This window comes from Oncorhynchus gorbuscha, linkage group LG12 (assembly GCF_021184085.1).
Source record: "Oncorhynchus gorbuscha isolate QuinsamMale2020 ecotype Even-year linkage group LG12, OgorEven_v1.0, whole genome shotgun sequence".
Taxonomy (NCBI): domain Eukaryota; kingdom Metazoa; phylum Chordata; class Actinopteri; order Salmoniformes; family Salmonidae; genus Oncorhynchus; species Oncorhynchus gorbuscha.
In genome coordinates this window covers 56,285,206-56,429,384 of record NC_060184.1, presented here as the reverse complement: position 1 = coordinate 56,429,384, position 144,179 = coordinate 56,285,206, and the positions used below count along the sequence as shown (strand labels likewise).

Here is a 144,179-nt window from a genome sequence, read left to right as displayed (position 1 = left end):
TTTCCCTCAGATGCTGCGTGGTGAGCAGGTGTCTGAGTCTGCTACGGTCAAGTGCCTTCCCGAGGCAACCTGCAGTTTATTATCGAGTCTCCAGTCAGTTCTCGTGATTACGAGTGGAATTGTTTTTATGCTTTATTTACCGCTCCGATTTGTCTAGGAGTATTGCTATTTCCTTAAACTGGATTAAAGACTCTGTTTTCGCCAAGTCGCTTTTGGGTCCTCATTCACCTGCATAACAGTACCAGGTTACCTTCAGACTAAAGGTAACCTAGTATATATACACACGGTACAACTATACATACAGCACAAAGATTTTTTAAAGTGACAAGCTCTATTGGCTCCCGAATGGCACAGCCGTCTAAGGCACTGCATCTCGTACTAGAGTCATCACTACAGACCCTGGTTTGATTCCGGGCTGTATCACAACCAGCCGTGATTAGGAGTCCAATAGGGCGGCGCACAATTGGCCCAGCGTCGTCCGGGTTAGGGTTTGGCCCGGGTAGGCCGTCATTGTAAATAAGAATTTGTTCTTAACTGACTTGCCTAGATAAATAAAAATACAAAATGATCATGTTCACTGTAATAGAATATGGGCGTATCTACATTTTCTGTGGCGGGGCTTAGCTTCAGCGGAGAGGACTGCGGACTTCTCCATCTAATTTTGAAAAGAAAATAAGTTCACGCGGCAAAGGGAATATACTAAATATATATATTAATTAAATACGCCAACACTTGTATACAACTAAATCGTAGACTGTATGTTTATCTTTCTCAATGGAGTAACTGAATAAGGAATGACCTGCGGAGGAGTGGTGAATTGACTGTTGACTTTTCGCAGGAGGAGAAAGTAGCTCCCGTTGCCAACAAGGCAATTGTTGCGGGGTCTACGCTGGGTAGCGGATCACGACGGGGATTCTGAAGAGGATACGTTTACTGTATGTATGTTGCCTCGGAAATAAATCACGCCGATAAGGTAAATATAATTGTTTGAATCCTGTTTTTCATCCGTTCTTGATTACTCTCCAATACGTCTATGCATTTTCCACATGAGTGAAGGACTTGGATGATGGATATCTTAATGACAGTTCGACTTCTACTGGGGGGGGACTGGTATAACTCATGTCATAAAAACACCCCCTTCTAGAGGTCTTCATGGATCCACCTGTACCCGAATCCCCGGGACACGAGCGGGTCCAGATCCAGAATTACAAATATTGTCAAGGGTCTGGGTCGGATCTAATATGATTGGGTATATGTCATTTTAACTAACTTCTCCGGAAGGACCCGTACATATCCGAACTTGACTGCTGCAGTAGAGAGAGAGAATAGTGATGGGTGACTCTTTTTGAAAGGATATTTTTGGTGAACGTCAGAACCGAATCGCATTGGTAAAAGAGCCGTTCATTTTTTTTGCGTGCTGCTTTTTAAGCTCTAAACAAAATAATTATCTAAAGAGGGTGAATCCTCTGCAGAAACAATAGACAACAGGGAGAGCGCACCAATCTGGTCCACAGTGATTTCTTTCTGTGCGTAAAAGAAATGTGCATGCCATTTAATCATTTGACCAGGTAAATATGCATTTGAGCATGCATTTCACAATCTGACATAATGGATTTTGGCCTTTTTAGCTTTACATTGGGGTTTAAAAATGGTTGTCAAGGTTCTAGGTCGATTCTTAAGCATTTTGAAGGAAGAGCTAGCTCTTTTACGTAAACGAAGCCAAACGAGCCGGAACACTGAAAATATTCAGAATGCCCATTGCTGAGAGCGGCAATAGGCTAAGCCGCCGTGTGTGGCAAAAGTTAGGAGATATCTCATCAATGGGAGATGGAATTAAAAGTTAAAGGAGGAGGATAGGCTACAACGACCAAGAGCCAACAGGTAGGCTTCTACTTAATATTCTGGAGTAGCCTCAATGAGCTAGCTTCTCCCAGTTTGATGCAGTCAGGACAGGTAACGTAATCATATTGGATGATAGTCACAGTGGTAACCTACACACACAGCACTGCCCCTGCTAGAGCGTCGCCACGTTCTACCTCTTTCGCGCTTGATCAGCTATGGTTAATAAAGTAGTCTATCTAAAAAAATAACCTTTCTGCAGCTTCCCTCACTCGGATCGGACCTGGTCAAGCCAGGTCTATACGGAACGGCTATATCCGTTCGGAACGGGTCTCTATATTTAAAACATCTATTTATGCATATTAGCTCCGGATGAGAAAGCCCCAGGTCAATTTCGGACCCGTGAAGGCCTCTACCTCGCTTCCCACCCAATGTAACACTTCCATTGTAATGTAAAACAAAACAAAAAACACACACACACACACACAATTAAAACTGCAATGTGTCATTTATGTTGCGACCCAACAAAATTCACATAGAAATGCGTGTTATAAATCTGTCATTCCCTTTGAAAGCAAGTGTAAGAAGCGGTATAACTGTTCTAAGAGAGTTATTTCTATGCTTCCCATTTTTAAGTTTCTTTTAGCGTCTTTTACTTTTTACTTACTGGAAATACAATATTTTGGGTTATGGAAAATTATATTTCACAGCGGTTTACATGGTACATATTTTTCTGTACACTATACTTACTTGTTTTGTCACAAGCAGAAATTAGGAAAACTGTTAGAATTTTTGCAAATAAGAAATGGCGGAGCGGTTTCTGCATAGTGCATCTTTCACTCAAAATAATGTTTACGACCACAAATAACAATTACTGTAAGGACCCTGTGTTTATAAACGTGGATATCGACTTTGCCACTATCGACTTTGCCACTTCAGTATGCTTTTATCACGCAATGGCACAGGCCATAAGGTTGAGGGTTTTGCCGACCATCACGGACGAGCTCACTCTCCCTGCCTGTTTCATTGAGAAGGGTGCACCTGCAGCGCGCAATTCGGGGCGTCCCTGCATATGGTCATTCCTGCATCTGCAGGAACCCCTCTTTATACTTCTATTTGTCCATTGTTAAGCTATGACTCCAGTATATAGTCAGGAGGCAGAGGTGCAAGCATGAAGATGACATGCTCGGGGTCGTTCATGCACAAACCAATGGTGTGCTCGAGGTGGGGTGTGGGTTCATGCAGGAACCAATGGGATGCTCGAGGTGGGGTGGGGGTTCATGCAGGAACCAATGGGATGCTCGAGGTGGGGTGGGGGTTCATGCAGGAACCAATGGGATGCTCGAGGGCTGCAGTTGCACACTGTTGGTTTCATTAGACCTACACTAGGATCAGAGCTGACTGCAGACAATGATCAGCCAGGGGGAAATCAGATTTTCAACATTTTGATGTCATATTTACAATTCTATAAAATATATTTAATGAATTTTCCAACAACAGGTTTATGTGCCAATTCACCCCACATCCAATAAACTAAGCATACCAACTTTGGGCACTTCAATATCATGGTTTGCATTTTCAACACCACAATAAATAGAAGACAGACAGAAAATACTTCCCTCCCTACCTTGTAGGCCTACCCACTACCGAAGGCCTGGTTTGACAATCCCTGAATGTCATTCATCTTTCTGGTGCTTTGTAACAGATGTCTCTTTCCATTCATCAAATGTCCGCTGCACAGTTCGGATTGAATAATTGATTAAATTTGTCAGTTAAAAAAAACAACGTATTCACACAGCACAAAGACTTTTAAAAGTGACCGGGATTGCACAATAAAGCCGGGGACTTATTTCCATTGTGGTCCCTATTTTCTTTTCTTTCTTCACATACAGTCATACAGATTCAGAGATACAGACAAAAATAGGTTCCACTGTTCACATATTAGCCAGCTTTTGACATTCTTTTTAAAAGTGGTTATGTTTGGCTTTGAGTTGCTGTGCTAGTTTGTTCCACTCAACAGCGCCAAGATACATACCAGATAGATTCTCATATTTAAAACAGAGAATATTAGAGGCTCTGGCTCTGGTGTTATGCTGGTGGACATCTTTAACAAATCAAAAATAGTTGGATAGGTACCTGGGGCTGAGTCCATGATAATTCTGTGGACCAAATCATGTTGAAGTAATGCTATCCTTTTTTCCCCACAGATAGGCAGCCTAGCTGCTTAAAACGCTCAACCTCCAGACGAGTATGAGGGGGAAGTTTACATTACAATTCTTAGAAGCTCTCACGCCCAGCCTTTTTATTCTCTATTTTGGTTAGGTCGGGGTGTGACTAGGGTGGGTAATCTAGGTTGTTTTATTTCTATGTTGGCCTGGTATGGTTCCCAATCAGAGGCAACTGTTTAGCGTTGTCTCTGATTGGGGGATCATATTTAGGCAGCCATTCCCCCACTGTGTATTGTGGGGTCTTGTTTATGTGTAGTTGCCAGTGAGCACTCCATAGCGTCACGTATCGTTAGCTTTTTATTGTTTTGTGCCTTTCACGTCAATAAATATGTGGAACCCATATCACGCTGCGACTTGGTCCGAATGTTACTTCGACGATCGTAACACAAGCTTGTTTTGGCTGGTCTGTAGCTTATCCTTTAGACGTTTGGGGCTGCTGGTGAACCACGATGTGCAGCCAGAATCAAAGTGACACTGGACTAGCCCACTTGCCAGAGTCTTGAGGGTGTCTTTAGCTATTGGCGATAGATTTTCATGTTAATATTGTAAAATCTGCATAAAAACAATAAGTGCACTTATCCCGAAGTCGGTCCCTCTCCTCTCTTCGGGGCGGCGTTCGGCGGTCGACGTCACCGGCCTTCTAGCCACCGCCGATCCACTTTTCATTTTCCATTTGTTTTGTCTTGTGTCTTTACACACCTGGCTTCACTCAACCAAATGACTTGTTTATTATTTAACCCTCTGTTCCGTCATGTTTATTTTGTGAGTGATTGTTTATTGTAATTCTGTCTGTGATTGTGGGCTATCATTGTTGCCTTGTCTATTTTGTATTTTTTGAGTAAAGTACTTTGATTACTCATATCTACTGTCCTGCGCCTGACTCCCTACACCAGCTACACATAGGACCATTTCAGGTTTCCATCGCATTTTCAAGTCTAGGCCTACTAATTGTTTTGTCATTAAAAATGTTGTGTCGGTATAGAGAATGTGCCCACTCTGGTATTGGCACGTGCACTCTAGCCAACAGCTCACAGATACAGTAAGGGTAAATGCCTACATGAGATTATTATGGACAAAAGTTCAAGATTCATTTGACTTGTTAAAGCATGGATCATCATGTCACCAGAATAATACCCTCAATATTTATTGAAAGGAACGTCATCACCATGCATTTTCACCACCCTGTGAAGTTCATCATAACACAACATATCTTCGTGTGACTCCAAGTTTACTTCGATATGATGGTTATTATATCAATATTTGCGGTTAAAAGCGTTTCCAACGCTATTTTATGTGTGGTATGATTGCTAGTTAGCCTATTGCGGATCTGAAAAAATGATCCACCAACCACTATTGTGTTAGGGCGGCAGATTGCCTAGCGGTTAGAGTGTTGGACCAAAAGTTAGCATACGGAAAAGTGTAGTGCACCAGGGAAGTACCAAAACACCTTGATATAGGGGGAAGTGCATTCAAACAGATGAGGAAAATTGGTTAGGATGGAAGAGAATGTATAGTAGAAAGCCTGCAAAAGAGCAAATGTAAACCAAGGGAAAAAACACTGTGCCCAATAAAAAAATCACACAACCCTCTCCAAAGCCAAAAAAAGTTAGGCAACCCTCCCTTATTTTGGACACGCCCACCCCAGTACATTTCTAACTGTCCCTTATCCAGATTTCTAGTTTTTCACAGACAGAGACAGTAGGATCTTGGCAGTCTTCGAACGTGGACCAGAATAAATATTTTGAGTGGAGAGGAGAGGGAATATTTGTTCCAGATGGATCTCAATCTGTCTTCCTTTTGAGCGTTGATGGAAAGGTTGAATGTTCATAATCACTAATACAGATAAATATTGTTTGGGACAAGTTATTGTTGTTAAATAGTGTTCCGAACTTCATTTAATCTGACAATTTTGCGTTATTTTTCCGATTCAACAACAAACATGTAATTGTCATGTTTCCTGTTATGTTAATGTTGGACGTTTTTGTACATGCGTTGCCTAGGTTACCTTGCTTGAGACCCTACAGTGGGCTCAACTCTAGGGCCACAGATCTATAAAAGATAATATACACTATAATTGTTCACGGTTGAGGTATGAAGAAATCAGCTTCTTAGAATCTTATAGAAGTTGGTCTGTGCCAAATTGACAATAAGGATGCTATGGACTAAAGACATGCAGCTGCTTCTGTTTATTCTCATCATCACGTTATCTAATGTGTGGTGGTATTGATCATTGAGGGAGAGGTTTGTGTGTGTGGGGGGGGGGAGTAAACGTCTTGATGATATGTGTTGGCATCATGACCTAAAGATAACATCAGGGCTAGGTGTGTCCCAAAGAACAACACAGCCTCTCTCACTCCCTCTCAAATCAAATCCAATTTTAGTCTTGGTAGCCATTTCATTAGGTGTTCAGGAGTCTTATAGGGAGTAGAAACTGTTTAGAAGCCTCTTGGACCTAGACATGGCGCTCTGGTACCGCTTGCCATGCGGTAGCAGAGTGAACAGTCAATGCCTTGGGTGGCTGGAGTCTTTGACAATTTTTAGGGCCTTCCTCTGACGCCGCCTGGTATAGAGGTCCTGGATGGCAGGAAGCTTGGCCTCAGTGATGTACTGGGCCGTTCGCACTACCCTCTGTAGTACCTTGCGGTCGGAGGCTGAACTGTTGCCATACCAGGCATGCTCTCGATGGTGCAGCTGTAGAACCTTTAGAGGATCTGAGGACCCATGGCAAATATTTTCAGTCTCCTGAGGGGGAATAGGTTTTGTCGTGCCCTCTTCACGACTGTCTTGGGGTGCTTGGACCATGTTAGTTTGTTGGTGATGTGGACACCAAGGAACTTCAAGCTCTCAACCTGCTCCGCTGCAGCCCCGTCGATGTAGTCCACAATCAACTCCTTTGTCTTGATCGTGTTGAGGGAGAGGTTGTTGTCCTGGCACCAAAAGGCCTCGTTGTTGTCGGTGATCAGGCCTACCACTGCTATATCATCGGGAAACTTAATGATGGTGTTGGAGTCGTGCCTGACCATGGAGTCAAGAGTGAACAGGGAGTACAGAAGGGGACTGAGCACGCACCCCTGAGGGGCCCCTGTGTTGAGGATCAGCGTGGCGGATGTGTTGTTACTTACCCTTTCCACCTGGGGGCGGCCCATCAGAATGTCCACGATCCAGTTGCAGAGGGAGGTGTTTAGTCCTAGGGTTCTTAGCATATTGATGAGCTTTGAAGTCACTATGGTGTTGAACGCTGAGCTGTAGTCAATGAATAGCATTCTCACATAGGTGTTCCTTTTGTCCAGGTGGGAAAGGGTGGTGTGGAGTGCAATAGAGATGACATAATCTTTGGATCTGTTGGGGCTGTAGTCAAATTGGAGTGGGTCTAGGGTTTCTGGGATAATGGTGTTGATGTGAGCCATGACCAGCCTTTCGAAGCACTTCATGGCTACAGACGTGAGTGCTATGGGTCGGTTGTCGTTTAATAATAATAATATAATAGGCAGGTTACCTTAGTGTTCTTGGGCACAGGCACTATGGTGGTCTGCTTAAAACATGTTAGTATTACAGACTCGGACAGGGAGAGGTTGAAAATGTCAGTGAAGACACTTGCCTGTTGGTCAGCGCATGCTCGCAGTACAAGTCCTGGTAATCCGTCTGGCCCTGCGCCTTGTGAATGTTGAACTATTTAGAGGACTTGAGGACTTGTGAGGCGTCTGTTTCTCAAACTAGACACTCTAATGTACTTGTCCTCTTGCTCAGTTGTGCACCGGGGCCTCCCACTCCTCTTTCTATTCTGGTTAGAGCCAGTTTGCGCAGTTCTGTGAAGGGAGTAGTACACAGCGTTGTACGATATCCTCAATTTCTTGGCAATTTCTCGCATGGAATAGCCTTCATTTCTCAGAATAAGAATAGACTGACGGGTTTCAGAAGAAAGTTCTTTGTTTCTGGCCATTTTGAGCCTGTAATCGAACCCACAAATGCTGATGCTCCAGATACTCAACTAGTCTAAAGAAGGGCAGTTGTATTGCTTCTTTAAACAGAACAACAGTTTTCAGCTGCCCTAACATATTTGCAAAAGGGTTTTCTAATAATCAATTAGTTGTTGCTGATTATTGGCCTCTGTACGCCTATGTAGATATTCCATAAAAAATTCTGCCGTTTCCAACTACAATAGTCATTTACAACATTAACAATGTCTACACTATATTTCAGATCAATTTGATGACATTTTAATGGACAAAAAATTTGCTTTTCTTTCAAAAACTAGGGAATTTCTAAGTGACCTCAGAATCTTGAATGGTAGTGTATATATATACACACAAATACATCCATTTACACATACAAAACGTACATATACTCATACAAAACTTACATATTTTAAAACTAATAATAATAATAATAATACTTTTTTTTAAAGATTACCCTCCAACCCAACCACCCCTCCCCCATTTGGAGAAAAGTAGTGAACAACAATGCTTAGGCCTGTATTTCCAGCTTATACATACTATACATTTTATGGACACAGTCTATTTTACTGCAGTTTTGTTGTATTTGTTTTTACTCCTGTCCTTCCTCTACCCTCAACCTCTACCATCTATTTCTGATGTCCATCTGGTTTGATTTCTATTTGCCATATCTTTCAAACTGCTCTTTCATGAAAGTTCTTAACCTTTACATGTTTTTTTGGTATAAGAAACTGATTCTTAAGTTAAGTTACGAATGGAGATTTAGATGCAACTCCTTAAAAGCAATAATGTGTCTTCGATAGGGGTTAGACAGTACCAGTGTGTTGGTCTACATATATTTCTGTCCACTAGTCCCTTTCCCTCTGACAGTGGAGGACTTGAAGAACATTCCTGTCACCAGCTGCTAAGCTTCATAGAATAGAAGCAGCCCTTTTGTTTTTCTAACTTGACCCCTCGCTGGCATTTTACAGGCATAGTTTCACACATAATGGTTCCCTGGAACTCTGTGCTGGGCCAACAGAGGCTGTGGTTTTGGTTCTGTCCAGAGATCACAGATGTTTATTCTATCTGGGACAAAGGGTTTGCAGGGCCGTTTGTACAAATCGTTGTTGTGTGAAATACTTTGCAGAAGCTTTTAGCTAAAGCAAAAGGCTGCCTTAATCTCTTCCTCTAAGACATTTGTGTCACGACTTCCTCCAAAGTCGGTCCCTCTCCTTGTTTGGGCGACGTTCTGCGGTCAATGTCACCGGTCTTCTAGCCATCGCCTATCCACCTTTCATTTTCCATTTGTTTTGTCTTTTCTTCCCACACACCTGGTTCCAAGTCCTTGTCCGGAATTGTTTATTGTAAGTGCTTGTGCACGTTATGTCTGGTGTGCGTCGGGTTTTGTACCCATTGTATTGATTGTTCTGGTTTCCAATGTTTTTTTATTATTAAACTGCACCGTTGGAAACACAGTTATTTCTCTCCTGCGTCTGACTTCTCTGCCGCCAGTACGCACCCCTTACAATTTGTTTTGTCAACAACTCATCAATAACTGAATTATAGTCAGTCAGTCAGTCAGAGGCCCTAGTCCATCTGATCTAATCTGGGAGTTGAAGACTGGCTGTCTGTCCTGTTAGGCTCTATCTAGAACATGATGGGACACACACACACTAGGTAACAAGGAATGCTTCACTCAACACCATACAGTACTGACTGCCAGAACTTTTTTCTCAACACGTACTGTGCTGAGAATGCACCAGCACTTGTTTTCTTACATATATTGTTTTACAAAACATACACATACAAACAACAACATACAGACGTGACAGCACCCTCAGTGCAGTAACTGTGTAGTATTAGCTGTCATTGACAGGCCAGGGGTATATATTTAGGTCATTTGACATCTTCCCACCACTGTAAAATGGGGGACAATTCCTCTTGAGCTTCCTCATCACTAGCCCTTCTATCCTTAATGTTAACCATGTGCATTGATGTTTGGACAGCATGCTGGTGATTAACAGTTCTGTGTTGGATGGATGGACTCGGTAGAGAGACAATGCAGAGGATTGTCCTGTAGGCTACCAGCTGAAGTCTGCATCCCAAAGGAATAGGATGCCAATTAGGATGAGGCTCTACTCAACTCGCTAGGGTTGGTGTGTCGTACTGAGACAGGAAGTTTCTCGTAAATTCTCCACATTGGTGCACTCTCAAAACCCTTCTCCACCTTAAGGGACTGTGTCATGGATGCTGTGCTTATCTCCCCTCCCCCATGTCTTCTCTTTAAGCTGTACCACTAAACATTGAGGCTGATTTCTCTCTAGGCTGTAAAAGGCCTGGTTATAATGTGAGGTAATAAACTATCTGATGTCAGGGAGGCAGAGGTCTGCTATTCTCAGTGTGTCACAGGATAACAGTCAGGAGCTAATTCAATAAAACAACCTCCTCTCACATGGCATTCTTCTTCCTTCACTAGCCTGCAGTCTCCCATCCCTCTCTCATTACCTCCTTCTCCATCACCCTCCCTCCTGTAAATAGCCGAGCTAGGCTCTATAGGGTCAAAAGTCTTCCTGCAATGTATATCGATCCCCATCCGGTACACACACACAACTTTTGATGACTCAGGTCAATGAATCATTCTCCGTTTTACACTCAGTCCCCTGCTCAACCCTCCTTAACGACAGGGAGACTAAATACACTCTGACTTCCCTGGCTAAACGGACCATTAGAGAACCACAGCTTACGTGGGACCATAAGGAGAGTAATGGCCCATGTCATGAGTTAATACAGTTACTGATTATATCTATAATATATAGGCGTCCAGACCATGTGACCACCTGACCAGGAAGAACTCTGGGCCCTAAGGCTATATCGGCATGGTAGCCTAGTGGTTAGAGCGTTGTACTAGGAACCGGAAGGTTGCAAGTTCAAACCCCCTAGCTGACAAGGTAAAAATCTGTCGTTCTGCCCCTGAAGAGGCAGTTAATCCACTGTTCCTAGGCTGTCGTTGTAAATAAGAATTTGTTCTTAACTGATTTGCCTAGTTAAATAAAGAAGAAAGAAAAAATATCAGTTAACTGGTCCTTTTTGTCAAGGGAAGGAGGAATGTATTCAATAGGTCACCAAGCCTAATGGATTCTATGGTACTATATATGTAAATACATCCACAATGTATGTCTTCTATGGTACAAGAAATGTAAACAAAAACACAATATTCACCTCCATCTTTACTGTATCCCCACACATTTTCTTTTTTTCAGATGGACCTGAAACTACTTCTGATTTCAACGTTGTTAGGAGTCATTTGTTACAGCAGTGCTCAGCAAGGTAAGATTATTCTCTATCTTATCTCAAGTTTCTGATTTACTTACGGTAACTTCCACCTTGTTAGACCAAATCAACCCTCAACAGTAACACCAGTATTCTGTATCTGTACACTGACTACACAGTACATAATATAATCATAATATATTTCTACTAAACCGCATCATAAATGTACAGAATAGTGATTAACTGCCTGATGTCCCGTAAGGGTGAGCCGACCCCAACTGAGCATGCTGCTGTAATGTAATGATGTCATTAGCCGGAAGAAGAAGCAGCTCCACCTACACTGTAAACCCCAAGACATTTTTACTCAAATACTTCAAGTAAGTTGATCTCAAAGTCAATGAAAAGTCATTATTTCTTGAAAATGTTTAAGTTGTCCTGACTCAACTAAACAAGGCAACAGTAAACATGTCCTCCCACACAGCTAATTACTATAGCTCCCGGTTTAGGCCAATCAGTGTAACTTTCTAGATGCCGTATCTCTGTGGTTAGACACATCATCCACCAAAGTTTCGTCAAAATCGGGCCAGTGCTGTCTGATGTGTTACAGATCCACAGTTCCCATCATTATGTTTGGAGGAAAAAGGGGGAGGCTTGCAAGCTGAAGAACACCATCCCAATCGTGAAGCACGGGAGTGGCAGCATCATGTTGTGGGGGTGCTTTGCTGCAGGAGGGACTGGTGCACTTCACAAAATAGATGGCATCATGAGGAAGGAAAATTATGTGGATATATTGAAGCAACATCTCAAGACATCAGTCAGGAAGTTAAAGCTTGGTCGCAAATGAGTCTTTCAAATGGACAATGACGCCAATCATACTTCCAAAGTTGTGGCAAAATGGCTTAAGGACAACAAAGTCAAGGTATTGGAGTGGCAATCACAAAGCCCTGACCTCAATCCTATAGAAAATGTGTGGGCAGAACTGAAAAAGCGTGTGCAAGCAAGGAGGCCTACAAACCTGACTCGGTTACACCTGCTCTGTCAGGAGGAATGGGCCAAAATTCACCCAGCTTATTGTGGGAAGCTTGTGGTTCCAATCTTCGTGCATTTAAGAATGATGGAGATCACTGTGTTCTTGGGGACCTTCAATGCTGCAGAAATGTTTTGATACCCTTCCCCAGAACTGTGCCTCGACACAATCCTGTCTCTGAGCTCTACGGACAATTCCTTTGATCTCATGGCTTGGTTTTTGTTCTGACATGCACTTTCAACTGTGGGACCATATATAGACAGGTGTGTGCCTTTCCAAACATGTCCAATCAATTGAATTTACCACAGGTAGATTGCAATGATGTTGTAGAAACATCTCAAAGATGATCAATAGAAACAGGATGCACCTGAGCTCAATGTCGAGTCTCATAGCAAAGGGTGTGAATACTTATGTAAATAAGGTATTTCTGTTTTTTATTTTTAATAGATTTGCAAAATATTGTAAAAACCTGTTTTCACTTTGTCATTATAGGGCATTGTGTGTAGATTACTGAGAATATAAAAAATATATATATTTTAGAATAAGACTGTAATGTTGAAAAACTCAAGGGGTCTGATTTCTTTCCGAAGGCACTCAAAATCACTTTAAGTAACTGTACTCAGATATATTAACTGCTACAGGTTTCCTCAAAAGTTGAGTAATGACATTACACTGGGGTTTACAGTGTATGTTTCTTTGAGCATTTCTTTGAGCATAGTAGTGAAGACATCAACTAGGAAACAGCGGAATATTCCATTCTGTCTCTGGCTCAATTTACTGTTCTCTCTGAGCCACACGGTTTTCCAAATTACACAATGGGTACACTCTGGCTTATTACCTGGTTAGGTTTTAGGAGTCTATGATGAGTTTGCTTCTTTTCAACCTTTGTTTTTCCATTCCAGAAGGGAACGAGTGCATCAAGGCTAATGCCAAATCCTGTGGGGAATGTATTCAAGTGGGAGCGAAATGTGGCTGGTGCGTGGACCCAGTACGTGGATATGAATTTGCCAATAACATTGTTGCTGCATTGATGCTACACAACTGTAATATCCACTGACTCAGCGTTACAACTTGCAGGTGTATGCAAATCATTGAAAGAATAATCTAAAGTGTTCTTTGGAATTTTAAACACTAGTGTGTCGGGCAATATTGTTTGTAATATAATAATAATAATAATATAATAATATAATAATTTTGGGTGGATTCCCTCTGAGTGCCATAATGCAATGTTTCATAATACTTATACCTCCTCTCTCCCAGGGGTTCCTGAAGCAGGGTGAGGCCACATCAACCCGCTGTGACGAGCTGGAGTCCCTGAGGAAGAGAGGTTGTAGCTCCACCAAGGTAGAGAACCCCCGAGGCAGCCAGTGGCTCCTGGAGAACAAGGCTGTGACCAACCGCAACAAGGGAGCAGAGAATCTCAGAGCAGAGGACATCACACAGGTCCAGCCACAGAAACTCACCCTCAGCCTCAGATCGGGTAAAAACTTAAATGGAACTGCTATGTTTAAATGGGATGCGTCCCAAATGGAGCCCGTTTCACTATTTAGTGCACTACTTTTGGGTTGGGTAGAAATTGGGTGCCATTAGGGATGTAGTCTTAGTTAACTTTGCTTCAGCCAAAACATCTTGTTTGACAACCATTGTTGACGCAGCGTTGCTGAGGGTAGTTTTTGTTTATCCTGCTCTTCCTCCGTGGTCTTTCACTGTTATGTGACTCCCCTTTTTTTCTACTGTGTTATTAACTTGTTAATTGTTTACTCCATGTGTAACTCTGTGTTGTCTGTTCACACTGCTATGCTTTATCTTGGCCAGGTCGCAGTTGCAAATGAGAACTTGTTCTCAACTAGCCTACCTGGTTAAAATAAAGGTGAAATAAATTAAAATAAATTAAAAAGTTACAATAGCCTCCATTTTCTTTTGAGTGTTTAAGCTATTATTATTTGGAAGGAGTGTTCCTTATACTCTTTCCTGTGAAGGCCAGCACCTTATTTGTCAGGGAAGGTGCACATGAATCAAGATTTCAGTGTTCACATCAATGTAAATATGCCAGAGTTAGCAAGTCAGTAGTCCCCGGCTTAACCTTGCCCATTTGTCTGTGTACTGCAGGTGAACCCCAGTCTTTTAACCTGAAGTTCAAACGAGCCGAGGATTACCCCATTGACCTCTACTACCTGATGGACCTGTCCAACTCCATGAAGGACGATCTGGAAAACGTCAAGAACCTGGGAACACAGCTCATGCTGGAGATGTCAAAGATCACGTCTGATTTCAGAATCGGTGAGCTTGAGAATCAGCCTGGTTGTATGAGGACTGAGGATGTCCATATTTCTTTGAACCTCTTCTCCATTTTAAATGGATCTCTTCTGCTTTCAGTTCTGGTTGGGTGCATATTGCATAGTTATACAATGGGTGGGTCTAATCCTGAGTGCTGATTGGTTAAAACCGCATACCAGCAGGTGTCTATTCCACAAGTTACCACGGGCTATGACTTTAAAATGACTATTTACTCGGTTCCATCTGACTGCACAATCCACTGTCTCATCAGCCCAGCCAGGCACTTTCTAAACTTGATCTCCACTATGAAAAGCATCTAGACATTATCTCACATTTCTTTTAGACTAACTGTTAGTTTTCAACAGCTGAGATTTGTTTAAACCTTGCTGTCTGCCTTGCTGTCTGCCTTGATGTCTGCCTTGATGTCTGCCTTGCTGTCTGCCTCTCGGACATTTGCAACATTGTTTCAATATTCAAATTTCATCTCAAGCTGTCCCATAATTATGTACGTGTCGAGACGAGACAGACACCGGCAGCGTTTCTCAGCCAGTCAAAATCATGAATCAGCTTGCATCATTTTTATGAATAAATATAAAGAAATGTAAATTGAAAAAAAGTTACAACGAAAGTCTTTCCAGCTTCAGTTTAACGGGATTGTGTTAGCTGTGTTGTTGGCTAGCTCCTATGCCAGGAGAAATCACGCCTCATTATCTCATTGTCATGGTTGTATCCAAATAAATGTCACTAGAAAACAGCTTATGCAAATCCAGCAAGTTTGCTGTTATTCTGGATGCACTGTTTGACCATGACTGTAAGTTACCCGTAGTTGGCTAGCTAGAAAGCAAGGGATAAGAACGTTACCAGCCAGTATGGCAATGGAACATCAAGAACGAACGACTGGGTCGCATCCATACAGAACATAAAGACTGAACGATTGGATCAACGACCAGCCGGTTTAGGTAGCAACCCTAGATTTGTGTCTGGACTAGATCTTGTGGAAGGGTGACAGTACGAATGAATTCATAAAAATAAAAAAACATTTTTAATGAAGATCTGTCAATCATTATTTGAATATGTTGGTAACCCCTGGTATAAAAGTGATGATGCCCTCAAAGCCGGTGTTGAGAGGATATATTGGCACGGTTTGAATGCCAATAACAACACCCGTGCCAATATATCCTCCAAACACCATTGTACTACAATACCCATAATGCCCATAAAGATTTCCGGTTTGATCTTAGTATAGACGTTTCGAAGCTAACAAATTGGTGTCCCGTCTCCCTAACAATACAGTTTATGTATGGGATGGATCTCTTCTTCTTCTTCTAGGTTTTGGTTCCTTTGTAGAGAAGAAGTCGCTGAACCCCTGTACTGGGGACCAGAACTGCACCAGTCCCTTCAGCTATAAGAACGTCCTAAAGCTGACCAGCAATGGACAGGAGTTCAATACCCTGGTGGAACAACAGCAGATCGATGGAAACCTGGACTCACCAGAGGGAGGCTTCGATGCCATCATGCAAGTGGCTGTTTGTGGTGTAAGTAATATGTTTTTACATCATATTTAGGGATAGTTTCCCAGACATAGATCAAGCCTAGTCCAGGACTGAAACGATTTCTCCAATGAGCTTACTTTATACTCCAGGACTAGGCTTGATATCTGTCCAGAAAACCAGCCCATGAAGTTCCAATAATACTTTTATCAGGGCTTTATATTGACTTTCTCATGGTACCAGACCTCAAGACCCTATTCTCATTTGAGAATGGCTGGAGTCAGGGCTTAATGTGTATATGCTTAGAGAAGGCCTTTTTATAAAACGTTTGAAAGTTCATTCACTCTAGGGCGCTAAACTGCTATTTTAAGAGGGTAACCTCTCACATAGTTGTTCATAGTTTTTGATATATACTTCCTGAATCTTTCGTAAGTCTTGTAATTTTGTTCTCTGGTATTTCTGTAGGCTGTGTCCATTTTCTGTATGGTTAATTTTGACATGTTTTAATAGTCCTCCCTCCCTTCCCCAGGAGCACATTGGCTGGAGGAACGTCACCCGTCTGCTGGTGTTCTCCACTGACGCTGGCTTCCACTTTGCTGGAGACGGGAAACTGGGAGGGATTTTGCCCAACGATGGGAAATGCCACCTGGAGAACAACATGTACACAATGAGCCACTACTATGTATGTATGGTAATGCACTATGTAGTATAATAATACACTATGTAGTATAGTAATGCACTGTGTATTATAGTAATGCACTATGTAGTATAATAATGTACTGTGTATTATAGTAATGCACTATGTAGTATAATAATACACTATGTAGTATAGTAATGCACTGTGTATTATAGTAATGCACTATGTAGTATAATAATACACTATGTAGTATAATAATGTACTGTGTATTATAGTAATGCACTATGTAGTATAATAATACACTATGTAGTATAATAATGCACTATGTATTATAGTAATGCACTATGTAGTATAATAATACACTATGTAGTATAATAATGCACTGTGTATTGTAGTAATGCACTATGTAGTATAATAATACACTATGTAGTATAATAATTCACTATGTAGTATAATAATGTACTGTGTATTATAGTAATGCACTATGTAGTATAATAATACACTATGTAGTATAATAATGCACTATGTATTATAGTAATGCACTATGTAGTAGAATAATACACTATGTAGTATAATAATGCACTATGTAGTGTAATAATACACTATATAGTATAATAATTCACTATGCATTATAGTAATACACTATGGAGTATAATAATGCACTATGTATTATAGTAATGCACTATGTATCATAGTAATGCACTATGTAGTATAATAATGCACTATGTAGTATAATAATGCACATTGTAGTATAGTAATGCACTATGTAGTATAATAATACACTATGTAGTATAATAATTCACTATGCATTATAGTAATACACTATGCAGTATAATAATGCACTATGTATTATAGTAATGCACTATGTATTATAGTAATGCACTATGTAGTATAATAATGCACTATGTAGTATCATAATTCACTATGTAGTATAGTAATGCACTATGTAGTATAATAATACACTATGTAGTATAATAATGCACTATGCATTATAGTAATACACTGTGTAGTATAATGATGCACTCCTATGTACTGCATGTATTGTGACTTTTCTTTCTAGTCTTCTGTGTGATCTGTATTTTGAATATGACAAGATTTGAAGGGAATGGGCTACTTGCCCTTAGTGATGTCATCAAAGGGCTTACCTGATACCTGTACTTCCTCATTGTCTCCCTGTAACAGGACCACCCCTCCATCGCTCACCTGGTTCAGAAACTTAGCGACAACAACATCCAGACGATCTTTGCCATCACAGAGGAGTTCCAGCCTGTTTACATGGTCAGTTGTGTGTGTGCGTGCGTGTGTGTTTGCGTGCATGGACGTGTGTGTGGAAAACATTTTCTTCTTTCCTGTGCTTGTCTGTTGTAGGTCAGAAGAAGCCCATCTCTTTGAAGAGCAGCATCTGCTCCTTGTTACCAGTAGCATCTCTTTGGATCTCTGGTTGTTCCCCAAATGGCACCATGTTCCCTAAAAAGATCCCTATGGGCCCAGGTCAATAGTACTGCACTTTGTGGGGAATAGATTTCCATTTGGGCAGCAGCCTTTGAATGTTCCCTGCTGCCCTCTAGTGCTTTTCAAGCCAATTAGAAGTCTGCCTGGAGTTCCGTAATGACCTTTTATCATATCCCCATCAGTCCAATGTTTGGACAATATTTGCAATCTGTCAACCTCGGTAGAATGGCGTTCTCATGTAGTTGATTACATGATGCTTCCCAAATGGCACCCTATTCCCGATATTAGTAGTGGACTATGTAGGGATTGAGTGCCATTTTGGACGCAGACTTGCACTAGGGTGGTACCAGAATAACAACCTATCCCTCAACGTAACCAAGACTAAGGAAAATGAGGAAAATCAACAACGAACTAGAATGGTGCAAACACACCAAGACAGTTGTGAAGAGGGCACGACAAAACCTATTCCCCCTCAGGAAATTAAAAAGATTTGGCATGGGTCCCGAGATCCTCAAAAGGTTCTACAGCTGGAGTTCCGGTGACGCAACTTAGGAAATGGCTGCCTAGTTTTTCGTACTGCACATCGGTTAGGTATTCCCCCCCCTAAATTCAAGTATTTACTCTGAGCATTACAATAACTTCCACAAAATGGAAAAGGGGAAAATAGGAAAAGGTCGCGGAGCTACAACAACAGCCCGTAACAAGACAGCAGAAGATATAATCGTCGATGAACCCGAGATGGCTAATGCTAGCGCAAATAAGATAGCAGCAGCAAAAGAACCCTCATTTCGTGAGGTGATGAAGGAGGAATTGCATGAGGCGCTCACAGGCTTACGAGAGGAACTTCGAGAAGATGTAAGAAAATAACTAAATGAGTTCAAGAAGGACATGAACCAGAAACGGGAAGAAAACAAATTCGAACTTCACAGCATATCTACAAGAATGGGGGACGCAGAACAGACACATGGAACTTCACAGCATATCTACAAGAATGGGGGACGCAGAACAGACACATGGAACTTCACAGCATATCTACAAGAATGGGGGTCGCAGAACAGACACATGGAACTTCACAGCATATCTACAAGAATGGGGGACGCATTACAGACACATGGAACTTCACAGCATATCTACAAGAATGTGGGACGCAGAACAGACACATGGAACTTCACAGCATATCTACAAGAATGGGGGACGCATTACAGACACATGGAACTTCACAGCATATCTACAAGAATGGGGGACGCAGAACAGACACATTGAACTTCACAGCATATCTACAAGAATGGGGGACGCAGAACAGACACATGGAACTTCACAGCATATCTACAAGAATGTGGGACGCAGAACAGACACATGGAACTTCACAGCATATCTACAAGAATGTGGGACGCAGAACAGACACATGGAACTTCACAGCATATCTACAAGAATGGGAGACGCAGAACAGACACATGGAACTTCACAGCATATCTACAAGAATGGGGGACGCAGAACAGACACATGGAACTTCACAGCATATCTACAAGAATGGGGGACGCAGAACAGACACATGGAACTTCACAGCATATCTACAAGAATGGGGGACGCAGAACAGACACATGGAACTTCACAGCATATCTACAATAATGGGGGACTCAGAACAGACACATGGAACTTCAAAGAATATCTACAAGAATGGGGGACGCAGAACAGCGCTTTGGGGAAACGGACAGATGGAACTCCGCAGTCAAGGAAATACTTGAACAGTCACTGAAAAGCCAACACGCACTACAGGCAAAAGTGACAGAACTCGAAGGTTTCTCACGTCGAAACAACATTAGACTTTATAGCGTAGTAGAGGGCGCAGAAAAAGACTCTATGCCCAACATCGTGGAGGGACTATTCAAGGGCATACTTGAAGATGACACTGCCCTGGGAATCGAGAGAGCACACCGAGCTCTGGCCTCAAAAACCCCCCAGCGGCGCCCCACCAAGATCCATAGTAGTACAGTTCCTAAAATTCTCAGTCAAAGAGAAAGTCTTACATGCAACCTGGAAAAAGCCTGTTAACTTCCAAGGCCAACGAGTGTTCTTTGATCATGACTACGTGTGAGAGATACTGAAAAGAAGGAAAGAATACACCCCCATTAAGAAAGCACTTAAAGAGAAGGGTATTCGCTTCCAAACAACCAGACCCGGCAAAAATGTGGGTATTTCTGGAAAATGGCCCGGTTACATACGAGCCTGCAGACGAGGCGGCTGAGGACCTGAAGACAAGGGGCTTCCCAGTGGAGTTTACCGCCAGGAGAAAGGTGACATCACCAGTGGAAAGACTCGAGCAGGTTTTCCTCATGGATCGTTGTCAACAAGCAGGGTCATGGGGAAAGAAGGATTGAATGATATGCACGCATGACCGATATAGTTTTCACTTGTAATTAACCGATGTGTATAAGCGACGAAATAGGCACCCTTATTATTTTTGGTTCCACCAGGTCTTGTTTGTGACTACGTCACGCATTTTCATATCTGAGCGTGGGGACCATCCTGAGGACAGGCTCATCCCCTCAAACCCCAGAGGCAAGAGACAGTCCTCTGACATGGGAGTCCAAATACCAAAGTATTTTCCCACTGTGGTTTACTTTATTATTGTTCTTGATTTTTCGTTCATTTTTAGGTTCATGGTAAGCAGGCAGATATGGTGCACAGGGTTTTGTATTTATATCGATGCATCATGGGGAATTTAAGACTGTAAGGGATTTCCTCCTCTTCGTCTGAGGAGGAGTAAGGATCGGACCAAAGCGCAGCGTGGTAAGTGTTCATGATGATTTTAATTAAAGAAAGCACTGAACACTGAATCAAAACAATAAACGAATACGTGAATTTACAAAACCGAAACAGTACCGTGTGGCCCAAACACACACATGGAAACAAACACTCACAAACCAAAAGTGAAACCCAGTCTACCTAAGTATGATTCAAAATCAGAGACAACTAACGACACCTGCCTCTGATTGGGAACCATACCAGGCCAAACACAAAAACCAACATAGAAAAACAAACATAGACTGCCCACCCCAACTCACGCCCTGACCATACTAAAACAAAGAATTAAATAACAAAACGATGGTCTGACCTTAGTTCTGTTGTTATGTCTTTGTTTTAGTATGGTCAGGGCGTGAGATAGGTGGGCGGTCTATGTTCTTTTTCTATGATTTGGTATTTCTGTGTTTGGCCTGGTATGGTTCTCAATCAGAGGCAGAATTGTGGGTGATTATTTTCTGTTTTGCGTATTCACCGTACAGGACTGTTTCGTTCGTTCTCGTTATTTAGTTTTTTGTGTTCATGATAATAAATTATAAATGTGGACACTCACCACGCTGCGCATTGGTCCTCTTATTCTTCCACCACAGACGAGCGTTACAGAATCACCCACCACCAAAGGACCAAGCAGCGTGGTATTGGGTAGCAGCAGAAATCTCGGGACTCATGGACATGGGAGGAGATTCTGGATGGCAAGGGACCCTGGGCACAGGCCGGGGAATATCGCCGCCCCAAGGCAGAGCTGGAGGCAGCAAAAGCTGAGCGGTGGTGGTATAAGGAGGCAGCACGGCAGCGTGGCTGGGACGAGAGGCAGCCCCAAACATTTCTTGGAAGGGGGCACACAGGGAGTGTGGCTAAATCAGGTAGGAGACCTGCGCCAACTCCCCGTGCTTACCGTGGAGAGAGGTGGACCGGGCAGGCACCGTATTATGCCGTGAGGGTGTCCCCGGTGTGCAGGCATAGCCCGGTGCGTTACATAGCAGCGCCTCGTATCGGCCGGGCTAGAGTGGGCAGCGAGCCAGATACCATGAAGCCGGCTCAGCGCATCTGGTCTCCAGTGCGTCTCCTTGGGCCGGGGAACATGGCACCAGCCGTACGCACGGTGTCCCCGGTTTGCCAGCACAGCCCAGTGCGGTATGTTCCACCTTGCTGCACTGGCCTGGCGGGGAGTATCCAGCCAGGTAGGGTTGTGCAGGCTCGGTGCTCGAGACCTCCAGTGCGCCTCCATGGTTCGGTCTATCCGGTGCCTCCTCCATGCACCAGGCCTCTCTGTCTCCTTCCTCCAGGTGCTCCATCCTGTCCAGCGCTGCCAGAGTCTCCCGTCTGTCATGAGCTGCCAAAGTCTCCCGTCTGTCCTGAGCTGCCAGAGTCTCCCGTCTGTCCTAAGCTGCCAGAGTCTCCCGTCTGTCCGGAGCTGCCAGAGTCTCCCGTCTGTCCTAAGCTGCCAGAGTCTCCCATCTGTCCTGAGCTGCCAGAGTCTCCCGTTTGTCCTGAGCTGCCAGAGTCTCCCGTCTGTCCGGAGCTGCCAGAGTCTCCCGTCTGTCCGGAGCTGCCAGAGTCTCCCGTCTGTCCGGAGCTGCCAGAGACTCCCGTCTGTCCGGAGCTGCCAGAGTCTCCCGTCTGTCCGGAGCTGCCAGAGTCTCCCGTCTGTCTGGAGCTGCCAGAGTCTCCCGTCTGTCCGGAGCTGCCAGAGTCTCCCGTCTGTCCGGAGCTGCCAGAGTCTCCCGTCTGTCCTGAGCTGCCAGAGTCGTTTTTTTGTGTTCATGATAATAAATTATCAATATGGACACTTACCACGCTGCGCATTGGTCCTCCTCTTCTTCCACCACAGACGAGCGTTACAAAGGTCATAAGTCTCAATGTAAACGGACTGGGGAGTGCCATCAAGAGAAGTAAGGTAATAGCAAAGATGAAACGGGAGAGAGTTGTCATACTATTCTGGCAGGAAACTCACTTATCCACACCTGAACACGAGAAACTCAAGAAAATGGGATATAGGAACACTTTTTTTTCTTCTTACAAAATGGGTAGAAGGGGAGTTGCAATCTTGATCCCAAATTCAGTTAATTTTGAGTTTGTGTCAGAAATAAAAGACACAGGGGGTAGATTTATACTTGTTAAATGTAAACTGGATAACAAGGAAGTTACATTATTTAATGTATATGCACCCCCAGGGAGTGACATGGTCTTCTACAGGAAGTTACATTATTTAATGTATACGCACCCCCAGGGAGTGACATGGTCTTCTACAGGAAGTTACATTATTTAATGTATACGCACCCCCAGGGAGTGACATGGTCTTCTACAGGAAGTTACATTATTTAATGTATATGCACCCCCAGGGAGTGACATGGTCTTCTACAGGAAGTTACATTATTTAATGTATACGCACCCCCAGGGAATGACATGGTCTTCTACAGGAAGTTACATTATTTAATGTATACGCACCCCCAGGGAGTGACATGTTCTTCTACAGGAAGTTACATTATTTAATGTATACGCACCCCCAGGGAGTGACATGGTCTTCTACAGGAAGTTACATTATTTAATGTATACGCACCCCCAGGGAGTGACATGGTCTTCTACAGGAAGTTACATTATTTAATGTATACGCACCCCCAGGGAGTGACATGGTCTTCTACAGGAAGTTACATTATTTAATGTATACGCACCCCCAGGGAGTGACATGGTCTTCTACAGGAAGTTATATTATTTAATGTATACGCACCCCCAGGGAGTGACATGGTCTTCTACAGGAAGTTACATTATTTAATGTATACGCACCCCCAGGGAGTGACATGGTCTTCTACGGGAAGGTGTTTGATTTAATTGCCACAGAAACCACTGCCACTCTTATCCGTGGAGGGGACTTTAACACAATTCTAAACTCAAAATTGGACAGCACAAACCAAAATTGGAAAATGAGCCTAGTTGCCAAAAAGATCAATAGGATACTGCAGGACTGCTCGATACATGGCGTGACACCCACAAGACCGATAAGGAATATACTTTTTACTCAGCCCGCCGCACTGAATACTCCAGGTTAGACTACTTTTTTTATGTACAGTGCAGATAGACACAGGCTTAAGGATTGTAGGATTGGGCAGAGCGACTTATCAGTTCATAATGGAGTTTACCTTACTCTACACCTTGATAGCAAACCAAGAACTACTATATGGAGACTTAATACAAGCATGCTGAATGATCCAGCATTCAAGGAATCAATAAAGTCAGAATTGAACATCTCTCTGGAGAATAATGATACTGGGGAAGTATCTCCTGCTATATTGTGGGATGCAGCTAAGGCGGTTATTAGAGGGAAGATCATAGCCACATCATCTCTCAAGAAAAAGATTAAAGCACAGAAACTGCTGAAATTACAGGAAAGCCTAAGAAACTTAGAACGTTCTCATAGTCAATACAAAGACCCTCTTATATTACGAGAGATTCAAAAGGTCAAACAGGAAATTGACCAGATTTATAGAGAAGAAGTAGAGAAAAAGCTTAGGTTCCTGAAACAACGATATTATGAAGCAGGCTCAAAGGCAACCAAATTACTAGCATGGAGACTCAGGAAACAACAAGCACAGAATAACATTTTCAAAATAAAAGACCCTAAAACAAAAAAAAGATCACATGCAAATGAGATGAAATACAGAATGGATTTGAATCATATTACACAAATCTGTACAAGGCAGATGCACAGACATTAGATCACTTTTTGAACTCACTTGATCTCCCGTCAATTGGGACAGAGCAAAATGATAGACTATCTTCAGAAATATCCACAGAAGAAATTAATAAAGCAATAGCTCAACTAAAAGTCAACAAGTCTCCAGGCACTGATGGCTTCCCTTCAGAATGGTTCAAGACCTTCAGAGAACAATTAGCACCTCTACTTAAGGCCTGTTTTAACTGGAATCCGAGGGAGGGGGTCTCCCATTGTTATGGACAGAGGCCATCATATCTGTAATCCCAAAAGAGGGTAAAGATAAGAAGGAATGCAGTTCATATAGACCTATCGCAATTCTTAACACAGATTATAAACTATATGCATCAATAATAGCCAAAAGAATGGAGAACATAATCCCAGAATTGATTGACAGAGATCAAACTGGTTTCATACAAAATAGGCAGACACAGGACAATATAAGGAGAACACTACATGTCATGGACGACATTACTCAGAATAAGACAAGTGCAATATTAATCAGCCTAGATGCAGAAAAAGCATTTGATTCAGTGGGATGGGATTACCTATTCCAAGTTATGGAAAGATTTGGTTTCAATAAAGAAGTGATACAGTGCATCAAAACATTGTACTCGTGTCCGACCGCTAGAATAAAGATAAATGGACATTTGACATGAACGATAAAATTAGAGCGAGGAGCAAGACAAGGCTGTAATCTATCACCCACGCTCTTCTCCTTTTACCTGGAACCATTAGCACAGACAATAAGACAGGACCCAACCTTAGAGGGAATAACAATAAGAGGCAGGGAACATAAGATATGCATGTATGCTGATGACGTTCTGTTATTCCGTAAAGACCCAGGCTCAAGTGGACCCAAATCGATGGATGTTTTACAAACATTTGGAACATATTCACGGTATGTGCTTAACGTACACAAGACCCAAACCCTAGTTTATAATTATACCCCACAGGAAGAGCTGAAGAGTAGGTATAACTTAACCTGGACCTCTTCATCCAAATCAAATCAAATTGTATTTGTCACATACACATGGTTAGCAGATGTTAGTGCGAGTGTAGCGAAATGCTTGTGCTTCTAGTTCCGACAATGCAGTAATAACCAACAAGTAATCTAGCTAACAATTCCAAAACTACTAACTTATAGACACAAGTGTAAGGGGATAAAGAATATGTACATAAAGATATATGAATGAGTGATGGTACAGAGCGGCATAGGCAAGATACAGTAGATGGTATTGAGTGCAGTATATACATATGAGATGAGTATGTAAACAAAGTGGCATAGTTAAAGTGGCTAGTGATACATGTATTACATAAGGATGCAGTAGATGATATAGAGTACAGTATATACGTATACATATGAGATGAATAATGTAGGGTTTGTAAACATTATATTAGGTAGCATTGTTTAAAGTGGCTAGTGATATTATTTTTACATCATTTCCCATCAATTCCCATTATTAAAGTGGCTGGAGTTGAGTCAGTGTGTTGGCAGCAGCCACTCAATGTTAGTCTGATGGCCTTGAGATAGAAGCTGTTTTTCAGTCTCTCGGTCCCAGCTTTGATGCACCTGTACTGACCTCGCCTTCTGGATGATAGCGGGGTGAACAGGCAGTGGCTCGGGTGGTTGTTGTCCTTGATGATCTTTATGGCCTTCCTGTGACATCAGGTGGTGTAGGTGTCCTGGAGGGCAGGTAGTTTGCCCCCGGTGATGCGTTGTGCAGACCTCACTACCCTCTGGAGAGCCTTACGGTTGTGGGCGGAGCAGTTGCCGTACCAGGCGGTGATACAGCCCGACAGGATGCTCTCGATTGTGCATCTGTAGAAGTTTGTGAGTGCTTTTGGTGACATGCCGAATTTCTTCAGCCTCCTGAGTTTGAAGAGGCGCTGCTGCGCCTTCTTCAAGATGCTGTCTGTGTGGGTGGACCAATTCAGTTTGTCTGTGATGTGTACGCCGAGGAACTTAAAACTTACTACCCTCTCCACTACTGTTCCATCGATGTGGATAGGGGGGTGTTCCCTCTGCTGTTTCCTGAAGTCCACAATCATCTCCTTAGCTTTGTTGACGTTGAGTGTGAGGTTATTTTCCTGACACCACACTCCGAGGGCCCTCACCTCCTCCCTGTAGGCCGTCTCGTCGTTGTTGGTAATCAAGCCTACCACTGTTGTGTCGTCCGCAAACTTGATGATTGAGTTGGAGGCGTGCGTGGCCACGCAGTCGTGGGTGAACAGGGAGTACAGGAGAGGGATCAGAACGCACCCTTGTGGGGCCCCAGTGTTTAGGATCAGCGGGGTGGAGATGTTGTTGCCTACCCTCACCACCTGGGGGCGGCCCGTCAGGAAGTCTAGTACCCAGTTGCACAGGGCGGGGTCAAGACCCAGGGTCTCGAGCTTGATGACGAGCTTGGAGGGCACTATGGTGTTAAATGCCGAGCTGTAGTCGATGAACAGCATTCTCACATAGGTATTCCTCTTGTCCAGATGGGTTAGGGCAGTGTGGTTGAGATTGCATCGTCTGTGGACCTATTTGGGCGGTAAGCAAATTGGAGTGGGTCTAGGGTGTCAGGTAGGGTGGATATGATCCATTAAATATCTGGGAGTAAATTTATCAAAAGATACACCCAAACTTTATTGCATGAATAACGATCACATTAACAAGAAAATACATGATGACCTAGACAGGTGAAATTCACTTCCCTTAGATCTTAGTAGTAGAATTGAAACAATCCAAATGAACATCCTGCCAAGGTTACTGTATTTGTTCCAATCACTGCCCATAGAAATCCTGCCTAAACAGTTTAGGGAATGGGATAAACGGATATCAAGGTTCATCTGGAACAGTAAGAGATCAATAACTAGATATACCACATTACAGTTATCAAACAACTGTAGGGGTATGGCCTTACCAAACCTAAAAGATGATTATGTGTCAGCCCAATTGAGACCCCTGGTGTGTTGGTGCAATTCAGAATACGAATCCAAATGAAAAGACATGGAGACTACTTTGACAGAGATACCCATACAGTCAGTACTGGGAAATAAGGACATGGAGACTACTTTGACAGAGATACCCATACAGTCAGTACTGGGAAATAAGGACATGGTAAAAGAAATATACAATAGACAAAATCAGTGGATTAATTTCTCTCTGAAGACATGGTTTAGGGTAGTTAAGCAAAATAATTTTGACAGAGAGTTGCTGAGTTGGCCCGCATACGACCCCAGCTTCATCCCTGCAACCTAGGACAGCAGGTTTAAATAATGGACACAGAAAGGCATCACATCATTCAGTACAATTTGAAGGAATGGGAACCTAGATAACTTCCAGGACCTAAGTAAAAAACATGGCTTGGATAAACAAGATTTTTACAGATACCTACAAGTTCGAAAACTATTTCTTAAGGGAGATAAAAGTGACTGACCCTCGAGCACCTCCAAAATGAATCCAAGTATTCAGTAACGCATACAACTTGGGGAGTAACAAAAAAACTATTTCAAATCTCTACTTGGCTATTCAATCCTCAAAGAAACATTCTACAAATGATATTAAAAAGAAATGGGAGGAGGAACTTAACATTGAAATAACTGATGAAACACGGTTGAACATATTAGAGACTCAACAAAGCTCCACCAACTCAAGGTCATGGAGAGAATTCTGTTGGAAGAATGTTATACGCTTCTTCATAACACCTAAACTGAAATCAAAACAGACTGGCCCACTACACCCTTGTTGGAGAGAATGTGGTCTATTGAGGGCGGACCAATCTCACATCTTTTGGACTTGCCCCTCAATCGAAACTTACTGGGGAGAAATAAGAACTAACGTTGGAAAAGAACAAACATAATGATTTGATTTGATTTGATTTGATTTGATTTGATTTGATTTGATTTGATTTGATTTGATTTGATTTGATTTGAGAACAAACATTCATTTATTTGTACTTGGGTGAAATACCTGACAACTTACACAATTGAGAAAAGTACCTCTTGAAGGTCCTACTGTCATGTTTTGTCATTGATTATCATGCCTTGTCCCTGTTCTTCTCCTTCTATTCGTTTCCCTCTGCTGGTCTTATTAGGTTCTTTCCCTCTTTCTATCCCTCTCTCTCCCCCTCCCTCTCTCACTCTCCCGCTCTCTCTTCTCTCTATCGTTCCGTTCCTGCTCCCAGCTGTTCCTATTCCCCTAATCAATCATTTAGTCTTCCCACACCTGTTCCCGATCCTTTTCCCTGATTAGAGTCCCTATTTCTCTCCTTGTTATTCGTTTCTGCCCTGTCGGTTCCTTGTCTAGAATTCATCGTGCTGTGTTTGTGTATCGCCCTGTCGTGTCGTGTTGTCCTCAGATGCTGCGTGGTGAGCAGGTGTCTGAGTCTGTTTGGTTCAAGTGCCTTCCCGAGGCAACCTGCTGTTCACCTGCTGTTCAAGATCGAGTCTCCAGTTTGTCCTCGTCATTTCGAGTGAAAGTTGTGTTTTTTTGATTGTATTTACTTTACTGGATTAAAGACTCTGTTTTCGCCAAGTCGCTTTTGGGTCCTCTTTCACCTGCATGACACCTACTGGCAGCCAGTAAAAAGGCTGTCACTAGGAAATGGCTACAAAAAGACCCTCTCACAGTGACACAATGGATAGACATTAGAAGAAATACACCAGATGGAGCGTATGATCTCTGCTTTAAGTACTCAACAGGTGAGAGGTCAAGAATACTGGGGAAAATGGGTTTCGTACTTGGAAAAGGTCTAATTGAAAGATGTCAATGTAACTAATATGATGATATGATGATGAAGGTATGAAGAGCACTGTAACTGACAGATCTTTTTTTGTTTGTTCTTTTATTTGACTTTATTTGTACTTTCTTTGTGTTCCTACAATAAAAACCAAAAAAAGTTATACAGCTGCAACATCGAGAGTAGTTTCATCACTGCCTGTTACTGCAATTTACGGCAATTTGCTCGGCCTCCGACCGCAAGGCACTACAGACGTTAGTGCATACTGCCCAGTACATCACTGGGGCTAAGCTGCCTGCCATCCAGAACCTCTACACCAGGCGGTGTCAGAGGAAGGCCCTAAAAATTGTCAAAGACCCCAGCCACCCCATTCATAGACTGTTCTCTCTACTACCGCATGACAAATGGTACCAGAGTGCCAAGTCTACGACAAAAAGGCTTCTCAACAGTTTTTACTACCAAGCCATAAGACTCCTGAACAGGTAATCAAATGACCACCCGGACTATTTGCATTGTGTCCCCCCCCAACCCCTCTTTTACCCCAGTTGGCCAGACCAACCAGTGCTCCCGCGCATTGGCTAACCGGGCTACTCTCTGTTTGTCATATATTCATAGTCACTTTAACCATATTTACATACATACTACACATACTACCTCAATCAGCCTGACGAACCGGTGTCTGTATAAAGCCTCGCTACTGTTATTTTCAACTGTCTTTTTACTGTTGTTTTATTTCTTTACTTACCTATTGTTCACCTAATACCTTTTTTGCACTATTGGTTAGAGCCTGTAAGTAAGCATTTCACTGTAAGGTCTACACCAGTTGTATTCGGAGCAGGTGACAAATAAACTTTGATTTGATTTGATCTCTGAATTTAGATCCTCACAACACTGCAAAAAGTTGTAACTTTAGATTGACTTTACCACTATGTGATGCAGACCACAATCAAACTACTCAGCAATCTTAATGGGTCAGGCAAAACATGACAACTGTTTTGCTCTCGACTTTTCTGATGAGTATTTAGAGATTGACAGGATTCCAATTGACATACGAGTACATGATCATTTAGTGTATTGTGTTTTCTCTCTCAGGAGTTAAAGAATCTCATTCCTAAATCTGCAGTGGGGATACTCTCTGCTAACTCCAGCAACGTTATCAACCTCATTATTGATGCCTACAATGTAAGTATAGATTGGATTGGTTTAGTTACTGGAGAAGATGCACTTCTGCACACTATCTACCTTTCATCCTTAAAGTAGTTGGCAAAACCATGCTGCTGCTACTGTTAAGTCATCACATTTCTCTTTCTGAACTGATCTTTCTATGGGAATAGTCAAAAATATGCATTTCTGCTTTTGTAAAACTGAAGCCTACTGAAAATGTTGTATATAATGTACAAAGGGCTAATTGTTGTTCTTTATGTGCTAGTCTCTTTCCTCAGAGGTGATTCTGGAGAACAGCAAGCTACCAGAGGGAGTGACCATAATGTACCAGTCACGCTGCAAGAACGGAGTGACTGGTGAGGGAGAGATGGGAAGAAAATGCTCCGATATCTCAATCGGTGACGAGGTGAGAAACCAAAACAACATGACATTGAATGTTTCTATTCCAAATACATATGTATTTATTTGAGATTTTCTTTTAAATTCAGGTTCAGTTATTTTAGCTTTCTGATCAAGTAAATATAATGTTTTCCGTATATGTAGGTGTCAAGGTCATTGTTTTTATTACAAAATGTGATTATTATGCCTTATGTGTGAATGCATCCCTTCATCCCTGATCTGTAGGTGTCTTTCACCATAAGCATCACAGCTAAACAGTGTCCTAAAATGGGCAAACCAGAGACCATCAAGATCAAACCCCTAGGGTTCAATGAGGAGGTGGAGATCACTCTGAACTTCATCTGCGAGTGTGACTGTCACAAAGATAGCATTGAGAACAGTGACATCTGCCACAACGGCAACGGGACATATGAATGTGGAACCTGCAGGTAAGGCACTTGTGTTTCACTAGCAGAAGATCTTAACCCTTTATTCACCTTCCATATTGTAATAATTTCCATGGCATAGACATACATCATGATATTTGATACCGTATATACAGTGCATTCGGAAAGTATTCAGACCCCTTCCCGTTTTCCACATTTTGTTACGTTACATCTTTATTCTAAAATGCATTACACATTTTTTCCCCCTCATCAATCTACACACAATGCCCAATAATGATGAAGCAAAAACAGTTTTTTAGAAATGTTTTACATTTATTAAAACAAAAAAACAGATACCTTATTTACATTAGCATGTAGACCCATTGCTATGAGACACACAAAATTGAGCTCAGGTGCGCCCTGTTTCCATTGATCATCCCTGAGATGTTGACTGGACATGATTTGGAAAGGCACACACCTGTCTATATAAGGTCGCACAGTTGACAGTGCATGTCAGAGCAAAAACCAAACCATATGAGGTGGAAGGAATTGTCCGTAGAGCTCCAAGACAGGATTGTGTCGAGTCACAGATCTAGGGAAGGGTACCAAAAACGTCCAGTGAAGGTCCCCAAGAACACAGTGGACTCCATCATTCTTAAATGGAAGAAGATTGGAACCACCAAGACTTTTCCTAGAGCTGGCCGCCCAGCCAAACTGAGTAATCGGGGAAGAAGGGCCTTGGTCATGGAGGTGACCAAGAACCCGATAGTCACTCTGACAGAGCTCCAGAGTTCACCTGTGGAGATGGGAGAACCTTCCAGAAGGACAACCATCTCCGCAGCACTCCTCCAATCAGGCCTTTATGGTAAAGTGGCAAGACAGAAGCCACTCTTCAGTAAAAGGCACATGACAAGGTTTGGAGTTTACCAAAAGGCACCCAAAGGACTCTCAGACCATGAGAAACAAGATGATCTGGTCTGATGAAACCAAGATTGAACTCTTTGGCCTGAATCTCAAACGTCACGTCTGGAGGAAACCTGGTAGCATCCCTTCGGTGAAGCATGGTGGTGGCAGCATCATTCTGTGGGGATGTGTTTCGGCGGCAGGGACTGGGAGACTACTCAGAATTGAGGGAAAGATGAATTGAGAAAAGTTCAGAGATATCTTTGAAATTATTAATACATTTACAAGAATGTCTAAAAACGTTTTTTTTGTTTTGTCATCATGGGGAATTGTGTGTAGATTGATGAGGGGGGAAAAACTATTGAATCCATTTTAGAATAAGACTGTAGTGTGGAAAAAGTCAAGGGAATACTTTCCAAATGCACTTTATAATGTGTTGTAAATCCATTTCTATGGGGCATTAGCATGTGACTGTTTGTATGTGAATATTTTTACATAGGCAGTCAGTCTTTTATGTAGTCCTCCCTTGTTGTTAATAACATTACATTTCCTTTATTATCTGTCAGGTGCAATGAGGGCCGTATTGGTAGACAGTGTGAGTGCAGCACCATCGAGGTGACCAGCGAAGACCTGGATAAGAGCTGCCGTGAAGACAGCGGTACAGACATCTGCAGCAACAACGGAGACTGTGTGTGTGGAACCTGTGAGTGCAAGAAGAGAGAGAACCCAGAGGAGCGCTACAGCGGGATGTTCTGCGAGTGTGACAACTTCAACTGTGACCGCTCCAACAACAAACTCTGTGGAGGTACGCGAGTTCAGTTCATTGGATGATCAGTAAAGATTTTGTTTGCTGTGAAATGACGGTCAAGACCTGTGTTACATCTGAAGACCTGTGGAACATATTCCTCAGAACACAAACTACCTCTAGTGTTTGTGGCGTAATGGGTGATTTCCCAATGAAATTAGAGATCAGTTGATAAAATCAGACATGGCCTTTTACGAAATTAGATTTCCCGTGTTCAATTTAGCTTCATTTCATCTCTAACCTAGAATATTATCTATAATATGAAATGATGTTTGAACTATAGAGGATCATCTCTGGCCCTGTGTGTTGTGGCAGGACATGGTCACTGTGAGTGCAGGGTGTGTATATGTGATGACAACTGGACAGGCAGTGCCTGTGACTGTTCTCTGGACACCACGACCTGCCTGGCTTCAAACATGCAGATCTGTAACGGACGAGGCACCTGTGAGTGTGGCATCTGCAAGTGTACTGACCCAGAGTTCCAGGGCCCCAGCTGTGAGATCTGTCCTACCTGTCCAGGGGTCTGCACAGTACACAAGTGAGTTGAATAAAGGAATGAATGAATTGTATTGGTTTATTTGATTCTGTTTTAACTATGCAGAAAACAACAATATACAACGAGTTTATTTCCAAAATGCTATATTGAAAAGAATTCACACTTTTTTACATCAGAAATGATTCCTTATGGGTACCTTCATGTGTGTGTAAAATATTACTGTTCTCTGATGTTTTTATTCATAGATCTTAGATTTAAATTATTTTTTTGTAAACCACAATGCAAAATGTATGCTTTAGTCTCAGGTCCTGTCTTTCCATTGTTTAGCATGAATGGAATGTTCGTATCCTGTATATTTGACTGTGATACAGTGCATTCGGAAATGATTCAGGCCCCTTGACTTTTTCCGCATTTTGTTATGTTACAGCCTTATTCAAAAATTGATTACATGTTTTTATTTCCTCATCAATCTACACACAATAATCCATAATGACAAAGCAAAAACAGGCTTTACATTTTTTTAGCACATTTATTGAAGATAAAAACTGAAATAGGGAGCATCGCTGCACAGCTATTTTCAGGTCTCTCCAGAGAGGTTTGATCAGGTTCAAGTCCGGGCTCCGACTGGGCCACTCAAGGACATTAAGAGACTTTTCCCGAAACCACTCCTCCATTTTATTGGCTGTGTGCTTAGGGTTGTTGTTCTGTTGGAAGGTGAACCTTAGTTTCAGTCTGAGGTCCTGAGCTCTCTGGAGCAGGTTTTCATCAAGGATCTCTCTGTACTTTGCTCCGTTCATCTTTCCCTCGATTGTGACTTGTCTCTGTGTCCCTGGCGGGCAAAAACAGCCCCACGGCATGATGCTACCACCACCGTGCTTCACCAGGTTTCCTCCAGACGTGAAGCTTGGCATTCAGGCCAAAGAGATCAGTCTTGGTTTTATCCGACCAGAGAATCTTGTTTCTCATGGTGTGAGTGCTTTGGGTGCTTTTTGTCAAACTCCAAGCAGGCTTTCATGTGCCTTTTTACTGAGGAGTGGCTTCTATCTGGCCACTCTACCATAAAGGCCTGATTGGTGGAGTAGTGCAGGGATGGTTGTCCTTCTGGAAGGTTCTCCAATCTCCACAGAGGAAGTCTGGAGCACTGCACCAATCAGGCCTTTATGTTAGAGTTGCCAGACGGAAGCCACTCCTCAGTAAAAGGCACATACAGTGGGGAGAACAAGTATTTGATACACTGCCAATTTTGCAGGTTTTCCCTACTTACAAAGCATGTAGAGGTCTGTAATTTTTATCATAGGTAGTACACTTCAACTGTGAGAGACGGAATCTAAAAAATCCAGAAATTCACATTGTATGATTTTTAAGTAATTAATTTGCATTTTATTGCATGACATAAGTATTTGATCACCTACCAACCAGTAAGAATTCCGGCTCTCACAGACCTGTTAGTTTTTCTTTAAGAAGCCCTCCTGTTCTGCACTCATTACCTGTATTAACTGCACCTGTTTGAACAAAAACACCTGTCCACACACTCAATCAAACAGACTCCAACCTCTCCACAATGGCCAAGACCAAAGAGCTGTGTAAGGACATCAGGGATAAAATTGTAGACCTGTACAAGGCTGGGATGGGCTACAGGACAATAGGCAAGCAGCTTGGTGAGAGGGCAACAACTGTTGGCGCAATTATTAGAAAATGGAAGAAGTTCAAGATGACTGTCAATCACCCTCGGTCTGGGGCTCCATGCAAGATCTCACCTTGTGGGGCATCAATGATCATGAGGAAGGTGAGGGATCAACCCAGAACTACACGTCAGGACCTGGTCAATGACCTGAAGAGAGCTGGGACCACAGTCTCAAAGAAAACCAGTAGTAACACACTACGCCGTCATGGATTAAAATCCTGCAGCGCACACAAGGTCCCCCTGCTCAAGCCAGCGCGTGTCCAGGCCCGTCTGAAGTTTGCCAATGACCATCTAGATGATCCAGAGGAGGAATGGGAAAAGGTCATGTGGTCTGATGAGACAAAAATAGAGCTTTTTGGTCAAAACGCCACTCGCTGTGTTTGGAGGAAGAAGACGGATGAGTACAACCCCAAGAATACCATCCCAACCGTGAAGCATGGAGGTGGAAACATCATTCTTTGGGGATGCTTTTCGGCAAAGGGGACAGGACGACTGCACCGTATTGAGGGGAGGATGGATTGACATGTATCGCGAGATCTTGGCCAACAACCTCCTTCCCTCAGTAAGTGTTATGCAGGTGAATGAGGACCCAAAAGCGACTTAGCGAAAACAGAGTCTTTATTCCAGTAAAACTCAAGACGAAAACAAAACAGGAAAAAACTTAAATCCACTCGTAGTAACGAGGACAGACTGGAGACTCGAGCATTGACTGCAGGTTGCTTCGGGAAGGCACCGACCGTAGCAGACTAGACACCTGCTCACACTCAGCATCTGAAGGAGACAAGACACGACAGGGCGAGACAATGACACAGCACAGCGAACATCATACAAAGTTCCGACAAGGACAGAAGCGGAAAACAAGGGGAGAAATAGGGACTCTAATCAGAGGACAAAATAGGGGACAGGTGTGAAAAGACTAAATGAGTGAGTTTAGGAGAATGAGGAACAGCTGGGAGCAGGAACGGAATGATAGAGAGAGGAGAGAGAGGGAGGGGGAGAGAGAGGGATAGAAAAAGGGAACGAACCTAATAAGACCAGCAGGGGGAAACGAACAGAAGGGAAAGCATAATGACAAGAAAATATAAGACAAAACATGACAGTACCCCCCCACTCACCGAGCGCCTCCTGGCGCACTCGAGGAGGAATCCTGGCGGCAACGGAGGAAATCATCAATCAGCGAACGGTCCAGCACGTCCCGAGATGGAACCCAACTCCTCTCCTCAGGACCGTAACCCTCCCAATCCACTAGGTACTGGTGACCACGTCCCCGAGAACGCATGTCCGTGATCCTACGTACCTTGTAAATAGGTGCGCCCTCGACAAGGACGGGGGGGGAAGACGAACGGGGGTGCGAAGAAAGGGCTTGACACAGGAGACATGGAAGACAGGATGGACGCGACGAAGATGTCGCGGAAGAAGCAGTCGCCCAGCGACAGGATTGACGACCTGGGAGACACGGAACGGACCAATGAACCGCGGAGTCAACTTACGAGAAGCTGTCGTAAGCGGAAGGTTACGAGTGGAAAGCCACACTCTCTGGCCGCGACAATACCTAGGACTCTTAATCCTACGTTTATTGGCGGCTCTCACAGTCTGCGCCCTGTAACGGCAAAGTGCAGACCTCACCCTCCTCCAGGTGCGCTCACAACGTTGGACAAACGCCTGAGCGGAGGGAACGCTGGACTCGGCGAGCTGGGACGAGAACAGAGGAGGCTGGTAACCCAGACTACTCTGAAACGGAGATAGCCCGGTAGCAGACGAAGGAAGCGAGTTGTGAGCGTATTCTGCCCAGGGGAGCTGTTCTGCCCAAGACGCAGGGTTTCTAAAAGAAAGGCTGCGTAGTATGCGACCAATCGTCTGATTGGCCCTTTCTGCTTGACCGTTAGACTGGGGATGAAAACCGGAAGAGAGACTGACGGAAGCACCAATCAAACGACAGAACTCCCTCCAAAACTGTGACGTGAATTGCGGACCTCTGTCTGAAACGGCGTCTAACGGGAGGCCATGAATTCTGAACACATTCTCGATGATGATTTGTGCCGTCTCCTTAGCGGAAGGAAGCTTAGCGAGGGGAATGAAATGTGCCGCCTTAGAGAACCTATCGACAACCGTAAGAATCACAGTCTTCCCCGCAGACGAAGGCAGACCGGTAATGAAGTCTAAGGCGATGTGAGACCATGGTCGAGAAGGAATGGGAAGCGGTCTGAGACGACCGGCAGGAGGAGAGTTACCTGACTTAGTCTGCGCGCAGTCCGAACAAGCAGCCACGAAACGGCGCGTGTCACGCTCCTGAGTAGGCCACCAAAAGCGCTGGCGAATAGAAGCAAGAGTACCTCGAACGCCGGGATGGCCAGCTAACTTGGCAGAGTGAGCCCACTGAAGAACAGCCAGACGAGTAGAAACAGGAACGAAAAGAAGGTTACTAGGACAAGCGCGTGGCGACGCAGTGTGAGTGAGTGCTTGCTTAACCTGTCTCTCAATTCCCCAGACTGTCAACCCGACAACACGCCCATAAGGAAGAATCCCCTCGGGATCAGTAGAAGCCACAGAAGAACTAAAGAGACGGGATAAGGCATCAGGCTTGGTTTTCTTATTACCCGGGCGATAAGAAATCACAAACTCGAAACGAGCGAAAAACAACGCCCAACGAGCTTGACGTGCATTAAGTCGTTTGGCAGAACGGATGTACTCAAGGTTCTTATGGTCTGTCCAAACGACAAAAGGAACGGTCGCCCCCTCCAACCACTGTCGCCATTCGCCTAGGGCTAAGCGGATGGCGAGCAGTTCGCAGTTACCCACATCATAGTTGCGTTCCGATGGCGACAGGCGATGAGAAAAATAAGCGCAAGGATGAACCTTATCGTCAGACTGGAAGCGCTGGGATAGAATGGCTCCCACGCCCACCTCTGAAGCGTCAACCTCGACAATGAATTGTTTAGTGACGTCAGGAGTAACGAGGATAGGAGCGGACGTAAAACGCTTCTTGAGGAGATCAAAAGCTCCCTGGGCGGAACCGGACCACTTAAAGCACGTCTTGACAGAAGTAAGAGCTGTGAGAGGGGCAGCAACTTGACCGAAATTACGAATGAAACGCCGATAGAAATTAGCGAAACCTAGAAAGCGCTGCAACTCGACACGTGACCTTGGAACGGGCCAATCACTGACAGCCTGGACCTTAGCGGGATCCATCTGAATGCCTTCAGCGGAAATAACAGAACCGAGAAAAGTGACGGAGGAGACATGAAAGGCGCACTTCTCAGCCTTCACTTAGAGACAATTCTCTAAAAGGCGCTGGTGTACACGTTGAACGTGCTGAACATGAATCTCGAGTGACGGTGAAAAAATCAGGATATCGTCAAGGTAGACAAAAACAAAGATGTTCAGCATGTCTCTCAGTACATCATTAACTAATGCCTGAAAAACAGCTGGAGCATTAGCGAGACCAAAAGGCAGAACCCGGTACTCAAAATGCCCTAACGGAGTGTTAAACGCCGTTTTCCACTCGTCCCCCTCTCTGATGCGCACGAGATGGTAAGCATTACGAAGGTCCAACTTAGTAAAGAACCTGGCTCCCTGCAGAATCTCGAAGGCTGATGACATAAGGGGAAGCGGATAACGATTCTTAACCGTTATGTCATTCAGCCCTCGATAATCCACGCAGGGGCGCAGAGTACCGTCTTTCTTCTTAACAAAAAAAACCCCCGCCCCGGCAGGAGAGGAAGAAGGCACTACGGTGCCGGCGTCAAGAGAAACAGACAAATAATCCTCGAGAGCCTTACGTTCGGGAGCCGACAGAGAGTATAGTCTACCCCGAGGGGGAGTGGTCCCCGGAAGGAGATCAATACTACAATCATACGACCGGTGAGGAGGAAGAGAGTTGGCTCTGGACCGACTGAAAACCGTGCGCAGATCATGATATTCCTCCGGCACTCCTGTCAAATCACCAGGTTCCTCCTGAGAAGAGGGGACAGAAGAAACAGGAGGGATAGCAGACATTAAACACTTCACATGACAAGAAACGTTCCAGGATAGGATAGAATTACTAGACCAATTAATAGAAGGATTATGACATACTAGCCAGGGATGACCCAAAACAACAGGTGTAAAAGGTGAACGAAAAATCTAAAAGGAAATAGTCTCACTGTGGTTACCAGATACTGTGAGGGTTAAAGGTAGTGTCTCCTATCTGATACTGGGGAGATGACTACCATCTAAGGCGAACATGGGCATGGGCTTCCCTAACTGTCTGAGAGGAATGTCATGTTTCCGAGCCCATGCTTCGTCCATAAAACAACCCTCAGCCCCAGAGTCTATCAAGGCACTGCATGAAGCAGCCGAACCGGTCCAGCGTAGATGGACCGACATAGTAGTACAGGATCTTGATGGAGAGACCTGAGTAGTAGCGCTCACCAGTAGCCCTCCGCTTACTGATGAGCTCTGGCTTTTACTGGACATGAATTGACAAAATGTCCAGCAAATCTGCAATAGAGGCACAGGCGGTTGGTGATCCTCCGTTCCCTCTCCTTAGTCGAGATGCGAATACCTCCCAGCTGCATGGGCTCAGTCTCTGAGCCGGAGGAAGGAGATGGTTGCGATGCGGAGAGGGGAAAACCCGTTAACGCGAGCTCTCTTCCACGAGCTCGGTGACGAAGATCTACCCGTCGTTCTATGCGGATGGCGAGTGCAATCAAAGAGTCCACACTGGAAGGAACCTCCCGAGAGAGAATCTCATCCTTAACCTCTGCGTGGAGTCCCTCCAGAAAATGAGCGAGCAGCGCCGGCTCGTTCCAGTCACTAGAGGCAGCAAGAGTGCGAAACTCTATAGAGTAATCCGTTATGGATCGATCACCTTGACATAGGGAAGCCAGGGCCCTAGAAGCCTCCCTACCAAAGATGGGTCGTGGCTGGGTCTTCCAGCATGACAACGAACCGAAACACACAGCCAGGGCAACTAATGAGTGGCTTTGTAAGAAGCATCTCAAGGTCCTGGAGTGGCCTAACGAGTCTCCAGACCTGAACCCAATAGAAAATTTTTGGAGGGAGCTGAAAGACTGTATTGCCCAGCGACAGCCCCGAAACCTGAAGGATCTGGAGGTCTGTATGGAGGAGTGGGCCAAAATCCCTGCTGCAGTGTGTGCAAACCTGGTCAGTAACTACAGGAAATGTATGATCTCTGTAATTGCAAACAAAGGTTTCTGTACCAAATATTAAGTTCTGCTTTTCTGATGTATCAAATACTTGTCATGCAATAAAATGCAAATGAATTACTTAAAAATGTGATTTTCTGGATTTTTGTTTTAGATTCCGTCTCTCACAGTTGAAGTATACCTGATAAAAATTACAGACCTCTACATGCTTTGTAAGTAGGAAAACCTGCAAAATCGGCAGTGTATCAAATACTTGTTCTCCACACTGTATAAGCCCACTTGAAGTTCGCCAAAAGGCACCTAAAGGACTCTCAGACCATGAGAAAGAAGATTCTCCGGTCTGATGAAACAAAGATTGAACACTTTGGCCTGAATGCCAAGCTTCACGTCTGGAGGAAACTTGGCACCATCCCTATGGTGAAGCATGGTGGTGGCAGCATCATGCTGTGGGGATGTTTTTCTGCGGCAGGGACTGGGAGACTAGTCAGAATCAAGGGAAAGATGAACATTGCGGCAGAGTAGCCTAGTGGTTAGAGCGGTGGACTTGTAACCGGAAGGTTGCAAGTTCAAATCCCCGAGCTGACAAGGTACACATCTGTTGTTCTGCTCCTGAACAGGCAGTTAACCATCATAGACTGTCATTGAAAGTAAGAATTTGTTCTTAACAGACTTGCCTAGTTAAATAAAGGTAAAATTTAAAAAACAAATTAAACCTGGTCCAGAGAGTTCAGGACCTCAGACGGTTCACCTTCTAACGCAGGAGTGGAATTGGGATAAGTCTCTGGATGTCCTTGAGTGGCCCAGCCAGAACCTGATGAAACATCTCTGGGGAGACCTGATAATAGCTGTGCAGTGACACTCCCCATCCAACCTCACAGAGCTTGAGAGAAGAATGGGTGAAACTCCCCAAATATCAAATTTGTCAGCTGATATATCAAAACGAGCCTAAAACAGGGCCAAACAGGCAGCATATAACCCCACCCACTTTGCCAAAGCACAGCCCCCACACCACTAGCGGGATATCTTCTTGAAATCAGCCCTTGCCTTAACAGGAAGCCCATGTAGGGAGGTTAGTACTGGAGTAATATGATCAAATGTTTTGGTTCTAGTCAGGATTCTAGCAGCCGTATTTAGCACTAACTGAAGTTTATTTAGTGCTTTATCCGGGTAGCCGGAAAGTAGAGCATTGCAGTAGTCTAACCTAGAAGTAACAAAAGCATGGATTCATTTTTCTGCATAATTTTTGGACAGAAAGTTTCTGATTTTTGCAATGTTACGTAGATGGAAAAAAAGCTGTCCTTGAAACAGTCTTGATATGTTCGTCAAAAGAGAAATCAGGGTCCAGAGTAACGCCGAGGTCCTTCACAGTTTTATTTGAGACGACTGTCAACCATCAAGATTAATTGTCAAATTCAACAGAAGATCTCTTTGTTTCTTGGGACCTAGAACAAGCATCTCTGTTTTGTCCGAGTTTAAAAGTAGAACGTTTTCAGCCATCCACTTCCTTATGTCTGAAATACAGGCTTCTTGCAAGGGCAATTTTGGTTTCATTGAAATGTAAAGCTGTGTGTCATCCACATAGCAGTGAAAGTTAACATTATGTTTTCAAATGACATCCCCAAGAGGTAAATTATATAGTGAAAACAATAGTGGTCCTAAAACAGAACCTTGAGGAACACCGAAATTTACAGTTGATTTGTCAGAGGACAAACCATTCACCGAGACAAACTGATATCTTTCCGACAGATAAGATCTAAACCAGGCCAGAACTTGTCCGTGTAGACCAATTTGGGTTTCCAATCTCTCCAAAAGAATTTGGTGATTGATGTTATCAAAAGCAGCACTGAGGTCTAGGAGCACGAGGACAGATGCAGAGCCTCGGTCTGACACCATTAAAAGGTCATTTACCACCTTCACAAGTGCAGTCTGCATGCTATGATGTGTTCTGAAACCAGACTGAAGCATTTCGTATACATTGTTTGTCTTCAGGAAGGCAGTGAGTTGCTGCGCAACATCTTTTTCTAAAATTTTTGAGAGGAATGGAAGATTCGATATAGTTTTTTTTTCTGGGTCCAAGTTTGGCTTTTTCAAGAGAGGCTTTAGTGTTACACTTTTAGAGTTTTTGGTACACTTCCGGGGGATAGAGAGCCATTTATTATGTTCAACATAGGAGGGCCAAGCACAGGAAGCAGCTCTTTCAGTAGTTTAGTTGGAATAGGGTCCAGTATGCAGCTTGAAGGTTTAGAGGCCATGATTATTTTCATCATTGTGTCAAGAGATATAGTACTAAAACACTTGAGCGTCTCTCTTGATCCTAGGTCCTGGAAGAGTTGTGCAGACTCAGGACAACTGAGCTTTGGAGGAATACGCAGATTTAAAAGAGGAGTCCTTAATTTGCTTTCTAATGATCATGATCTTTTCCTCAAAGAAGTTCATGAATTTATTACTGCTGAAGTGAAAGCCATCCTCTCTTGGGGAATGCTGCTTTTTAGTTAGCCTTGCGACAGTATAAAAAAGACATTTAGGATTGTTCTTATTTTCCTCAATTAAGTTGGAAAAATAGGATGATCGGGCAGCAGTGAGGGCTCTTCGATACTTCACGGGACTGTCTTTCCAAACTAGTCAGAAGACTTCCATTCCATTCCACCAGTTTGGTGTGGCGCCATTTCCGTTCCAATTTTCTGGAAGCTTGCTTCAGAGCTTGGGTATTTTCTGTATACCAGGGAGCTAGTTTCTTATGACCAATGTTTTTAGCTTTTAGGGGTGCAACTGATTCTAGGGTATTGCACTTGGTTAAATTGTGTTCCTCAGTTAGGTGCTTAACTGACTTTTGTCCTCTGATGTCCTTGGGTAGGCAGAGGGAGTCTGGAAGGGCATCAATTAATCTTTGGGTTGTCTGTGTTATGCAGGTGAGTGAGGACCCAAAAGCGATATAACAGAAACAGAGTCTTTTAATGTCCAAACAGGGAAAACATAATCCTCAATCATTACAGGGGAAGTCCAAACAGGGAAAACACAAATCCTCTAGTTTAACAGGAGAGTCCCCCTTCTAGTTGTTGAGGAGAGTTGCAGGGCTAGCGGCAACAGACTGCAGGTCCCTTCGGGTAGGCGCGGGCCGTAGCGGATAGAGACACCTGCTCACACGCAGTATCTGATGACGAGGCAGAATACAACAGGACGGAACAAAGGCAACGCAAACAAGAATCCGACAAGGACAGAAGCAGAAACAGAGAGAGAAATAGAGACTTAATCAGAGGGCAAAATAGGGGACAGGTGTGAAAGAGTAAACAAGGTCGTTAGGAGAATGAGGAACAGCTGGAAGCAGGAACGGAACGATAGAGAGAGAGAGGGATAAAGAGAGAGAAAGAAACAATACGACCAGCAGGGGGAAACAAAGAGAAGAGAAAGCACAGGGACAAGACATGACAATACAATACATGACAGTCTGAGAATTTATAGCACAACTTTTGATGGTCCTTGGTTGGTGTCTGAGCAGATTATTTGTTGCGATTGCAAACTTAATAAAATGGTGGTAGTCCAGGATTATGAGGAAAAACATTAACGATTTATTCCATGGGACAGAACTAGGTCCAGAGTATGACTGTGGCAGTGAATAGGTCCAGAGACATGTTGGACAAAACCCAACCCAGAGTTGATGATGGCTCCGAAAGCCTTTTGGAGTGGGTCTGTGGACTTTTCTATGTGAATATTAGAGTCAATAAAAATTTGAATATTATCTGCTATGACTACAAGATCCGATAGGAATTCAGGGAACTCAGTGAGGAACGCTGTATATGGCCCAGGATGCCTGTAAACAGTAGCTATAAAAAGTGATTGAGTAGGCTGCATAGATTCCATGACTAGAGACTCAAAAGATGAAAACATCGTTTTTTTCTGTAAATTGAAATTTGCTATCGTAAATGTTAGCAACACCTCCGCCTTTGCGGGATGCATGGGGGATATGGTCACTAGTGTAACCAGGAGGTGAGGCCTCATTTAACACAGTAAATTCATCAGGCTTAAGCCATGTTTCATCAGGCCAATCACATCAAGATTATGATCAGTGATTAGTTCATTGACTATAACTGCCTTTGAAGTAAGGGATCTAACATTAAGTAGCCCTATTTTGAGATGTGAGGTATCACGATCTCTTTCAATAATGTCAGGAATGGAGGAGGTCTTTATTCTAGTGAGATTTCTAAGGCGAACACCGCCATGTGCTCAACCTTGGTCGAGGCACAGACACGGTCTCAATGGGGATAGCTGAGCTGACCACACTGTGCTAGTGGCAGACTCCACTAAGCAGGCTAACAGCCTGGTTAAACAAACACATGGTTGTCATTGACCAACCCTGTGCCATGATTAGATAGTGAAAATACACACCAATCTCTTTCAGAATTTCTGAAAACAATAAAAGCTACTTTACCAACATTTCTGAAAATGTACTGTGTATATATAGCAATTTGGATTTAAATTCTTCATATGCTGTATTTGTCAAACCCTGATCTGTTTCACCTGTCTTGTGCTTGTCTCCACCCCCCACCAAGTGTCCTATTCTTCCCCATTATCCCCTTTGTATTTATACCTGCGTTTTCTGTTTGTCTTGTTTTGTCAGCTCTTACCAGCGTCCCATTACTCCTGTTCTCGAGTTCTTGTTTTCTAGTCTTCCCCGTTCCGACCTTTCCGCCTGCCCTGAACCTGCCTGTCGGTCTGTCCCTTTTTGACTCTGCCTTGTACTACGAAGCTCTGCCTGCCCTCAACCTGTCCTTTTGCTTGCCCCTGGGTTATCCTAAGTCGTGATAGTATTTCCTTCTGGGAATGTTATGGGTGGATTACATAAAGGTTTGTTGTGATGGTTGAAATGAATTCTGCTTTTTATTTTTTGTTAATCTGAGGGACCGGTTCCTTGTCTTTTTCCTCAGCCTGAGTTTAATGCCTCTTAACCTTTTAAAGTAGGCATAAAGAGATGTCTTCCTTTATCCGTCTTAACCTCAATTATTATTTTGACCTTAGTTTGCTTTCTTCTGATAATTCCAAGATAGAGGACCAATCAAAAGTCTAGACACAACTGTGATATCTAAAACCAGTAGTTGTGGAACGGGTACAGCATTGTCCACTACAAACACCTGCATGTGGAGTGGAACCTCAATATCCAGCTTTCTTGCATTCCAGTAGACGAGTGAATAGGGCTGTTGCGGTGACCATGTGACCGCCGGTGTGGCGGTCACAAGTCATGAAGGCAGTCAAATTCCACGTGACCGTTTAGTCACGGTATTTAGGCTTCTCTAAGCTCTGATGCTGCTAATGGTCATTAGTAGCCTACCAAACTTGTTAACTGCCTGGTATTCAGCACTCTATTGTCCCTCTAATCACTCTGACAAATGCAAAATCTAATCAAACACTTCATGATTGCCCATCTTATTTAACAAGTCAGTTAAAACTTCTTGACGCTACCCATCCCTTTAGCGGGATAATTGTCATCAACAACCGCTGAATTGTATAGCGCCACATTCAAATAATATTACTAAAAATATTTATATTCATGAAATCACAAGTGCAATATAGCAAAACGCAGTTTAGCATTTTGTTAATCCACCTGTCGTGCCAGATTTTGAAAATATGCTATACAGCGAAAGCAAACCAAGCGTTTATGAAAGTTTATCGATCACTCGACAAAACATTTTGAACACCTAGCATCAAAGTAGCTTGGTCACGAAAATCAGAAAAGCAATCAAATTAATCGTTTACCTTTGATGATCTTCGGATGTTTTCACTCACGAGACTCCCAGTTACACAATAAATGTTCCTTTTGTTCCATAAAGATGATTTTTATATCCAAAATACCTCCGTTTGTTTGGCGCGTTATGTTTAGAAATCCACAGGAAAGAGCGGTCACGACAACGCAGACATAAATTACAAATAGTATCCGTAATGTCCACAGAAACATGTCAAAAGTTTTTTATAATCAATCCTCAGGTTGTTTTTCAAATATATAATCAATAATATATCAATCGCAACTGTCTTTTTCAGTAGGAGAGAGAAAGGCAATGGCCGCCCAAGCTCTGTTGCGCATACAAAACGCTGCTGGCACCCAGCCATACAATGATGCGATGTTAATGTTATCTTTCTTGCTCATTTTTCAAAATAAAAGCCTGAAACGATGTCTAAAGACTGTTGACACCTTGAGGAAGCGATCGGAAAAGGAATCTGGTTGATATCCCTTTAAATGGAGCAAAGGCAGGCTATGGTACTGAAGCCACTTCCTGGTTTGATTTTCCTCAGGGTTTCGCTTGCAATATCAGTTCTGTTATACTAACAGACAATATTTTTACAGTTTTGGAAACTTTAGAGTGTTTTCTATCCTAATCTGTCAATTATATGCATGTTCTAGCATATGAGCCTGAGAAATAGGCCATTTACATTGGGAACGTTATTTTTCCAAACATAAAACTAGTGCTACCTAGCTGAAAGAGGTTAATAACAAATTCTTATTTTCAATGACAGCCTTGTTCAGAGGCAGAAGGACAGATTTTTATTTATCTTGTCAGCTCGGGGATTTGATTTTACAACCTTTTGGTTACTAATCCAACGCTCTAACCACTACGCTACCTGCCACCCCAATGTTGTGCAACATTTCTATAGGCTATGCATTTGCGTGAGTCGTGTCCTCTATTAAAAAGAGGAGTATCTCATCAGCTTTCTATAGGTTAGGCCTACTGTATTTTTTTCTCAACTTTCCTAATATTAAGAACATTGCTTCTCTTTACAAGAGGAGTATAGCCTACCTGGTTGGCATGAAAATGAACCAGGGGAAAAACGTGGTGTATTTACATGTATTTTTTTATCCCACTGCCCCCGTTCTGAGACCGGTGCATGATAATGGTCCAGTTTTAAATAAAAAATAATTTCACACATGTATTTAGTTTATGTAAAGACCAGATTAAATCAAGAATAGTCTGATGGGTGGCAATATTAGCCAATAACTTGTGAATTATATGTTATCACTTGTGAATGATGCCCAGCATAAGGCAAGAAACAATGCCTTGTTTTTATGACTTTTTCTAATCATAGTCACACACCTCATGTAGCCTAGACCATAGGCCTATATGTTTTGATAAGGTTTGTATCACAACTAAAGTGGCCAAATAACTTCTTAAAATTAAGCACATTAATCCGCTTTACAAGGGGTGTAGAGCCTAACTGGCATACATAAGGAGCACGTGAGTTTCAATTTTGGGGAAGATAATTTTCACCATAAAAATGCACCTTTCTAATAAAAGCATTACATGCGTAATCGCATTAGCGGTCAGTTTTAATAATGGTGTTTTCCCGGTAATGGAATATCCGGGCAATATTTAATGCTAAACTTTCTAATCTGTTGCGTTAGCCATTTAGCTTGAAAAATGTTTTTTGATGCTTGTGGTTGTATTAATTTGGGATCTATCGCATCCCACAAATGTCACAGACTTTATTTGGAATATTTATTTCTCGCACAGAATAGAATAGGTCAACTTTTGCACTGTGGGGGATAGTAGATTGACATAGTGCTTTTGTGCTTTTGCACGAGCATTGCATTCATTGTATTCTTTGTGCTTCTACACCTGCATTGCTTGCTGTTTGGGGTTTTAGGCTGGGTTTCTGAACAGCACTTTGAGATATCAGCTGATGTACGAAGGGCTATATAAATACATTTGATTTGATTTGATACTATGAAATAATAGAAAATAATGCCACGGAATTCTAAGCAAATCTTTGTAGCCCATATCCATTTATCATAGCCAGATCAGGACCTAACATAAGGACAACTGAGAGTATGCTATTCTGTTCTTCTGAAATAGACTGTATTTTCATATCATGTTTCTTTAAACCTGTTTAAAATAAATAATGGATTTATTGTGAAGGTGTAGGCTATATTACATGGATTTATTAGATTTTTTAAAATGTAGATGTTCCAAAGGTCTGCATCAGTGGTTTGTAAGTGTGGAAGCCAGGAGATGATAAATGTGTTTTAATTAGCATCAATTACCATGAGACCGACAGTTATTTGCTTGACAATACATTTTGTGACCGCCACAGCCCTACTAGTGAATATGTCACAAGTTTATCAAGCATCACAATGCGAGACTACCTGCGTGTGTTACTCCATCTGTACAGAGTTACATGTCAATGTCCTGTCTTCCACAGGGAGTGTGTTCAGTGCAGGGCCTTTGGGACGGGGGAGAAGAAGGACACGTGTGAGAGAGACTGTAGCAACTTCAACCTGATCAAGGTGAAGGACAGGGACAAGCTGCCTCAGCCAGGACAGGCCTTCCCCCTGATGCACTGTAAGGAGAGGGATACCAACGACTGCTGGTTCTACTACACCTACGCTGTCAACAAAAAGTCAGAGAAGGAGGTCCATGTGGTGGAACCACTAGGTGAGAGCATATTACATACAGCCTGCTATGTCATTGTGACTGAGGATATTACATACAGCCTACTATGTCATTGTGACTGAGGATATTACATACAGCCTGCTAGGTCATTGTGACTGAGGATATTACATACATCCTACTATGTCATTGTGACTGAGCATATTACATACAGCCTACTATGTCATTGTGACTGAGCATATTACATACAGCCTACTATGTCATTGTGACTGAGCATATTACATACAGCCTACTATGTCATTGTGACTGAGGATATTACATACAGCCTACTATGTCATTGTGAATGAGCATATGACATATAGCCTACTATGTCATTGTGACTGTACATATTACATACAGCCTACTATGTCATTGTGACTGAGCATATTACATACAGCCTACTATGTCATTGTGACTGAGCATATTACATACAGCCTGCTATGTCATTGTGACTGAGCATATTACATACAGCCTACTATGTCATTGTGACTGAGCATATTACATACAGCCTACTATGTCATTGTGACTGAGGATATTACATACATCCTACTATGTCATTGTGACTGAGCATATTACATACAGCCTACTATGTCATTGTGACTGAGCATATTACATACAGCCTACTATGTCATTGTGACTGAGCATATTACATACAGCCTACTATGTCATTGTGACTGAGCATATTACATACAGCCTACTATGTCATTGTGACTGTACATATTACATACAGCCTACTATGTCATTGTGACTGTACATATTACATACAGCCTACTATGTCATTGTGACTGAGGATATTACATACAGCCTACTATGTCATTGTGACTGAGGATATTACATACATCCTACTATGTCATTGTGACTGAGGATATTACATACAGCCTACTATGTCATTGTGACTGAGCATATTACATACATCCTACTATGTCATTGTGACTGAGGATATTACATACATCCTACTATGTCATTGTGACTGAGCATATTACATACATCCTACTATGTCATTGTGACTGAGGATATTACATACAGCCTACTATGTCATTGTGACTGAGCATATTACATACATCCTACTATGTCATTGTGACTGAGGATATTACATACATCCTACTATGTCATTGTGACTGAGGATATTACATACATCCTACTATGTCATTGTGACTGAGGATATTACATACAGCCTACTATGTCATTGTGACTGAGGATATTACATACATCCTACTATGTCATTGTGACTGAGGATATTACATACATCCTACTATGTCATTGTGACTGAGCATATTACATACATCCTACTATGTCATTGTGACTGAGGATATTACATACATCCTACTATGTCATTGTGACTGAGGATATTACATACATCCTACTATGTCATTGTGACTGAGGATATTACATACATCCTACTATGTCATTGTGACTGAGGATATTACATACATCCTACTATGTCATTGTGACTGAGGATATTACATACATCCTACTATGTCATTGTGACTGAGGATATTACATACATCCTACTATGTCATTGTGACTGAGCATATTACATACATCCTACTATGTCATTGTGACTGAGGATATTACATACATCCTACTATGTCATTGTGACTGAGGATATTACATACATCCTACTATGTCATTGTGACTGAGGATATTACATACAGCCTACTATGTCATTGTGACTGAGGATATTACATACAGCCTACTATGTCATTGTGACTGAGGATATTACATACAGCCTACTATGTCATTGTGACTGAGGATATTACATACAGCCTACTATGTCATTGTGACTGAGGATATTACATACAGCCTACTATGTCATTGTGACTGAGGATATTACATACAGCCTACTATGTCATTGTGACTGAGGATATTACAGTGAAAAGGGAGGTTATTTGTTTGTCTATTAAGTCGTTTTATGATTAGAGCTAGGAGTTTTTGACCTGACTAGGAAAAATTCTAGGCTCTACTTGTAGTTTTTCCTAGTCAGCTTACAGGGTCAGGTAAAGTTCCTGGGCCTATATATAATGCAAATCAGGAAGGACTTTATTGTAAATAAGCATTTGTTCTTACAGTAATTGACTTGCATGGTCAAATAAATAAATAAAAGTTGGGATAACTGAATGTTCCTGCCTGTGTTCCAGACTGCCCTACGGGCTCTGACATCATCCCCATTGTGGGCTGGCATGGTGGCGGGTATCGTGCTGATCGGCCTGGCTTTGCTTCTCATCTGGAAGTTGCTCATGATCATCCACGACAGGAGAGAGTTCGCCAAGTTTGAGAAGGAGAAGATGAATGCTAAATGGGACACGGTAAGGGAGTGGAGATGGTAGTTACAGGACGCAAGAAGCCATTTTGGAGAACTATTCGTTATGGCCCATAATGGGGATGATGATGATGTACTTTTGCAGGTCCTAGTTTGTATTCTCCCTGACTGTAATTTCAGTAGGTTGATTGAGATGTGGACAACTGGTGTTATAGATATGGCCACTGTGTGAATCTCTTACACAGAGAACAGACTCCTGAAGGAACACAGAATTGGAAATGTTTTACTCTCTCTCAACCTTTGATGACTATGACAGACCTGTTGCTTTTGACGATGACTTCGTAAGATGTCACACACATTTTTCCACAGCCCTACCCAACAGTTTGTTTAAAATGTTCATAAAACCCTGTAGTTTTAAGTCATCTCTGTGCAAAATACAGCTATGAAAAAAGGAAATATTTTTGAAATGCGAAGGTCTGGACACACATCTGTCTTTTCATGGGAGTGGCTACAGCAGCTTAGTTTGTTCTGTGTTATGCTTCAACCTAGTGGCGTGTTATCCACACAGCAGGAGAGGTTCAATTCCAGACAGCTGGCAGGGTTTGAAATGCTTAATGATTCAGCTCATCCTGATTACTCCCAGTCAGACCAGCCACATGTTATAGCCTCTCTGGTCTGGTGACATGGGCAGGGCACTGAGGCTTCTGGGCCCTCTCATTATGGTACATGGAGAAGACACCAGACCTAAATGACTGTATGAAAGAGCAGACTGACCTGACTTGTTACATATTAAAGTGGAATATAACCAGCACTGTAAGATGATTTTCAAAGGGAGATGATCAACCTCCGAGTCCTGGATACTGATGTAGAAACACCCCTTTTTCAGGGGATTCATTTTTTCACTTCTTTGTCATATCATTTTCATTCCTTCTCATTTGTCTTCACCCATGCTTTTCATTTCATTCTCTGTTTCCTGTTCTTAATGTCTGTCCCACTCTCTCAACCCATAGCAAGAGAATCCCATTTACAAGATCCCCATTAAAAGGTTCCAGAATACAAACTATGGACATAAAGCTGTGGATCTATAAGTTTGTGTTTACTTTCCCTCTCCTCTGTTTTCCTGCATGGGTTTCCTGTTTGTTTATATGTATGTTTGTCAACTTACTGTAAACTGTCACTTCTTCATCCATCTCATTATTTCTGTCTTTCATTTGGTCTCTTTGAGCCAAATAAGACAGTTGATGAAACTGTGCAGAAAGATCCATATGAGGGGATATTAAAACCCACAATATCTATTGTTTTGTTAGTCAACACAAGCTGTCCTGTCTGTTAGTAGTTTAAATGGAGGTAAGTATTAACAGGTGGTCACGTGTAGGCCCAGTACACTTCAGTTTAAGTTTAGTATTTATATCATATTTAATTCTACAGTATGATGGAAATGGCATGTTGTGACTGTGACGTTTGTTGATATCTCTTCTAAAAGTGTTCCCTGGATGACAACACAAATGCTCACTCACAATGACAGCAACGTATCCAGGTGATAGCACGATCAGTTGGAAAGATCTGTCCAAAGAATGCTTCATAATCATTTGATATTCTCAATGGATGGCTCTGATTTTGCTGTGGCGTTTTTTTCCCCTAATAAATTGTCTCATGTTGCAGCTGTTGTCATATGACTGACATGTTATGTGACAGATATATTATGACTGACTGTACATTACAATTCTAACGTTTTCTCCTTGTTTCTCTTGTGCCTTCCAGGGCGAAATCCCTATCTACAAGCAGTGGTGACCTGTCATTACGGGCAGGCAAAGCTCCACCTGTTTGCCTGTTTTGCATGTTATTTTAGCATTAATATATGTCACATATCAGTTTGCAAACGATGTACAAAAAATTGTCATTGAGTTACTAAAGCTGCATACAAACATGTTCTCTTTTTTGGTTTCTTGAGTAAGGCAGCTCCAAAATGTTGGTGCTTTCTGTGGTTGGTACGGCAGGCAGTGGAAAATACGGAACGTAGGGGTTGGTAATGTTCTCCAGTTGTGCAGTGATTGGCTCAGTGTTCTGTCACTCATGGTGAGTGACGGAACAAAATCTACGGGTAGAGCTCAAAAATTCAAGCCCCTTGGGTGCTGTCATAGAGCTACATTAGAAGTGCCCATCCAAGAAGGCTCAAGGTCATTGGCCACAGATAGAATGACTTCAAATCACGTTACATCCACAGTAGCTTTGATTGGACTGATCATGTCAACATCACACTTTCTAAATCTTAGCTAGCAAGCTAGCAGTCATCATCATGAATCAAGTTGACAATCTACTGGCAAAACCTTTTCAATCCTTGTCATATGAAGAGAAATTAGAGAACGTATTGGTGCTCATTGGCTATTGGACAAACATTACACAAGTTGGAAATTGCACATTCAACAATGAGGGGGTTGGAGGGAATCAGTGGCTAACTGCAAGCATTGCAAAGCAATGACTAGCCTGCTATTCAGTGGAGTGGGTGTGTGGTCCAAGTCTGGGTTTAAGGGTCTCTTTTCCAAGCTTGAAGGATAAACATTCAACATTGGCATAATTGTCAATCATAGAAAACCATTGGTTGATTCTAAACTTAAACTTACTCAGATAACATAATGCATGAAGAAGTGCGAATAACTTTTACATTGTTTTGAAAGTGATCATTGCACTATTGTGTTTCATGTTGATCAATGTCAAAAATGGTGAAATTTGTTCTAAAGACATACTGATACAAGTTAGTTTTTGAAATCACAGGGCTGATGGCACAGTCAATTACATGGCGCCCAACCTTTGGTTGATGCATGCAATGTCTGAGCAGGGGAACAGGACCAAAGTTAACCCGGTACCCCGGTTGAACCGGAACACCGACAAATAAGGTCATCCAATTGAAAAGCTGCAGCAGCAAATCGGAACAGCGGACACATTTAATTCAAAATCAAGCGGGAAGCCAAAGACACTGTAGACAATTCAAACTCTCAAATCCAACGTAGGTTGGCTAGGGTACAGCACTTACCTTGGTCGTGTTCCTCTGCCCAGACATTGCTTATGCAGGTCAGATCTTACAATGCCTGGATAGGTATTTTACATATCAGCTAACATTATGTTATAGCAATGTTGTGCCAGACTGCACAGTCGATGACGTGGCACACAACCATTGGTTGCGCAACCTTTATCTGTTGAAAGGTTCTTCAGCGTGTGTCCATCAGCGATCAGCCTTTTTGCCTTGTCTTGCAGCAGGCAAAAAGGTGTAATAAAATAAATATTGAAACTATGTTTCCAAAACATGAGTCACGAATATTCGAGAAGGGTGCAATTGCAGCCTGCATTTTGGGGCATTCCTGCATTTGCAGGAACTTCTCTTTATACTTCTATTGGTCTTGGACTCCCGTACACAGTTGGGAGGTGGGGGCGCTCCAGTATAGTATGTGGCGGTAAAAAAAAGGCCAAAACCTAGGAAGAAACCTAGAGAGGAACCAGGCTATGAGGGGTGGCCAGTCCTCTTCTGGCTGTGCCGGGTGGAGATTATAACAGAACATGACCAAGATGTTCAAATGTTCATAAATGACCAGCATTGGTCAAATAATAATAATCACAGTAGTTGTCGAGGGTGCAGCAAGTCAGCACCTCAGGAGTAAATGTCAGTTGACTTTTCATAGCCGATCGTTAAGAGTGAGTGAGGAGTATGTCATTGAGAGTCTCCCAGTGTCCTTCACCACCACCTGTCAGGCACAGTTTACCTGAAGTTATGTTAACTACGGCGAGAGTTTAGCAGGCGTAATAGCTAAGGAAGCTGGCCTACAGACAGTGAGTCACTTGGCCGTATAAAGCAGGCATCGAGGCATGTAGTTACTGTTCGATTGAACGTCGGAATGTGCAAAACGAGTGACCAAAGCGACTTAGAGCGGCGTCAGAAACGGCCACCCTCCTGAGCTTTTCACGCATGGCAGTGACTAGGATTTACTGAGAATGGCGCGACAACCAAAAAAACATTCAGTCAGCAGCAGTCCTGTTGGCGAAAACAGCTTGTTGATGAGAGGTCGCAGGAGAATGGCAATAATCGTGTAACCTAACAGGCGGGCCACAAAATGCATAGTACAACAATGTGCAGAACGTCATCTCGGGAACTCAGAACTTGTCGATCTTTGTCACGTATGGGCTATTGCAGCAGACGACCACACTGGGTTCCACTTCAATCAGCTAAAAACAAGAAGAAGTGGCTCCAGTGGGCACATGATCACCAAAACTGGACAATTGAAGAGTGGAAAAATATTGCCTGGAACATAACAGCGAGTTCAATTTACTTGAGTGGCCTGCACAGTCCCCAGATCTCAACCCAATAGAAGATCTTTGGGATGAGATGGAACGGGCTGTTCACAGCATGAATGTACCTCCATTCAATCTGCAGTAACTGCATGATGCCGTCGCGTCGGCATGGACCACCCCTGTGGAACATTTCCAACACCTTGCAGAATATTGTAGAATTCGGGCTGTTCTGGAGGCAAAGGGGGGTCCGATCCGGTACTATACTGAACAAAAATATAAACGCAACATGCAACAATTTCAAAGATTTTGTTGAGTTACTGTCCATCGCCCCCACCTGTCAGGCACTGTTCTCCTGAAGTTCTGTTAACGGTGGCGAGAGCAGGTGTTCGGCAGGTGCAATAGCAAAGGAAGCTGGCATACAGACTGTGAGTCTCGTGGCCTTATAAAGCAGGCATCAAGGCATTTAGTTACTGTTCGATTGAACGTTAGAATGGGCAAAACGAGTGACCAAAGCGACTTAGAGCGTGGTATGATCGTCGGTGACAGGCACGTCAGATCCAGTATCTCAGAAACGTCCGCCCTTCTGGGCTTGTGTCTAGTGTTTACTGAAAATGGTGCGACAACCAAAAAACATCCAGGCTGTTCTGGAGGAAAAGAAGGGTCCGATCCGGTACAATTCTGAACAAAAATATAAGCGCAGCATGCAACAATTTCAAAGGTTTTGCTGAGTTACAGTTCATATATGGAAATCAGTCCATTTAAATGAATAAATGATGCCCTAATCTATGGATTTCCTATGACTGGGCATGGGTGAAGCCATCAGTGGGCCTAGGAGGGCATAGGCCCACCCACTAGGGAGCCAGAACCAGCCAATCAGAATTAGTTTTGTTCCCCCCCCCCCCCCCCGAGAGACATGGTAGTCCAGTGTCCTATTGTGACATAGGTACCAGCTCACAGACCGCCATCTTTGGGGGACGCACAGCCTGAACACCCACCTCCCCCCAATTAGCCTACCAACCAAAAAAATCTACCGGTACACATCTGTTCAATCTAATGTGTTGACAGTTGGAGAAATAAAATGAGCTGCACTGACAGTTTGAAAGTATGAATACCAACGGTCCAAAATTCTAGAAGACTGCTGTGCATACACACCTTTGTTACTCTGATAGACCCTTAAGATCCACACTGCCAAAAGCAACACGTACGTCACTGTGGGGGCTTGAGTCTGACTACTGGATGTCTTTCTGTATATGTTTCTCATGATTTCCATGTGATTGTGACCTGGGTCATTGTCAATTGCCTCCGTAGTATTTTGGCTTCAAAATCCAGACAAGATGGCAAGTATTCATTTGTGTTTTTACTATGCAAAAAGTAGGATTAAAGAATAGACCAACTAAATCAGGAGTTTTCAAAAAGCAACAATAACTTGGCATATGTTGCTGTTCCCCTGTGCAATGACTGAAAGGGCCACAAGGAGACTCAACAGAGTAAAAACATGAAGTTTAGAGGAAAAAATTATGAACAACTATAACATAATATTTTTGCCTTTCACTCATTCACTATGATACAATGCTGAATTACAGCTCATAATAATCTGTGCATATACTGTAGGTGTGAATTTGCCATGATGATAAATTAGATATGATAAAAAGGGATATAGATAAGACTCAAACTAAACTCAGATAAAAAAGAAACAGACCCTTTTCAGGACCCTGTCTTTCAGAGATCATTCATAAAAATCCAAATAACTTCACAGATCTTCATTGTAAAGGGTTTAAACACTGTTTCCCATGCTTGTTCAATGAACCATAAACAATTATTGAACATACACCGGTGGAACGGTTGTTACGACAGCTTACAGCTTACAGACAGTAGGCAATTAAGGTCACAGTTATGAAAACTTAGGACACTAAAGAGGCCTTTCTACTGACTCTGAAAAACACCAAAAGAAAGATGCCCAGGGTCCCTGCTCATCTGCGTGAACATGCCTTGGGCATGCTGCAAGATGGCATGATGACTGCAGATGTGGCCAGGGCAATAATTTGCTATGTACGTACTGTGAGACACCTAAGACAGCGCTACTGGGAGACAGGACAGACAGCTGATCGTCCTTGCAGTGGCCGACCACGTGTAACAACACCTGCACAGGATCGGTACATCCATTTACATTTACATTTACATTTACATTTAAGTCATTTAGCAGACGCTCTTATCCAGAGCGACTTACAAATTGGTGCATTCACCTTATGACATCCAGTGGAACAGTCACTTTACAATAGTGCATCTAAATCTTAAAGGGGGGGGGTGAGAGGGATTACTTATCCTATCCTAGGTATTCCTTAAAGAGGTGGGGTTTCAGGTGTCTCCGGAAGGTGGTGATTGACTCCGCTGTCCTGGCGTCGTGAGGGAGTTTGTTCCACCATTGGGGGGCCAGCGCAACGAACAGTTTTGACTGGGCTGAGCGGGAGCTGTACTTCCTCAGTGGTAGGGAGGCGAGCAGGCCAGAGGTGGATGAACGCAGTGCCCTTGTTTGGGTGTAGGGCCTGATCAGAGCCTGGAGGTACTGAGGTGCCGTTCCCCTCACAGCTCCGTAGGCAAGCACCATGGTCTTGTAGCGGATGCGAGCTTCAACTGGAAGCCAGTGGAGAGAACGGAGGAGCGGGGTGACGTGAGAGAACTTGGGAAGGTTGAACACCAGACGGGCTGCGGCGTTCTGGATGAGTTGAAGGGGTTTAATGGCACAGGCAGGGAGCCCAGCCAACAGCGAGTTGCAGTAATCCAGACGGGAGATGACAAGTGCCTGGATTAGGACCTGCGCCGCTTCCTGTGTGAGGCAGGGTCGTACTCTGCGGATGTTGTAGAGCATGAACCTACAGGAACGGGCCACCGCCTTGATGTTGGTTGAGAACGACAGGGTGTTGTCCAGGATCACGCCAAGGTTCTTGGCGCTCTGGGAGGAGGACACAATGGAGTTGTCAACCGTGATGGCGAGATCATGGAACGGGCAGTCCTTCCCCGGGAGGAAGAGCAGCTCCGTCTGTCTTGCCGAGGTTCAGCTTGAGGTGGTGATCCGTCATCCACACTGATATGTCTGCCAGACATGCAGAGATGCGATTCGCCACCTGGTCGTCAGAAGGGGGAAAGGAGAAGATTAATTGTGTGTCGTCTGCATAGCAATGATAGGAGAGACCATGTGAGGTTATGACAGAGCCAAGTGACTTGGTGTATAGCGAGAATAGGAGAGGGCCAAGAACAGAGCCCTGGGGGACACCAGTGGTGAGAGCGCGTGGTGAGGAGACAGATTCTCGCCACGCCACCTGGTAGGAGCGGCCTGTCAGGTAGGACGCAATCCAAGCATGGGCCGCGCCGGAAATGCCCAACTCGGAGAGGGTGGAGAGGAGGATCTGATGGTTCACAGTATCGAAGGCAGCCGATAGATCTAGAAGGATGAGAGCAGAGGAGAGAGAGTTAGCTTTAGCAGTGCGGAGCGCCTCCATGATACAGAGGAGAGCAGTCTCAGTTGAATGACTAGTCTTGAAACCTGACTGATTTGGATCAAGAAGGTCATTCAGAGAGAGATAGCGGGAGAGCTGGCCGAGGACGGCACGTTCAAGAGTTTTGGAGAGAAAAGAAAGAAGGGATACTGGTCTGTAATTGTTGACATCGGAGGGATCGAGTGTAGGTTTTTGTCAGAAGGGGTGCAACTCTCGCTCTCTTGAAGACGGAAGGGACGTAGCCAGCAGTCAGGGATGAGTTGATGAGCGAGGTGAGGTAAGGGAGAAGGTCTCCGGAAATGGTCTGGAGAAGAGAGGAGGGGATAGGGTCAAGCGGGCAGGTTGTTGGGCGGCCGGCCGTCACAAGACGCGAGATTTCATCTGGAGAGAAAGGGGAGAAAGAGGTCAGAGCACAGGGTAGGGCAGTGTGAGCAGAACCAGCGGTGTCGTTTGACTTAGCAAACGAGGATCGGATGTCGTCGACCTTCTTTTCAAAATGGTTGACGAAGTCATCTGCAGAGAGGGAGGGGGGAGGAGGATTCAGGAGGGAGGAGAAGGTGGCAAAGAGCTTCCTAGGGTTAGAGGCAGATGCTTGGAATTTAGCGTGGTAGAAAGTGGCTTTAGCAGCAGAGACAGAGGAGGAAAATGTAGAGAGGAGGGAGTGAAAGGATGCCAGGTCCGCAGGGAGGCGAGTTTTCCTCCATTTCCGCTCGGCTGCCCGGAGCCCTGTTCTGTGAGCTCGCAATGAGTCATCGAGCCACGGAGCGGGAGGGGAGGACCGAGCCGGCCTGGAGGATAGGGGACATAGAGAGTCAAAGGATGCAGAGAGGGAGGAGAGGAGGGTTGAGGAGGCAGAATCAGGAGATAGGTTGGAGAAGGTTTGAGCGGAGGGAAGAGATGATAGGATGGAAGAGGAGAGAGTAGCGGGGGAGAGAGAGCGAAGGTTGGGACGGCGCGGTACCATCCGAGTAGGGGCAGTGTGGGAGGTGTTGGATGAGAGCGAGAGGGAAAAGGATACAAGGTAGTGGTCGGAGACTTGGAGGGGAGTTGCAATGAGTTTAGTGGAAGAACAGCATCTAGTAAAGATGAGGTCGAGCGTATTGCCTGCCTTGTGAGTAGGGGGGGAAGGTGAGAGGGTGAGGTCAAAAGAGGAGAGGAGTGGAAAGAAGGAGGCAGAGAGGAAAGAGTCAAAGGTAGACGTGGGGAGGTTAAAGTCGCCCAGAACTGTGAGAGGTGAGCCGTCCTCAGGAAAGGAGCTTATCAAGGCATCAAGCTCATTGATGAACTCTCGGAGGGAACCTGGAGGGCGATAAATGATAAGGATGTTAAGCTTGAAAGGGCTGGTAACTGTGACAGCATGGAATTCAAAGGAGGCGATAGACAGATGGGTAAGGGGAGAAAGAGAGAATGACCACTTGGGAGAGATGAGGATCCCGGTGCCACCACCCCGCTGACCAGAAGCTCTCGGGGTGTGCGAGAACACGTGGGCGGACGAAGAGAGAGCAGTAGGAGTAGCAGTGTTGTCTGTGGTGATCCATGTTTCCGTCAGTGCCAAGAAGTCGAGGGACTGGAGGGAGGCATAGGCTGAGATGAACTCTGCCTTGTTGACCGCAGATTGGCAGTTCCAGAGGCTACCGGAGACCTGGAACTCCACGTGGGTCGTGCGCGCTGGGACCACCAGAGTAGGGTGGCCGCGGCCACGCGGTGTGGAGCGTTTGTATGGTCTGTGCAGAGAGGAGAGAACAGGGATAAACAGACACATAGTTGACAGGCTACAGAAGAGGCTACGCTAATGCAAAGGAGATTGGAATGACAAGTGGACTACACGTCTCGAATGTTCAGAAAGTTAAGCTACGTAGCAAGAATCTTATTGACTAAAATGATTAAAATGATACAGTACTGCTGAAGTAGGCTAGCTGGCAGTGGGTGCGTTGTTGACACTACACTAATCAAGTCGTTCCGTTGAGTGTAATAGTTTCTGCAGTGTTGCTATTCGGGGGCTAGCTGGCTAGCTAGCAGTATTGTTTACGTTACGTTGCGTTAAAAGAACGACAATGGCTGGCTAGCTAACCTAGAAAATCGCTCTAGACTACACAATTATCTTTGATACAAAGACGGCTATGTAGCTAGCTACTATCAAACAAATCAAACCGTTGTACTGTAATGAAATGAAGTGAAAATGTGATACTACCTGTGAATGCGACCGGGTTGTTGAGTTCTATTCAGAAGACGTTGGCTAGCGTTGGCTAGCTAGCAGAGTCTCCTACGTTAAGGACGACAAATAGCTGGCTAGCTAACCTCGGTAAATTAAGATAATCACTCTAAGACTACACACTCTAAACCTAAACAACACAATTATCTTGGATACGAAGATACGAAGACAGCAAAGACAGCTATGTAGCTAGCTAACACTACACTAATCAAGTCGTTCAGTTGAGTGTAATAGTTTTCCCAGTGCAGCTAATCAGTGGACGTTAGCTAGCTGGCTAGTGAAGACTACGTTAGGACGGCGAAATACGATAATTGCGCAATTATCTTTGATACAAAGACGGCTATGTAGCTAGCTGAGAAGAAATTGCTAAGATTAGACAAATCAAACCGTTGTGCTATAATGAAATATAATGAAATGTAATGAAAAAGTTATACTACCCGCGGGAGCGAAGTTCCGATGCGACCACTCGCTCCAACCCGGAAGGTCTTGAACATCACACCTGCAGGACAGGTACATGATGACAACAACAACTGCCCGAGTTACACCAAGAACCCACAATCCCTCCATCAGTGCTCAGACTGTCTGCAATAGGCTGAAAAAGGCTGGACTGAGGGCTTGTAGGCCTGTTGAAAGGCAGGTCCTCACCAGACATCACCGGCAACAACGTTGCCTATGGGCACAAACCCACCGTCGCTGGACCAGACAGGACTGGTAAAAAGTGCTCTTCACTGATGAATCGTGGTTTTGTCTCACCAGGGGTGATGGTCAGATTCGTGTTTATCGTCGAAGGAATGAGCATTACACCGAGGCCTATACTCTGGAGCAGGATCGATTTGGAGGTGGAGGGTCCGTCATGGTATGGGGCAGTGTGTCGCAGCATCATCGGACTGAGCTTGTTGTTATTGCAGGCAATCTCAACTCTGTGCGTTACAGGGAAGACAACCTCCTCCCTCATGTGGTACCCTTCCTGCAGGCTCATCCTGACATGACCAGCATGACAATGCCACCATGCATACTGCTCATTCGGTGCGTGATTTCCTGCAAGACAGGAATGTCAGTGTTCTGCCATGGCCAGCGAAGAGCCCGGAGCGTCTGGGACCTGTTGGATCAGAGGGTGAGGGCTAGGGCCATTCCCCCCAGAACTCGCAGGTGCCTTGGTGGAAGAGTGGGGTAACATCTCACTGCATCTCAACCCCCCCCCCCCCCCTCTTTGTTCAGGGGCACATTATTCCATTTCTATCAGTCTCATGTCTGTGGAACTTGTTCAGTTTATGTCTCAGTTGTTGAATCTTGTTATAATCATACAAATATTTACATGTGTTAAGTTTGCTGAAAATAAATGCAATTGACTATGAGAGAACATTTCTTTTTTTGCTGAGTTTATAAGAAGGAAATGAGAGCCAGAATCTTCACGTCTGCATACCAGATAGCTTCAGGCATAGATTGTTTCCCAAACTCAATCCTTGGCCTGCAAACTTGGCCACCTGGCAGTTCTTATGGATGTGCTTGGTTGGCTTTAGCTGATAAAAGATACTGCCTGGGGTTCATTTTCTATCTATTTATCCTGTATTTCTTTGGAAGAAAGTTCCACAAGGGCTACTGTTTAGATATATAAATACAATCAAGACCTGATAATGTTCTTGATGAAAGGAAATATGATGACAAACAGTTGATTACAAAACATAGACAATAAAATCCATCCCCCTGTAGTTGAATAAAGTTTTATAAAGAGTTGTATAAATTATTCTCTAATGTGACTACAATTCTGTACAGTACAACATTTCCACAGTTGTGAATTATTATCATAGTTATTCAAGAGCCAGGAAGGATAGGTCAACATCTGGAATTGGGAGTGGACAATATGTACTGTAGAGTAGTTGCATGATTGAACCAGGGGAATACAATATGGCAGTGATTAAGGAACTGTAATGACCCTGATGAGAGTGCTGAATGAAAATAAAGACGAAGAACACCTCTGGAAATAGATCCCAGGGATTAACCTCGAGGGGATCAGTCTAAAACTTTGCACATACCCTGCTTCCATCTAGTGGCCAGAATCTAAATTGCGCCTGGGCTGGAATAATACATTATGGCCTTTCTCTTGCATTTCAAAGATGAAGGTACAAAAAAATAATTAAAGAACACCTTTTTTTCTTTGTATTATCTTTTACCCAATCGAATGTGTTATATTCTGCTATATTCATTTCACATTTCCACAAACTTCAAAGTGTTTACTTTCAAATGTTATTAAGAATATGCATATCCTTGCTTCAGGTCCTGAGCAACAGGCAGTTAGATTTGGGAATGTCCTTTTTGGTGAACATTGAAAAAACGGGTCCTATCCTTAAGAGGTCTTAAACCAGGTAATTCAGTGGAATTACCTGTATACCCTTTTACGTGGGAATGCCCTGTACCGGATACCTTCAGACTGGAGGTATATGTACACACAGTACATACCTTCAGACTACCGGTATATGTACACACAGTACAAATATACACACAGTACAAATCTTTTTGAAAGTGACCAGGATTGCGCAATAAAGTCAGGGACTTTTTTCCATTGTGGTCCCTCAAACGGAGAACATCATCATGTTCGTGAGAGTTTCACCTTTCCATAGAGTAGAGAAGACCAATTTTATATATATTGACTTTGGCCATATTGTAAAATGTATTCTCAAGCAGAGAATATATATATATATATTAATATTTTTCCCAGCTCAGGAGGCTCCTTGATGATGTGAGACCTGAGGCAGGCACTTTTGCCAAATGGTAAATCCACCGGTGGTTGTTTGACTGGAAAGTTTACCAATGTCTTCCATCCTGAAGAATAAATATTTTCTTAATAAAGAAAAATAAAATAAATACAATAAGTATAGTTGAATAAAAAATAACTTTCTTGCTTGCATTTTATTTTGGTCAAATCCAACCAAAACACATTTGGTAAGGAGCAAGGTGGCCAGTCAAAGTAATTTTGTCTAACATAAACAAATGAAAGTGGTGATTGAACAGTGAAAAGAGGCTGGACTGGGTTCAAACCCAAAACCATGCAGAACAGCAGTACAATTACACGTAGCCAATTAAGTTGTTGTGTGAGCGTGAGTAGTCCAAATATGAGAAAGAAAGAATCGCCCTTTGATACAGTAAGGTTTTCTGTAAAGCACAAACAGTGTCTTTGTGTCCCAGTCAGACCTGGGCAGCTTCAATTGAGCCTGCGTGGGTACACCCTGACCAGACTCTAACATCCACATGGGAACTGTTGTCAACCCCTCAGTCAGTCCACTCAGCAATAAGTATTATAGCAGTACTTGATGTCAGCAATTCTCCCAAGAACCTCTTGCAAAGTCATTTTTAAAAAGCATACAATGCCCATTAAAAAGAGGGTAACCAATAAGGGATATAGACTGAACATGACCCTAAAAGGAAACACATCAAAAACCCATCCATACATGGCAAATGTATCTGATAAGAAGAGGCTATTCCAGTGTTAGCTTTGGTAGAATGTTCATTATTCTCGTGCATGTCATAATATTCAATGTCATCGAATATGGGCGTGTCTTAAGCGCATGACGTCATATATCATTTCCCTTGGAGGCGGAGTTTAGCTTCAGAGGAGAGTCCTGCGGACTAATTTTGAAAATAAAAATAAATTCACGCGGCCAGGGGAATATGCTAAATGTATATATATTACATTTGATATTACATACAGCAACACTTTTTTTACAGCTAAACAGCATTTTTCCCTTTCTCAATGAAGTAACTGAATAAGGAGTGACCTGCAGGGAGTGAATTGGCCGTGACTTTTCGCAGAGGAGAAAGCTGTTACCAACAAAGCAATTGCTGCTGTGTCTACGGTGTTTAGCGGATACAACTGGGATTTTTAAGAGCATGCATTTATTTACGTATGTTGCATCGGAAATAAATCCCGCCGATAAGGTAAATATTTCTATTTTGATAATTGTATGAATCCTGTTTTTCATCCGTTATTGATTACTCTCCAATAAGTCTATGAATTTTCCACATGAGTGAAGGACTTTTATGATGGATATTTTAAGGACAGTTCGACATTTACTGGGGGGGTGGTGGTGTCAAAAAAAAAACACCCCTGTCTATAGAGGTCTTCCTGGATCCACCTGTACCCTGATACCCGGTACATGAGCGGGTCCAGATCCAGAATTATAAATATTGTCACAGGTCTGGGTCGGATCTGATATGATTGTCATGGGTCTTGGGTATATATAATTTTAACTGACTTGTCCGGAAGGACCCATACACATTGGAATGCGACTGCCGCAGTAGAGAGGGAGTAGTGATCAATGGCTCTTTTTGAAAGGATCTTTTTGGTGAAAACCGAATTGCATTTCCTTTGGCTCACAGATTTGCATACTGCTACTACTGCTTTTAGGCTCCAAAGTTATCACCTAAAAGGCCCATGGCTAAGAGAGAGAGAGAGAGAAAGAAATTGTATCATTTGTGCTACTGCTCTTGCTTTTCAGGAAAGTGGCGCATGTACAGTTGAAGTCGGAAATTTACATACAGCTTAGCCAAATACATTTAAAATCAGTTTTTCACAATTCCTGACATTTAATCCTAGTAAATATCCCCTGTCAGTTAGGATCACCAATTTTATTTTAAGAATGTGCAATGTCAGAATAATAGTAGAGAATGATTGATTTCAGCTTTTATTTCTTTCATCACATTCCCAGTGGGTCAGAAGTTTACATACACTCAATTAGTATTTGGTAGCATTGCCTTGAAATGATTTAACTTGGGTCAAACATTTCGAGTAGCCTTCCATAAGCCTCCCACAATAAGTTGGGTGAATTTTGGCCCATCACTCCTGACAGAACGGGTGTAACGAAGTCAGGTTTGTAGGCCTCCTTGCTCGTACACGCATTTCCATTTCTGCCAACAAATTCTCTATAGGATTGAGGTCAGGGCTTTGTGATGGGTACTCCAATATCTTGACTTTGCTGTCCTTAAGCCATTTTGCCACAACTTTGGAAGTATGCTTGGGGTCATTGTCCATTTGGAAGACCCATTTGCGACCAAGCTTTAACTTCCTGACTGAGGTCTTGAGATGTTGCTTCAATATATCCACATAATTTTCCACCTCATGATGCCATCTATTTTGTGAAGTGCACCAGTCCCTCCTGCAGCAAAGCACCCCCACAACATGTTGCTACCACCCCCGTGCTTCACAGTTGGGATGGTGTTCTTCGGCTTGCAAGCCTCCCCTTTTTTCCTCCAAACATAACGATGGTCATTATGGCCAAACAGTTCTATTTTTGTTTCATCAGACCAGAGGACATTTCTCCAAAAAGTACAATCTTTTTCCCCATGTGCAGTAGCAAACCGTAGTCTTTTTTTAATGGCGGTTTTGGAGCACTGGCTTCTTACTTGCTGAGTGGCCTTTCAGGTTATGTCAATATAGGACTTGTTTTGCTGTGGATATAGATACTTCTGTACCTGTTTCCTCCAGCATCTTCACAAGGTCCTTTACTGTTGTTCTGGGATTGATTTGCACATTTTGTACCAAAGTACGTTAATCTCGAGGAGACACAACGCTTCTCCTTCCTGAGCGGTATGATGGCTTCCCATGGTGCTTATACTTGCGTACTATTATTTGTACAGATGAACATGGTACTTTCAGGCGTTTGGAAATTGCTCCCAAGGATGAACCAGACTTGTGGAGGTCCACAATCTTTTTTTCTGAGGTCTTGGACAATTTCTTTCATGATTTTCCAATGATGTCAAGCAAAGAGGCACTGAGATTGAAGGTAGTCATTGAAATACATCCACAGGTACACCCCCAATTGACTCAAATGATGTCAATTAGCCTATCAGTAGCTTCTAAAGCCATGACATAATTTTCTGGAATTTTCCAAGCTGTTTAAAGGCACAGTCAACTTAGTGTATGTAAACTTCTGACCCACTGAAATTGTGATACAGTGAATTATAAGTCAAATAATCTGTCTGTAAACAATTGTTGGGAAAATGACTTGTCATCCACAAAGTAGATGTCCTAACCGACTTGCCAAAACTATAGTTTGTTAACAAAAGGTATTTAAACTTCCGACTTAAATATAATAATATAATAATATAATAATAATATATGCCATTTAGCAGACACTTTTATCCAAAGCGACTTACAGTCATGTGTGCATACATTCTACGTATGGGTGGTCCCGGGAATCGAACCCACTACCCTGGCGTTACAAGCGCCATGCTCTACCAACTGAGCTACAGAAGAACTTCAACTTTATCTTGTTGTTGGCCAATCATAAGTCATCAAAGTGGCAGTAGGCTACAGCCGTGTGTGGCAAAAGATAGGAGATATCTAATCAACGGAAGATGGAATTAAAATGATTGAATTAAAAGTTAAAGGAGGAGAGGATAGGTTACAACGAACAAGAGCCAACAGGTAGGCTTCTACTTAATATTATGAATGGAGTTGTTGTTTGTAAATGTGTGGCACGAGAAAGCACATGATGCCTCAATTAGCCTAGCTAGCTAGCTTAACTAGCTTCTCTCAGTTTGATACAGTCAGGACAGGTACTACGTAATCATATTGGATGATGAATAAGCCAGCTATGGCAGCTATTATTCTACTATAGTGTGAGTCGGCTTGGTTGTGTGCTGTCTCTCCCTCCCTTCCCTCCCTTCTCCATAGCTGAAAACACAATATTTTTGGTTATGGGAAATATATTTCACAGCGGTTTAGATGGTACAATGGGGGGGGCATGACCTAAAGATAACATCAGGGCTAGGAGTGTCCCAAAGAATATCTCAGCCTCTCTCTCTCTCTCCCACCTGATAAAGTCAATGTAATTTTATTTGATCGCTCACCAATCCCGTCTGCTCACAAACACTGTAGCGTCTGGCTTGCAGACATCAATAGCCCTTTATAATGTCAATATCCAGGGAGAGTAGAGATGTACACAGCAGAAGTAGTCCCCCAGAAGAAGTCATCCATTTATTCTCAGGGAAGATATGATGTGTGTGAGTTTTCAATAACCTTGTAAATACGGGCGTCCGAGTCGAGCTGACTTCTCGGTGTTGCTAGAGTTTAATTAAGGGGATAGAGCTGTGGGAGGGATGGAGGGAGAGTGGAAGGAGGGATGAGGAGAAGGGGGGTAGGGCTAATTGAGGGAGAAGTGTGTGTGTGTGTGTGTGTGTGTGTGTGTGTGTGTGTGTGTGTGTGTGTGTGTGTGTGTGTGTGTGTGTGTGTGTGTGTGTGTGTGTGTGTGTGTGTGTGTGTGTGTGTGTGTGTGTGTGTGTGTGTGTGTGTGTGTGTGTGTGTGTGTGTGTGTGTGTGTGTGTGTGTGTGTGTTGAGGTAGGAGACGGTATGTTGGGGAGTTACCAGCTGAATGGATGTGACCTCCAACGCCAGATAACAGCGGTTGACGAGCTGGCTTCTCATCTGATTGACAGGAGACCCCACCCTGCCGTTCTGGGGTACGTCTGACACAGACCATATGTGTTCTCCTGTCCCTCTGTGGCGGAAGTGATGAATCGGCTGTTACTCAAACACATTGTTTGTACTGAAAGGGCGATTTGTGTAGAAAACAAGTAGTACAATGACTGCCTGTTACAACCATTATGTTACCCTGACCCACCACAAGGAGTAGTATGAGGCCACAGATGATCACAGTGTGGTTATCAGGTTTTGTTTGTCAGTAAATCACTGTCTGCTCTAACTAGCACATCATGGAATTCCCGAAGGACTTTCCTCAACCGTGTGAGAGTGGAAAAATAAGAGCTCATAATTAGACCTCATCCTTATTATCACAAGATTATTCCAGTCTAATTATGAAATCATCTTGTGCTGATGTTAGGAATCAAATGTGCACTATTGTAAAGTACAGTACCAGTCAAAAGTTTGGACACACCTACTCATTCCAGGTTTTTCTTTATTTGTACTATTTTCTACATTGTAGAATAATAGTGAAGACATAAAAACCTGTGGAGGTCAGTTTCACTATTTCATAGTGTTGATGTCTTCACTATTATTCTACAGTGAGTGGGTGTGTCCAAACGTTTGACTGGTACTGTATATGAATGAGATAATGCTATGTAAACATTATAGTCATTGATTACTGTGTTTAGCACAGTGGTTCTTAACCTGGGTTCGATCGAACCCCAGGGGTTCGGTGAGTCGGTCTCAGGGGTTCGGCGGAGGTCAAGACAAACATCCGATTCATATGATTCGTGATGACACGCTCCGCTTGGCCATCATTGGCTGCAGGTGATCACGCTACATCGCTTGGCCTATCTGTGCTGCAGGGAATTTGGCGCGCTCAGTTTGTGACTATGGTGATGGTACGTCTTGTGATTTCTTTCTTAATATTTTAATCCCTTCATACTTACTATGTCGAGCAAAAAAAGAAAGTGGTCGGACGAATATGTACAATATGGATTTACATGTATAACCGAACGTGATGGGAGTCAGTGTCCTAACTGCATGATTTGCAATGCCAAGTTGAGCAATTCTAGTCTAGCACCTTCAAAACTAAGAGAACACTTCCTTAAGCTGCATGGAGATGGAAAATATAAGAACACAACGCTCGCTGAATTCAAGGTGAAGAGAGCCAGATTCGTTGAAAAGGCTACTCTGCCTGTTCTCGGCTTTGTACCCATCAACAAACCGATCCTCACAGCATCGTACGAAGTTGCTTACCTGATCGCAAAGCAGGGCAAACCACACACCATTGGTGAAACACTCATGAAACCAGCTGTGTTGAAGATGGCGAATATCATGCTGGGAAAAGAGGCCGAAGTTATCCCAAATTCCTCTTTCAAATGACACCATCAGCAACAGAATAGAGGACATGAGCAAAGACATCTTGGCTCAAGTAGTTGCAGATCTGATTTCAAGTCCGGCAAAATTCAGCCTTCAACTCGACGAGACCACAGACGTTTCCAATCTAAGCCAGCTTGCTGTATTCGTGCGCTATGTGAAAGACGACGTGATAAAGGAAGAATTTTTATTTTGTAAGCCTCTTACAACAACAACCAAGGCAGCCGATGTGAAGAAACTTGTGGATGACTTCTTCAAAGACAACAATCTTTCGTGGGATATGGTTTCTGCAGTTTGTTCGGACGGAGCTCCAGTCATGCTGGGAAGAAAGTCTGGTTTTGGTGCGCTAGTGAAAGCCAATGCACCACACATCATTGTTATGCATTGTATTCTGCACAGGCATGCGTTGGCAACAAAAACCTTTCCTCCAAACCTGGCAGAAGTATTAAAAATTGTAGTTGAATGCGTGAACTATGTGCGAACTAGTGCTCTGCGGCATCGCATCTTCAGTGAGCTGTGTAAAGAAATGGGCTCTGAATTCGAGGTACTTCTGTACCATTCTAATGTTAGGTGGTTATCCCGGGGACAGGTGCTGAATCGTGTTTTTGCCGTGCGTGTGGAATTAGCCCTGTTTTTGCAAGAGCACCAACATTGTCACGCAGATTGCTTCAAAAATTCTGAGTTCATTCTCATTTTAGCGTACATGGCCGATATCTTCGCAGCTCTCAATCATCTCAATCAAAAGATGCAGGGCGGTGGAGTCAACATCATCGAAGCTGAGGAAAACCTGAAGGCTTTTCAAAAAAGCTACTGTTATGGAAACGACGAACAGAGAACAAACACTTTGCAAACTTTCCCCTGCTGGACGACTGTGTAAGTAAGATCGAAGATGTATCTGGAATCGAAGACATTTCTGTACCCACTGAACTGAAGCAAGCAATTGCCATGCACTTAGATGAGCTTGCAAAGTCTCTCGACGGATACTTCCCTACAAGAGAGTCATATCCAGCATGGGTGAGACAGCCGTTCACGTTTAGTGTTGAGACAACAGATGTCAATGATGAATACCTCGATGAAATCATTGAAATTCAGCAGAGCCAGGTTCAACAGCAACTTTTCAGAACAACAATGCTTTCAACGTTTTGGTGTCAACAAATGGTAACGTACCCTGTTATTGCTAAGAAAGCTCTGGAGATTTTCATACCGTTTGTTACAACATATCTTTGCGAGCAATCCTTTTCGAGGATGCTGGACATAAAAACGAAGAAAAGGAACAGACTTTGTTGTGAAAATGACATGAGTGGCACTTGCCAAGGTGAAGCCGCGCATTTCTGAACTGGTCTCTGAAAGGCAACAGCAGAAGTCACACTGATTTGCAGTAAATATTCATTATTATGTTTTTGTTTTTGTGTGAAAATGTTTTGATGATTTTGTTCTTTGAACACAGTGATGTTGATGCACGGTTCATTTTGTGTACCAGTCAAATATATACACATATGTTTTGAATTTGATTTTTTTTCCAATTAAGAAGGGTTCGGTGAATGCGCATATAAAACTGTTGGGGTTCAGTACCTCCAACAAGGTTAAGAACCACTGGTTTAGCACATACGATTACATATAGTCTTGAATTATAGGATCACTATGGTCAAGCCTGTATCAGATTCAGTTTCAGTCTTTCAAAAGTCTCTGTTGTCGAGGATGGAATTGTCATTCTTTAAGTTGAAATTGCGCTGGGTTTCGGTTAAACCTGCTCAGTAGTTTATATGGAGGTTTGCCCTCCCACTCCCCTCGACCCTCAGACTCAGAGGCACATTGTGATTTCATGGCAACTCCACATCCAGGTCTAAAAACCGCATCAAAACCACATACAGGAATGGGGTGGTTTAGGCTTTTCAAATTGTGCCCTATTCCCTATGTAGTGCACTGCTTTTGACCGGAGCCCGATAGGAGTGCCATTTGGGATGCAAGCCTTAGTTTAGGTGACCTCTGCAATGCTACAAGAGGTTGGTGTTGAAAATGGGACAAACTCCTTATATTGTTGGTAAATAGTAGATTGTGATGATCTGAGGAGGCTGACAATGAAGATTGTTTTTATTAGCAACTGTGAAGACAGCCGGCAAAAGAAAGTAACAAACACTACCGGTCAAAAGTTTGGACACACCTACTCATTCCAGGTTTTTCTTTATTTTTACTATGTTCTACATTGTAGAATAATAGTGAAGAAATCAACACTATGAAATAACACATATGCAATCATGGAGTAACCCAAAAAGTGTTAAGCAAATTGAAATATACTTTATATTTGAGATTCTTCAAAGTAGCCACCCTTTGCTTTGGTGACAGCTTTGCACACTCGTGGGATTTTCTCAACCAGCTTCATACGCTAGTCACCTGGAATGCATTTCAATTAACATGTGTGCCTTGTTAAAAGTTATTGTGAACCCAACTGTAGTTTGTAACTACTATGATTTCCTATTGTAACCTATTCAATTGTAGACACTTTGTTATCACATTTTGAGTTTGAATCACTTATCAATTCATAATGAAAATTGATATCAGTAAAAACACCATAACTATTTGACAGGTTACTATGTGAACTTTCATTATCCTCCCTCATGAAAATAGAAAATATGTGAAAGATACTTTGTTGGTTTTTGGTAGTGGAATTTCAAGGCACAAGGCCAATGTTTGTTAAACTTACAGAACGCAGAAATAATGATCCAAAACTAAATGTAACAGTATAGCTTCCCGTCCCTCTCCTCGCCCCAATCTGGGTTCGAACCAGGGACCCTCCTCTTTCCCTAATGTATTTATTTATTTTGCTCCTTTGCACCCCATTATTTCTATCTCTACTTTGCACATTCTTCCACTGCAAATCAACCATTCCAGTGTTTTACTTGTTATACTGTATTTTCTTTTTGCCTTTACCTCCCTTATCTCACCTCACTTGCTCACATTGTATATAGATTTATTTTTCTACTGTATTATTGACTGTATGTTTGTTTTACTCCATGTGTAACTCTGTGTTGTTGTATGTGTCGAACTGCTTTGCTTTATCTTGGCCAGGTCACAGTTGTAAATGAGAACTTGTTCTCAACTTGCCTACCTGGTTAAATAAAGGTAAAATAAAATATATATGTGTTGATGTTTCTCGTAGATGTTTTCTAAGACCCCTTTTTCCATCTGTTTAACCAGGAATCAAAGTCTTTGCTTATTCCAAATTTTTGCGATGTAAAATGGTTGAACAATTTATATATGCCTTCACTTCTCAAAAAAATATAGACTCTTCGCTTCATTTGACACCCAATTTGACATGCTCCTTTTACATGCTCCTTTTCCATTTTACATGCTCCTTTTCCATTTTACATGCTCCTTTTCCATTTTACATGCTCCTTTTCCATTTTACATGCTCCTTTTACATTTTACATGCTCCTTTTACATTTTACATGCTCCTTTTCCATTTTACATGCTCCTTTTCCATTTTACATGCTCATTTTTCATTTTACATGCCCCTTTTTCATTTTACATGCCCCTTTTACATTTTACATGCCCCTTTTACATTTTACATGCCCCTTTTACATTTTACATGCTCCTTTTACATTTTACATTTTACATGCCCCTTTTACATTTTACATGCTCCTTTTACATTTTACATTTTACATGCTCCTTTTACATTTTACATGCTCCTTTTACATTTTACATGCCCCTTTTACATTTTACATGCCCCTTTTACATTTTACATGCTCCTTTTACATTTTACATGCTCATTTTTCATTTTACATGCTCCTTTTACATTTTACATGCCCCTTTTACATTTTACATGCTCCTTTTACATTTTACATTTTACATGCTCCTTTTACATTTTACATGCTCCTTTTACATTTTACATTTTACATGCCCCTTTTACATTTTACATGCTCCTTTTACATTTTACATGCTCCTTTTACATTTTACATGCTCCTTTTACATTTTACATGCCCCTTTTACATTTTACATGCCCCTTTTACATTTTACATGCTCCTTTTACATGGAAATAAATTTATTTCCCCAACGATCCCTGGAGAAAGTAGTGTAGTAATGACTGCTTACTGTTTGCTGCCTGCAGAGATTTCACCCTGCTGATGGAGGGAGAAATGGAGGCCCTCTTGTTCAAATGTTGAGCCTGCAACCTAATGCCAATTTTACAGCGTTAACCGGCCTAAAGGTGTCCACAGCTGACCCTATAAAGCTAATGACTGTAGTATTACAAGGCTGATTAGAACACTACTTTAACTTGGCTGTCAGGAGAAAGCCAAGAAGTAAGTCCTCAACCTAGACCTAATAGAGTGAGTTGAGTTTTCAAATGGGCTATGTTCTGTAGGCCTAACACTTGTACAAAACAGCTTGACTGTAGACATCACAATGCACTTAGTGAAGTTATCTTTGCCCTCAAGGGCTCATGTAACACAGAACTTCTGTTATTACTGGTAATAGACAGCTTTAGTAAATGAGCCCGTACCTCAACTGGGAGCACGGTAGTGGCCAGTTAGCAGACTTTCCTACAGTAGGCTGAGGGACCTCGTTAAATCTCTGAGCGTCGGTTTTGATCCTACTCCAACACCAAGGCTCTGAGAGCCTGATCAGTCACTTCCAAACAGTAAGTATTTACTTGTTTTAGTGGTCGTCTTTTTTGCTGTGATGTTTCTACTAGCTATCCAAGTTATTATCTACTAGCTATCCAAGTTATTATCTACTAGCTATCCAAGTTATTACCTACTAGCTAAGGATATGCAATGTTTGGTTGTGGTATCTCTGAATATGCTTGTTGCGGTATTGCCGTGTTTTCCCAGACCTTAAATGATTTGGGATGGATAGATTTAAAGGAGCAGGTCAGACACAGTCAATCCACATAGACAATCATGTGGCGTTACTGGCTCCCCTGGCCTCCCTTCCTCCGGAGGCTCTCTCTCCTATAACCCTAAAACATAGCTGTTGACTCCTATGGTGTTGATTACCATAGGAGTCATCTCCCCTGCAGTCTCCATGCAGCTTCCACAGAGGCTGTTGGCTGTGTCTGCTACTCAGCCACTACTGAGGCTTTCTCCTCACCACCCTAAAGCTTTGTGTGAGTGTGCGTGTGTGTGTGCTAGCTTCCCTGGATTGCTCCTCTCCTCTCCAGCGTCCACAGAGGCTGGCCTCCCTGCAATTGTATCTCCACGTTATGCGCTGGCCTAAAAGGGGGATTTGGCCCGTTTCCAGGCAGCACGCCGGCTGGCTTCCTGTGTGATTGAGATGAGCTTCCTGTGTTCCAACAGAGGAAGGGCCAACTCAGCAAACCAACGCTTAGGGATACGACTCACTGTACTCCAGACAGACCTGGGTTCAAATACTATTTGAAATCATTTTTAACATGCTTGACTGAGCTTGCCTGGCTTAATTAATCAATAGAATAGTATTTAATTAATTTCAAGTACTATTTGAACCCAGTTCTGACTACCGCTGCTGCTGCCTGTCTGAACTCCAGCTCAGAGAGCAAGCCCCTAGGCTTATAGTATTCATCTCCCCTATTTTATCTCTCAGTGCAGCTGAACTCATTAATATCATAGCTCAGCTGTTCATCGGGTGAATCTGGGGTCGTGTGCAACAGGAAATATTTTGTATGGAAGTGATTGGTGGCCGTTAGCTAAGATTCATATTAAATGTCTCTCTTCACCCTTGCCTGAATAATGCTCATAGGTCTAGTCTGTGAGACTGTTGATTATTATCGGAGTGTTAACCATGTGGATGAGTCAGAAATAGTTAACACTGTCCTGCTATTTTCAACACAGTGACAGCCATGTTTCACACTCACCCCATATTTGAGAATATATGATATCATGGTTGTGCTTTAAACCTGACTCATGAGTAGGGGGGGCGTTACTTAAGGAAAGCTTTGACTATGTACAGACTCAGTGAGCATAGCCTTGCTATTAAGAAAGGCTGCCATAGGCAGACTTGACTCTCGAGAAGACAGGCTATGTGCACACGGCCCACAAAATGAGGTGGAAATTCAGCTGCACTTCCTCACCTCCTGCCAAATGTATGACCATATTAGAGACACATATTTCCCTCAGATTATACAGATCCACAAAGAATTAGAAAACAAACCCAATTTTGATAAACTCTCATATCTACTGGGTGAAATACCAGTGTGCCATCACAGCAGCAAGATGTGTGACCTGTTGCCACAAGAAAAGGGCCTAACCTATATTCGTTTATTTATTTTCACTTTTGTACTTTAACTATTTGCACATCATTACAACACTGTACATATACATAATGACATTGACATTTTTTAATTATTTTAATTTTATTTATTTAATATTTTATTATTTTGTATCTTTTGTAAGATATTTACAGTAAAAATGTATTGTTTATTATCTATTTCCCTTGCTTTGACAATGTAAACATGTTTCCCATGCCAATAATGCCCTTAAATTGAATTGAAATTGAATTGAATTGAAATTGAATTGAGAGAGTGATTCATGAATTGAGAGAGTGATTCATAAATAGAGCAAGAAAGGGGAGGGAGAGAGATGACTTATCTTGCAACTGATTTATATTTCAGCATCATTTCAGTTGAGATGTATTTCCTGTTTGTCAGGGGTCTGCGACTGTAGTAAACCAGAGTGTTTTTCCTTTTCCATTCTCTATTGTAACAACAGGAGAATGCGGAAAGCACAACCCAAGTCTCTATACGCTTCCCAAATTGCCCTCTATTCCCTATATAGTGCACTACTTTTGACCAGTGCTCTGGTCAAAAGTAGTGCACTATATAGGGAATAGGGTGCCATTTGGGACGTAATCTCTCTCTCTCTCTGGAGCACTGTCATAGTGGATGGAGTACTGCCAAGTTCTCTCTCTGTTTTACCCAGAAAAGCAGCTAGCTTAGCATTTGTGATTGTAATATTACTGTTGCTGCTGCTAGGAAGTATTTGCTGACATGTAGACATGTATTTCTAAAGGAAGGAAGCCTCTAAATAAATAAAGCCATTCACTCAGTTGTGACTAAGACCTGCGAGTGCAACTCAATCTGAATCTGATGCTCAGCTGTTTTAACAATCTACACTAGAAAGGAAGAGATTGTGTTTAACCCATCTGACTTTATACACAGTTGGTCTGCATTTTTTTTTATTTAACCTTTATATATTCAGGAAGTCCTATTGAGGTCAGAAGACCTCTTTTTATAATGGCGATCGGGCCAAGAGGGCAGCTCAATAAAAATAACAGGGAGAGTGGTCAGAGTGGACTGTGTATTTTTAGAAGGAAATGGGTGGTTATCATGGGAAATTATTAGGTAGGGGGTAATGCTGGGTATTGACAGGGACCTCACGATACAAGATTATCACGATACTCAGGTGCCGATATGACAGAGGTACTCAAGAACTATTTGAGAAGGTCCGGTCACACAATTTGTCTAGGTAGCAAAGGTCCGCATGATAATGTAATTTATTGGCGTGGTAATAAACCCCCACCTCACAACCCATGCTCCCCCAAACTGTTCACACCCCTCTTGTTGATAGAGATTAAATGTTGCCGTTTCAGAGCAATTTTCCTGCATTTCTATGCATTCTTTCATGTCTTGTGTGTTTATATGATATTTTGAATTTTTCTGGTCCGTATTGACCCCGTTCTGGATCCGTTCCGTGGTCCGCCAGTTGAGTACGGAGGCAATATGATATGTGTGTATTCAATACTGTGATTTTATTGCTCCTCAATGTAACATATTGCTCACAATATGTCTGCTGCAGAGAGACACGAGAGAGCATGACGAGCAAAACAAGTTTTGATCAGTCTTGGAAATAAAAGTGCTGATAACAAATTGGAGTTTTGGTACATGTAAAGCCAACTAGCTCAAAAACAATATTGTGATGTTGGCAGAACAATACGATATATCGTCAAAAATAATATTCCGATATATAACTGTAACAATTTTTTCTCTCTCTCATCACTAGTAGGGGGTGGGGAGGGAGGTTGTGGTAGAAGAGAGGGGGAATGAAAGCTGGTGCCTGTCCAAATATGGCAGCTCTACTCCGCTCAGGAACATCGCTGTTCCTGAGCTGTTAATGGCGCCGAAGGAGATGGCTGCCGTTTTACGATCCCATAACCAATTTTGCTATTGTGTATGTTTTTTTTGGTATTATTTGTAACTTTGTACATAATGTTTCTGCCACTGTGTTTTATGACCGAAAAAGAGCATCTAGATATCAGGACAGTGATTACTCACCCCGTACTGGAGGAATACTATTTCTTCAACGAGTCGGACAAGGCGTCATTCGCAGAAGAAAGAGACGGAGGATGAAGGCCCGGTGCCTTGTAAGGACCCCACGCCGAGAGGGTCATCTACCTTTACCATCGGTCCTACTAGCCAACGTACAATCAATCAATAATAAAATAGACGTATATCCTACGGATGGGGCATTAAAAGCTGTAATGTGTTACGTTTCACCAGGTCGTGGCTGAACGACGACATGAATAGCATACGGCAGGCGGGTTTAAACTTTTTCGACAGGATAGAACAGCAGCCTCTGGTAAGACGAGGGGTGACGGTCTATGTATAGTTGTAAACAACAGCTGGTGCACAAAATCTAAGTAAGTCTTTAGGTTTTGCTCGCCTGAAGTAGAGTATCTCATGATAAGCTGTAGACCACACTATTTACATAAGCAAACAGGAAAACGCTCATCCAGAGGTGGCACTCCTAGTGGCCGGGGACAATAATGCAGGGAAACTCAATTCCGTTTGACCTAATTTCTACCAGCATGTCACATGTGCAACCAGAGGGGGGGAAAAGTCTGGACTGCCTTTACTCCACACACAGAGACACGTCTAAAGCTCTCCCTCGCACTCCATTTGTCAAATCATTACAAGCAAAAACTAAAGCAGGAAGCACCAGTGACTTGGTCAGATGAAGCAGATGCTAAGGTACAGGACTGTTTTGCTAGCACAGACTGGAATATGTTCCAGGGTTCTTCCAATGGCATTGAGAAGTGCACCACATCCGTCACTGGCTTCATCAATAAGTGCATCGATGACGTCATCCCCACAGTGACTGTACATACATACCCCAACCAGAAGCCATGGATTACAGGCAACATTCGCACTGAGCTAAAGACTAGAGCTGCCGATTTCATGGAGTGGGATGCCCTCCGACGAACCATCCAACAGGCAGAGCTTCCCAGTGACACGAGTCTACCAGACAAGCTAAATTCGTTCTATGCTAGCTTCGAGGCAAGTAACACTGAAGCATGCATGAAAGCATCAGCTGTTCCGGATGACTGTGTTATCATGCGCTCCGTAGCCGATGTGAGTAAAGACCTTTAAACAGGTCAACATTCACAAGGCCGCAGGTCCAGATGGATTACCAGGACGTGTACTCCGAGCATGCGCTGACCAACTGGCAAGGGTCTTCACTGACATTTTCAACCTGTCTCAGAGTCTGTAATACCAGCATGTTTCAAGCAGACCACCATATTCCCTGTGCCCAAGAACACTAAGGTAACCTGCCTAATTGACTCCCGACCCGTAGCACTCACGTCTGTAGCCATGAAGTGCTTTGAAAGGCTGGTCATGGCTCACATCAACACCATTATCCCAGAAACCCTAGACCCACTCCAATTTGCCTACTGCCCCAACAGATCCACAGATAATGCAATCTCTATTGCATTCCACACTGCCCTTTCCCACCTGGACAAAAGGAACACCTATGTGAGAATGTTAATCATTGACTACAACTCAGCGTTCAACACCATAGTGCCCTCAAAGCTCATCACTAAGCTAAGGACCCTGGAACTAAACACCTCCCTCTGCAACTGCATCCTGGACTTCCTGACGGGCCGCCCCCAGGTGGTAAGGGTAAGTAACAACACACCTGCCACGCTGAACCTCAACATGGGGACCCCTCAGGGGGTGCGTGCTCAGTCCCGTCCTGTACTCCCTGTTCACTCATGACTGCATGAGACAGCCTATAGGGAGGAGGTCAGAGACCGTGGTGGGGTTCAGGGTGTGTGGGGTTCAGTGTGTGTGGGTGGGGGGTGGGGGGTGGGGGGGGGTTCAGGGTGTGTGTGGTTGACAGTATATCCTATCACCTGGATGGTTTTAAGGAATCTGCACTGTGCTGTCCACAGACCAGTGATCTATGTCTAATTTTGGACATAGTTTAGGTTTACTGAAGATCTCAGATTTATGTTGCCCTCCAAAAGGGGAAATACTTGAGAAATTTGGTTGTTTAGTCAAGTTACCATATCAATCTCAGTCCCTCCCTCCAGCCCATTGGCCCCTGTGCTGCATATCTGCCCAGTGAAAGATCTGGCCAGAAGATACTAATTCTTAAGTTATGTGTACGGTTCTCATCTTCAATAAGGGGTTGGACAGTACCAGTGTGTTGGTCTACATATTGTTCTGTCCCCTAGTTCCTTTCCCTCTGACAGTGGAGGACTTGAAGAACATTCCTGTCACCAGCTGCTAAGCTTCATAGAATAGAAGCAGCCCTATTGTTTTTCTAACTTGACCCCTCGCTGGCATTTTACAAGCATAGTTTCTCACATAATGGTTCCCTGGAACTCTGTGCTGGGCCAACAGAGGCTGTGGTTTTGGTTCTGTCCAGAGATCACAGATGTTTATTCTATCTGGGACAACGGGTTTGCAGGGCCATTTGTACAAATCGTTGTTGTGTGAAATTCAACTACTTTGCAGGAGCTTTTAGCTAAAGCAAAAAAGCAACTCATCAATAACTGAATTTCAGTCAGTCAGAGGCCCTAGTCCATCTGATCTAATCTGGGAGTTGAAGACTGGCTGTCTGTCCTGCTAGGCTCTATATAGAACATGAAGGGACACACACACACACACACACACACACACACACACACACACACACACACACACACACACACACACACACACACACACACACACACACACACACACACACACACACACACACACACACACACACACACACACACACACACACTTGGTAACAAGGAATACTTCACTCAACACCATACAGTACTGACTGCCAGAACTTTTTTCTCACCACGTACTGTGCTGAGACTGCACCAGCACTCTTTTGCAAGTTTTAATTCTATGTTTTGTTTTACAAAACATACACATACAAACAACAACATACAGACGTGCACAGCATCCTCAGTGCAGTAACTGTGTAGTATTAGCTGTCATTGACAGGCCAGGGGTATATATTTAGGTCATTTGACATCTTCCCACCACTGTAAAATGGGGGACAATTCCTCTTGAGCTTCCTCATCACTAGCCCTTCTATCCTTAATGTTAACCATGTGCATTGATGTTTGGACAGCATGCTGGTGATTAACAGTTCTGTGTTGGATGGATGGCCTCAGTCGAGAGACAATGCAGAGGATTGTCCTGTAGGCTACCAGCTGAAGTCTGCATCCCAAAGGAATAGGATGCTTCCCTACTAAACTCGCTAGGGTTGGTGTGTCGTACTGAGACAGGAAGTTTCTAGTAAATTTTCCACATTGGTGCACTCTCAACCCCCTTCCCCACCTTAAGGGACTGTGTCATGGATGCTGTGCTTATCTCTTCTCCATCAGCATAATAGCATTGTCCCTTCACCCATTTCAATCAATCAATCAAATGTATTTATAAAGCCCAATGTCACAAAGTGCTATACAGAAACCCAGCCTAAAACCCCAAACAGCAAGCAATGCAGATGTAGAAGCACGGTGGCTAGGAAAAACTCTCTAGAAAGGCAGAAACCTAGAGAGGAACCAGGCTCTGAGAGATTATAACAGTTCATGGCCAAAATGTTCAAACGTTCAATGATGATTAGCAGTGGTTGTAGAGGGTGCAACAGGTCAGCACCTCAGGAGTAAATGTCAGTTCGATTATCATTGCCGAGCATTCAGAGTTAGAGACAGCAGGTGCGGTAGAGAGAGAGTCAAAAACAGCAGGCCCGGGACAAGGTAGCACGTCCGGTGAACCGGTCAGGGTTCCATAGCCGCAGGCATAACAGTTGAAACTGGAGCAGCAGCACGACCAGGTGGACTGGGGACAGCAAGGAGTCATCAGGCCAGGTTGTCCTGAGGCATGGTCCCAGGGCTCAGGTCCTCCGGGAGGGGAGAGAGTTAAAGGGAGCATACTTACATTCATACAGGACAAGACAGGAGAAATACTCCAGATATAACAGACTGACCCTAGCCCCCTGACACAAACTATTGCAGCATAGATACTGGAGGCTGAGACAGGAGGAGTTGGGAGACACTGTGACCCCGTCCTACGATGCCCTCAGACAGGGCCAACCAGGCAGGCCATAACCCCACCCACTTTGCCAAAGCACAGCCATTAGAGGGATATCTTCAAACCACCAACTTACTACCCTGAGATAACAGCTTATGTGAAAGCTGTACCACTAAATAGAGTTGAAACATTGAGGCTGATTTCTCTCTAGGCTGTAAAAGGCCTGGTTGTAATGTGAGGTAATAAACTATCTGGCAGGGAGGCAGAGGTCTGCTATTCTCAGTGTGTCACAGGATAACAGTCAGGAGCTAATTCAATAAAACAACCTCCTCTCACATGGCACTCTTCTTCCTTCACTAGCCTGCAGTCTCCCCTCCCTCTCCATCACCCTGCTTCCTGCCATCTATCCCCTCCCTCCCTCCTGTAAATAGCTGAGCTCGGCTCCATAGGGTCAAAAGTCTTCCTGCAATGTATATCGATCCCTATTCGGCACACACACACACACCCACCCCCTTTGACTACTCAGGTCAATGAATCATTCTCCATTTTACACTCAGTCCCCAGCTCAACCCTCCTTTCACGACAGGGAGACTAAATACACTCTGACTTCCCTGGCTAAACGGACCATTAGAGAACCACAGCTTACGTGGGACCATTAGGAGAGTAATGACCCATGTCATGAGTTAATACAGTTACTGATTATATCTATAATATGTAGGCGTCCAGACCATGTGACCACCTGACCAGGAAGAACTCTGGGCCCAAAGGCTATATCTGTGACGTGGTAAGGTTGGACCCAGGTGCAGAGAAGAGGCCAGACGAGGAATCAGTGGTTAAGGATAAACATAGTACTTTACTGAGATACAGTAGCCGCAGGATCACCGTACACTTGAAAAAACAACCAACACTAAGTCTCAAACTCACTCAGGAATCGAACGCACACGGTAAGCAATTCAAGCTTCTGCAAAGGACCACAAAAAACACACCTCTTCTAACAAGGACACAATCATGAAATAATAAGACACACCTGAGTCCATTTAAAAGTCTCTAGGGTGCCTCCCAGATGGCGCAGTGGTCTAAGCTGTGCCACCAGAGATTCTGGGTTCGAGCCAAGGCTCTGTCGCAGCCGGCCGCGACCAGGAGGCCCATGGGGCGGGGCACAATTGGCCCAGCGTCGTCCCGGTTAGGGAGTGTTTGGCTAATCGCGCACTAGCGACTCCTGTGTCGGGCCGGGCACAATGCGCGCTGACCAGGTCGCTAGGTGCACGGTGTTTACCCCGACACAGTGGTGCGGGCTGGCTTCCGGGTTGGATGTGCATTGTGTCAAGAAGCAATGAGGCTAGGTTGGGTTGTGTTTCGGAGGATGCAGAAGCCTCCCCCCGGAGCGGCTCCAACCGCCATATTCGACCACCAGGTAGTTGTTTGAAGTCTCTAACAAGACACAGATCCAGGCAAGACACAGATCCAGGATGTCCCGCTACTCAGGGCCATAGTCCTCCCAGTCCACCAAATACTGCAGGGTCCCTCGGATCCGACGAGCCTCCAACAGAAGCTGGACCGTGTAGGCCATCCACAAGTTGAGGGGGCGGAGGAGCAGGTGTGGAGGGACAGAATGGACTGGTGCTTACCAGCTTGAGATGGGAGACATGAAAGTATGGACAGACCCTCTTGGACCGGGGAAGCTGGAGACGGTAGGTGACCGGGCTGATGCGACTCAGGATCTTGAATGGTCTTATGGAGAGCTTCCTCGAGTTCACCTTTAAGGGAAGATCACGGGTGGATAGCCACACCCGTTGACCCGGTCGGAGGAGCTGAAGAGGTCTTTGATGCCAGTTTGCCTGATGTTGGTGTCTGAGAAGCGGAGCAAGGAGGATCGCGCTCAGATCCAGGTGGGCGACATCATCGAATGAACGCCTCATCTGATGGCACCCCTGCTTCAGCTTCTTGTTCAGGAACCGGGGGGGGGGGGGGGTGAACCCAAATGGACACTCAAACAGAGACAGTCCAGTGGACGAGTTCGGCAGTGTGTTATGAGCATACTCCGCCCAGATGAGGAACTTGCTCCAGTTGCTGGCCTGTGTGGAGACGAAGCAGCGGAGGAACTTCTCACGCTCAGTTTGCCCATTCAACTGAGGGTGGAACTCTGAAGAGAGACTCACCAATGCCACCAATAGGGAACAGAAGGCCATCCAATATCATGCAACGAACTGGGGCCCACGATCTGAGACAATGTCCTGGTAGGTCCGTGTAGTCGAAAGACATGGATAATCATGAGATCAGGGGTCTCCTTCGCTGAAGGCAACTTGGGTAAGGCGATGAAATGGACTGCCTTGACGAACCGATCGACGACCACCAGGATAGTGGTAAGCCCTTGAGATGGAGGTAACCCTGTGATAAAGTCTACAGACAGTTGAGACTAGGGCTGGCTGGGGATGGTTGGAGCAACCCGACCGGTCGCTGACGTGAAGATTTGCTTTAAGAACAGATGGAACAGGCCGCAACAAAGGATCTCATATCCTCCATCATGTTGGGCCACCAGAATTTCTGCCTCAGGAACTCCAGTGTCCGATTAACCCCTGGATGCCCAGTTCATTTAGATGAGTAGCGCTAGCCAGGGTTACCCTACAGTGGTTCCTCCTTTAAAAGTTGTTAGCTTGCACCATGGGGCTTAGAAGTACCCAGCGTCATGGCTTCATTACTCCAGAACACCACAAGGGGGCGTTAGAGCACTCATTATGCATTTGGGTCCCAATGTTTTTACATGACCAATCAGAGTGGTTCCAATGACGAATTTTGACACGAGCCACCCTTTTCTTGTAGCGTTCTACAAAGATGGCCACTGAAACATTACGGTGGGACCAGATGTAAGTTGTCATAATGAGTCAATCAAAAAAATTACAATTGAGGAATATGTTAGTTAACGTAGAGACAAACGTTAATGCATGTTTTTTGGTCAGAGTTCATTTATGAAAATCGCTATTTAGCAAGCCAGCCAGCTTGCGTTAGGAGAATGAATTTGTATTTTGTGTTTGTTTTAGGGACTCCTGAGAAAACCAGGCTGTCGTTTTGTGACACAGTGGATGTTAACAATCTAACTAGCTAAAGCATTTACTGCAAATTGAATGTACAATTGTGTAAGCTTTCCTTGCAATGCATGTGAAGTAACAGAGCTAACTATTTACTTTCTTATTGTGTAATGGAAGATAAAACTGTATGCCTATGGATTTGTACCAATCTATGAACCTCAGCTATCATAGTCGTATCAACGTCAAATCTGAATGATATTAATGAAGCCTATGATAGAGTAGAATATAATGACTTTGTGCCAAGGATGCAAGTCCTATATACACACACGTACTGTAGATATTACCACATGAGATTCCCACATTGTAGCCTGTACATTGAATATATTCACTGATCATGTACTCTTCCTTGGCAAATAAAGGTGCGATTCAGGTATGAATCTCAGACATTCTTTTTCAGTCATCAAACTCCATTATTTGATTGATGCTGTGCCTGCATTACAATTATATAGTCTTTAACACTCCTGCTCCTGGGACGTCAATGATTACACATTAACTATGCAATAGACTAGAAACATGACTGATTTGTAATTCACACATGCACCGAAAAACTCTGCGTATCTAACGCCATCTGTTAGAATCTGAGGACACAGGATAGATTGTATTACAATGAGATACTTCATTTCAACCAGTGGAGAATGTGAAACGCTTTATTGAAAAAGTTCATTATCCAGGTGTTATAAATACATTATGATAATTGTAATATTATAAATACAAGTTCAATCTGTACTTCAATGCACATATGGTGTGCATTATAAAACGAGGAAGACCGGCAAGGTGGGGAGAGAGGTGTAGAAGACAGAAAGGGAAAGAGGTAAGAACAGAGAGGTGTAGAAGACAGAAAGGGAAAGAGGTAAGAACAGAGAGGTGTAGAAGACAGAAAGGGAAAGAGGTAAGAACAGAGAGGTGTAGAAGACAGAAAGGGAAAGAGGTAAGAACAGAGAGGTGTAGAAGACAGAAAGGGAAAGAGGTAAGAACAGAGAGGTGTAGAAGACAGAAAGGGAAAGAGGTAAGAACAGAGAGGTGTAGAAGACAGAAAGGGAAAGAGGTAAGAACAGAGAGGTGTAGAAGACAGAAAGGGAAAGAGGTAAGAACAGAGAGGTGTAGAAGACAGAAAGGGAAAGAGGTAAGAACAGAGAGGTGTAGAAGACAGAAAGGGAAAGAGGTAAGAACAGAGAGGTGTAGAAGACAGAAAGGGAAAGAGGTAAGAACAGAGAGGTGTAGAAGACAGAAAGGAAAGAGGTAAGAACAGAGAGGTGTAGAAGACAGAAAGGGAAAGAGGTAAGAACAGAGAGGTGTAGAAGACAGAAAGGGAAAGAGGTAAGAACAGAGAGGTGTAGAAGACAGAAAGGGAAAGAGGTAAGAACAGAGAGGTGTAGAAGACAGAAAGGGAAAGAGGTAAGAACAGAGAGGTGTAGAAGACAGAAAGGGAAAGAGGTAAGAACAGAGAGGTGTAGAAGACAGAAAGGGAAAGAGGTAAGAACAGAGAGGTGTAGAAGACAGAAAGGGAAAGAGGTAAGAACAGAGAGGTGTAGAAGACAGAAAGGGAAAGAGGTAAGAACAGAGAGGTGTAGAAGACAGAAAGGGAAAGGGGTAAGAACAGCGGCAGACAGCATATGATTCATGAATTACAGTGCTACCCTAATATTCTCTCAGTTCATCAAAATTGCAGTGTCTCCTAACCAACCGTGGGCCCCCATATTTTAAGAGCAGGTGAGGTGGCGATGATGGGACTGCCTTCCTATCTCACATCAAAACATACCTGCAGACGAGTGACAGAGAGCATGATGAAGCCCCTTTTCTTTTCATTTATTCTTATTTCAATGTAAAGCATCTTTAATACTTCCTGTTGACCCGACCAAGTGACATCTCACCTATGATCATGATGTGCCCTCTGTCAGCCTGTTCAGATGCGGGAGGGTTTCACCAAAACAGCTGATATAACCTACAGGATTTAGGGAGAAGGATGAAGTGAAGAAGAGAGGCTGTTCTTGTGTGTGTGGTCTCATCTGGTGTCCACACTAAGTGGCTACAGAGTACTTTATGCTGAAAAGCAGACACATGAGGATAAACAATAGAAGATACTGTATGTGACGCAGACACCTATCGGAGTGTACCTTAAACATTTCAATATAGGGGGCTGTGTGTCTCAGCACTTGGTTTTTGCAAGGCTAACCCCCAGGGAAATCATGACTTGGCAGCAACAGAATCCAGTGAAAATGTCTGTGTTCATGTGGTGTAAATCTGAAAATTAGCAGCTGACAACTTAAAGGTCTTTTAATTAAATGCATGTAAGACAGGTTCCATGTACAACAAGACAGGCATAGATGGAGAAAAACACAGAACACTTGAATTACCTCTGGTTATGGATACTTTTGCCAGCAATAAAGCTTCCACGGCCTGTTCCTCAGACAGTGAACATCTGACAATATCTACAGTTTCAAACTTATTTTTTATAGCTATGAAAACAATAACTGAGATACGACCGTTCAATCTAAAGGAGCAGATGTCATTTTTAGGATACGTCAAGACGGTGTCCGCTTTGACTTCCTTTGTCGGAATAAAAAAGTTGCTTTCAGAACAATTATTTTTAATTGAAAAAAAGTTTTACTCGACAAAAAGAAACAAATGTACCTCCATAGCATATAATAACCATACCTTCATACAAACGTGCTACTGTATGCAGAATTCTTGACACACAACCGAAGATGCTGCCATATCCTGCCAGCACACCCACAAGAGAGCCACTCAGGAGCAGAATGATGAGGGCTAATAGCTGAACAATAGACTATTCAACCTTTACTAAAGAATAGTCTAGTAGCTGAGCTAGGTGTGAAACCCCCCCCTCCCATCACAGACCAGATTTGCCCTATGACAAATGGGTAGCTTGCTACTCAATGTAATAAAGTAATGACTTTTCAAACAAGTTACCTTACAAGTTTTATGTTGGCTGACAATTTGTTAGCTACACTGTCCTTTACGAACCACATAGCATATCATTATGCTTTCAGTACCGGTATGTTATCTAGCTACCTAACGTTAGTAGTTATACAGAAAACTTGCCAGTATATTAACTATAGGCTATCTAACTACCCAACATTTATTGACTTGATTATTCTCATAATTCTTAGCTTAGCTAAATGGTAGTCGTTGTGCTCTCTCAATGGACATTCGGGTGCTTTTGTAAATTCGCTCTGGCTATCTATAGGCTGGACAATAGAACGAGTTCAAATTCACCCAAGCCTGAAAAACGGCTTAAAGAACGTTGGCTAAAACTGGAACACTATTACGAGCCCATAGCAAATGGATGGAATCGAACGTTCGCAGAGCCTGTTTTGACTGGAGTGATGCTTAGAATTCCATAAAAAAATGTAGCCCTTTTTATTTTACCACTACAATCTGTTCGTCGGACAAAACTGGAAACAAACAACTTGTGTATAAAGTAAACATCCACGCCTCCATGGTGTCACCTGTGCTTATGTCCGCATAATGAAAAAGTATGGAGATTTTTTTTTTTTTTTACCATTTCTGGTCTAGCGATCGATGACAAACGAGCTCGCTGCCCAGACTTACATAATTACAAAGAGGAGATTCTCCGGATTCAAATGGTGTCCGTGTAACAGTTTCTTGCTTCCGTCCCTTTCCTTGCCCCGAACCAGGGACCCTCTGCACAGACAACAGCCACCCTCGAAGCATCGTTGCCCATCGCTCCACAAAAGCCGGGGCCCTTGCAGAGCAAGGGGAACAACAAGTCAAGGTCTCAGAGCGAGTGAGCAGGTCTCATTTACCAACAATAGTGAAGCAGGCATTGTGACGTTGAACAATAAGCTGGGAATAGAATGTTCGGAAGGCGAGTTGATGTCACAGTGCTCAATAGAATAGGAGCTGGCAGGGTGAAAAAATGCACTAAAATAAAGCTTGTTTTTTCACGATGACTTAAAAACCACAGCAAGCAGCACTTTTTTTTTTAACAGAAAAGAACGTTGTTAAATTTCATGTGTCCAGCCTACTATCTACATGGATTTCAGAGCACTCTCGTCCGAGTGGACCAGAGCACAGAATAATTACCAGAGTGCAGAGTAATTACTTTACTAGCGCTCAACACCCGTTGAATATGGTCGGTGTCAGTAAAGGTCGGGAAAAAAAAGCGTAATTCAAATTGTTTCCAGCAGCACATTTACAGTCACTCTGGTTAACACGAAAACTGCCTTACCAGCTCTGCTAGGGCGAGTAAAATGGTCAGAGTGGTCTCATGTGTCTGGAAGTAGCTAGCCAATGTTAACTTTTAAAGGGACACAATCATGAAATTATAAGACACCGGAGTCCAATAAAAGTCTCTAGGGCGGCCTCTGCCGCACTCTGGTGCCACGAGGAAGCATGACAATATCAGTTAACTGGTCCTTTTTGTCAAGGGAAGGAAGAATGTATGCATTAGATTACCAAGCCTCGTGCATTCTATGGTACTACAAATGTAAATACATTCACAAAACCAAATGCCTTCTATGGTACTGAAATGTAAACAAAAACACAGTATTCACCTCCATATTTACTGTATCCCCACACATTTTCTTTTTTTCAGATGGACCTGAAACTACTTCTGATTTCAACGTTGTTAGGAGTCATTTGTTACAGCAGTGCTCAGCAAGGTAAGATTATTCTCTATCTTATCTCAAGTTTCTGATTTACTTACGGTAACTTCCACCTTGTTAGACCAAATCAACCCTCAACAGTAACACCAGTATTCTGTATCTGTACACTGACTACACAGTACATCATCTAATCATAATATATTTCTACTAAACCGCATCATAATTGTACAGAATAGTGATTAACTGCCTGATGTCCTGTAAGGGTGAGCCGACCCCAACTGAGCATGCTGCTGTAATGTAATGATGTCATTAGCCAGAAGAAGTAGCAGCTCCACCTACACTGTAAACCAAGACATTTTTACTCAAATACTTCAAGTAAGTTGATCTCAAAGTCAATGAAAAGTCATTATTTCTTGAAAATGTTTAAGTTGTCCTGACTCAACTAAACAAGGCAAGAGTAAACGTGTCGTCCCCCATGAATGATACAGCACCCCACTTTGAGCAAATTGAGATTATGTGTGACTAACACATTTCTGTTATTACGCCTTGGGCCAATCGGTGTAATTTTGTAAATGCCGTATTTCTATGGCAAGACACATCATTCACCCAAGTTTTGTCACCAGTGCTGTCTGAGATATCGAGTATGACGTACGAACGAACAGACACAGACAGATCCACAGTTCCCTCCCCGATTTCATCGTGGGGGACAATGGGAAGTAAAAACAACTACATTTTTAAAGTTATGATAACAAATTTACTTTTTTCCCAGCATGCTCTACTGCAGGTAGATACAAAAAAAAGATGTAATATCTGTGTTTTTGCATGTACATTGAGGGATTGATTGATTCATTTTATGCTGCACAAAGATAAATGATAAAGAGATATACAGTGCCTTCCAAAAGTATTCAGATCCCTTGACTTTTTCAACATTTTTAGATTACAGCTTTACTTTCAAATTGATTAAATAATTTTATTTCCCTCATTTATCTACACACAATACCCCATAATGACAAAGCAAAAACGTGTTTTCATACATTTTTGCCAATTTATTCAAAGTAAAAGAATATATATTATATTTACATAAGTCGATTTACATATTGCTCTGACATGCACTCTCAACTGTGGGACCTTATATAGACAAGTGTGTTCCTTTCCGAATCATGTCCAATCAATTGAATTTACCACAGATGGACTCCAATCAAGTTGTAGAAACATCTCAGCGATGTTCAATGGAAACAGGATGCACCTGAGCTTAATTTCGAGTCTCGTGGCAAAGGGTCTGAATACTTATGTAAGTAAGGTATTTCTGTTTTTTATTTGTAATACATTTGCTAACGTTTCTACGAACATGTTTTTACTTTGTCATTATAGGGTATTGTGTGTAGATTGCTGATGATTTTCTTTTTTTGAATCCATTTTAGAATAAGGCTGCAACGTAAATGTTGAAAAAGTTACGGGGTCGGAATACATTCCGAAGGCACTATGTAATCGTATACAAATGTAAGCAAGGTTTGAAATTATTAAGTTTTAGTAAAATATTATATCAGTTTTTGCTTCTTGCAGCCAATTTGCAGTATAAAAATTATTTTTAAATATGTTCCGGCCCTCTGATCATCCTCTCAAAAATAAAATCGTCTCAATGCTGAACTATTTGATGAACCCTGCCTTCAAATCAAATCAAACGTTATTTGTCACATTCACCGAATACAACAGGTGAAATGCTGTCAAATGCTTACTTACAAGCCCTTAACAAACAGTGCAGTTCAAGAAAGCGTTCAGAAAATATTTATCAAATAAACTAAAGTCAAAAATAATCAAATGTAACACAATAAAATATCAATAACGAGGCTATATACAAGGGATACCAGTACCGAGTCAATGTGCGGAGGAACAGGTAGGTCGAGGTCATTTGTATATATAGGTAGGGGTAAATTGACTATGCATAGATAATACGTAGCGAGTAGTAGCAGTGTAAAAACTAATGGGGGGGGATGTCAATGTAAATAGTCCGGGTGGCCGTTTTGATTCATTGTTCAGCGGTCTTCTGGCTTGGGGGTAGAAGCTGTTAAGGAGACTTTTGGTCCTAGACTTGGCACTCCGGTACCGCTTGCTGTGCAGTAGCAGAGAGAACAGTTTATGACTTGGGTGACTGGAGTCTTTGACAATTATTTGGGCTTTCGACTGACACCGCGTACCATATTCAATGGGAAGAAAAAGTATGTGAACCCTTTAGAATTACCTGGATTTCTGCATAAATTGGTCATAAAATTATATCTGATCTTCATTTAAGTCACAACTATAGACAAACACAGTCTGCTTAAACTAATAACACAAACAATTCAAATTTTTCATGTCTTTATTGAACACGCCATGTTAACATTCACATTGCAGGTTGGAAAAAGAATGTGAACCCTTGGATTTAATAACAGGTTGACCGTCACTCCTTTGGCAGCAATAACCTCAACCAAACATTTTCTATAGTTGCAGATCAGACCTCCACAACAGTTAGGAGGAATTTTGGACGATTCCTCTTCACAAAAATGTTTCAGTTCCACAATATTCTTTGGATTTCTGGTGTGAACTGCTCTCTTTATGTCATGACACAGTATCTCAATCGGGTTGAGGTCAGAAATGAGCTTTGAGGGTACTATGGTGTTGAACGCTGAGCTGTAGTCAATGAACAGCATTCTCACATAGGTGTTCCTTTTGTCCAGGTGGAGAAAGGCAGAGTAGAGTAAAATAGAGATTGCATCATCTGTGGATCTGTTTTGGCGGTATGCAAATTGGAGTGGGTCTAGGGTTTCTGGGATAATGGTGTTGATGTGAGGATGACCAGCCTTTTGAAGCACTTTCATGGCTACGGACGTGAGTGCTATGGGTCTGTAGTCATTTAGGCAGGTTTCCTTTGTGTTCTTGGGCACAGGGACTATGGTGGTTTGCTTGAATCATGTTTGTATTACATACTCAATCAGGGACATGGTGAACATGTCAGTGAGGACACCTGCCAGTTGGTCAGCACATGCCCGGAGCACACGTCCTGGTAATCTGTCTGGCACCGCAGCCTTGTGTATGTTGACCTGTTTTAAAGGTCTTACTCACATCGGCTACGAAGCGCATGATCACACAGTCGTCCGGAACAGCTGATGCTCTCATTCATGCCTCAGTGTTGCTTGCCTCGAAGCGAGCATAGAAGTGATTTAGCTCATCTGGTAAGCTCGTGTCACTTCCCTTTGTCGTCTGTAATAGTTTGCAAGCCCTGCCACATCCGACGAGCATCGTAGCCGGTGTAGTATGATTCAATCTTAGCCCTGTATTGATGCTTCGGCATTTTTGGGCGCTGATTTGCGATTTTTTTTTTTTTTTTTTTTTTTTATATACCTTTATTTAATTAGGCAAGTCAGTTAAAGAACACATTCTTATTTTCAATGACGGCCTAGGAACGGTGGGTTAACTGCCTCGTTCAGGGGCAGAACGACAGATTTTCACCTTGTCAGCTCGGGGGATTCAATCTTGCAACCTTACAGTTAACTAATCCTAAGTAATAACGACCTGCCTCTCTCTCTTTGTTGCACTCCACAAGAAGACTGCCTTTTACGTGAATGCAGTAAGCCAAGGTAAGTTGCTAGCTAGCATTAAACTTATCTTATGAAAAACAATCAATCATAATCACTAGTTAACTACACATGGTTGATGATATTACTAGATATTATCTAGCGTGTCCTGCGTTGCATATAATCTGACTGAGCATACAAGTATCTAAGTATCTGACTGAGCGGTGGTAGGCAGAAGCAGGCACTTAAACATTCATTCAAACAGCACTTTTGTGCATTTTGCCAACAGCTCTTCATTGTGTGTCAAGCATTGCGCTGTTTATGACTTCAAGCCTATCAACTCCCGAGATGAGGCTGGTGTAACCGAAGTGAAATGGCTAGCTAGTTAGCGCGCGCTAATAGCGTTTCAAACGTCACTCGCTCTGAGCCTTCTAGTAGTTGTTCCCCTTGCTCTGCATGGGTAATGCTGCTTCGATGGGGTTCGAAGTGTTGCTGGTTCGAACCCAGGTAGGAGTGAGGAGAGGGACGGAAGCTATACTGTTACACTGGCAATACTAAAGTGCCTATAAGAACATCCAATAGTCAAAGGTTAATGAAATACAAATGGTATAGAGGGAAATAGTCCTATAATTCCTATAATAACTACAACCTAAAACTTCTTACCTGGGAATATTGAAGACTCATGTTAAAAGGAACCACCAGCTTTCATATGTTAATATGTTCTGAGCAAGGAACGTTAGCTTTCTTACATGGAACATATTGCACTTACTTTCTTCTCCAACACTTTGTTTTTGCATTATTTAAATCAAATTGAACATGTTTCATTATTTACTTGAGGCTAAATTTATTTTATTTATGTATTATATTAAGTTAAAATAAGTGTTCATTCAGTATTGTTGTAATTGTCATTATTACAAATAAATAAATAAAAATTGGCCGATTATTGGCTTTTTTGGTCCTCCAATAATCATTATCGGCGTAGAAAAATCATAATCGGTCGACCTCTTGTATGTATGTATGTATTGTAACGGTTTTGACTTGAGGTTATTATTTATAGGGGTGCCAGGTAGGTTGTGCCTACCAGAGAAAACATTAGTTTCTCCTTTTAGTTTGGGTGGGAATGAGTCCCATCTGGTCCGTCAAGTCTACACCAATACAAAGGACGTATGTAAAAGTCAGGATGGAAATAAACTTTTCATAAACCCTTAAAACATTGAAAAGAACTTCAAAAACAATTATATTCTGTTGCGTGGGTTGTATTAGCAACAACAATGATTACACACATATATAATAATATCACAATGAGTTCTGGTTCCTCCAGAAATGTCCTGTACCTCGGGCCTAAAAAGAGTCCTGCCCGGTAAAGGAGTTCAGTGAACTCAAGTGACTTTTGTCACGCGATGTTTGTCCGTTCGTTCCGTGTAGCGTAAACCCAGTATTAAACATACAATCAATATAACAATTACTTTACCACAGAACCTTAAAGCGGATCAACTCTTAATTAAGTCCTCAACTACCACTAACTACACAAATCACAGTATACATCACATCCAAACAAATGAAATACCGTATACAAAAAGGTGGTAGTCAGTCGGTCAGTCAGACAATCCAATCCGCCAATAGATCTCCAGCGGAGAAAGGCCACGAAGAATGGAGAGGTGTAGTCCAGGGACGCAAAGAGTGGATCCGATCCTGGGTAAACTCTCTTAGGCTACAAAACACACGTTTAACGGCAACAAAACAACGGAATAGAGAAGCTTCGGGAACTGAGGGTTGAACACATCCTCAGTCACATCTCCATCACAAAACCCCACTTTCGTGCAGCTGATGCTGGCTATTTAATTGGGAATTAAAGGGAAAGCACCCTATTGGAAGGAGCTGCACTGAGACGGTTCAGAAAAATTCAGGGCCGTCACACACCCCCTCCCCTGGAAAAAGCCGACCATTGCCCTGGAAGGCACATCTTGGTCGGGGAAACCGAGAAAGGTCTCCTCATCGCTTTCCTCTACAAAAATATTCATTACTTTTTGGAGCTCACGCTCCTCAGCTGAGGGGCCACAGGCCTTAAGGCGTGAGACATGGACGATGCGCATATCTTCACCTGTGTCCTCTTTCACCACTCGGTAGTTCAAAGGGCCCATCTGCTCCACAATCCTATATGGTCCTTGCCATTTAGGAGCGAGCTTGGCCGAGAAGAATTGTTCAGCTTTCGAGTAAGGATGAGAGCGAAGCCACACCCGATCACGAAGCTGGAACTGCATGTCTCGTCTGTTCTTATCATAATTTCTCTTCTGCTTGAGTCGAGCCTGGATCATGTTCTTTGAGACAAGAGATCTCAAGTCATGGAGATGGCCTACCTGGTCATAGCAAGCAGCGTCTGGAGTAAGCTGCTGGGGCTGTAGCACCATATCCAAGGGTCCTCGGAGAGGACGACTTAGGTTCAGCTCTGCAGGTGTGACTCCAGTGGACTCTTGCACAGCAGAATTCAGGGCAAATCGAAACTCATGAAGGTGCTTGTCCCAGTGTTTGTGCTGGGTCCCTACATAGGAAGCAATCATTGTCTTCAAGGTTCGATTTACTCTCTCAGTGAGATTGGTCTGTGGGTGATAGGCCGTGGTCAACTTCTGCCTCAGGTTCCATCTTTGGCAGGTCTCCTCAAAGAGATCAGAGACAAATTGGGAACCTCGATCAGACAGGATGTAATCAGGCACTCCCCAGCGAGTCAGGATCTCTTTCGTAAGGATGTTAGAGACGGTCCTTGCTGTGGCCTGATGCAGGGAAAAGAGTTCCACCCACTTTGAATAGTAATCAACAAAAACAAGTATGTACACATTCTGATTGGAGCTTCTAGGAAATGGACCCATCAAATCCACTCCTAACATTTCCCAAGGTCGGGTAACCACCGTTTGCTGCAACTTGCCAGCAGGCTTTCTACCTTCTGGTTTGTACATTTGACAAACCTGACAATTTCGGATGTGTGACTTCACATCCATGCTCAGATGTGGCCAGTAGAGTAACGCTTGCAACCGCTTGTAGGTTTTGAACCTGCCCAAATGACCAGCTAATGGGTCTTCATGGAAATGTTGAAGCAGTTGTAGGCGTAGAGTGTCCGGTATGTACATTTGGTAGAGTGTTCTGTGAGGTAGTTGTACAACTCGGTAGACTTTGTCTTCCATGATGGTCAGCTTTGTGGTAGGATTGACCATCTTTTCTCCATCTTCCAGGATAGTCTGGTACAAAGCCTGTACTTCTGGATCATCCTGTTGGGCTTTCCATATGGCCTCATCAGAGATGGGAAAGTCCGTTTTGGGCGAGTCTCGACTGCTTGACAGGACAGTAGCACATGTAAAATGAGGGCCACCATTATCACAAGCAGGAGCTCTGGACAAGGCATCTGGAACAGTGTTGTATTTTCCTTTCCTGTATTCCACTGCAAAGGTGAACTCTTGCAACCGTAGAGCCCATCTTATGAGTCTGGTGCTTGGTTTGTTGGTCTTGAACACCCACACAAGGGAGGAATGGTCAGTGACCACAGTGAAGTGTCTACCCTCCAAGTAGTACCTCCACTTTTCCAAAGCCCAGACAACTGCAAGGCACTCTTGCTCGGTTGTGGAGTAGTTCCGTTCTGCTCCATTCAATGTCCGACTGGCGAACGCTAGCACTTCTTCAGTGCCAAGTCCAGTCTGTTGGACTAGGACAGCACCAAGTCCAACATCACTTGCATCAGTGTAAACAACAAAAGGGCAATCAAAGTTGGGATGACCTAAAATGGGAGGTGTGACGAGATGTCGTTTCAGGGTTTCAAAGGAGGTCTGGCACTCTGCCGTCCATTGGAATTTCGCTCCTTTTCGCTTCAACGCGTTGAGGGTTCTGCCACCTGGGAGAAGTTCGACACAAACCGATGGTACCATCCAGCCATACCAAGGAACCGTTGAAGGGCCTTGAGTGTGGTTGGCACAGGGAAGTCTTGTACAGCCTTTGTCTTTTCAGAATCCACATGAATGCCGTCGAAAGACACAATATGGCCAAGGAACTTCAGGGAGGTTTGGCAGAAGTTGCTCTTCTTCATATTCAAGGTCAGACCAGCTTCTCGTAGCTTGGGTGACTGAGTGTTTGACATTTGGTCCAACACTGCTTGAAGATCTTGAAAGTGTCTTTCTCTGTTCTGAGAGTAGATAATTATATCGTCCCGGTAGACGAAACAGATCTTCCCTTTGAGCTCACCTAATGCAATCTCCATGAGTCTTTGGAAAGTGGCAGGGGCATTCTTTAATCCAAAGGGCATCACCTTAAAGGAAAACAAGCCCTCAGCACAGACAAAAGCAGTCTTGTCCTTGCTTTCCTGGTCCATCTCAACCTGCCAATAACCACTATTGAGGTCAAGGGTAGTGAACACAACAGCGCCAGACAATGACTCCAGGATCTCATGGATGGTAGGAAGAGGATATGCATCAGTCTGAGAAACATTGTTGGTCTTCCTATAGTCCACACAAAATCTAAGACCACCAGTCTTTTTTGGGATGAGGACAACAGGAGCAGCCCAGGAGAGGAGGAACGTTCTATTATATCTTGTGCTAACATATCATTTATGAGTCCCTTTTGGATGATTAGCTTCGCTGGGGACAAACGATATGGCTTTTGCTTGATCGGCATTTCCTGTGTAAGGAATATTTTGTGCTTCAGGAGCCCGGTGCGTCCTAGCTTTGAAGTACATACATCAGCATTATTCTGCAGCTGTTCCAACAGCCGTAACTCCTCTGGCTGTTCCAGCTGAGCTCTTCTCACAGCCTGTAAAAGGAGATCGTCAGAAGGATTATCAAGGGTTAGTGGTACCGGAGCAACGGCAGAGAAGAGTGCCACATTTGAACCCCAATCATGTAACTTTTTAGCTTCTGATTGGTGCGGTATTAACTGAAAGGATGGGGATGTCGATGGGGGGGCGTAGGCAGTGACTCTTGGGGTTTCAGCTCTGGTTAAAGCACCCAGAGAAGGATGGTCATTGCTGCGAAGAGAGTTAGGTGTGTTGGCCTGTTGTGATTTGTGGTTTCTGGAAGGGTTTACTTGATACGGTCTTGAACATGTAGCTGAAGAATGTCCCTTTTGGCTACATCTCCAACAAAACATGAGAGGGGTCTTGGCTGGATTCTCTGGCTGTTGTTGATAGTCTGTCTTGGGTGTCTGTTTCTTTCTCTGGACATATTGCCGTTGGCATTCTCTGTCCTTCTCAAACTGCTGTCCCAAGCGAACCAGTCCATCGACAGTGGTGACTGTAGCATTGCCTTGTCTTGGCTGTTCAGAGGTGCCAGCTTGGCCCTCAGTGGTCTGAACAGAAGTGGACACCAGGGAAACTCTGTGTAAGGAGTTGTGCCTAATGGAGGCCATGTCCACAGACACGTCATCCAACATTTTAACACAATTAGAGAGCTCTGTCTGCAAGTGGTCTACAGTGTTAACCATGGGAGAAAAAACAGAATTAACGTCCTTGAGGACCTCAGTGTGGTGATGTTGCAGGCGCCATTGGAGAGTGGCAGTGAGTTGGTTTCGTTGGTAGTCAAACTGCCTGTCCATGGCACCAGTCATTTCCCGTCTTCCACTCTCACTGAGCTCTGTCAGCGTGTGGGTTATTTTTAATTATTTTTATATACCTTTATTTAATTAGAGTGCTCAGTGAGTTTCTGAATTCCATGGCACTCTGTTGTTGCTCTTCCCTCAGACATTTGAATTTATGGTGGATAAGAGTTTGGAGATGTTGTTGAGTCCGACGAATATCAAGGATGTCACCTTGAAGTTGTAAGACTACAACCTCTGGAGATAAACCAGACAATGGAGGAAGGTTGGGTGTCAGAGGGAGGGCTAGCTCAGTACTTCCACACAGATCCATGTCAATAAGTGAGTAACTGGTTAGACCTCCTGTGGCCTGTGGCTCAGGCCGAGCATTCAGATTCCCAGGGCTCTGGCCCAAAGCAACTCCATTATCTCCATTCACATTATGATTTGTATTGTCAGCTTGATGGTCAGAATGGCCCTGTGTATTCCCATTGACAGGTATGACATGGATGAGCACATTATCTTGGGGTGAATCCATTGTTTTAATTCCACACAAAATATTTGCTTTGGTTAGTTCTCAATGTTGAGCTGTCCCATCTGGGGTGCCATTTTTTATGTAACGGTTTTGACTTGAGGTTATTATTTATAGGGGTGCCAGGTAGGTTGTGCCTACCAGAGAAAACATTAGTTTCTCCTTTTAGTTTGGGTGGGAATGAGTCCCATCTGGTCCGTCAAGTCTACACCAATACAAAGGACGTATGTAAAAGTCAGGATGGAAATAAACTTTTCATAAACCCTTAAAACATTGAAAAGAACTTCAAAAACAATTATATTCTGTTGCGTGGGTTGTATTAGCAACAACAATGATTACACACATATATAATAATATCACAATGAGTTCTGGTTCCTCCAGAAATGTCCTGTACCTCGGGCCTAAAAAGAGTCCTGCCCGGTAAAGGAGTTCAGTGAACTCAAGTGACTTTTGTCACGCGATGTTTGTCCGTTCGTTCCGTGTAGCGTAAACCCAGTATTAAACATACAATCAATATAACAATTACTTTACCACAGAACCTTAAAGCGGATCAACTCTTAATTAAGTCCTCAACTACCACTAACTACACAAATCACAGTATACATCACATCCAAACAAATGAAATACCGTATACAAAAAGGTGGTAGTCAGTCGGTCAGTCAGACAATCCAATCCGCCAATAGATCTCCAGCGGAGAAAGGCCACGAAGAACGGAGAGGTGTAGTCCAGGGACGCAAAGAGTGGATCCGATCCTGGGTAAACTCTCTTAGGCTACAAAACACACGTTTAACGGCAACAAAACAACGGAATAGAGAAGCTTCGGGAACTGAGGGTTGAACACATCCTCAGTCACGTCTCCATCACAAAACCCCACTTTCGTGCAGCTGATGCTGGCTATTTAATTGGGAATTAAAGGGAAAGCGCCCTATTGGAAGGAGCTGCACTGAGACGGTTCAGAAAAATTCAGGGCCGTCACAGTATGTACAGTCACTGTGGGGACGACGTCCTCAATGCACGTATTGATAAAGCCAGTGACTGATGTGGTGTATTCCTCAATGTCATCGGAAGAATCCCGGACTCGGTCAGGGAGAGATTGAATATGTCAGTGAAGACACTTTCCAGTTGGTCCGCGCATGCTTTGAGTACATGTCCTGGTAATCCCTCTGGCTCTGCCGCTTTGTGAATGTTGACCTGTTTAATAAAGGTCCTTTTCACATCGGCTACCGAGAGCCAGAACAGCTGGTGCTCTCATTTATGCGTTAGTATTGCTTGCCTCGAAGCAAGCATAACAGGCATTTAGCTCGTCTTTTAGGCTCGCGTCTGTAATAGTTTTCAAGCCCCACCACATCTGAGAAGTGTTAGAGCCGGTGTTAGAACCTGTATTGATGCTTTGCCTGTTTGATGGTTTGTCTGAGGGTGTAGCGGGATTTCTTATAAACGTATGGATTAATATCCCACTCCTTGAAAGCGGAAGCTCTAGCTTTTAGCAAGATATGGATGTTGCCTGTAATCCATGGCTTCTGGTTGGGATATGTACATACGGTCACTGTGGGAACGTCGTCGCTGCACTTATTGATGAAGCCGATGAGTGAGGTGGTATACTCCTCAATGCCATTGGCTGAATCCCGGAACATATTCCAGTCTGTGCTATCAAAACAGTCCAGTAGCGTAGCATCCAATTCATCTGACCACCTCCGTATTGAGCAAGTCATTGGTACTTCCTGCTTTAGTTTTTGCTTGCAAACAGGAATAAGAAGGATATAATTATGGTGAGATTTGACAAATGGAGGGCAAGGGAGAGCGTTGTATGCTTCTCTGTGTGTGGAGTAAATGTGGTCTAGAGTTGTTTTTCTTCTGGTTGCACATGTGAGATGCTGGTAGACATGAGGTAAAACGGATTTAAGTTTGCCTGCATTAAAGGCCCCTGCCACTAGGAGCGCTGCTTCTGGGTGAGCATTTTCTTGTTTACTTATGGCCTTATACAGCTGGTTGAGTGCGGTCTTAGTGCCAGCATCAGTCTGTGGTGGTAAATAGATGGCTACAAATAATATAGATGAGAACTCTCTTGGTAGATAGTGTGGTCTACAGCTTGTCATAAAGTATTTTACCTCAGGCAAGCAATACCTCGAGACTTCTTTAATATTAGGCATTGCGCACCAGCTGTTATTGACAAATAGACACGCACCCCCGCTCCTCGTCTTCCCAGACGCAGTTTCTCTGTCCTGCCGATGCATGGAAAAATCTGCCAGCCGTATATTATCCGTGTCGTCGTTCAACCACGTCTCGGTGAAACATAAGATAATACAGTTTTTCATGTCCTGTTGATAGGACAGTCTTGATCGTATATCATTCATTTTGTTTTCCAATGATTTCATGTTGGCCAATAGAACGGATGGCAGTGGAGGTTTACACACTCGCCTACGAATTCTCAGAAGGCAGCCTGACCTCCGCCCCCTTTTTCTCTGTCTTTTCTTCACGTTCCCGAGAAAGCAGTATATCCTTCGCGTCAGACTTGAAAAAAATCTTTGTTCAGTTCGAGGTGAGTAATCGCTGTTCTGATGCCCAGAAGTTATTTTCAGTCATAAGAGACAGTAGCAGCAACATTATGTACAAAATAGGTTAATATTAGGTTAATATTTTATATTTTATATTTCTTTGAGCATAGTAGTGAAGACATCATGGAACTATGGAAAAGCGGAATATTCCATTCTGTCACTGGCTCAATTTACTGTTCTCTCTGAGCCACACAGTTTTCCAAATTACACAATGGGTACACTCTGGCTTATTACCTGGTTAGTTTTTAGGAGTCTATGATGAGTTTGCTTCTTTTCAACCTTTGTTTTTCCATTCCAGAAGGGAACGAGTGCATCAAGGCTAATGCCAAATCCTGTGGGGAATGTATTCAAGTGGGAGCGAAATGTGGCTGGTGCGTGGACCCAGTACGTGGATATGAATTTGCCGATAACATTGTTACTGCATTGATGCTACACAACCGTAATATCCACTGACTCAGCGTTACAACTTAAAAAATCAAAACTGTTCTTTGGAATGTTAAACACTAGTGTGTCGGGCAATATTGTTTGTAACCTTTATAACCTGCTTGGGAGAGTAGGAAATACATTTTCAGAAAATAAGGATCTTACATTTTGGGTGGATTCCCTCTGAGTGCCATAATGCAATGTTTCATAATACTTATACCTCCTCTCTCCCAGGGGTTCCTGAAGCAGGGTGAAGCCACATCAACCCGCTGTGACGAGCTGGAGTCCCTGAGGAAGAGAGGTTGTAGCTCCACCAAGGTAGAGAACCCCCGAGGCAGCCAACGGGCCCTGAAGAACAAGGCTGTGACCAACCGCAATAAGGGAGTAGGAAAACTCCGACCGGAGGACATCACACAGATCCAGCCACAGAAACTCATCCTCAGCCTCAGATCGGGTAAAAACTTAAATGGAACTGCTATGTTTACATGGGATGCGTCCCGAATGGAGCCCGTTTCACTATTTAGTGCTCTACTTTATTTATTTTTTTACTTTTATTTATTTTTTGCTCTACTTTTTTCAAAAGTGGTGCCTTATGTTCGGAATCGGTTGTCATTAGGGATGCAGTCTTAGTTAACTTTGCTTCAGCCAAAACATCTTGTTTGACAACCATTGTTGACGCAGCATTGCTGGGGGTCTTTTTTGTTTATCCTGCTGTTCCTCCGTGGTCTTTCACTGTTATGTTGATTAGTTACAGTAGCCTCCATTTTCTTTGAGTGTTTTAGCTATTATGATTTGGAAGGAGTGTTCCTTATACTCTTTAATGTGAAGGACAGCACCTTATTTGACAGGGAAGGTGCACATGAATCAAGATTTCAGTGTTCACATCAATGTAAATATGCCAGAGTTAGCAAGTCAGTAGTCCCCGGCTTAACCTTGCCCATTTGTCTGTGTACTGCAGGTGAACCCCAGTCTTTTAACCGGAAGTTCAAACGAGCCGAGGATTACCCCATTGACCTCTACTACCTGATGGACCTGTCCAACTCCATGAAGGACGATCTGGAAAACGTCAAGAACCTGGGAACACAGCTCATGCTGGAGATGTCAAAGATCACGACTGATTTTAAAATCGGTGAGCTTGAGAATCAGCCTGGTTGTATGAGGATTGAGGATGTTTATATTTATTTGAACCTCTTCTCCACTTCAAATTGATCTCTTCTGCTTTCAGTTCAGGTTGGGTGCATATTGCAGTTACACTGTACTACAATACCCATAATGCAATGTGTAAGATAACCGGTTTGATCTTAGTAAATATGTTTTGAAGCTAACAAATTGGTGTCCCGTCTCCTTAACAATACAGTTTATATATGAGATGGATATCTTCTTCATCTTCTTCTAGGTTTTGGTTCCTTTGTAGAAAAGACAGTGATGCCTTACATTAGCACCACCCCAGCCAAGCTGCTGAACCCCTGTACTGGGGACCAGAACTGCACAAGTCCCTTCAGCTACAAGAACGTCCTAAAGTTGACCAGCAATGGACAGGAGTTCAATACCCTGGTGGGACAACAGCAGATCTCTGGAAACCTGGACTCACCGGAGGGAGGCTTCGATGCCATCATGCAAGTGGCTGTGTGTGGTGTAAGTAATATGTTTTTATATCATATTTAGGGATAGTTTCCCAGACATAGATCAAGCCTAGTCCAGGACTGAAAATATTTCTCCATTGAGCTTACTTTTTACTCCAGGACTAGGCTTGATATCTGTCCAGAAAACCAGCCCATAAAGTTCCAATAATACTTTTATCAGGGCTTTATATTGACTTTCTCATGGTACCAGACCTCAAGACCCTATTCTCATTTGAGAATGGCTGGAGTCAGGGCTTAATGTGTATATGCTTAGAGAAGGCCTTTTTATAAAACGTTTGAACGTTCATTCACTCTAGGGCGCTAAACTGCTATTTTAAGAGGGTGACCTCTCACATAGTTGTTCATAGTTTTTGATATATACTTCCTGAATCTTTTGTAAGTCTTGTAATTTTGTTCTCTGGTATTTCTGTAGGCTGTGTCCATTTTCTGTATGGTTAATTTTGACATGTTTTAATAGTCCTCCCTCCCTTCCCCAGGAGCACATTGGCTGGAGGAACGTCACCCGTCTGCTGGTGTTCTCCACTGACGCTGGCTTCCACTTTGCTGGAGACGGGAAACTGGGAGGGATTTTGCCCAACGATGGGAAATGCCACCTGGAGAACAACATGTACACAATGAGCCACTACTATGTATGTATAATTATGCATTATAGTAATGCACTATGTAGTATAATAATGCACTGTGTAGTATAGTAATACACTATGTAGTATAATAATACACTATGCAGTATAATAATGCACTATGCAGTATAATACTGCACTATGCAGTATAATACTACACTATGCAGTATAATAATGCACTATGTAGTATAGTAATACACTATGTAGTATAGTAATACACTGTAGTATAATAATGCACAATGTATTGTAGTAATGCACTATGCATTATAGTAATACACTGTAGTATAATAATGCACAATGTATTGTAGTAATGCACTATGCATTATAGTAATACACTGTAGTATAATAATGCACAATGTTTTGTAGTAATGCACTATGCATTATAGTAATACACTGTAGTATAATAATGCACAATGTATTGTAGTAATGCACTATGCATTATAGTAATACACTATGTAGTATAATAATACACTATGTAGTATAATCATGCACTCCTATGTACTGCATGTATTGTGACTTTTCTTTCTAGTCTTCTGTGTGGTCTGCATTTTGAATATGACAAGTTTGAAGGGAATGGGCTACTTGCCCTTAGTGATGTCATCAAAGGGCTTACCTGATACCTGTACTTCCTCATTGTCTCCCTGTAACAGGACCACCCCTCCATCGCTCACCTGGTTCAGAAACTTAGCGACAACAACATCCAGACGATCTTTGCCATCACAGAGGAGTTCCAGCCTGTTTACAAGGTCAGTCAGTTGTTCCATTACACTGTTTGTGTCTGTGCGTGTTTGTACGTGGGTGTGTGTGTGGAATTCCTTTCAATTTCCTGTGCTTGTCTGTTGTAGGTTAGAAGAAGCCCATCTCTTTGAAGAGCAGCATCTGCTCCTTGTTACCAGTAGCATCTCTTTGGATCTCTGGTTGTTCCCCAAATGGCACCATGTTCCCTAAAAAGTGAACTACTTTTGACGAGATCCCTATGGGCCCAGGTCAATAGTACTGCACTTTGTGGGGAATAGGTTTCCATTTGGGCAGCAGCATTTGAATGTTGCCTGCTGCCCTCTAGTGCTTTTCAAGCCAATTAGAAGTCTGCCTGGAGTTCCGTAATGACCTTTTATCATATCCCCATCAGTCCAATGTTTGGACAATATTTGCAATCTGTCAACCTCGGTAGAATGGCGTTCTCATTTAGTTGATTACATGATGTGTCCCAAAAGGCACCCTATTCCCAATATTAGTAGTGGACTATGTAGGGATTGAGTGCCATTTGGGACGCAACCTTGGATCTCTGAATTTAGAACCTCACAACACTTCAAAAAATTGTAACTTTGGATTGACTTTACCACTATGTGATGCAGACCACAATCAAACTACTCAGCAATCTTAATGGGTCAGGCAAAACATGACAACTGTTTTGCTCTCGACTTTTCTGATGAGTAGTTAGAGATTGACAGGATTCCAATTGACATACGAGTACATGATCATTTAGTGTATTGTGTTTTCTCTCTCAGGAGTTAAAGAATCTCATTCCTAAATCTGCGGTGGGGATACTCTCTGCTAACTCCAGCAACATTATCAACCTCATTATTGATGCCTACAATGTAAGTATAGATTGGATTGGTTTAGTTACTGGAGAAGATGCACTTCTGCACACTATCTACCTTTCATCCTTAAAGTAGTTGGCAAAACCATGCTGCTGCTACTGTTAAGTCATCACATTTCTCTTTCTGAACTGATCTTTCTATGGGAATAGTCAAAAATATGCATTTCTGCTTTTGTAAAACTGAAGCCTACTGAAAATGTTGTATATAATGTACAAAGGGCTAATTGTTGTTCTTTATGTGCTAGTCTCTTTCCTCAGAGGTGATTCTGGAGAACAGCAAGCTACCAGAGGGAGTGACCATAATGTACCAGTCACGCTGCAAGAACGGAGTGACTGGTGAGGGAGAGATGGGAAGAAAATGCTCCGATATCTCAATCGGTGACGAGGTGAGAAACCAAAACAACATGACATTGAATGTTTCTATTCCAAATACATATGTATTTATTTGAGATTTTCTTTTAAATTCAGGTTCAGTTATTTTAGCTTTCTTATCAAGTAAATATAATGTTTTCTGTATATGTAGGTGTCAAGGTCATTGTTTTTGTTACAAAATGTGATTATTATGCCTTATGTGTGAATGCATCCCTTCATCCCTGATCTGTAGGTGTCTTTCACCATAAGCATCACAGCTAAGCAGTGTCCTAAAATGGGCAAACCAGAGACCATCAAGATCAAACCCCTAGGGTTCAATGAGGAGGTGGAGATCACTCTGAACTTCATCTGCGAGTGTGACTGTCACAAAGATGGCATTGAGAACAGTGACATCTGCCACAATGGCAACGGGACATATGAATGTGGAGCCTGCAGGTAAGGCACTTGTGTTTCACTAGCAGAAGATCTTAACCCTTTATTCACCTTCCATATTGTAATCATTTCCATGGCATAGACATACATCATGATATTTGATACTGTATATATAATGTGTTGTAAATCTATTTCTATTGGCCATTAGCATGTGACTGTTTAAGTGCATTGCATCTGTTTGCATGTGAATATTTTTTACATAGGCAGTCTTTTATGCAGTCCTCCCTTTTTGTTAATAACATTACATTTCCTTTATTATCTGTCAGGTGCAATGAGGGCCATATTGGTAGACAGTGTGAGTGCAGCACCATCGAGGTGACCAGCGAAGACCTGGATAAGAGCTGCCGTAAAGACAGCGGTACAGACATCTGCAGCAACAACGGAGACTGTGTGTGTGGAACCTGTGAGTGCAAGAAGAGAGAGAACCCAGAGGAGCGGGATGTTCTGCGAGTGTGACAACTTCAACTGTGACCGCTCCAACAACAAACTCTGTGGAGGTACGCGAGTTCAGTTCATTGGATGATCAGTAAAGATTTTGTTTGCTGTGAAATGACGGTCAAGACCTGTGTTACATCTGAAGACCTGTGGAACATATTCCTCAGAACACAAACTACCTCTAGTGTTTGTGGCGTAATGGGTGATTTCCCAATGAAATTAGAGATCAGTTGATAAAATCAGACATGGCCTTTTATGAAATTAGATTTCCCGTGTTCAATTTAGCTTCATTTCATCTCTAATCTAGAATATTATCCATAGTATGAAATGTTTGAACTATAGAGGATCATCTCTGACCCTGTGTGTTGTGGCAGGACATGGTCACTGTGAGTGCAGGGTGTGTATATGTGATGCCAAGTGGACAGGCAGTGCCTGTGACTGTTCTCTGGACACCACGACCTGCCTGGCTTCCAACAAGCAGATCTGTAACGGACGAGGCACCTGTGAGTGTGGCATCTGCAAGTGTACTGACCCAGAGTTCGAGGGCCCCAGCTGTGAGATGTGTCCTACCTGTCCAGGGGTCTGCGCAGAACACAAGTGAGTTGAATAAAGGAATAGATTCATTGCATTTGTTTATTTTAATCTGTTTTAACTATGCAGAAAACAACAATATACAACAAGTTTATTTCCAAAACGCTATATTGAAAAAAATGCACATTTGTGTTTTTACATCAGAAATGATTCCTTATGGGTACCTTCTGTCATGTTTTGTCTTATATTGTCTTGTCATTTTGCTTTTCCTTCTGTTCGTTTTCCCCCTGCTGGTCTTTTTAGGTTCGTTCCCCTTTTTCTCTCTCCCTCCCTCTCTCTCTTCTCTCTGTCGTTCCGTTCCTGCTCCCAGCTGTTCCTATTCCCCCTAATCAATCATTTAGTCTTCCCACACCTGTTCCCGATCTTTTCCCCTGATTAGAGTCCCTATTTCTCCCCTTGTTTTCCGTTTCTGCCCTGTCGGATCCTTGTATATTGTTCACCGTGCTGTGTCTTTGTATCGCCCTGTCGTGTCGTGTTTCCCTCAGATGCTGCGTGGTGAGCAGGTGTCTGAGTCTGCTACGGTCAAGTGCCTTCCCGAGGCAACCTGCAGTTTATTATCGAGTCTCCAGTCAGTTCTCGTGATTACGAGTGATATTGTTTTTATGCTTTATTTACCGCTCCGATTTGTCTAGGAGTATTGCTATTTCCTTAAACTGGATTAAAGACTCTGTTTTCGCCAAGTCGCTTTTGGGTCCTCATTCACCTGCATAACAGAAGGATCCGACCTAAGAATGGACCCAGCGACTACAGACGCTCGTAACACTGCCGTCGAGATCCAAGGAGCCATGCTCGGCAGACACGAGCAGGAATTGTCTGCTGCTCGTCATGCCATGGAGAACCTGGCCGCTCAGGTTTCCGACCTCTCTGGACAGTTCCAGAGTCTTCGTCTCGTGCCACCTGTTACTTCCTGGTCTGCCGAGCCTCCGGAACCTAGGGTTAATAACCCACATTGCTACTCCGGGCAGCCCAAGGAGTGCCGCTCCTTTCTCACCCAGTGTGATATTGTGTTCTCTCTCCAACCCAACACATACTCTAGAGAGAGAGCTCGGGTTGCTTACGTCATTTCACTCCTTACTGGCCGGGCTCGAGAGTGGGGCACAGCTATCTGGGAGGCAAGGGCTGATTGTTCAAACAATTACCAGAACTTTAAAGAGGAGATGATTCGGGTTTTTGACCGTTCAGTTTTTGGTAGGGAGGCTTCTAGGGCCCTGGCTTCCCTATGCCAAGGTGATCGATCCATAACGGACTACTCTATAGAGTTTCGCACTCTTGCTGCCTCTAGTGACTGGAACGAGACGGCGCTGCTCGCTCGTTTTCTGGAGGGACTCCACGCAGTGGTCAAAGATGTGATTCTCTCCCGGGAGGTTCCTTCCAGTGTGGACTCTTTGATTGCTCTCGCCATCCGCATAGAACGACGGGTAGATCTTCGTCACCAAGCTCGTGGAAGAGAGCTCGCGTCAACGGTGTTTCCCTGCTCCGCATCGCAACCATCTCCCTCCTCTGGCTCAGAGACTGAGCCCATGCAGCTGGGAGGTATTCGCATCTCGACTAAGGAGAGGGAACGGAGGATCACCAACCGCCTGTGCCTCTATTGCGGATTTGATGGACATTTTGTCAATTCATGTCCAGTAAAAGCCAGAGCTCATCAGTAAGCGGAGGGCTACTGGTGAGCGCTACTACTCAGGTCTCTCCATCTAGATCCTGTACTACTATGTCGGTCCATCTACGCTGGACCGGTTCGGGTGCTACATGCAGTGCCTTGATAGACTCTGGGGCTGAGGGTTGTTTCATGGATGAAGCATGGGCTCGGAAACATGACATTCCTTTCAGACAGTTAGACAAGCCTACGCCCATGTTCGCCTTAGATGGTAGTCATCTTCCCAGTATCAGATTTGAGACACTACCTTTAACCCTCACAGTATCTGGTAACCACAGTGAGACTATTTCTTTTTTGATTTTTCGTTCACCTTTTACACCTGTTGTTTTGAGTCATCCCTGGCTAGTATGTCATAATCCTTCTATTAATTGGTCTAGTAATTCTATCCTATCCTGGAACGTTTCTTGTCATGTGAAGTGTTTAATGTCTGCCATCCCTCCCATTTCTTCTGTCCCCACTTCTCAGGAGGAACCTGGCGATTTGACAGGAGTGCCGGAGGAATATCATGATCTGCGCACGGTCTTCAGTCGGTCCCGAGCCAACTCCCTTCCTCCTCACCGGTCGTATGATTGTAGTATTGATCTCCTTCCGGGGACCACTCCTCCTCGGGGTAGACTATACTCTCTGTCGGCTCCCGAACGTAAGGCTCTCGAGGATTATTTGTCTGTGTCTCTTGACGCCGGTACCATAGTGCCTTCTTCCTCTCCGGCCGGGGCGGGGTTCTTTTTGTTAAGAAAAAGGACGGTACTCTGCGCCCTGCGTGGATTATCGAGGGCTGAATGACATAACGGTTAAGAATCGTTATCCGCTTCCCTTATGTCATCAGCCTTCGAGATTCTGCAGGGAGCCAGGTGCTTTACTAAGTTGGACCTTCGTAACGCTTACCATCTCGTGCGCATCAGAGAGGGGGACGAGTGGAAAACGGCGTTTAACACTCCGTTAGGGCATTTTGAGTACCGGGTTCTGCCGTTTGGTCTCGCCAATGCGCCAGCTGTTTTTCAGGCATTAGTTAATGATGTTCTGAGAGACATGCTGAACATCTTTGTTTTTGTCTACCTTGACGATATCCTGATTTTTTCACCGTCACTCGAGATTCATGTTCAGCACGTTCGACGTGTTCTCCAGCGCCTTTTAGAGAATTGTCTCTACGTGAAGGCTGAGAAGTGCTCTTTTCATGTCTCCTCCGTTACTTTTCTCGGTTCCGTTATTTCCGCTGAAGGCATTCAGATGGATTCCGCTAAGGTCCAAGCTGTCAGTGAGTGGCCCGTTCCAAGGTCACGTGTCGAGTTGCAGCGCTTTCTAGGTTTCGCTAATTTCTATCGGCGTTTCATTCGTAATTTCGGTCAAGTTGCTGCCCCTCTCACAGCTCTTACTTCTGTCAAGACGTGTTTTAAGTGGTCCGGTTCCGCCCAGGAGCTTTTGATCTTCTAAAAGAACGCTTTACGTCCGCTCCTATCCTCGTTACTCCTGACGTCACTAGACAATTCATTGTCGAGGTTGACGCTTCAGAGGTAGGCGTGGGAGCCATTCTATCCCAGCGCTTCCAGTCTGACGATAAGGTTCATCCTTGCGCTTTTTTTTCTCATCGCCTGTCGCCATCGGAACGCAACTATGATGTGGGTAACCGCGAACTGCTCGCCATCCGCTTAGCCCTAGGCGAATGGCGACAGTGGTTGGACGGGGCGACCGTTCCTTTTGTCGTTTGGACAGACCATAAGAACCTTGAGTACATCCGTTCTGCCAAACGACTTAATGCTCGTCAAGCTCGTTGGGCGTTATTTTTCGCTCGTTTCGAGTTTGTGATTTCTTACCATCCGGGTAGCAAGAACACCAAGCCTGATGCCTTATCCCGTCTTTTTAGTTCTTCTGTGGCTTCTACTGATCCCGAGGGGATTCTTCCTTATGGGCGTGTTGTCGGGTTGACAGTCTGGGGAATTGAAAGACAGGTTAAGCAAGTACTCACGCACACTGCGTCGCCGCACGCTTGTCCTAGTAACCTTCTTTTCGTTCCTGTTTCCACTCGTCTGGCTGTTCTTCAGTGGGCTCACTCTGCCAAGTTAGCTGGTCATCCCGGTGTTCGAGGCACTCTTGCTTCTATTCGCCAGCGCTTTTGGTGGCCGACTCAGGAGCGTGACACGCGCCGTTTCGTGGCTGCTTGTTCGGACTGCGCGCAGACTAAGTCAGGTAACCCTCCTCCTGCCGGTCGTCTCAGACCGCTCCCCATTCCTTCTCGACCATGGTCTCACATCGCCCTAGACTTCATTACCGGTCTGCCTTTGTCTGCGGGGAAGACTGTGATTCTTACGGTTGTCGATAGGTTCTCTAAGGCGGCACATTTCATTCCTCTCGCTAAACTTCCTTCCGCTAAGGAGACGGCACAAATCATCATCGAGAATGTGTTCAGAATTCATGGCCTCCCGTTAGACGCCGTTTCAGACAGAGGTCCGCAATTCACGTCACAGTTTTGGAGGGAGTTCTGTCGTTTGATTGGTGCGTCCGTCAGTCTCTCTTCCGGGTTTCATCCCCAGTCTAACGGTCAAGCAGAGAGGGCCAATCAGACGATTGGTCGCATACTACGCAGCCTTTCTTTCAGAAACCCTGCGTCTTGGGCAGAACAGCTCCCCTGGGCAGAATACGCTCACAACTCGCTTCCTTCGTCTGCTACCGGGTTATCTCCGTTTCAGAGTAGTCTGGGTTACCAGCCTCCTCTGTTCTCATCCCAGCTTGCCGAGTCCAGTGTTCCCTCCGCTCAAGCGTTTGTCCAACGTTGTGAGCGCACCTGGAGGAGGGTGAGGTCTGCACTTTGCCGTTACAGGGCACAGACTGTGAGAGCCGCCAATAAACGTAGGATTAAGAGTCCTAGGTATTGTTGCGGCCAGAGAGTGTGGCTTTCCACTCGCAACCTTCCTCTTACGACAGCTTCTCGTAAGTTGACTTCACGGTTCATTGGTCCGTTCCGTGTCTCCCAGGTCGTCAATCCTGTCGCTGTGCGACTGAACATCTTCGTCGCGTCCATCCTGTCTTCCATGTCTCCTGTGTCAAGCCCTTTCTTCGCACCCCCGTTCGTCTTCCCTCCCCCTCCCGTCCTTGTCGAGAGCGCACCTATTTACAAGGTACGTAGGATCATGGACATGCGTTCTCGGGACGGGGTCACCAATACTTAGTGGATTGGGAGGGTTACGGTCCTGAGGAGAGGAGTTGGGTTCCGTCTCGGGACGTGCTGGACCGTTCACTTATTGATGATTTCCTCTGTTGCCGCCAGGATTCCTCCTCGAGTGCGCCAGGAGGCGCTCGGTGAGTGGGGGGTACTGTCATGTTTTGTCTTATATTGTCTTGTCATTTTGCTTTTCCTTCTGTTCGTTTTCCCCTGCTGGTCTTTTTAGGTTCGTTCCCCTTTTTCTCTCTCCCTCCCTCTCTCTCTTCTCTCTGTCGTTCCGTTCCTGCTCCCAGCTGTTCCTATTCCCTAATCAATCATTTAGTCTTCCCACACCTGTTCCCTATCTTTTCCCCTGATTAGAGTCCCTATTTCTCCCCTTGTTTTCCGTTTCTGCCCTGTCGGATCCTTGTATATTGTTCACCGTGCTGTGTCTTTGTATCGCCCTGTCGTGTCGTGTTTCCCTCAGATGCTGCGTGGTGAGCAGGTGTCTGAGTCTGCTACGGTCAAGTGCCTTCCCGAGGCAACCTGCAGTTTATTATCGAGTCTCCAGTCAGTTCTCGTGATTACGAGTGATATTGTTTTTATGCTTTATTTACCGCTCCGATTTGTCTAGGAGTATTGCTATTTCCTTAAACTGGATTAAAGACTCTGTTTTCGCCAAGTCGCTTTTGGGTCCTCATTCACCTGCATAACACCTTCATGTGTGTGTAAAATATTACTGTTTTCTGATGTTTTTAGTCATAGATTTTAGATTAACATTTTTCATTTTTGTAAACCACAATGCAAAATGTATGCTTTAGGTCCTGTCTGTCCATTATTTAGCTGGAATGGAAAGGAATGTTCGCATCCTGTATATTTGACTGTGATATGTGGTTGTCTCAACTAGCAATCCTAAGATGAATTCACTTACTCTTATCAAAAGTGACTAACAGTATCTGCTAAATGACTAAATGTTTTTTTTTTTAATTACACACATCTCATATTACTGTATAGATTTCTGATGTCACAAATGTATCATTTGAACAGTTCTTTAAAAAAAATATATAATTATTTGTCTCTCTGAAATGAAACAGATAGGCATTGATAGTAGTTTTTAAACAAACGCATGGTTGTCATTGATCAACCCTGTGCCATGATTCGATAGTGAAAAAACACACCAATCTCGTTCAGAATTTCTTTAAACAATAAAAGCTAACGTTTCTGAAAATGTATATGTAGAATTTTGAAATTAATTCTGCTTTAAAAAATAAAAAAAAGTATTATTATTTGAGGGACCGATTCCTTGTCTCTTTCCTCAGCCTGAGTTTAATGCCTCTTAACCTTTTAAAATAGGCATAAAGAGATGTCTTCCTTTATCTGTCTTAACCTCAATTATTATTGTGGCCTTTGTTTGCTTTCTTCTGATAATTCCAAGATAGAGGACCAATGAAAAGTCTAGACACAACTGTGATATCTAAAACCAGTAGTTGTGGAACGGGTACAGCATTGTCCACTACAAACACCTGCATGTGGAGTGGAACCTCAATATCCAGCTTTCTTGCATTCCAGTAGACTATGAATATGAATATGTCACAAGTCTATCAAGCATCACAATGCGAGACTACCTGCGTGTGTTACTCCACCTGTACAGAGTTACATATCAATGTCCTGTCTTCCACAGGGAGTGTGTTCAGTGCAGGGCCTTTGGGACGGGGGAGAAGAAGGACACGTGTGAGAGAGACTGTAGCAACTTCAACCTGATCAAGGTGAAGGACAGGGACAAGCTGCCTCAGCCAGGACAGGCCTTCCCCCTGATGCACTGTAAGGAGAGGGATGCCAACGACTGCTGGTTCTACTACACCTACGCTGTCAACAAAAAGTCAGAGAAGGAGGTCCATGTGGTGGAACCACTAGGTGAGAGCATATTACATACAGCCTGCTATGTCATTGTGACTGAGGATATTACATACAGCCTACTATGTCATTGTGACTGAGCATATTACATACAGCTTACTAGGTCATTGTGACTGAGGATATTACATACAGCCTACTATGTCATTGTGACTGAGGATATTACATACAGCCTACTATGTCATTGTGACTGAGGATATTACATACAGCCTACTATGTCATTGTGACTGAGGATATTACATACAGCCTACTATGTCATTGTGGCTGAGGATATTACATACAGCCTACTATGTCATTGTGACTGAGGATATTACATACAGCCTACTATGTCATTGTGACTGAGGATATTACATACAGCCTACTATGTCATTGTGACTGAGGATATTACATACATCCTACTATGTCATTGTGACTGAGGATATTACATACAGCCTACTATGTCATTGTGACTGAGGATATTACATACAGCCTACTATGTCATTGTGACTGAGGACATTACATACAGCCTACTATGTCATTGTGACTGAGGATATTACATACATCCTACTATGTCATTGTGACTGAGGATATTACATACAGCCTACTATGTCATTATGACAGAGGATATTACATACAGCCTACTATGTCATTGTGACTGAGGACATTACATACAGCCTACTATGTCATTGTGACTGAGGATATTACATACATCCTACTATGTCATTGTGACTGAGGATATTACATACAGCCTACTATGTCATTGTGACTGAGGACATTACATACAGCCTACTATGTCATTGTGACTGAGGATATTACATACATCCTACTATGTCATTGTGACTGAGGACATTACATACAGCCTACTATGTCATTGTGACTGAGGATATTACATACATCCTACTATGTCATTGTGACTGAGGATATTACATACAGCCTACTATGTCATTATGACAGAGGATATTACATACAGCCTACTATGTCATTGTGACTGAGGACATTACATACAGCCTACTATGTCATTGTGACTGAGGATATTACATACATCCTACTATGTCATTGTGACTGAGGATATTACATACATCCTACTATGTCATTGTGACTGAGGATATTACATACAGCCTACTATGTCATTGTGACTGAGGATATTACATACAGCCTACTATGTCATTGTGACTGAGGACATTACATACAGCCTACTATGTCATTGTGACTGAGGATATTACATACATCCTACTATGTCATTGTGACAGAGGATATTACATACATCCTACTATGTCATTGTGACTGAGGATATTACATACAGCCTACTATGTCATTGTGACTGAGGATATTACATACAGCCTACTATGTCATTGTGACTGAGGACATTACATACAGCCTACTATGTCATTGTGACTGAGGACATTACATACAGCCTACTATGTCATTGTGACTGAGGATATTACATACAGCCTACTATGTCATTGTGACTGAGGACATTACATACAGCCTACTATGTCATTGTGACTGAGGATATTACATACATCCTACTATGTCATTGTGACTGAGGATATTACATACAGCCTACTATGTCATTGTGACTGAGGATATTACATACATCCTACTATGTCATTGTGACTGAGGATATTACATACAGCCTACTATGTCATTGTGACTGAGGATATTACATACATCCTACTATGTCATTGTGACTGAGGATATTACATACAGCCTACTATGTCATTGTGACTGAGGATATTACATACATCCTACTATGTCATTGTGACTGAGGACATTACATACAGCCTACTATGTCATTGTGACTGAGGACATTACATACATCCTACTATGTCATTGTGACTGAGGATATTACAGTGAAAACGGAGGTTATTTATTTGTCTATTGAGTCGTTTTGTGATTAGAGCTAGGAGTTTTTGCCTGACTAGGAAAAACTCTTGGCTCTAATGGTACTAGGGCCTAGTACTCCGGCCGGAAGTTCTTCCTGGTCAGCTTACAGGGTCAGGTAAAGTTCCTGGGCCTATATATAATGCAAATCAGGACGTCATTGTAAATCAGCATTTGCTCTTACAGTAACTGACTTGCATGGTCAAATAAATAAATACAAGTTGGGGTAACTGAATGTTCCTGCCTGTGTTCCAGACTGCCCTACGGGCTCTGACATCATCCCCATCGTGGCTGGCATGGTGGCGGGTATCGTGCTGATCGGCCTGGCTTTGCTTCTCATCTGGAAGCTGCTCATGATCATCCACGACAGGAGAGAGTTCGCCAAGTTTGAGAAGGAGAAGATGAATGCTAAATGGGACACGGTAAGGGAGTGGAGATGGTAGATACAGGACGCAAGAAGCCATTTTGGAGAACTATTCGTTATGGCCCATAATGGGGATGATGATGATGTACTTTTGCAGGTCCCAGTTTGTATTCTCCCTGACTGTAATTTCAGTAGGTTGATTGAGATGTGGACAACTGGTGTTATAGATATGGCCACTGTGTGAATCTCTTACACAGAGAACAGACTCCTGAAGGAACACAGAATTGGAAATATTTTACTCTCTCTCAACCTTTGATGACTATGACAGACCTGTTGCTTTTGACGATGACTTCGTAAGATGTCACACATTTTTCCACAGTCCTACCCAACAGTTTGTTTAAAATGTTCATAAAACCCTGTAGTTTTAAGTCATCTCTGTGCAAAATACAGCTATGAAAAAATGAATCCTTTTTGGAATGCGAAGGTCTGGACACACATCTGTCTTTTCATGGGAGTGGCTACAGCAGCTTAGTTTGTTCTGTGTTATGCTTCAACCTAGTGGCGTGTTATCCACACAGCAGGAGAGGTTCAATTCCAGACAGCTGGCAGGGTTTGAAATGCTTAATGATTCAGCTCATCCTGATTACTCCCAGTCAGACCAGCCACATGTTATAGCCTCTCTGGTCTGGTGACATGGGCAGGGCACTGAGGCTTCTGGGCCCTCTCATTATGGTACATGGAGAAGACACCAGACCTAAATGACTGTATGAGAGAGCCGACTGACCTGACTTGATACAGTACCAGTCAAAAGTTTGGACACCTACTCATTCAAGGGTTTTTCTTTATTTTTCACGATTTTCTACGTTCTGGAATAATAGTGAAGACATCAAAACTATGAAATAGCACATATGGAATCATGTAGTTACCAAAAAAGTGTTTAACAAATCAAAATATATTTGAGATTCTTCAAAGTAGCCACCCTTTGCCTTGATGACAGCTTTGCACACTCTTGGCATTCTCTCAACCAGTTTCATTAGGTAGTCACCTGGAGTGCCTTGTTAAGTTCATTTGTTGAATTGATTTCCTTCTTAATGCATTTGAGCCAATCAGTTGTGTTGTGACAAAGTAGGGGTGGTATACAGAAGATAGCCCTATTTGGTAAAAGACCAAGTCTATATTATGGCAAGAATAGCTCAAATAAGCAAAGAGAAACAACAGTCCATCATTAGTTTAAGACATGAAGGTCAGTCAATCCGGAAAATTTCAAGAACTTTGAACAAGTGCAGTCTCAAAAACCATCAAGCACTATGATGAAACTGGCTCTCATGAGGACCACCACAGGTAAGGAAGACCCAGTTACCTCTGCTGCAAAGGACAAGTTCATTAGTTACCAGTCTCAGAAATTGCAGCCCAAATAAATGCTTCAGAGTTCAAGAAAGACACATCTTAACATCAACTGTTCAGAGGAGACTGTGTGAATCAGGCCTTCCTGGTCTAATTGCTGCAAATAAACCACTACTAAAAGATACCAATAAGAAGAAGACTTCCTTGGGCCAAGAAACACAAGCAATGGACATTAGACCATTGGAAATCTGTCCTTTGGTCTAAAGAGTCCAAATTCGAGGTTTTTGATTCCAATCGCTGTGTCTTTGTGAGATGCAGAGTAGGTGAACGGATGATCTCCACAAGTGTGGTTCCCACCATTAAGCGTTGAGGAGGTTGTGTGAAGATGCTTCGCTGGTGACACTGTGGGTGATTTATTTAGAATTCAAGGCACACTTAACCAGCATGGCTACCACAGCGTTCTGCAGCGATACGCCATCCCATCTGATTTGCGCTTAGTGGGAATATCATTTGTTTTTCAACAGGACAATGACCCAACCCACACATCCAGGCTGTGTAAGGGCTATTTGACCAAGAAGGAGAGTGATGGAGTGCTGCATCAGATGACCTGGCCTCTACAATCACCCGACCTCAACCCAATTGAGATGGTTTGGGATGAGTTGGACCGCAGAGTGAAGGAAAAGCAGCCAACAAGTGCTCAGCATATGTGGGAACTCCTTATAGACGATTGGAAAAGCATTCCAGGTGAAGCTGGTTGAGAGAATGCCAAGTGTGTGTAAAGCTGTCATTAAGGCAAAGGGTGGCTACATTAAGGCAAAGGGTGGCTACTAAGAATCTAAAATATATTTTGATTTGTTTATCCATTTTTTTGTTACTACATGATTCCATATGTGTTATTTCATAGTTTTGATGTCTTCACTATTTTTCCACAATGTAGAAAATTGTTTTAAAAAATAAAGAAAAAACGTTGAATGAGTAGGTGTGTCAACTTTTGACTGGTACCGTATAAAAGGGGCATGTACCCAGCACTGTAAGATGATTATCAAAGGGAGATGATCAACCTGGGGCGGCAGGTAGCCTAGTGGTTAGGGCGTTGGACTAGCAACCGGAAGGCTGCAAGATCTAATCCCTGAGCTGACAAGGTAAAAATCTGTCTTTCTGCCTTTCAATAAGGCAGTTAACCCACTGTTCCTAGGCCGTCATTGAAAATAAGAATTTGTTCTCAAGTGACTCGCCTAGTTAAATAAAGGTACAAATTTGTAAAAACTCTGAGTCCTGGATCCTGATGTAGAAACACCCCTTTTTCAGGGGATTCATTTTTTCACTTCTTTGTCATATCATTGTTTCATTCCTTCTCATTTGTCTTCACCCATGCTTTTCATTTCATTCTCTGTTTCCTGTTCTTAATTGTCTGTCCCACTCTCTCAACCCATAGCAAGAGAATCCAATTGACAAGAGCCCCATTAAAAAGTTCCAGAATCCAAACTATGGACTTAAAACTGTGGATCTATAAGTTTGTATTTAATGTCCCTCTCCTCTGTTTTCCTGCATGGGTTTCCTGTTTGTTTATATGTATGTTTGTCAACTTGACAGCCGTCCCGTCGGTTAGTAGTTTAAATGGAGGTAAGTATTAACAGGTGGTCACGTGTAGGCCCAGTACACTTCAGTTTAAGTTTAGTATTTATATCATATTTAATTCTACAGTATGATGGAAATGGCATGTTGTGACTGTGACGTTTGTTGATATCTCTTCTAAAAGTGTTCCCTGGATGACAACACAAATGCTCACTCACAATGACAGCAACGTATCCAGGTGATAGCACGATCAGTTGGAAAGATCTGTCCAAAGAATGCTTCATAATCATTTGATATTCTCAATGGATGGCTCTGATTTTGTTGTGGTGTTTTTTTCCTAATAAATTTGTTGCAGCTGTGTTCACACGACTGACATGTTATGTGACAGGTATTATGACTGACTGTACATTACAATTCTAACATTTTCTCCTTGTTTCTCTTGTGCCTTCCAGGGCGAAAACCCTATCTACAAGAGTGCTGTTACGACAGTGGTCAACCCCAAATATGAAGGCAAATGATGGAGCTTGAAAAACACTGTATGCAAATATAGTTATAGGGGATCGAGGGTGAGAGGGATAGTGGCATGGGAGGGGGGATTCATTGTATGTATTTTGTAATTTCTTCTTTTTGTTGCTTCAGTATTATAACATTACATTTGGCCAATACATTTGGCATGTTTACTAACATTTTATTTTCTATGCATTATCTTTTTTTAAGTAAAGTTGTGTGTATATACTTTTAAGATTATTTCATTTCTTGAACCACTGTTTGAAATGAAGGTTTTTGCCACAGAACTGGTATGGGCAAAGGGTTTTACCTTTCAAAGACAACATCTGTACTCCAAATGGAACCCTATTCCCTTTCTAGTGCACTACTTTTGACGATGGCCAATGGGCTCTGATCAAAAGTAGTTAACTACTGTATATAGGAAATAGAGAAATTTGGAATGAAGAAATCGAGTTTCAGACAGGACCTGAGGCTAAAGCATACCTTTTGCATTGTGGTTATAAAGTATTTTTTTCAGCCAAAGGGTACTGTATATATGTAGTAAACACATTGATTTGTGTATAAAATAGTCATCCATTAAGCAGGATTACAAGAATCTGGATTTATCATTGAGAGCAGTTTTTAAAGATGAATTTAGCACATCAATCACATAATTGTCAATCATAGAAAACCATTGGTTGACTCTAACCTTGTCATTAGATAACATATAATGTGTGAAGAAGTGATATTACATTGATGTTTTAAAAGTGATCATTGCACTATTGATGAGTACAAGTTTGCATTGCGAAAGGACTGAAAAGACTAAGTATACATTATGTCATAAGACTGTCATTAAGTCTATTTTAAAGGGATTGAAAACCACTTGTATTAATGGGATAAAATCATCTAAATCAATGAATTACACAATCAATTGACATGTCTTTATGTGACCAAATGTGAAGTTTAATTTATTTTTAGTATAATAGTTATATTCTAAAAGATTTCAGTATTCAACATCATTCCTTCGGTGCTCATTCCAAGCAAAGCCAAATATGGCTTCATTGCAAAGCCTTCCTGTTGGGCACAGAGGTCAATTCAACATCTATTCCACATTGGTTCTATGTCATTTCGATGAAATGACATGAAAACAACGTTGATTCAACCAATGTGTTTCATGTTGATCAATGTTAAAAATTGTGACCTTTGTTCTGAAATCACTGGGCCTTTCATCTGTAACAGTGTTTGTGTGAAATCAGTATTGAAGTAAAAGGCCTCTTGGAATGTGTTTTTAAAATACTAAAATCTCTCAAAATACCACATCTTGTTTTTAAAGTGCCTTTTTAAGGCACACATGTCAAGTGTGTGCAGGATGAGGAAAAACGTTTTTGAAGATTCGGAGGGTGTACAATGCTGCAATTGTGGTGGGAATCACATTCTTGAGTCCCCCGGGGTGCCCTGTCAGGGTGAAGGAGGTCGAGGTAGCTGTCCAGCGGGTCTCCTATGTGGAGACAGTGGAAATTGTTGGAGGAAATGGAGATGAGGATGACATGGTAGTGGATGCCCCGCAGCTTGCTGAGAAAGTCGTTCATCAGTTAAAGGATCCTGAAACACTGATTGTTAAGTAGTGGATTTTGTTGCGTTTAATTGCGCTGGTGATTCATTGTACTGGCCAAACAACCAAGAAATCTAAGAAACGGGACATTGTGAAACCTAAAAGGTTTTTGGATCTCCAGGACTTCACAGCCAAGACATTGCAGGGAATATTATCTGAAGATGTTCCCCCCTCTCAGACCCCAGAGGCTGTGTAGCGATCTGAGTAGGAAGACAGACTGTTATAATTTTGGTTTTGTTTACGTTTTTTCCTCTTTTTCGGAGTTAAAGCGTCAGTTTTCACCCCACTCAGTAGGTGGCGGCAATACACCATAATAGGATGTAGTCCACCGTAAAACCCCACAGAAGAAGTATTATTATTCTCCAGCCTAGTGTAGGATCAGACAGGGCCAAGTAGCGGAATAGTGGTGAGGTTTTTAATGGGTGTAGGGTTAGTTGGTAGGGCAATTTTCTTCCTTTTTCTGTTATAAAGTCTAATGAATTCACACTCCATAATAGTAGGCGGAAACACAGGGAGAGATAAGACAACATTTACTAATAGAGCCCCACAGTGGCCGTCTCATAATACCCCCAAAACCTAGCGGTCAGACAGGGAAATAGTTCTAATAATTTCTTCCACCATTTATTCTTCCTATAGGGGATTTTAAAATGCTGAAAATAAGGATGGTGTTGTGTGTAGGCTTACCCTGGTGTGACGTTTTGATAAATGTAAATCTCTTTCGGACAAGGTGACTTTTATCAATACATTCGGCTCTATTTAATTTATGCTAATTAGCATCAAAGTAGACTATCTCTGCAAGCTCCAGAACGTAATCTCTAGCTTTCACCTTTGCAAACAGGTATTGTTTAAATTTCAAACTTGCCCAAAACAGTTGACAGAATTGTCCATTTAAAGAAATGTAGCCAATTTATTCATTACTACATTTAGCTAACATTAGATAGTTAATCCAGAGATTCTTACCTTTGCCTCGATTTGCCAGTCTCATCCAGATCATCATGGAATTTGTAGTTCTGTATGATACCCACATAAGTAGGTGATTACAGCATTTCATTTGGGGGGGTTGTGAATACAGGCAAATATATTGATAAAGGGCATGTTGTCTGAGAGAGATTTACAGTTATCAAAACGTCACACCAGGTTAAGCATACATGAAACACCGCCCTCATTTTAAGTGTTTCTAAAATTACCCTATGTAAAAAAGCAATGGTGGAGAAACGATTCGAACCATTTCCCTGTTAGACCGTTAGGTTGTATGGGTATGACTCATGCTGTGGCGCTCTATATAGGGAGGATGTGACCTGCCTCACTCCAGTACAGTAGGTGGCGGTCCATGGCTCTTTGAGGTGGTTGCGATCTGCCAATTCAAATTTAAAGAAGAAGTCTCATTAACTAGTTGACAATTCTTCTAGGGTGTATTTTTACAACTCTTAGTTGAAGTACAAGTATAGTCTATAGATCGCATAGGAAGATGGAAGACGATGTTTTAACAACACTGAAAATTTAATAATTGGAGAAAGTGGCGTTGGGAAGTCCAGGTAAGAATGCTGGTAGCTAACAGTAGCTGGAACGATTAGCTAGGAGCCCTGATTGTCTCGTTAAATGACCGTGTTTTCGTGCTGTGTCTGTTAACCAGATCGCTTGAGTGTTAACCAAGCAACAAAAAAACATGTTGTTAGATCATAGTACACTGGCTAATGTAATACAATCTTTTGCTGTGCCACATCAGCTAGCTAACGTTAGCTAGCTTACGATATGGACCGGGTGACGTAATTGATGTGATGAGTTGGAGGTGTTGCAACAACAAGAATGGCTGCAACGAGTTATTTTCACACAGCTAACGTCTTAATATGCCTTTTATTAGTCACTTCGGTAGGAGTGAGTTCTGTAAGATTAAATAAAAAAACATCATTTTGATTGCAGTATACAAATAACTAGATTCATGCTTTAATAGCAGGTAGCCTTAGTGGTTAGAGCGTTGGGCTAGTAACAGAAAGGTTGCTAAATCGAATCCCTGAGCTGACAAGGTAAACATCTGTCGTTCTGCCCAAGGCAGAACTGTTCCTAGGCCGTCATTGTAAATAAAAATCTGTACTTAACTGACTTGCTAAATTAAATATATTTTTATAGGAAAAGTGTCAGTGAAGTGATCAATTTGAGTGGAATTCAATTCACGGGTTATGTTATGTTAGATTAATCTAATCAAGACTGGACTGGACATTTGACACCTCCAATATGACAGCGAGGTTTATCTAGTGAGACCCAGCGAGTCTAAAAGGCCTATGTCAAGGCCAATGCCTTAGCAATAGCTAAAGAGTTTGGCCAACTCAGTAGAGAGTTTGAATCGTAATGGGTGCCATGATGGCAACAAGTTCCAAGAATAAATTCTAGCAATATGGCAAAGTAGGATGTTATTCTCATGGAATGTTCCCAAGCTGTGTATATCTCTGGCTTTAGTCTCTTTACTGCTAGAAAGAATTCTGGTATGTCTGAGTGAGCCTTGAACCATCAAATAGTAGGGCTATGTTATATTACTAATGCATGAGGACTAGTGCACCTGCACTGCTCGACCCAGCAGTCAGATGTACTTTTCATTTGGTTCAGACCAGACAGCCTTCAGTTTCTCAAAATAATCAAATAAATGTGTTTTTTCATTGAAGAAAGACCGACACTCACTGCATCTCCTGAGTGTCGCAGCAGTCTAAGGCACTGCAGTGCAAGGGTACTGGTTCGAATCCAGGCTGTGTGCAAGAGTCCACTACAGTCCACAGTTCAAATCCAGGCTGTATCACATCCGGATGTGATAGGGAGTCCCATAGGGCGGTGCACAATTGGCCCAGTGTCGTCCGGGGTAGGCCGTCATTGTAAATAAGAATGTGTTCTTAACTGGCTTGCCTAGTTAAATAAAGGTTACATTTAAAAAATAAACTGGATATTCCTTCCACCTGACTGGCCAGAGACACAACCAAAATGCATCTGCATCAAGGGACAAATAGTTATTTTCTAAGATTTTAAGCCTTTTCAAGCCTTTTTTTGTATTTTAGCGAGATTAGCAATGAGATGCGAAGGATGTTAAAAAAATAACCTTTTATTTATCCAGGTCGACTCAATTTAAGAACAAATTCTTATTTACAAGGACGGCCTGGAATTTGTTCTTGGAACTTATGGTGCCATCATTGCACCCATTTAAGATTCTAACTCTCAGCTGTGTTGGCCAAACTCTTTAGCTGTAGCTAAGGTCTTGGCATAGGCCTAAGATATATCAGACTCAGGACACAAAGGCCTTGCTAAACCCTGCTGTTATATTGGATGTGTCAAATGTTCAATTTTGATCGAATTCATCTAACACCTGAATTGACTGAATCAAACACTTTTCCAAATAAAACAGCAGCTTAAATATTTGTATACTATCAGCAAAATGATTGTTCTGATTTATTATTACAAAACTCACTTGTACTGAAGTGACTTAAGGCATATTAAGATGTTAGCTGTGTGAAAATAACTCTATGCAGTCATCCTTGTTGTTGCAACACCTCCAACTCATCACTAACGTTAGCTATGAACAATGTTGGCCAAGGCTAGTGTTTCATCTGCCCATTTTGGGTTACTGCCTCAACCTTGAATTGAAGTATTGTTAAAATGTAATGGCATATGATTACTCAATCTTCATTACTGACTTTATGTCCATATATATTTTTTAAATCATTTATTGATTAAATAAATGCATGATCTCATTCTCAAATATTCCACCCTCTCTTCCTAGGTCTTCAAATCATTAGAAATCTCTCTGGCAGAGAATATGGGTTTTATTTTACTGGGCAAATTGGTCTGTTGCACTGCGCTTGTGCTATTATGTAGGCTAAGTAACAACATTGCTACTGAGGTATCAGGATACTGACATAAAACTATGACCAGTCGTTCTTCTGACATTCCATCTGATAAATCATTTCCATGTGGATGAAGCAAATGAGTGTATGGTTGAACAAGAAAATTAGAGTATCTGGCTATTATCTGTGCTGGGGTTGACTGGAAATAAGGATTAGCTAGCTACATCATTAGCCCTGTGATTCAGTTCTTAGCACTTGATTAGTGACTCAACTGAACCCTGACCCTCTGAACACCAACCAATGATGTCATCTGGTTGTTAGTTTATTTAATATGTAGGCTAATAGCTATGTGCTCATGGCTATTTGCCTTTGTGGAAGTTGCCCTCATTTCAAATGTGTTGTACAGTACTGTAAAAACGACACCATTGTAATTGTGCAAGGCTAAAATGGAAATGATACAAATGATAAAGTATTTGTCCTTTTCTCTTTTGCAGTCTTCTCTTGAGATTCACAGATGACACATTTGATCCAGAACTAGCAGCAACAATAGGTAAGACCTTCTGAAGGCAGTGTCACTAGCCCTCTATAACCCACACACATGATAGTCACTCATCTTGTTTTAGTGACTGCTCCACTGATTGATCCCGGGTTAGCTAGGACTAGGAGCCCTTGTTGTCTCATTAAAACATGCCCAATAATTAAAGACAAACAGTGAGCACACACAAACAGTACTGGACAGGACCCCTCTTATCTGAGCTAAGCACAGAGTAGCTTGACCTGGTCAGTCCTGCACTAGGCTCATGGGTATCAACAGTATGAACAGACCAGGTAACAATAACTAGCTCACTGACTGGTATTCTGAATGAAAAGTATAGCTAATATCCCAACTATTTCAATAATCTACTTTCTAAATTTAACGAGATACAGCCAGCCCGGTTTACAGTGAGCGAGTTAATTCAACCGGTGGTGAAATGCATGGTTTGGGAAATGGAGAATTCCTTTTCTTCCAGGATCTGCAAATGATATCAGAATTCAAAACTGTATTAAACATTAGACTCTTCAAGGACACCCCTATTATTTCTTTTAGGTAGCCTTGAGACAGTTAACATCCAGGAGTCTTAGTGAAAGACAGGCTCAAAATTCATAGCGCTATTGATTACTTAGAATGGGAGACACAAATGGAATAGTGTTGTTTTTTTCTACAAAAAGAAGTTCTTATAGCTGACTGCACAATGTCGTCTTTGTTAAAACAACCATACGTGCCTGTGGAATCCCAGAGAGAAAGTTCGACGTAATAAAACAATTTTTCTGGTAGGCATGCCTCGCTCCTATTTTACTTGGCCAACTCAATATCTTTGCCAAACAGATGTCCCCATAGAAGTTTAGCTATACTCCCCACATTGACACAAGTCCCTTGTGATTTGTGGTCTGAAAACCACTGGTATCCCTCAATTCCTGCTTGCTCCTTTCTTCCTTTGTATAAAGTTCAAAAGTTCAATCTACACTTGTCAATATCTGTCATATTAGCATAAGCATACCGTGGTCTCTTATTTGAGTCTTGCTGTAATTCTGTGCCAGCATGTTACAAATCTGTATCGGAACATGTGGTTAGTAGCGCCCCTTTGGCATTTAAACAGATCCATTTACAAATCAAACAACCTCCCTATCATCCAACTACGTTCTCTCTTAAATACGGCGATAAGAAGCTTCGGCCTCAGGTGTACCGGTACTCATGAATAAATACAGACTCAGATTTGAGGACACGGGTCGTCTGTGATCAGTTAAAATGCTTTGCCACTACTACTGTTTTGGTGCATGTGGTTGTTGTACTTAGTGTGCTGTCTGTGTGAGTTATGGAGTGTTATACAACGGGTGGCTCTAATGCGGATTGGTTAAAACCGCATTCCAGTCGGTGTATATTCCACAAATTACCATATGCGGCTAAATCTATTATATTAAAATGACTACTTACTTTGTTCCGTCTGACTGCGCAATCCACTGTCTCATCAGCCCAGCCAGGCACTTTCTAAACTTGATCTCCACTATGAAAAGCATCTAGACATTATCTCACATTTCTTTTAGACTACCATTTAGTTTCAACAGCGGAGATTTGTATAAACCTTGCGGTCTGCCTCTTGGACATTTGCAACATTGTTTCGATCTTCAGCTGTTCCATTAATGGACGTTTTGGGATGAGACAAACACAGGAAGGCATCGTTTCTCAGCCAGTCGAAATCATGAATCGGCTGGCATCATTTTTATCGATATATCTATACAAAGAAATGTAAATTGGGGAAAAAAGGTGAAACTAAGTTCAGCTAGTTTATGTTCTTTCCAGCTTCAGTTTGAAGTGATTGTGTTAGCTGTGTTGTTCACTAGCTCCTCTGAACAACAGTGTCCTGACAATTAAGCACATTTTCTAAGCCAGGTGAGATCGCACTTTTTGAAGTGACTGTAAATTACCCGTAGTTGGCAAGCTAACAAGCAAGGGATAAGAACGTTGTCAGCCAGTATGGCAATGGAACATTTAGAGTCGCATCCATAGATATAGAACAAAAAGACTGAGCGACTGGGTCGCGTCTCTAGCAACCAAACCGATAAAACGAACGACCAGCCATCTAGTCCAGATTTGTGTCTGGACTAGATCTTGTGGAAGGATGAAATGGTCTCCATAAATTCATCAAAATAATGTTTTTTTGTAATGAAAATGTCAATCATTATTTAAATATGTTGGTAACCCATTGTATACAAGTGATAATGCCGTCGAAACCGGCGTTGGAGGATACATTGGCTCGGTTTGCCGGCCATCGACTTCGTTTCGGGCCCATCACCCATGCCAATGTATCCTCCAAACACAGGCTTCTCGCGCATTATTTTAAATCAAAACCACATCATTTAGTGGGTTGCAGGGTCGAAGAAAAGAGCTCCATCACGTACCTTTTTATTAATAAACAAACCATGTTGAAGTGAGTTGCCGATTCCAGTTTCTGTCAGACGTACTCGGGACGTTTCAGGTCGCCCGTAAAGAGTTTAGTCTGCAGCACAACAGCCCTACCTTGACTACACCACAGTGATTGTCAGTTATTGTTGGCTTGGTGATGTATGAACCAGATGCTGCATTAGGGCAATGACTGTACTGTTGTCTACACGGTAGTGGGTGCTAAATACCATGGTCCGTAGGGATAAACAAAGAGCGAGAGGACATGCTTGACACTCTTTTGGGTGTAGGAGGAGGGCAGGGTGAGGAGATGAGTCCATCTCGTCTTCACTCCTCTTTGTTTTGGCTCTTGTCTGGAGCCTGGTCCAGACACAAAAACAACCCCATCTTAAGCATACGTTTTTCCTGATAAATCTTTCAGTGTGTGCTAAAACTTTTGGACAATACGTCCAGCCAAACCCTTCATGCTATGTGCGCTGAAAGAAGCCATAGAGATTTACGCGTCATGTGTGACGAGCACGACGCTTTTATTTTGATGTATTTTCGACCGAAGAAAAGGGGATTTCAAAGAATGAATCATGGCACTTCTGAGCGACAACACAGGTGGAGTTTTTTTTTTAAATAGAAATTTGCTATATTTTTATCTTTACATATTCAACCACATATTCCCCACACAGTTTTAAATCAGGACACGCATCAAAATTTAAGTGCACAAAGCTCCGCCCCTCTCTGACTTGTGAAAATATCCGATTTAGTTCAGACATGCATTGTGTGGTACATGTAGGCCTAAGTTATGTATGTTTTGACCATTTTAAATGAGTCAAGTTCATTTGTCTTCTTGATTCATAGTATTGGCGTATATGACCTGTGTGATGACTCAAATCACCAGGCACACATTTATGATGAAGACATGATGTCTTCGATTGGGGGTGCTCCGGGTATTCGTACATTCAGAGCGTTGTCGGATTGTCAGTTTTGTAAATGCTTTCGGAGCGCACCCTAGACGCTCTGACCTAGGAATAGGATGGATCCGAGTGTTCTGACTTCACAACGGCAGTCAAGCCCCCAAGCAAACTGGCTAACGTTGTCTAGTTTGTTAGCTACTTCCAGACACAAATGAGAACACCTCACTCTGAGCATTTTACTCTCCCTAGTAGAGCTGGTTAGGCTGTTCATGTTAACCAGAGCTTTGGTGACTGTAACTGTGCTGCTGGCAACAAATGAATTACGTTTTTTGCCAACATTTACCAACACTGGCCATATTCAACTGGTGTTGAGCATTTGTAAAATTCTGCACTCTGGCACTCACAGGCAAGAGTGCTCTGAAATCTGAAGATAGCCAGGGTGATTTACGAAAGCACCCTGAATGTGTGTTTCTCTCTGTTTCTTACGCAGGCGTTGATTTCAAAGTGAAGACTATCTCAGTGGATGGGAACAAGGCAAAGTTGGCAATATGGGTAAGTAGTCCTCTACACACACACACACACACACACTGTCCCTTTCAAAACTGACTGGAACATTCTGGAAAGGAGTTAGTATGAGGTGTGGGCCTAGGTTATTGTTGTCGAACAACTCCTAGGTATGGCTAGTAAAAAAAAAAAAAATCGAATTGCTTAACTTCCACTTAACAAATGATTCACTTAACCTCCACAAGATGGTGCTGATGTACATCATTCTGAGCACCAATGACAAATGGCTGTCAAATCTCTCTTTATGCTTTAGTCCTTGTCCTCCATCACTTTTTATGGTTCTGTCTTAGTCACACCACCATATTTTCCTCCCCATGTGTCCAGAGCCTGACAGCGGAGAGGGTTATGGCTGTGTTATGTGTCCAGACCTGTTGTGTTTTGATGTGCCCAGGGCTTTAATGGTTATGGTTATGTTTTGCAGGACACGGCTGGCCAGGAGCGTTTCCGAACCCTGACACCTAGTTATTACCGTGGCGCGCAGGGAGTCATCCTGGGTGAGCAAACAACTTCATCATTCAGACCTCTACCCCTTTAGACACATTCAGCCACTGCAGGTCCGGACAGCCACCGTAAAGACTGATGGCTTTTCATCCTGTCCTCTTCCTTACTCTCTGGAACTGACATTATTGCTCTTCGCTAGAGCAGACATCCTCCAGAGCCTACAGTATACCCGGAGGCTATGATAGTGATAGTGTGGCTATGATAGTGTGGCTAGCACCATGGATGCAGTAGAACTGGCTTTCTAAACAAGTGTTGTATTTCCTCATCACTTTTAGTCCGGTGGCTAAGTGTCCGATTTTGGGTGAATTGTGGCTTTTGTCATATTGAGATGGTGCATTTCACACACATTCCTAGTAGTAGCAGAACCATTGTTGATACACAGCTCAGGACTACTTCATGATAGAACACTAACACATTCTAGTGATGCGGGGGGGGGGGGGGTTTGAAACACTGCTTTAAAGGTCAAAGGTCCCGCCCTCAGTTACAATATGTCCTGCAGTCATCTGCTGACAGAGATACAATGTTTTTGACCGAGCACCTCACCCCTTGTCTCTTCCTCAGTGTATGATGTATCACGACGGGATACTTTCACCAAGCTGGACAACTGGCTCAATGAGCTGGAGACGTACTGCACAAGGAATGACCTTGTCAAGATGCTGGTCGGGAACAAAATTGATAAGGCGAGTCCGTTTGTTTGTGTACAGTGTGTCATTTAGGCTAGAATTGTGCTATAATCAGTGGTTAATGTTTGTTGATACTTACTAGGTAACAAGGCTTTCCCCCCTCATAGAATCAACACATTCTATATACAGGGAATTTCTTGTTTTTCAGTTATCCTCTATTCATTGTATTGACTTACCCCAAACCAATATCCCCCTATTCTTGGTTTTCTAAGTTTAGATCATACCCCAGTATTTCCCCTGTATTATTTTATTCGAAATGTATTATATTGTATATACATATATTTTTTTTTTACAAAACTCATAGTAATGCATCTAACTGACTACACAACGTAGTCTTTGTTAAAACAACCATGCCTACCTGTGGACCCCCCCCAACCCTCTCCTGCTACCCTTGCCACCACTGCTGAAAAAATATCCTGGGGGAACCACTGCGCTGGTGTATATTTGAAACATTCTTCAGTACTTGGTGTAGTATGTTCCTAGTTTACAGATTGAGCTGGAATGTAATGTGAATAATATTGCCTCCCAACCTGGTTGGGCTGAGAGAAGAGGGCTCGTCACATTTTAACATATCCCGAGCCCATGTGAAAACACTCGCATGTTCAACCAAATGTTATCTCTGGGTTTAGTTCCCTGAGTCTGTTTTAAAAAAAACAACAACATTGTAATTGGATTTAAATGTATCCTGCTGGCTCTGTCGTCTTCCGCCATAGTAGGTCCTTTGTTTGTTGTTTCTTAACCCTGTAGGAGAATATAACATTAGTAGATGTACAAAAGTATGTGGACACCCCTTGAAATTAGTGTATTCGGCTATTTCAGACACACCGATTGCTGACGGCCATGCAATCTCCATAGACAAACATTGGCAGTAGAATGGCCTTACTGAAGAGCTTAGTGACTTTCAACGTGGCACTGTCATAGGATGCCACCTTTCCAACAAGTCCATTTGTAACATTTCTGCCCTGCTAGAGCTGCCCCGGGCAACTGCAAATGCTGTTATTGTGAAGTGGAAACGTCTAGGAGCACACAGCACGTAAAAATCATCTTTCCTTGGTTGCAACACCCACCACTGAGTTCTAAACTGCCTCTGGAATCAATTTCGGCACAAGAACTGTTCAACTGGAGCTTCATGAAATGGGTTTCCATGGCCGAGCAGCCGCACACAAGCCTAAGATCACCATGCGCAATGCCAAGTGTCGGTTGGAGTGTTGTAAAGCTCGCCGTCATTGGACTCTGAAGCAGTGGAAACGTGTTCCCTGGAGTGATGAATCACACTTCACCATCTGGCAGTCCGATGGACGAATCTGGGTTTGGCGGATGCCAGGAGAAAGCTACCTGCCTTAATGCATAGTGCCAACTCTAAGGTTTGGAGGAGTAATGGTCTGGGGCTGTTTTTCATGGTTTAGGCTAGGCCCCTTGGTTCTATTGAAGGGAAATCTTAACGCTACAGCATAAAATAACACTCTAGACGATTCTGTGACTCTTTGTGGGAACAGTTTAGGGAAGGCCCTTTCCTGTTTCAGCATGATAATGCTCCTGTGCGCAAATCGAGGTCCATACAAAAATGGTTTGTCGAGATCAAGGTGGAAGAACTTGACTGGTCTGCACAGAGCCCTGACCTCAACCCCATCAAACACCTTTGAGATGAATTGGAAAGCCGACTGCGAGCCAGGCCTAATTGCCCAACATCAGTGCCCGACCTCCCTAATGTTCTTGTGGCTGAATGGAAGCAAGTCTCCGCAGCAACGTTCCAACATCTAGTGGAAAAGCATTTCAAGAAAAGTGGAGGCTGTTATAGCTTAAAGGGGGGACCAACTCCATATTAATGCCCATGATTTTGGAATGAGATGTTTGACGAGCAGGTGTCCACATACTTTTGATGTAGTGTATGTTTCCCGTGTACCCAGCCCAGTCACATTCACAGTAGCTGACAGGTAAACTGGACAGACTTTATAAAAGATTACTCTTCTTTGTTTTAGGAAAACCATGAACTAGACAGGAACGAAGGCCTGAAGTTTGCAAGAAAACATTCCATGCTGTTTATAGGTAAGTCGGGAGCTGGGAGGATTCCCCTCTCGGATGCGACTCGGGGCATGAGTTATGGCCCACCGTTATGCGGGGAAACAGCTTTTTTAAATACCTGTCATACCTGGACTGGAATGTCTGCCTGCTTCTATTCTTAGCCTTCTCTTTTTAATACCCTCTAACATCTTTCACTTTGTCTAACCCCCCCCCCCCCCCCCCCCCCCCCCCTTATGTGGACAAAGCTGTCTGATTTTATTTGAAATAAGCAATTCAATGACGTAAACCATTTTTTTGTCTATTGTTACCATGTTTTTGCCTGTATTTAGTATAACATATTTTAGATCATTTTAATGATAACCACGTGGTAAATATACACTGTGTTAAAGAGCAGTGGGACCAACACTCATACATAATTGACTCGGAACAGAAGTTTATTCTGCCATTCCAGAGGCACCACTGATTTAGGAACCGTGTCAACTACTTTATTTTCTCTCCAATTTAAGAAACAACCATTTTGACCACTTTCAATTTTTAGATTTACGTCATTTAGCAGACACTCTTACCCAGAGCAACTTACAGGAGCTATTAGGCTAAGTGCCTTGCTCAAGGGCACATCAACAGATTTTTCACCTAGTCAGGGAATCGAACCAGTGTCCTTTTGGTTTGCTGGCACAACGCTTTCAACCGCTAGGCTATCTGCCACCTTCATAAGATAAAATTTGTGTATGAAGTCTTTGTTATTCCAATCAGAAAATAAATAACTTCTACCAATCAATAGATACAGCTATTTTGAGCAACTTGTTCAAATTGTAGCACTCGGAGAGCACATTCTAGCTAAGCAATAACACACAAGAGGCTGTGATAAACATAGTCCCAGGTAAATGACGTTGTTCGGTCCGACACGCAGCGGAGGCACACAATGTTCAGGAGAATTACCCTGTCTAGTTTCAGAGAAAGGCAGCTGTGGAGGTCAGAAGCTAGATGACATGAAGGAGCAGCCAGTCACTGACAGTTGTTATGTCTGTATCCCTTCTTCCTCCTCTTCCCCCCCCACCCCCCTTTCTCTGGGCCAGAGGCCAGTGCTAAGACGCGTGATGGGGTCCAGTGTGCGTTTGAGGAGCTGGTTGAGAAGATCATCCAGACCCCTGGACTGTGGGAGAGCGAGACGCAGGGCCGAGGGGTCCAGCTGGGCCGGCAGGACCAGGCTGCAGGGGGTGGCTGTGGGGGTTACTGCTCCCTGGTATAGACCCACACTACATTCACACGCGACGCGCGCACATACGAAGCATAGACACTCATATACACACACACACACATACGAAACGCACCCCACACACACACTCACTTGAAAGACACACCCAACCAAACACACACTGATGGCTGATGTCCTGCGATGAGGACTATGAAAGCTATAGTTTTCAGACTATTTACCACATCAGCCCCTGAGGTGTGGAGTGAGGCAGGGCTGCTCATGACCAGCACCCTCCGCTCACTGGCTGTGATCATTCATAGGGATGTTGCTGTTTGCACACTTCCTGTTATCATGGCTATAATTCTGTTTTAAAGGTACTGTCGGTCTTTCTGAAAATGAAATTAGTGTATGACTTGGTGGAATCGTGAGGTGGGGCACAGTACCATGGATAGCAGATGGGGGTATTATTTTCTAAATGAAAATAATATCACCATTTCTCAATTACGGTTGTATCGAGTTTTGTTTGTCCTCCCCCCTCAACACTTTTTTTTCTTTGTAGAATTCCCCCCCTCTCTCCTTTAACACTTTGTTCCTCTTAGCAAGGCAAGCTAGTGTGTGTTGACAGCTAGTGTGTGTTGGCTGCAGGGATGATTCTCCAGTGTGTGCATCTACCCTGTGTGATCATGCAACCTTGTTCTCCAGTGCTCGCCCTCCTAACAGCGCTGCAGTTGATTTTCTTGTCAGGCCAAGCCTTCATGTATTCTCTCTCTCTCTTCTCTTTTTGTCTCTCTTCCACAAGCTGCCTCTTTTGTTCTAAAAATTATAGTCACCATGTTTTTGGAACAAAGTTTTACAACTTTTCCTGACTTGGACTCAAAACTTTCAGCATTTTTTAGAAGGGTTTATAAATCAAACAGATTGGCACAGGAGGATTGGCTATCCATTGTGTGTGTTGTGAAAGAGAAACTAAACGAACCAACGCTGCATGTTTTGTTGGTTGTTCTAATGGGCTGTGACCAGCCTGGTTATCTGCCACTCAGACAGTTAAATATGAATATCAGTATCAGCGCTAGCGTCAGTCTTGCTTCAGCTTTTCATAATGTGTCCCTATATGGAAAAAAGACCAACGATGGGTGTTGGCATTGAAATCAAAGAAGGTGTAAGACCTGTTTTAAAAATAAATAAAAAAGAGTTTTGCAATGCTCTGTCTCCACGTTCCATGTCCTTAGACCTTGCCTGTAGTTCTTGAGAGCCGGGAAGAATGTGTTGGGAAATGTAGTTTTGGGTGACCGTACCTATGGTATATTTGTCAGGAGTGACACGGATGCCTTTACAGTATGTCTAATCAGAATATAATGATTTCTTATCCTTAATTGCATGTAGAATTCTTTTAATTTTTCATGTTTGTTCTATAAATGCCTTGCAGAGACCGTTGCACTGTGTCCCAAAATGGCACCCTATTAACTATATAGTGGACTACTTTCAACCACCCTGGTCTAAAGTAGTGCACTATATAGAGAATTAGGGTGCCATCTCGGACACAAACTTGGACTGTATGAACCACACATACACAACAATTGAGTTAAATGTACCTTCATCCAGGACCTTGCACACAGGGTTTCGAGTAGCCTGCATAGAGATGTTTTATTTGTCCTGAATGAACTAGACGTCTGCTTTATGATGGAAATGACAGAGGCTTTAACTCTTGAACTTGTTCTTTTCTGTTTATATGTGACAGCATATAAACACATTGTAAATTCATGTGTGTGTGTTTCGGAATACTTATGAAAATATGTATAATTCCTGTGTGGATTGTAAAATTTGAATGTATACATACTACAATTATAAAACCGCCCTATGTATTAAAGTGAATAAAGTAATTTTTAAAGGATTCTGAAGTTAATGCTTATTCCTGCCTGAGCTAAGGAGCCCTCGCCTACTGTAAAACAAAGGGCCAGATCCTATTAACTTAGTCTAAATCTTCACACAGTACTTGTACTTCACCTCATCTGAGAAGTCTTCACAGAAAACGACCTAGACTACTTACCATGTTGGAAATGTTATCCTTTGGTGAGAACTGAAAAAGGGTTTATCTTAAAAGCCTGTTTTTGAATTCCACACGTTTACAGATCGAGAGGTAGATACAGTGGGGCAAAAAAGTATTTAGTCAGCCACCAATTGTGCAAGTTCTCCCACTTAAAAAGATGAGGTCTGTAATTTTCATCATAGGTACACTTCAACTATGATAGACAAAAAGAGAGAAATCACATTTAGGATTTTTTTAAATGAATTTATTTGCAAATTATGGTGGAAAATAAGTATTTGGTCAATAACAAAAGTTTATCTCAATACTTTGTCATTGCCAACAAAGGGTATATAACAGAGGTCAACCGTTTTCTGTAAGTCTTCAAGGTTTTTACACACTGTTGCTGGTATTTTGGCCCATTCCTCCATGCAGATCTCCTCTAGAGCAGTGATGTTTTGGGGCTGTTGCTGGGCAACACGGACTTTCAACTCCCTCCAAAGATTTTCTATGGGGTTGAGATCTGGAGACTGGCTAGGCCACTCCAGGACCTTGAAATGCTTCTTACGAAGCCACTTCTTCGTTGCCCGGGCGGTGTGTTTGGGATCATTGTCATGATGAAAGACCCAGACACGTTTCATCTTTAATGCCCTTGCTGATGGTAGGCTTTGTTACTTTGGTCCCAGCTCTCTGCAGGTCATTTACTAGGTCCCCCTGTGTGGTTCTGGGATTTTTGCTCACCGTTCTTGTGATCATTTTGACCCCACGGAGTGAGATCTTGCGTGGAGCCCCAGATCGAGGGAGATTATCAGTGTTCTTGTATGTCTTCCATGTCCTAATAATTGCTCCCACAGTTGATTTCTTCAAACCAAGCTGCTTACCTATTGCAGATTCAGTCTTCCCAGCCTGGTGCAGGTCTACAATTTTGTTTCTAGTGTCATTTGACAGCTCTTTGGTCTTGGCCATAGTGGAGTTTGAAGTGTGACTGTTTGAGGTTGTGGACAGGTGTCTTTTATACTGATAAGTTCAAACAGGTGCCATTAATGCAGGTAACGAGTGGAGGATAGAGGAGCCTCTTAAAAGAAGTTACAGGTCTGTGAGAGCCAGAAATCTTGCTTGTTTGTAGGTGACCAAATACTTATTTTCCACCATCATTTGCAAATAAATTCATTAAAAATCCTACAATGTGATTTTCAGGATTTTTTTTTCCTTCTCATTTTGTCTGTCATAGTTGAAGTATACCTATGATGAAAATTACAGGCCTCTCTTATCTTTTTAAGTGGGAGAACTTGCACAATTGGTGGCTGACTAAATCGTTTTTTTGCCGCCCCACTGTATATGTTTGGTTTAAACACTTTTCGAGGACTCCTTACAGCTCCCTGTGATTTCTAAATCATCCTATGGGCAGCTGGTCAGGAAACCCCCACTAGTATTTTGCCTTGGTGCGGTGGCTTTGACCGGGATGTGCATCAGTCCTGTGTCATTATGAAAGGGCTGGCTTAACCCACTACCCTCAGTCTTTCCTTGCTGCTCAGCGAAGCCTGTTAATCTGAAAATGCAGACCTACAACATAACTGAAGGCCTGTAGTATCAACAGACCTAACCACTACATTGTTATATTGAGAATCTGCTTTATTACACAGACCAGAGGTTTGTCAGTGCGGAAAGTACATTAGAAGGAACATTTTCCCAGAGGATTCTCAACCACCACCAACCCAAAACTCAGGACTTTGGTTCAAAAACGTTAGCTACATTTGATTGAGCCTGCCTGGCGCAATGGATCTAATCGACTAGCACAAGGTGCAAACTCTGCTCATCTTGCAGACCTCAATCTAATGCTCAAAGTTATCTGAAACGAAATAAATACTATTTGAACCGAGGTCTGACAATTGACCACCAGTGGGATATACAGTGCATTTGGAAAGTATTCAGACCCCCGTGACTACATTTTGTTACGTTACAGCCTTATTCTAAAATGGATTCAATTGTTTTTCCACCTCATCAATCTACACACACTACCCCATAATGATAAAGCAAAAACGGGAATATCACATTTACATAAGTATTCAGACCCTTTACTTCAGCGATTACAGCCTCAAGTCTTTTTGGGTATGACGCTACAAGCTTGGCACACCTGTATTTGGGGAGTTTCTCCCATTCTTCTCTGCAGATCCTATCAAGCTCTGTCAGCATGCATTGTCAACTGTGGAACCTTACTTAGACAAGTGTGTTCCTTTCCAAGTCCTGTCCAGTCAATTACATTTACCACAGGTGGACTCCAATCAAGTTGTAGAAACATCTCAGGGATGATCAATGGAAACAGAATGCACCTGAGCTCAATCTCATAGCAAAGGGTCTAAATACTTTAGTAAAATTATTTGTTTTCATTTTATGTAAATTAGGAAACTAAATATTTTATCCATTTTTAGAATAAGGCTGTAATGTAACAAAATGTGGAAAAAGTCAAGGAGTCTGAATACTTTACGAATGCACAGTATGACACAGCCTGCCACCTTACGGCCACGTCCCATTGCATTCTCTTTCCACTTAACACTATTCAAATTTGTACTAGCAATAGTATAGTATTATAACAGTATGTCGACGTCCCAAATGGCACCCTATTCCCTACATAGTGCACCACTTTTGACCAGGTTGTGGCAGGTAGCCTAGTGGTTAGAGCTTTGGGACAGTAACCGAAAGGTTGCTAGATGGAATCCCCGAGCTGACAAGGTTAACATCAGTCGTTCTGCCCCTGAACAAGGCAGTTAGCCCACTGTTCTTAGGCCATCATTGTGAAGAAGAATTTGTTCTTAACTGACTAGTTAAATAATGGTTACGTTAAAAAATATGTGTCGCAGAAAATGTGTAGTCAGTCAGGTTTTTAAGGGACTGGAGTGAGACAGTCTGAGTGGCCAGCCGGGCTAAGCTAACAGAGTGGGTCTGTGTCTCATTAGCACGGGCTCCTCTCCGCCAGGCCGTATGGGTTTTGGGTTAGCGCTAGCTCAGACGAGCCTCTCAGGAGAGCCGTCATGCTGTCATGTGTAAAAATGTTACGAGACGTCGGGCATCGTTTCATAAGGTGTCCGGTTCCCAGACGTCACTCAGTTTGTCATGCTCGTTGTCGGTCTGCTATCAGTTAATTGGTTTGCCATGCTGACCAGAAGAAAGAATGGGGGAGAGAACAATTGAAAGGATCACGCTCTCTGTTACTGATGCTGGGAGAGATCTGAGTTATCGGGGGCCTTAAGGCTAATAGGTTAACCATGAGGATAGCCTCCTCTCCGCTCGGCGCCCACAAAGTGTTGTGTGTGAAAGTAATGGGGAGCACTGGTGAGTCGACATTGCAACAGGCCTTGTCTGAAAAGCTACTCCCTCCACACTATTGTGCCAACTTCAATCAAGCCGTATGTACCATGCTGGCTCTGATTCACATTGTCCCTTGCAACACAGTTCCAGTAGTTGGGTGGGTAACCAGTCCGGAGCAGCACGGCTTGGTTCGGCTCAGCTCAGTAGTGTGAAAAGGGTGGTCTATAAGCAGGGCTGGGGAGTAACTGAGTAACTTATTTTTTAACTGTAATTTGTTATGTTACCAGCAACAATATTGTAATCAGATTACATATACATTGAAGAACTAGATGATTACTTCTTGGATTACTTCGCAATGTTTGCGAGAAAAAAAGACATTATGACACTTGTGCACAAGTTTTTAAGTTTGTTCCACCTCAGCGAGTCTGACCACAATTCAGAGACCACTATGATGACACAGCAAATATGTTTGATGGATACTTTTTGTCTTCTAGGTAATTAAGGGAAAAACAATCCGAAAGTAAGTAATCAGATTACTGAGTTTAAGTAATCAACAAGTTATGTTACTGATTACAATTTTGGACTGATAACTTAAACGGATTACATTTAGAAAGTAACCTACCCAACCATGCCTATAAGGCACCTGTGCGTCTGCAAACTTTTCAAGTGTTGACGTTCTGAAGTGAGGTAGAGGAAAATGCCCCTCCATCCCTCCATCCTCCTTCCCTACCCTCTGAAGTCAGTAAGTTCCAGCTTCAGCCAAGCTCCCTGGCCTTCTCCTCTCTTAGGTTACCCCGTGTACGTCCCAAATGGCGCCCTATTCCTTATATATTACAGTACATTTGACCAGATCCCTATGGGCCATGGTCAAATGAAATGCACTATTAAGGAAATAGGGTGTGATTTGGGAAGCAACCTCTCTCTGTACCAGAAGCCTCTGAGGTAATGCAACCAACAGCCCCAGGACTGATGAGACTGTCAATGCAGGTGGAAACACACTAATTAGGTTGAATCTCCTGTTTAGATTGTCGTTTTACACTCTGTCACCTGTTATTTCATCAGGAGCTTCTTGTTTCACAATTTCAGTGGTCCCTCGGAGATGTATGGCCCTCCTTTTGTCCTATAATACTACTCCTTCACTCCCTCGATCTTCTCTACCCCCTCTCACACTCTCTACCTCCCTCTCTCTTTCTTTACCTCTCACTTTCTTTCTCTACCCCCTCTCACACTCTTTCTCTACCTCCCTCTCTCTTTCTGTACCTCCCTCTCTCTTTCTTTACCTCTCACTTTCTTTCTCTACCCCCTCTCACACTCTTTCTCTACCTCCTCTACTCCCTCTTTTTCTGTACCTCCCTCTCTCTTTCTTTACCTCTCACTTTCTTTCTCTACCCCCTCTCACACTCTTTCTCTACCCCCTCTCACACTCTTTCTCTACCTCCCTCTCTCTTTCTGTACCTCCCTCTCTCTTTCTGTACCTCCCTCTCTCTTTCTCTACCTCCCTCTCTCTTTCTGTACCTCCCTCTCTCTTTCTGTACCTCCCTCTCTCTTTCTCTACCCCCTCTCACACTCTTTCTCTACCCCCTCTCACACTCTTTCTCTACCTCCCTCTCTCTTTCTCTACCTCCCTCTCTCTTTCTGTACCTCCCTCTCTCTTTCTTTACCTCTCACTATCTTTCTCTACCCCCTCTCACTTTCTTTCTCTACCCCCTCTCACACTCTTTCTTTACCTCTCTCTTTCTCTACCTCACTCTCTCTTTCTGTACCTCCCTCTCTCTTTCTTTACCTCTCACTTTCTTTCTCTACCCCCTCTCACTTTCTTTCTCTACCCCCTCTCACACTCTTTCTTTACCTCTCTCTTTCTCTACCTCCCTCTCTCTTTCTCTACCTCCCTCTCTCTCTCTACCTCCCTCTCTCTCTCTCTACCTCCCTCTCTCTTTCTCTACCTCCCTCTCTCTCTCTCTACCTCCCTCTCTCTTTCTCTACCTCCCTCTCTCTTTCTCTACCTCCCCCTCTACCTCTACCTCCCTCTCTCTCTCTACCTCCCTCTCTCTCTCTCTACCTCCCTCTCTCTCTTCTCTCTCTCTCTACCTCCCTCTCTCTCTCTCTACCTCCCTCTCTCTCTCTCTACCTCCCTCTCTCTTTCTCTACCTCCCTCTCTCTCTCTCTACCTCCCTCTCTCTCTCTCTACCTCCCTCTCTCTTTCTCTACCTATCAATCTTTTTCTCTACCTCCTCTCTTCATCTACCTTCCTCTCTCTTTCTCCACCTCCTCTCTCTCTACCTCCCTCTTTCTCTCTCTACCTCCCTCTCTCTTTCTCTACCTCCCTCTTTCTCTCTCTACATCCCTCTCTCTTTCTCTACCTCCCTCTTTCTCTCTCTACATCCCTCTCTCTTTCTCTACCTCCCTCTTTCTCTCTCTACATCCCTCTCTCTTTCTCTACCTCCCTCTCTCTCTCTACCTCCCTCTTTCTCTCTCTACCTCCCTCTCTCTTTCTCTACCTCCCTCTTTCTCTCTCTACCTCTCTCTCTCTTTCTCTACCTATCAACTCTTTCTCTACCTCCTCTTCATCTACCTCCCTCACTCTCTTTCTCTACCTCCCTCTCTCTTTCTCTACTTTCCTCTCTTTCTCTTTGTATCTCTCACTCTCTTTCTCTACCTCCCTCTCTCTTTCTCTACTTTCCTCTCTTTCTCTTTGTATCTCTCACTCTCTTTCTCTACCTCCCTCTCTCTTTCTCTACTTTCCTCTCTTTCTCTTTGTATCTCTCCCTCTCTTTCTCTACCTCCCTCTCATTCCAGATCACAGTCTCCTGTTTTTTGAAATTGTGTCCTGAAACAGTATGTACAGAGATATTGTTGATGTTGACATAATGTTAAGACAGGGTTAGAGTAGTGTAGGGCCCACTGAAGTTAGATTCTGTCCTCCTCAGAAAGGTGTGATCAAATCCTCTGAGATACCAGGCCTACAAGATCACCTATCAATCAGACTGGAGCAGCCCCATAACTGAATAATCCCTGACCTTTTGTGAGTAGGAAACGTCTACCCCTGCTTGGTGCGAACCCTTGGCCTAATTTCATGTATTCAATTTGACATGTAATTCAGTTGTAATTGAGTTTCCTCACGATTTGAAACTAAGTGATTGTATTGTAACCTATATTTGTTATTTGGGAAAACACAGACTCCTATGTAAAGGTCCCTAAAGAAAGCAAGGGAGAGGGACTCAAGTGATTCCACACCCATACAGCGGAAGCTCCTTTCTCTACAGGGCAGTCTTTCATCTTGGCCTCAGGTTACTGTGTTAATAAGCACAGGGCTCAGAGAGGGACTGACCGGGGCACGCACGCACGCAGGCAGGCACGCACGCACGCACGCACGCACACACACACACACACACGTACCACCCCACCATCCTGTGGAAACCAAATGAAAGGATGAGTACCACCATTCATCATCCATCTACCCATAATTCCCCTGTTTATTGCGCTCCCCGCTTCACTCTCCTGTGGCATATTTCTGGCATACTCGGGCTCTCCCCAGAATTCTTTAGCTGTGCTGTCATTCACCCACACCACCCGACCGCTTGTCACAAAAAGCCCTCCGGTCAGATCTGGACTCGTGCTACTATAACATGAAAGCAAATATCCATACAGGCCCAAGCTTATTGGATTCTATAATAAACTAATCACATTGTGTCAACATGGGCTGGGTGTAAGCTTTCCACATGCCTGAAACCCTTTTTTCATCCATGTTTTACTGCTATGCTTCTATCTCGACCCGCCTTGAAAAAAATATATATATTATTAAACTCCCTTTGGTCTACATGATTGGCATGTATAGAAACAAATTCATTATTTTGTATAAATAATCCTGCTCTGTGTTATAATTGCGCTGCTTATTTTCCTTTGCCAGGATGATCTGGTTTTCAGGGCTGTACTAGTGAATTCATTACAAACCACAAAGACCAGAAGTCCCTGCAGTTTGACTGGCATTGATGAGGCGTGTAGGTCTGTCAGGGTGGGGAGGATACAGGGTTACTTTCCTTCAAACATTGAATAGGCGTGCCACCTTGGACAGAATAGGGGGTGTTTAAGAGAAGCAGTAGAAAGTATTGACCTGACAAGTAGTTCAATGGTAGTAAACCCTTGCCACTTAATTTGAGTTGGTAGTCTTGCTACTTTTGTTGGTTACTTTGCCATTTTTGCAGGGTGTTTTGCACAGCACAGTGCCTTTGCCCTGCAGCTTACCTCTTACTTAA

At 43.1% G+C, this 144,179-nt stretch overlaps 3 pseudogenes across 2 annotated transcripts; all 3 read left to right on the top strand.

The window, feature by feature from the left end:
- Nucleotides 1–619: 619 nt before the first annotated feature.
- LOC123991145 lies at nt 620–52,956 on the top strand (annotated as a pseudogene). Its single transcript, XR_006830758.1, has 16 exons — nt 620–973; nt 11,263–11,329; nt 13,202–13,287; nt 13,560–13,779; nt 14,409–14,579; nt 15,906–16,111; nt 16,596–16,748; nt 17,886–17,981; nt 30,486–30,575; nt 30,823–30,963; nt 31,182–31,384; nt 32,791–33,029; nt 33,345–33,567; nt 48,541–48,773; nt 50,906–51,073; nt 52,789–52,956. The product of XR_006830758.1 is annotated as an integrin beta-1-like (transcript).
- Nucleotides 52,957–89,682: 36,726 nt separating this feature from the next.
- LOC123991143 lies at nt 89,683–120,602 on the top strand (annotated as a pseudogene).
- A 2,686-nt stretch (nt 120,603–123,288) lies between these two features.
- On the top strand, nt 123,289–136,488 carry LOC123991142 (annotated as a pseudogene). The gene is made up of 7 exons (XR_006830757.1): nt 123,289–123,500; nt 126,284–126,339; nt 130,123–130,184; nt 130,618–130,690; nt 131,259–131,377; nt 133,360–133,426; nt 134,479–136,488. The product of XR_006830757.1 is annotated as a ras-related protein Rab-18-like (transcript).
- Nucleotides 136,489–144,179: the final 7,691 nt, after the last annotated feature.